Source organism: Crinia signifera, chromosome 1 (genome assembly GCF_055691185.1).
Source record: "Crinia signifera chromosome 1, ASM5569118v1, whole genome shotgun sequence".
Lineage (NCBI taxonomy): Eukaryota > Metazoa > Chordata > Amphibia > Anura > Myobatrachidae > Crinia > Crinia signifera.
In genome coordinates this window covers 340,803,082-340,940,938 of record NC_139217.1, presented here as the reverse complement: position 1 = coordinate 340,940,938, position 137,857 = coordinate 340,803,082, and the positions used below count along the sequence as shown (strand labels likewise).

General features: G+C 43.5%; 2 protein-coding genes across 6 annotated transcripts; one reads left to right on the top strand and one right to left on the bottom strand.

The window, feature by feature from the left end:
- The first annotated feature begins 30,632 nt into the window (after positions 1 to 30,632).
- GIT2 (GIT ArfGAP 2) lies at positions 30,633 to 100,343 on the top strand. Of its 5 annotated transcripts, XM_083146316.1 has the most exons (21): positions 30,633 to 30,976; positions 49,610 to 49,743; positions 51,085 to 51,197; positions 54,371 to 54,476; positions 56,994 to 57,080; positions 58,731 to 58,861; positions 59,395 to 59,489; positions 59,589 to 59,634; positions 67,671 to 67,722; positions 67,803 to 67,875; positions 68,497 to 68,594; positions 69,115 to 69,226; positions 69,980 to 70,122; positions 70,665 to 70,814; positions 74,627 to 74,875; positions 78,839 to 78,928; positions 83,339 to 83,421; positions 85,867 to 86,055; positions 91,613 to 91,738; positions 95,666 to 95,729; positions 96,339 to 100,343. In XM_083146316.1, exons 1-21 carry the CDS (start codon positions 30,925 to 30,927, stop codon positions 96,549 to 96,551), a joined length of 2,406 nt encoding a protein of 801 aa, XP_083002442.1. In that variant the 5' UTR covers positions 30,633 to 30,924; the 3' UTR covers positions 96,552 to 100,343. The 5 variants fall into 5 exon arrangements, with proteins under 5 accessions (XP_083002442.1, XP_083002419.1, XP_083002412.1 ...); XM_083146293.1 differs by lacking the exon at positions 91,613 to 91,738 and having other exon boundaries at positions 30,637 to 30,976; positions 67,674 to 67,722; XM_083146286.1 differs by lacking the exon at positions 91,613 to 91,738 and having other exon boundaries at positions 30,638 to 30,976.
- A 121-nt stretch (positions 100,344 to 100,464) lies between these two features.
- TCHP (trichoplein keratin filament binding) lies at positions 100,465 to 122,440 on the bottom strand. The gene is made up of 13 exons (XM_083146275.1): positions 122,282 to 122,440; positions 121,591 to 121,781; positions 119,815 to 120,025; positions 119,667 to 119,723; positions 119,258 to 119,326; positions 117,928 to 118,101; positions 113,900 to 114,012; positions 111,595 to 111,661; positions 109,094 to 109,266; positions 106,512 to 106,593; positions 104,125 to 104,310; positions 103,878 to 104,021; positions 100,465 to 101,173 (listed from the first exon to the last, which is right to left on the bottom strand). Exons 2-13 carry the CDS (start codon positions 121,779 to 121,781, stop codon positions 101,141 to 101,143), a joined length of 1,500 nt encoding a protein of 499 aa, XP_083002401.1. The 5' UTR covers positions 122,282 to 122,440; the 3' UTR covers positions 100,465 to 101,140.
- Between the last annotated feature and the right edge of the window lie 15,417 nt (positions 122,441 to 137,857).

Below are 137,857 nucleotides of genomic sequence, written 5' to 3'. Positions count from 1 at the left end.
CACATGCTTAACAGTCCTCCAGGGTTCAATTAGCGACGTCACAAGTCAAGGGGGAGGTGCAGTGTCTGGTGTCACCATGTTCACTGGAGTACTCTGAGGGTCTGCTGTTTCCACATCTGATGGAAGCTAATAAATGTGCACTGACCTGCAGTATATTGTACATCCTACATTGAATATGGATGTGATTTTAACCAGTGTTTCTTGTCTGTTACCAAGGTCAGACATTGCTTGTCACAATTATTAAGCACCCGTGGTCAGTCACTGTGCTGTCCACAGTTGGCGGCAAAGTCTTCCATGAGGTATTACTGGTCACATGACACCATAGTTCATGGAATTTTGAATGCCCATAGAACTTTGATAATATACCTCTAGTTGTGGAACTACACATTCCAGAATGTCTTGCCATAGTTTTGCTATTCTAGCATACTACATCTTTCAATGCATGCTGGGGTATGTAGTTCTGCAGCAGCTAGAGGCAGTGGTGTAACCCAGAAAACCCCCCTCCTTGTCAAGAAAAAAAAAAAAAAAACAGTTTTCGAACCCCCAAATACTTTTTGCATACATGCACTGTGCTCCCATGACAAACTCTGGAGTCCAGTAGGGCATCTAGCCTCTGTCTCCAACAAGGTGGATGTCATTTTAGCAAATTCCTTGCTGACTGCTAGACTGCATGGAATGTGCTGCTGCCACCATTAAGGCCTGTGGCGCTCTATCTACGCCACTGGCTAGAGGTCCCCATGTTAAATACCTTTGATAAGAAGGAACTTCTTGCAGAAACGCATTGTGTAGATTAGTTGATAACTTATGATGTCACGGCTGCCTAAATTATCACAGTCTCTGCTTTGTGAGCGAAACTGCCCATCGAAATGACGTGCACAAGCTGGCTTTATCCTGATTGTCGACGATTGCCTCAAACTTTTGCAGTATCAGAAAAGATGTGTGTAAACCGAGCAGTTTACAGGGTGTTTCATAGTTCCCTCTGGGGTTTGGGAAGGTTATAGTTAAACTATGACTAATGGAGCAAAAAGTCTCTCATAACTCTAGAGAATTCCTTCAAGTTTTTAAGTAAGGAATTCTCTAGATGGCAGCACTTATAGATCTCTGTAAAAGCACAAATGACTGGTAGGCAGATTCTAACAGCTTTTTCTACACCCGTATACGGGTATATTGGGGAATCAAGTTAAGGTTTATTTAGGCTTTAAAAGCAGGATGAAGAGACACTATTACACCACCTAATGGAAATTAAGCCCCATACACACTAGGCAATATAGTAAAAGATATGGCTTAGACGGGCCCTCCTGCGTGTTGTCTTTTACTATATCGCCTAGTGTACACACTGAACATCGTTAACGATGCAGGCTCCCACACATCATTAAAGACCCCCTCTCTTGCCTAAACATTTACAGACAAGGGAGTCCTTGTTAACGACTGCCATACTGCAGCCTGTCCATTGCTCCCTTCCCCGCCGGCATCAGCAAGTGTGTATCCGCCAATATTAGTGTTAGCTGGGCTTGTTTAGTGTGTGTATATGGAGCTTTACAACCACAAAAATCATATTAAATTGATTTATGATGTTTACACCTGTGCTTGATCTATCCATCTCATCATTTTAGGAAATGGAGGATTCTATGTCTTCACTCTTCAGTATGGAGGGTAAGGAGCAGCGCTGATGTTAAGCTAGAAAGGAGCCATCCGCTGCTCATGCTGTCTGGTCGAGACGGGCCATCGAAGAGCTGCTAAATCTGGAGAGACAGACCGATACTCTGTTCAGGTGACTTCCCATTTAAACTATTGTTTTTGAACACTGAAACGTTGTTCTGGGCACTTTGAACCTAAAATCACACCAGTAATATAAAAAAAAATTGGCAGTTAGCTTGTATCACATCCCTTCTAAACAGTTTGTATGTTAGGATCTATAGCAGGGATCCTCAAACTATTTTGCTCCGGGACCCCATCAGACAATAAAAATAATTACAGGACCCCAGCAAGTTACCGCAGAAGGTCATCACATCTTAAACAATTATTTATTATAATTCAATTTTAATGTTTATAAGCATTAAGGAAGTATAGTTTTGAATTAAACTGTATTGTATTCAATTGTTTTGTAGGTATTTTGCATTAAAGGATCCCAATGACAAAGGAAAATAATATATTATCGATTTCAAGAAACAAGTTTGGAAATATATAACGGGACCAAAGAAAAACATAGTTATAGTTCATTACATTGGAGATCATTCATTTTATCACCCAACTCAACATGGTAATGCAAAATATATTTTTTTCGACCATTTATACCATCAGCACCATCAATATTTGTGGAAGGCAGGTTAGAGTGTCATAAGCATAATTCTCCCCAAAGACCCGTATTTGGCGATGTACAGTAAAGCTTCGTCAGAAGGAGATGCTAGATGGCAGTAAGCCACCCAAGAGATTTGAAACCAATTCAAAGCATAAAATACTCTGAGGACCTGAAGAGGAATTAAGATGATTTGTTTGCAACGCTACAACTTGCATACCAAATAGAATTTATTAGAGTCATCGATATTTTTCCAGATCTTGTTGTTTTAGCATGGAAAATGAAATAACAAGTCTAGCAAAAGATCTTCTAATCAGAGCACAAAAATGATTCAGCCACAAACCAGATGATTTCATATGACACAACATTCAACCTTGGAGTTTTCTATGTTTCTAGCTTTGTACTAAGAAATACTACTTGAGAAAATAACCCAGTTTTTCCAGTAGCGTTTATGATTCATGAAAGGAAATTTCATAAATGCCACGAAAAATGTATAAGTGAGCTTTCACATTGTCTAAACCTGAGCAGTATTAAACATACCTCTGTGGTGACAGATGGAGAGAAAGGAATAATTAGTGCTTTCAATAAAGTAGTACCCAACATTCCACTAGTTTTGTGTGGAATTCACATCTTAAAAGATGTTGAGTTTTGGGTAAAACATGCTGGAGGGAAAAAGGAAAAAGTTTTTAAAGATCAAATCGAACAATTGCGAAATTCAAAGAATGGATAATGAAGTATGAGCAATTTAGAATACTTGGTCTGAGTCTTTTAGCATTTATTTTGAAAAAATGCCTACATGAACCGCTGCTACTATTTTCAAGTCGTTTTATACCAAACCGTTCCAATTTAAGGAAAAAACATCAACCAATATGGTTAGCGAAAGCATGAATCGCATTTTAAAGGATGCTACAGACTGAAAAGAATTACCTTTGGACAGCTTTCTACTTTGTCTTGAACATTTACAGTCATTTTACTTTTATGAGTTCGATAGCGCTTACTATGGTCCTGGAAAATTTAGATTGCAAAACACATTTCAAGATCTTTTGAAAAGGCCAACTGAACATAAAACGTTTCCAGACTATTTGCCCATAGAACAAATAGCTTCGAAAGTTAAATCACAGAATCCTGATATACATGCTTCAGAAAACATAAATAAGCAATCATACAAAAGAATGACACAAACATCTATTGCTAATTTATGCATAGAAAGAAATTTGGTTTCTCTGAATGCACAGTTTAAGTGTTTTTAGTGATAAACCCATTTAAAAAAAGTACACTCTGTCTTTTTATCACCAAAGCCAACTTGTTCTTGCAAAAGCTCTGGCCTTTGCTTTCACATCATCGCCGTCCAAAAATACACAGGAATTTATATACAAGATACATTTTCATATTTCTTGACAACTTTGAGAAAACAAGAGAGAAAAAAGCACGGTGAAGGAAAATCCAGTAGAAAAAAACTGCGCAAAGAAGATTATGCATATAAAACCGAGGCGGCACCTGATTCAATACTTGCTATTAGTACCCAGTTTCCCAGAAAAAAAACCTCATCCACTATTAAGTTGGCAGCAGAAATTCAATTGATTTTATGTGTTCAAGATGCAGCACTTCAAAAAAAACAGCTGCTGCTAGATTCAATGATCACACCTATTAACCAATTAACCACCAAAGTCCATTATAGAGTTGTCCTCAGAAAGTAATTCTGTTGAGTCATGTGTTGAGGATTTTCCACTTCCAAAATACACAAGTACCCCAAAATTGATCTGCATTCAGAAACCGAATTATCCCTGGAATAATATGCATGTATACTTGGACATACATACACCATGTCTCAAACCCCATGCTTGGCTGGAAGTAGACATTTTAGACATTTTGCGTTAACTAATATTGTAAAGTCGTCTTGTCTTTCTAGCCGTTGTTTTGCTATTCCAACCCATTAATTTCATGCTGTTGCAAATGGAGGCTACTTGTCTTTTTTTTAAACTTGCAGATTATATGTCCCTTTTAAACTGATACCTTGCTATTTCCTATTAATACAGACCTCACTCTATGGTGGAGGGTTGCATTGGCTTTTAGCTTTGCTGATCTTTGCCTAAAGATCGTCATTTTACGTGATTCAATGTCAAGCAACGACTATGGCAAGTATTGCCAAGTACTACAAAAGCTTTTTTATGGCATTCATGCTTTATGTCCCAATTTAAAGTATGCAGAAAAAGAATGGACTTGGATAATTAGTGGTGTTTGCCCAAAACAAAACAATGCCTATGATTGTGGATTACATGTCATAATCCACACATATGGCATATGTAATGGCCTTGGATACATAAAATGTCTCAAAGTGGGAAAGTGGCTGGATGAAGAAGTTAACCAGCTAGACTACCATCACATGGATAAAGAAAGAAAACAAAACTCAAAGAATAGCAAAAGAGCAGACATAAGAAATTTTGCATCAAACTATGGCAGTATAGAAGGTTGGACAATATGCTCCTTGAGCCATTGTTTAATAGACTTAAACCATCAAGCAAAACTGTTTTTTTGTGTGATATGCCGAAATTGGTATCACTAAATATGTGAATCAACAAAAGGGAGAATACCAACATATTTTATATGTAAACAATGCAAATCGGATAAAATGCCTGCTTAAAAACTGGTTTTCAGAAAAGTTAATATTAAAATATTTACCACACATCACTTGATAGACTGCACAACTGCTCAATAATTACTTGCATGGTGACAATAAATCTTATATTTGTCACGATCTTTGGTGCTTTTCAAATCTGGCATCATAATCATTCCTGTTTAAAGTTTTATATAGTTCTAACAGTAATATTAAAGTGTTTACTATTTTCCTTAAAATGGATTATGGTATTGTATATGTATTTGTACACGGTATGTCTGTGCAGGATTGTGTGGATATATGTATGTAACAGTCAGCCCATCAGGGCACTGGGGTTTAAGCTACGTACACACTGTGCGACTTCACCTGAAAGCTGATCAGTTTATTCACCTGAGTGGCTTTTATCATGAAAGTCTCCCAGTGTGTACGGGGCAGCGGTGAGTGCTAATGAGCGCTTCTGCATAACCACTGGCCCAACCTTTAAGGTCCATACACATTGGGCGATGTTGCCCAGATTATCGATAACGATGATGAGGAAAATCGCTCAGTGCATACACACCAAGCGATTTTCGCCCTTCTCTGTGATTTTTCCTGGGGTGGATGACTTTCCACCCTGTCGTTCATCTGCTGTTAATACCATCATCCCACTGGAAGCACATAGAAAACAATCCCAGGTATACATATCTATATTAAAAACGTGATCATCCCACGTTAATAAAAAACATAGCCATCATCCCCCTAAAACCGCATAGAAAACAGTCCCAGGTATACATATCTGCAATAAAAACCTGATCATCCCATATAGATAAATATACAGCCATCATCCCGCTGGAAACGCATATAAAACAGTCCCAGGTACATATATCTGCATTAAAAACGTGATCATCCCACGTAAATAAAAAAGATATAGCCGTCATACCACTGGAAATGCATAGAGAACAGTCCCAGGTATACATATCTGCGATAAAAACGTGATCATCCCATGTAAATAAAAAAGATACAGCCATCATCCCGCTGGAAACGCATAGATAATGGTCCCAAGTATGCATATCTGTGATAAAAATGTGATCATCCCACGTAAATAAAAAAAGATATAGCCATCGTACCACTGGAAACTCATAGAAAACAGTACCTGGTATACAGATCTGCGATACAAACGTGATCATCCCACGTAAATAAAGATATAGCTATCATCCCGCTGGAAACGCATAGAAAACGGTCCCAGATATACATCTATGTATTAAAAATGTGATCATCCCATGTAAATAAACAAGATATCACCATTATCCCGCTGGAAACGCATAGATAACTTTCAGGTATACATATTGGCAATAAAAACTTGATCGTCCCACCCAAATAAAAAAGATATAGCCATCATCCCACTGGAATCAAATAAAAAATATAGGTACAATATTTTACTGCAAATGATAAGGGAAAAAAAAAACACTTAGGTGGTCTGACTGACATACAGTATATCTTGATGTCTATACATTTTTTTTTTCAGTTTGTAAAGGTTGAAATCAGTAAAAATTGTGACAGCTAGTGTATTGGAGGTGAACTGCAGGCAATCATCCCGATTATCCCTTTCTGCAATCATCCTTTTAGTACATCCCTATGATGGACCTTTTTAGAGATAGTAAGTCTATGTATGGAATTAGGTATTGCAGAGTTATGCTTTGGGGGAGGTATAAATATCGTCCATTGGCCCCTCCCCAAACAAGCCTTGAGAAAGATTGTTTTTTATTTTTATTGAAACTGGTCGGCCAGTCTGGAATGCAAGGTGGAATAATCAACTCACCCATCTGGAACTAAAGCACATAGGGGGACGGCAGTGGTTGACATCTTATGTCTTTATTGTCTACATTATTGTCGACCACCCTGCTCGGTGAGAGTCCTGCCTGCATTGTGATTCATTCAATTTATTTGTGTGTTTTAAGAATTAAACATTGTGCTGCACCATTTTCGATTTTTTTTTTTTTTTTTGCAGATCTCCATCACTATCAGCAGTGGTGTAACTAATATTTTTGCGGCCCCCCTGCCGAAATTGACATTGCCTCCCCCCACCCGCCCACCCAAGTAAAGTTAAGACCCCCCCTTACCCCTCCGCATTCCTGGTCCGGCACCGCAGATATCCTCCTGGCTCCGTCTCCTGCAGTTATGAAAAATTACACGGCAAAATGGCTGCCCCCTTATAGCAGTCAGTTTTTAAGGATGTATGGGGGAGGGGGGTTGTCAATCGCACAAGACTGGAATTGGCCGCCGCCTCCTCGAACATTCCTAAAAATGGTGTATGGGGGCAGCCATTTTGCTGTGTAATTTTTCATTACACGACAGGAGGATATGCAGTGCCGAACCAGGCAGAAATGCGGCGGCGGCATGCGGAAGGGGTAAGGGGTGGCTCTGAGCAGTGTGCCCTGATGAGTACCTGTGGCGCCCCGCCTGGCGTTTGCTCTCCCAAGCAGCCGCGATGGCTGCAATACGGTAGCTACGCCAATGACTATCAGGAGCATGTGAGCTGTACGCCTTCTGTGACATCAGTGTCCCTCTCTATGCTTCAGCAGTCTACTTTTAATAGATAATCTCAAACGGTACGGGTCTCAATACCCTGTATATGCCTCATTTGTAATAGGAATTGTATAAGTTAAAGCAATATTTCACTATTGGAACTATTTCTGTTTCTTTTCCTTTTAGAGTAAAGGGCATACACAGAGCAAATTTATGCTATTTTCTAGGGTATGGGTCTTCAAACTGTGACCCTCCAGATGTTGTGGAACTACATGTCCCAGCATGCCCTGACAGTTTTGGCATGCTCTTTTAGGAAAAAATGTGGCAATGCATGTTGGAACATGTAGTTTCACAACATCTGGAGGGCCACAGTTTGAAGACCCATATTCTAGGGCATACACATGTAGAGATGTGTGCTAAGCAATTTTGCTAAGCTTTTTAGGGTAGGTGATTTCCCTGTGTTCAGATCTCCCATGGGGAGCACATACACATGCAGAGATTTGTGCTAAGCGATTTTGCTAAGCCATTTTCCTTAAGCAAAAAATGCCGGGTAGTGATTCAGAATGAGGGATTGTGATCAGTATCTCTCATTCTGTACACACAGAGATATTTGCAGTCACTTGCTAAGCAATTTGACTAGATTTTGACTGCATGCACTGACTTAGTTATCAGGAGATAATTAATCTCAGGGCATACACACGGAGAGATCTGTGCTTACTTTCTAAGCAATCTAGTCAGATTGCTTAGAAAATAGCAAAAATTTGCTCCTTGTGTATGCCCCTTTTACTGACTAGATTGCTTAGAAAGTAAGCACAGATCTTTCCATGTGTATACACAGAGAGATTAATTATCTCTTGCTAACTATAAATCCGTGCATGCAGTCAAAATCTAGTCAAATTGCTTAGCAAATGACTGCAAATCTCTCTGTGTGTTCAGAATAAAGGGGTGTACACACGGAGCAGATTTGTGCTATTTTCTAAGCAATCGGACTAGATTGTTTAGAAAGTAAGCACAGATCTCTCTGTGTGTATGCTCCGAGAGATTAAATATCTCTTGCTAACTAAGTCAGTGCATGCAGTCACAATCTAGTCAAATTGCTTAGCAAATGACTGCAAATCTGTCTGTGTGTACAGAATGAGAGATACTGATTGCAATCTCTCATTCTGAACCACTACCCGGCTTTTTTCTTGCTTAAGCAAAATTGCTTAGCACAAATCTCAGCATGTGTATTTGCTCCCCATGGGAGATCTAGACACAGGGAAATTGCCTACCCTAAATAGCTTAGCACACATCTCTACATGTGTATGCCCCTAACAACAATCTGGAGGAAACATTGTCTAGTGCATACTTCATAGGAAAATTATATCAGCGCTCAGGGACACACTAAGCTTTTCTGGTGGTATTGTATTGAGAAATGTGCGGTGTTACATTTGTCGTGTGTTGCTGAGTGCGCCATTTCAGTACTAAAATTGTTACAACCACAATGCTGACTGCCAGAATAATGATACAAACAATGCTGAAAAGAGTTTTTCATGAATCTTTTTCCAAAAACCAACTTGTTCATACTTTACCATCAAAGTGGGCATAGAGGGAGAATATACTAGTGTGCCAAGCGCAGTGAGAGAGGCAGTGGATAACAGCAGGGGTGACACAGGGGAGAGGCAGTGGATAACAGCAGGGGTGACATAGGGGAGAGGCAGTGCATAACAATAGGGGGTGACACAGGGAAGAGGCAGTGGATAACAGCAAGGGTGACACGGGAGAGGCAGTGCATAACAATAGGGGGTGAGACTGAGGAGAGGCAGTGGATAACAGCAGGGAGTGACACAAGGGAGAAGCAGTGGATAACAGCAGAGGGTGACACTGATGAGAGGCAGTGGATAACAGCAGGGGGTGACACTGGGGAGAGTGCAGCAATCTCTATGATGAACTGAATGGCCTCACTCAAATATAATCAGCCATCTCCCACCACACACAGTGTCCCACCCAACGACTCCCTGGGCTGGACGCCACGTCACTCTGAGCTGCATAGGTGTTGAGGCAGGCAGGTTTGCAGTACATATAGCTGCGCCCCCACTACAGGTAGCTTCACCCGTATACTAGTTCACACTGACCTGTGTGAGCCGCGGCTCCCTTTAACTCCTGCCATTGTAGCCGCAGGTCCAGAAATGTGAAGGGCGGCTGCTGCCGACACTATCATTCAGCGACATGTGGAGTAGGATTGGCCATCGACGATTTCAAATCATTGATGGTTTATGGCCGATGTTGAATACTTTTGCCATTGATTGGGGAGAACCTGATGGGAGATGGGGGCGAGCGTCGAGGACCATCGGGGAGCTCCGTTGGAAGGGGACACTTGTGCGACGGCTGGCAGTTGGCAATCCGAATGCCAGCCCCTGGCTGGATGAAGAGAGCGCTCTATCTGTAACTGTGCCCCCTGCCACCCCTTTCTACAGGAGCAGCTCCCTTCAACTCCCGCAGGTCCAGAACTGTGAGTGGAGACTGCTGCTGAGTGACAACACTAACATTCAGTGCCATGCGGAGAGTGGCTGCTGACCTTATGTGCACCGGCCCGCCCCATCAAGCCCATACATTAAGACGGCCCTGTTTACCGGTAGCCAAAAGTGGACTGCTCTCTGAGGCATGTGGATGAGGGCAGTTTTCTGTGTGGGTGCGTAGAGGAGCTTTGTCTTAATAACTGCACATTACAGACTGCTCTGCTTGTTTGCCTTGCTATTACAGAAGGGCAGGCTCTCCCATTAGGGACTCTCAAATCTGGGGGCATCCTGAGTGTGACTATCACAAAATGAAGCATGACCCTGAGAGAGGCATCCTTGTTAAATGCAAATGGGAGGGAGCTTTAGGTCGTTGTGGACAAAAGACGACATTCTTTTTTTCATGATTTTTTTTTTAACCGACTTGTTCATTATTCACCATTCTAGTGGGCATAGAGAGAGAATCTAAAAGTGTGCCGAGCGCAGTGAGGCACCATGCCCTAAGATTCATGAGTGCAGCAAGCCATGCATGGGGACTCAATACACTTATATGGTGCCCATGTCGACATAGACAACTTTGGCAGGAGCAGCATATGAGAGTAATTTGGAAGATTCCATCCAGGATTTAGAGCAGCAGCAGAGCTAGGGAGATCCAACCCCAGTTTTCCTAGGATGTATTGGGAATCACTGGCTGATTAGCAGCACCTGGTGCTTCTTGTTATATGTGTGTTCAAGAAGGGATGTTGGTGTTCCCAATGGCAGTTAGTGCCTGGGCAATAGGCTTGAGGGGGTCCAGGGACTACGTTAGGGATTCTCTGGTAGTATGGGAAAGGGCTGGAGCTACTGGGTAGCTGTATGGGCGCTGGCAAGGGGTGTTTTGTAAAGCAGCTACCAATGGGACTGAGTGTATCCCAAAAAACAATGAAGGAAAAAAGGGGGAAAAAGGTAGCGCTAAAACCAATGAGGATTTTATAAATAAAATAACATTTATTGGTACACATACATAATGAAGTAATGTAACAATAAAGATATTAAAAACAAATGCTCACTGCCCACAGGGCCACTTATTGTAGATATTAATAGGGGGGGAGCCGCTCCTATTTGTACCACCAGATGGTAAAGCGGGGGATCAGTCAGTGTGGCAAGGGATGGTATATTTCCCAAATCCAATAGATATTAGATGGTATGGATATAGTTATCAATGCAGTTCATTGGTGTGTTCCTCTGGGAGATCTTTAAATCCTTTTAGGATAGCATAAAAGCTGTGTCGTCCCTTGTCGATGGAACATGAGGAAGGAGTCCACTGTGATGCTGGAATTGCAAGACACGGTCCACTGGTAAAGGCGGCTGGTTGTATCCCAAGATAAAGTGCAAATGCGTAAAGTGGCAGTTGGGGGCAGGAGAGTGGCCCGTTTTGCTGTCACCAAAGGACAGCTTTCAAATGTGCCCAGTGAGTTTTCCCGGTCCAAGATTATATCTGACTCCAGTTTTAACACAGTTTCTTTGTACAGACACTGGTGCAATTAGAACACTGCTGCTGCTCCTATTTATATACAAATATACTGATTACTAAAATTATTATAATTACTGGTATATTAGCGCCCAATCGGCCACTGCTTTCCAGGGGTTGAATATTTGTTTAACCTTTTTTAAAGTGTCAGCCTATTACCTGTGGTCCAGTAGTGGTTGATCTAATGACTGTCGACCCTTAACCCTGAAAAGACTTGCACTGCCCCTGTATGACAGGTGCTGGTGGGCTGTATATCAAGTAAGAAAACTCTTCCTGTTGAGTCTTAATGCTGCTTCTCGACCAGTGCCAGGCACAGCAGCCATAAATATCAGTGGAGCAGGGAGAGCACCACTCTAATTTAACACCTACCTACCTGCATTCATTACAACACTGAACATATAGCTCAGGCCTACTGATGCCCTCTTTTTATCTCTCCCTGTAACGGTGTCTCTTTCTACCTTACACCCTCTGTCTTGCTTTCTTACCTCTTCCTTATGTTCCCCCCCTTCCTGCCTAATATTCCTAACCTTTTCTGTAGCCACCATGTGGCTAAAGAGAAGCTAAAACTCCCGGCATGCCCATGGCTAGGCTCATCTACTCTCTGGAACACGCTGGCTGTGACCCAACATGGCTCTGAGTGCTGCAATCTCCTCTCCTATCCCTACCTGCACTATTGTCACTATATACACACTGATATGCCTATACTGTATGTACATTGCTATAACTCAGAGTGTTGGGCCCAGGTGCAAAATTATAATTTAGGTCCCACACCAATGGGTGACTGGGGTTCAAGCTGCTGATCTAGGCAGCAGTGGGCCTCTTAATCCTAGAGGGCCTGGTGCAATGCACCTGCTACACTAATGATACTTCAGCCTCTGCTATACCTATGGTATGTACACTGCTGTCTCTGTGTACACTGCTATCAGTATATACTCTGCTGTCCCTGTGTACACTGCTATCAGTATATACACTGCTGTCTCTGTGTACACTGCTATCAGTATATACACTGCTGTCTCTGTGTACTCTGCTATCAGTATATGTTCATGGTTATAGCTATGTACACCATTGTTAATATATACACTGCTATGCTTATAAACAATGCTGTCCCTGTATGCCCTGTTGTCACAAAATTTAAAAAAAAACTGGACTACACTCCCATTGATTTGCCACCTCCGTGTAACGCCCACACGGGTTCCCAAACCTGTTTTTCTTCAAAAATAGCACCATCTAAACCAGCAGGCAAAATGAGTTACCTGTGCTGAAGGTAGACCAATCTGGCAGGGTGTATAATTAATGAGTCATATGGGATTAATGCAACCTGCCAAATGTTTGCTACAGTACATAGTATTTTCTATGCTTTAATTTCACAACGCTTTACCTTGACAATAGTCAAGTGCTCTGCTTGTGCCCAGTGCTGCCACAGCATAATATTGTAGAGTTTCTCCCAAGCTCCCTTGCAACGCCAGCCTCTGCTGTCATTATCTCAGGTATTAATTCCTGCCATTCTGCGGGACACTCGCAGCTATAATATCCGAACACAGCCCAAAGGGGCATGGCCACCAGAATTTAAACCTGCTGCCATTGCATCTCACAACATATAGGGTGAGTCATTCATTGACAGCGATAGTGAATGCTGCTAAACACCTCTCTGGGCACCAACAGAATGACTGCAGAAACCTGGGCAATTCCCCAGCCAGCCCAGCTCTTTAGCCACCACCTCATCAGCCACAGGACCCTGCTTTCCCAGTCCTTGGAGGCAAGCATGTATGAGCAGCAGGTCTTCTGGGCATAACCTTTGGGAGAGGGCTGGCAATGGGCCCTTTTCTAGTTAGGCTTGGAACTTCATTCCAAGTAGTCCCCCCCTGCTGGTTGCCTTGAGAGACTGCAACCTGCAATTGTTTTAGGATTTCATATATCAAACTATATTTGCAATTATGTCCCTGAAAATGGGTAGCCGCAAATATTAAGTATCCCCTGCATTTATGAAGGTACGGATGCAGCAGGTATCTCCGACACCAACGTTACCTTCGTTTCAGCATGTAGTCTTATCCCCCATAGGTTTCTGATGTGATGCTGCCCAATTTACCAATATTCAGAATTCAAAGCATTCTGGATGTAGGCACCCACTACTGTTACCATCAAAAAATGGGCTACACAGCGCCCTGCCAGCAGAGCAGAGGTAATTATTTTATTTATAAGTGTTTTGCAGCCCCGTACAAAGGAACAGTACAGGGAGACAAAACTTAACATTACAGTAAATAAATAACAGAAATAGATTACAGGTAGAATGAATGCCACAGTTCAATACACATTACAGCTTAAATGTGAGTAGTGAGGACTTGATCAACTAGGAGCTGGTGATCAAAGATGGACACTGAGTGAGTATGGGATAGCTGTGAGTGAAATGTGAGGAGAAGAGGGCTTAGACCAGGGCTGGGCAACACCGGCCCTCCAGATGTTAATGAACTACACATCCCAGGATGCTTTGCATTAGTTTTGCTATGTGGCCATGCTGAAACTGATGCAAGGCATCCTGGGATGTGTAGTTCATTAACATCTGGAGGGCCAGTGTTGCCCAGCCCTGGCTTAGACGATAGGAGGCAGGGGCGGATTGGCCATTATAATTACCGGGAACTTTCCCGGGAGGCCGATGCTACTGAGGCCGAATTTAAAGTTGCAGGGGTAGCACTGAACACATAGCAAAAAATATACAGCTGAGCGCTACAGGCAGGCCGCAGCTCAGCCGCTGAGCAGTAGACGGCGTCACTAGTGGCAGGCTCAGCCCAGTGAAGTCCCCGTGTGCCAGGCCTTGCCTCCTCCTACTGTCACTGCTGGTGTCAGAGATAGTGGCCCGGGCCCGCCTCCTCCCACCCGCTGTTCTCCATCCTCTTTGAAAGCCTCTACTGCCTCTCTCCGAGCGGCGCTAGTGTCCACTTCCCCGCCTCCCTGAGGATCCTCATGCTGGCGCCGCCCATCACCATGTTGTCATCAAAAAAATAAAAATATGAGTCCGTCCAGTCCCAGGTCCCCGATTAGCGGCAACGCCGCACACCGTGCCCTGCTACTGTATGCGGCCTTTATATTTTTTTTGATGACAACATGGTGATGGGCGGCGCCAACATGAGGATCCTCAGGGAGGCGGGGAAGTGGACACTAGCGCCGCTCGGAGAGAGCCAGGCTCAGGTTCAGACTCATATTTTTATTTTATACATCAGGACAGGATGTATTTTATAACAAGTCATCCTGTGGTGGTATAATACAGTAACACACTGCTGGTACAGAGGACTCGAGGATGTGGGGCAGTGGACAGCTCAGCAGCAGCTCCGCTCAGAGAGAGGACAGAGGGCGGGAGGAGGCGGGGCAGCTAGCTTCTCATCTCCTCATTGGAGTGGAGAGGTGACAGTCACCGTGACAGACAGTCATTACTAGAAGCGCAACCTGTGCTGGGGCAGGGAGGGAGGAAGCTGCCAAACCCCATGACTGAGGTGCAGCAAAATAAACGTGCCCAGGCTCCACGGCTCCTCTGAATGCCGTAGGTGCCGATGCTCCGGTCACACACTCAGCCGCTGCCATTTGCCCATGCCATCTCCTGTCATTTCCAGCAGGAGCTGACCAGCTGTAGCAGACCCCCTCCTCTTTCTCTATTGCCGGAGCTCGATGGATTTCACTGACTGCCCCGGTGCGAAAATCTAATTTAAAAATAGTCCCACAGCATCTGCGGCAGTACAGCTGTCCTGCTGTTGCCGCAGCTGTATCAGAGCAGGTCAGCGGCTATTTCAAATGTCCCGCCGGCTCAGGAGCCAATTGGAGCTCGTGCTCAGCAACCAATCAGGCAGTGGTGGCTCCTGATTTGCTGCTGGACTGTGTACTCCAATTGGCTCGTGAGCCGGCACAACATTTCAAATAGCCGCTGACCTGCTCTGATGCAGCCAATGGGTTGCCCACCACTCTGCACGGCTATATGCCCATTACAGCGAGTGCACCACTCTGTTTAGCTGTAATGGGGACAGGAAGTGCACTGCTGAAAGGATGTAATCCCCCGTAGTAACCAGCATTTAACTCCCCCTGGTATCAAGCATGTATTTCCCATCCCCCATGGCAATGAGCATTTAACCCCCCTGGCAACGAGCATTTAACTCCAACAAACATCAAGCATGTAATCTCCCGTGGCATCGAGCATTTAATCCCTCCTGGCAAAGAGCATTTACCTCCTGTATGTAGGTAAGCGGCACTTATGTGGCATAATTTGCAATATGTATTACGGTATGTGGTATAACGTCTAATGGGTATTAGGGTGTGTTACACAATGTGTAATGGCATTACAGTGTGTGGTATAATGTGTAATGGGCATTATGGTGTTTGGTGTAATGGCCATTATGGTGTGTGGTGCAATGGGCATTAGGGTGTGTTGCATAATGTGTAATGGGCATTATGGTATGTGGTATAATGAGTAATGGGCATTACGATGTGTGGCATAATATGCAATGGACATTACCTGGGCATAATGTGTAATGGGCACGCCTTTTTCCTGGCTAGGACACACCCCTTATAATTAGGCTCCACCCATTGTTGATTTGGGGCCGCCCACATGAGGCCATTCCAGATATTTTCCAGGGCCACTTTTAGTCCCCAATCCGCCCCTGATAGGAGGGAAGAGGGCCCTGCTCTGAAGAGCTTACAATCTATTCTAGTAGGAAGGGGCAACAGACAGATTACATGAGGTGCAAGCATGTGGGAGGTGGGTTAATGGCAGGATGTAAGCAGGCAGAGATGATCAACGTGTGTGGCAGGGGTCAGAGGACAAGCCGCAGCGGAAGGGTACACTTTGATGAATACTGTACTGTAGGTGAGTTTTCTGTGCTCATTTAAAGCTTTGCAAGGTCATAGAGAGTCTAATGGAGCGAGGGAGTGCAAAATTACTTCATCAATAATCCCCTAAAACATAGTTTCCCCTTGGTATTTTGCGATTGCCATTGCTGTTGCAAAATGTTGCAGCTGGTAGAAGGGCAAATAGCACCATCTATGGGTAATTTGAAGGAACTATTGAAAAAAGCCGAACTTGGATTTTCAAGTATGCATCTCCCACAAAGCACAGATCTGTGTTTGCACAGCAAGGAATATGAAACTTTTCCCACTAGAAAAGCAATTCTTTATATTTTGATATTTTCTCTCTACTGCTCAGCAGTAGTCTGTGATCAGTAGGGGGCATGCACATGGGGCAATTGAGTACTTAGCCATGTGTGCTAATCTAGTGGTGCTAATCCTTGGTCCTCAAATACCACCAACAGTTCATGTTTTCCAGGTCACCCAGCAGGTGCGCAGGTGTACTCATTGGGCCTTATTTAGATTGATTCGCTCCCCTGCGTGTTCACAAGGGGAGCAATGTTTTGAGACTGCGCATAGTCAGGTATGCGCATGTGCAGCTGCTGTGTGCGAGAAGAATCAGGAGGCAGGATATATAAAGAAGAACAGGGCGGGGGCGTGGCTTGGCGAGCAACCCGACCGGTCACGCTACACAGCAGCTCCGGCCCTACCACCACCTGTACCCCTATTTTACACAACCCCTGCCTCAACAAAACTTACCCCCCCTCTTCCCACCCTACCCTTGCTGTACCCGGACCGCTTCCGACCCCGCCGCGGAGCCGGGGAGTGCTTGTAAGCGCTCCCGCGGGTTGCGGCCTAGTCGGGAAGCCGGAGCCGGGACCTCGATTTTAGAACAGTGACGCCGCAGCACACGGCGAGGCGCCCGCACCCCGCGAAATCAGCCGCAAAGGAGAAGGGAGCCGTGGAGATCTCTCCGGCGGTGACCTCCCCGCAGGTCCACCGCCCCATCTGAGCCGGTCCCTGCCGCCCGCTGCTGACCGAGTCCCGGAGCCGCGGCCACAGCCGAAAACAACAGGGTGAGTGACACCCGCCGCCTCAGGCGGAATACACCAGCCGCACACTGCCCGGCCTGTGAGCCCCCTCCTGGGACACCCACACAAGCTCCCCCTGCATACTGTACCTTAACAGAGCTAGGCGGAATACACCAGCCGCACACTGCCCGGCCTGTGAGCCCCCTCCTGGGACACCCACACAAGCTCCCCCTGCATACTGTACCTTAACAGAGCTGAGGCTCATCCTACTGCAGCACCTCACAGCCGCCATCTTGGGAGGGCTGCTGCTGGGGATATTAACCCCACGACTTTCACCAGCATTATTCCTGTGCTCTCTGCTCCTCTCTGACCTGCTCCACAGGCGACCCCCCCTCTCTGCTGGAACAACTCAGTCTATACCTGCTGGATAAGGGGCCTGCAACATCTGGGTATACCCCATTAGACCCAGCCCTGCTGATAGCGCCCCCCACATCACCCTTACTGGCCTTACTCAAAAACCCTACTACCCACTTTCAAGGCCTCGCTCACCCTGCCTTAAGGGACAGCTTCACCCAAATTAATCCGCCGGCCTGCTCCTCCCAAGCTTGCTAATGTAACTCTAGACCTGCCACTACCCCCACTCACCAATGCTTTGAATCTAGTGGCACCCATGATAGAGTGAGCTATACCTTACCCCCAAGTACCATTGTCTACGTCTCTTCGGCCTCTACGGCGAGTGCAACCCCCCCACCTCATCATGCCATCTAAAAGAGGCAAAGACCCTCTACCCACCAAGATTTCTCTTTCCTCCAAGAAGCCCCCCCAACCGCCCCCGGCTCACTCCTCTCCCCCAAAAAACAACCCACCCCCCCAGGGGACACCGGAAGCACTAGTCCCCCACATCGGAGTAGCTGGGATAGACGTGGAATCGGATGAACCTGTGACACTGAAATCTCTCTGTCAAGTCTTCTCTGCATTCCAGGCAGAAATGTCCAAAGATCTTAAAGCCGCTATCCGGGAAGTCAAAACCGAACTAACCGCCATCGGTGATAGAACCGACCACCTGGAGCGCAAAATGGAAGAACTTGTTACGTCCCACAACGACCTTATAACCTCCTTCGACCGTCAACAACGCGACATCGACAACTTTAAGTCTAAGCTAGCGGACTTGGAGGACAGGTCTAGACGAAATAATCTAAAAATTAGAGGCATCCCCGACTCGGTGGCAAACTCCGAGCTGGAGGACTACGCCTGCACCCTGTTCCGCAAACTCCTACCCAATATAGACCCGAAAGACCTCCTGATTGACCGCATTCATCGCCTCCCCAGACCCAAAACGGTCCCTGCTGACCTGCCAAAAGATACCCTCCTCCGGGTCCACTTCTTTACAGTGAAAGAAAGAATTCTGAGGGCGGCCAGGGAATCAAGAAACACCGACACCCTGGGTGGTCTCCAAATCTTCCAGGATTTCTCTCCTGCAACTATTGCTGCAAGAAGAGCCTTTGCCCCTATCACCACTGCACTCCGCTCCAACGACATCCGGTACCGCTGGGGGTTCCCAGTCAAGCTCCTCATCTTCTATGATGACTCTACCTACACCATATCCACCCTGGACGCAGGAGTTAAACTCCTAATGGACTGGGACATTACGGTTACGAGCCCCCAGGATCCGAAACGCGCACGGACCCTGCAACAGGAATGGGCCGAAACTTGAAGCCATCACTCAGCTCCTGCAGCCTATACGTTATGGCCCGGTGAACTGTGCCACATCTGTTCTTGCCTCCCCCTCCACCGGGATGGGGCTCACACGTTAAGTATTGTTCGTATTGTTTGTCCACCCAGGCAAGTCCCGAGGCACTTGGTTCCCTATGTTATTGTCTCGAATGTTATTTGCCTCTCGAGGATAGAGTTATTTGCATTACAAGTTTAGATGCATGTATTATGTTTAGTGTGTTTTACTCCCTTAGACACTAGATTCTTTGTCTCCCCTCTCACTTTCTACACATCAGCTGGTAAGTGGGGGGCCTCGTATGCATACGTAGACCCCTACGTCAGCCTCGCCACCCCCCAACCTCTTCTATACTACTGCATTAACCCTTTTCTCTCCCCTGCAGTAGTCATGCAGGTCCTATACACTGGACCTTTTTGGTTTTTCTTTCCCTCTACCTCTCCCTCTTTCTTGTACCTGTTTACCCCCCCCCGCCCTAAACCCCTCCCCCACCCCAGCCCCCCCCCCAGGACTTCAGTAGTCGCAGATTCCATGAGTATCCATTACATTGCTCATACGTTGGGACGCTTGGACTCCCTACCTTACCTAATCACGCCTCAGGATGCCCCGCCTCCTCTCACTGAATGTTAAGGGATTGAATTCCCCTAACAAACGTAGGCTAGCCCTTTCTGACTTCCACAAGCTCAAAGCAGATGTAGTTGCCATACAGGAAACACACTTTTCCTCCTCCAACCCCCCCGTATTCAAAGACCCGAACTATCCCACATCATATTATGCCAATGGCCCAGCCAAACGCAACGGAGTTGCTATCCTGTTCAGTAAACATACCACCTTCACCCTCCAATCCCAGACCGCTGATAAAGCTGGCAGATACCTAATTCTAACTGGCCTTCTGGAAGACAAATTGACAACCATAGTCTGTCTGTACGCCCCTAACTCTAACCAAATTTCCTTTCTACGTAAGCTATTTCTGCTCATTCGGAAAACCTCTAAGGGCTCTCTGGTGATACTCGGAGACTTTAACCTAACAATAGACCCCAAAATGGACAAGTCCCACCAACCTTCTTCCCGCCCCCCTCGACAGTCTACCACACCCACACCTTTCCGGAACCTACTTTTAGAGTTCGACCTCTACGACATCTGGAGAACCACATACCCTACCGGCCGTGAGTATAGCTTTTATTCTCCAGTGCACAACACATACTCTAGAATTGATTACATTTTATGCGATAAATGGTCCCTACAACAAACTAAAGGGGTAGACATCCTACCCATCACGTGGTCTGACCATGCTCCGGTCACATGGCATTGGAAACTAAAATTATGTACAACCCCTCCAAGACCATGGCGTTTATTCCCACACCTTTTAAAAGACCCTATTGCCAAGGCTACCATCCTAGAATCTATCCAGACGTATACTGAGCACAACTCTCCCCAAGATACTAACATAACTAACTACTGGTGTGCCCTTAAGGCGGTTACAAGAGGGGCAGCTATACAGGCAGGCGCAAACCTCAAACGTAGAGCCATCAAAGCACAGCAAGATCTGGAATCTAAATTAGTAGCACTTGAGTCCCTTAACAAAGCAACACCTTCCAGGTCCCTGAAGAAGGAGATATCTGAAGTGCGTTCTCAACTCCAAAAACTCCTTTTATCCCGCACCCAAACCGCCTTAAATAGGCTTCGTCAAAGATACTACCTCCTAAGCAACAGGTCTGGCAGAATGCTTGCTCGCAAACTACGGGCCCAACAAGCCCGCAATAGGATTAAACACATAATCACCCCCAACAAGGAAAAACTAATGAACCCCAAAGACATAGCCAACCAATTCGCACGTTATTATTCCCAGCTCTACAACCTTTCCTCGGACCCCTCCACACCTCAACCCTCTAAAGAAACAATCTCCTCTTTCTTGGACAAGATCAAAATCCCCTCCCTCACCCCAGAACAACTAGATTCTCTCAACGCCCCGTGGTCTCAGGCTGAGGTTCTATCGACCATTAAATCCCTCCCACGCAACAAAGCCCCTGGCCCCGACGGGTTCACTACCGACTTCTATCACACATTTGGAAACCTCTTGGCCCCACACTTAACAGACCTTTTTACTGAATTATCCACGACTGGCTCCTCCCCCCCTGAATTGTTAGAAGCACGAATAGTGACTATTCCAAAGGCGGGGAAAGACCCATCTTCATGCCAAAACTACCGCCCCATCGCACTGCTTAACTGCGACATCAAACTCTTCGCCAAACTAATAGCTCTACGCATTAATAGGCTCCTCCCATTGCTGGTACACCCGGATCAGACAGGTTTTGTCCCAGGGCGACAGGCCTCGGATAACACCAGAAGGGTATTCAACTTAATAGATTCCCTTTCAGGTGAGCAGGACCTCCTCCTCCTGTCTCCCGACGCTGAGAAAGCGTTTGACAGACTGAATTGGCAATATATGCAGGAGGTGCTGTCGCGCTTCGGCTTCAGCGGCCGGATCCTCACCTCAATCCTAACACTCTATAGCACGCCCTCTGCCCGTGTGTTCAGCAACGGTTTCCTTTCCGACCCTTTCAAGATCACAAATGGAACTAGACAGGGCTGCCCCCTATCCCCCCTGATCTTTGTCCTTTCAATAGAACCCCTCGCCATAACTATTAGAGATGATCCCAACTTCCCTGGCGTACAGATAGGCCCCCTACACCACAAATTAAGCCTTTTCGCGGATGATGTGCTACTCTTCACAACAAACCCTCTTAGATCACTACCCGTCCTGCATAATATACTGTCCTCCTATAGCGCAGCTTCCTACTATAAACTGAACACTTCCAAAACAGACGCCCTACCGATTAACCTCACTAGTTCCCTCCCCACCTTACAGTCAACCTACAAATACAACTGGCAATCCACCTCCATTAAATACCTGGGCATTCATATCCCCCCAAACACTGCCCATGTCTTTGATGTAAATTTCACCCCCCTCCTCACCACTCTGACTAGTCTCTCTAAATTATGGCTCACCTATGATATCTCATGGCTGGGTCGTATGGCAGCCTTTAAAATGTCCCTACTTCCCAAACTGATGTATTTGTTCCGTACTATTCCCTATACATTCCCCAGGAAATCTATCCAACTAGCCACCCGCATGATGACGAACTATGTTTGGACATCTAGACCTCCAGCTATGGCCCGTTCTAGGATGTCGCTCCCTAGGATCTTTGGCGGGTTGGACCTTCCTGACCTGGCCCACTATCAATCTGCATGTCTCTTAGCCTCAATTAAATATTACAATGAGACCAACTCCATTACTGGATGGGTAACCATCGAGCAAGCCTCGACTCCTCGCATTCCACTATCCGATCTAATCAGAATCCCAAAGCACGCCAGGCCACCCCAGCTAACTCTACTCCCGTCCACCAGGGCTACCCTACAGATATGGGACCAATTACTTGCCACACTCCCCGCCTCGACAGCCATAATAGCTAACGTCTCCATCAGCACAATCGCTAAGCTAATACCTAACCTCAATTTGAAGATATGGAGGTCCCGAGGGGTGACTACCCTGGGAGACTTACTAGACTCTCGCTCCATCCGCCCCTTTCCCACCCTTCAGAGACAGTTCTCCCTGCCCCCCTCTGAATATTTCCACTACTTACAACTTACGCACTGGTGGAAGGCACACCTCACCTCCCACTCCCCTCCGGATGCTACCGCTCAGTCGATCATTTCCAGACCCTTCATGACTTGCACCAAAGGCGACATCTCTTTTTGGTATAAAACCCTAATCACCCCAGCCGTCTTCTCCAAAACGTCCCCCCATATGAAATGGGAGTCAGATCTGAATAGGACATTTACCCCTGCGCAATGGCGCCAAATCTTCCTCTCCTCTTACATAATGTCTCGCTGTTTAAACCATACCGAGATGCATATTAAATTGATCAACAGGCTTTATCTAACACCAGACCGCCTACACTCCTTCTGGCCCTCTTGCTCTAACCAATGCTGGAGACTATGCGGCTGTATCGGCAACATATATCATATATTCTGGTCCTGTCCCAAAATCCTCCAGTACTGGTCTGAAGTCTTCACCCTCATCTCCACGGTGCTCAAACTCCGTCTCCTCCCCGACCCATCGGTGGCTCTTTTTCACTTATACCCTCAGGAAGTCCCCCCTGAAAAAAGATATGTTCTGGGCCACATACTTATTGCCGCTAGAGCGAATCTGGCCCAGCATTGGAAACAACCATCCCCTCCGCCTGTGATACAGGTTACTCTGAAGACTAACCACCATTTCCTTATGGAAACGGATTATACCCCATTCTCCTCCTCTCCGAATTCCCCACATATCCGCTGGCTCCCATGGCACACCTATGTTACGGAAGGAGCAGGAGCTCAGATACTCCCCGCGTTACCCCCTTCAGACCCACTTCAATTCAGTTTGAATGAGCCACCAGAGGCCCAACGCCATTAGACCCCCTCATGCATATCTCTTCACAATTTCGATGCTATCACTGACTAATTGATGCACTGTGCTTTGAGCGTAACCAGGTTACCTATTAATTGTTTCTGAATCGTTTTCTGGTTGCAGTAAAACATGTCATATTATAGCCGTGTGTACTTCATATATAGACTGTATTTTGCCTACTTACTGATTGTATCAGATTTGTTTTTATATTTTTGATGTCCGACCCCCCCCCCCCCCCCGAAAGTCCCCCCTCTTTCTTTTCTGTACCCCATTTAAACTTTGTTACAATAAAAATTTATTGATGGGAAAAAAAAAAGAAGAACAGGGCTCACTTCCAGTATACTGCCGGAGAAAGGGACAGAAGGTTCCGATACGCATTGCAGCAAAGGACTGGAGTGTGCCATTTAAGAGAGGATGGATCCCATGCTGGTTTGCAGTCTAAGCACCTGGAGGTGGGGTTTTCCAGAGACCCTAAGACACCTGGAGAGGAAAAAAGACCGCTCTACAGGCGTTTATACAATTTATCTTTCATATGGCTCCATCATATATTATTTTAATGGAGAGCCTCCAGTAGGCGAAGAAATGTGAGATAAGGAGAGTTTTGTGCATGTTTATTACTTTCACTCAGCACGTATAAGATAAGAGGTTGCATTTACATATATTCACTGCCAGGTTGTCAGCGCACAAACTCACCTACCTTTAATTATTTAAATTGTATCTTTAGTTACTGAGGGGGTAACATTAGGTACTAGTGCTGCAGACCTAACCATTAATTCAGCGCCCAAGTGTTTAAAGTCAAATCGATATAAATACAATATGCAATGATTACTCCCATTTTGAAAAAACACAATTCTGACCCTAACACTCTCTCTAACTACCGTCCTATCTCTCAGCTCCCATGCCTCTCCAAGCTACTCGAGAGACTTGTCTACTCTCGCCTCACACACTTTCTTAACTCTCAATCCCTATTAGACCCACTTCAGTCAGGCTTTCATTCCCAACACTCCACTGAGACAACACTGACTAAAGTGGTGAATGATCTGGTAACTTCCAAGTCTAAAGGCCATTACTCACTACTTATCTAGATCTTTCTGCTGCATTTGACACTGTTGATCACACCATTCTCATACAAACGCTGCACTCCCTAAGTCTTAATGATACAGCCCTTTCCTGGTTCTCATCTTACCTATCTGATCACTCTTTCAGTGTTCGCTTCTCTGACTCTACCTCCTCTTCACTACCTCTGTCAGTTGGAGTTCGGCAAGGCTCAGTCTTAGGTCCTCTTAGGTACTTTTCTTAACCCCTTCCTGACAGAGCCAGTTTTTGCGTTCCTGACAGAGCCATTTTTTTCAAATCTGACATGTTTCACTTAAGTGGGGATAACTTTTTTTTGCTTTTACTTATCCCAGTGATTTTGAGATTGTTTTCTCGTGACACATTGTCCTTCAAGTTAGTGGTAAATTTGGGTCGATACAGTCTGTGTTTTTTTGTGAAAAATACCAAAATGTCGTGAAAAAATGGAAAATTTTGCAATTTGCAAAATGTCACATTTTCTGCTTGTGAGACAAATAAACATACCACTCAAAATAGTTAATAACTAACAAAGACCATATGTCTACTTTATGTTGCAATCATTATTTCAACCTCCTTTTCATTTTTTTGGACACTAGGAGGCTTCAAATATGAATAGCAAATTCTCAAATTTTCAAGAAAATTTCAAACACTGATTTTTTTAGGGACCAGTTCAGTTCTGATGTGACTTTGAGGGACTTGTATGTGAGACACCCCCATAAATGATGCCATTTCAAAAACTGCACCCCTCACAGTATTCAAAACAGCATTTTGGAAGTTTGTTAACCCTTTAGGTGTTTCACAGGAATTAAAACAAAGTGTAGGTGAAATTTCAAAATTTCTTTTTTTTTGCAGAGTTTCAATTTTAATACGTTTTTCTAACGAACACAGTAGATTTTACTAGAGAAATGTGACTAAAAATTGATTCCCCCAATTCTTTTGTTTTCATAAATATCCTATATGTGGCCCTAGTGTGCACGTTGACCAAACCACAGGCTTCATAATAGAAGGAGCACCTACTTGATTTTGGAGCCTCCTTTTTATGAGATTTTTTTTTAGGCACCATGTAGGTTTCTAGGCACCATAAGTGCTAAAAGTTAGGAACCTCCCCCACAAGTCACCCCATTTTGCAAACTACACCCTTCAGGGAATTCATTTAGGGGTATAGTGTACATTTCAAACCCCCAGGGGTTTCACCAATTTTGATACAACTGGGCTGTGAAAATGAAAAAATTAAATTTTTCATTTTCACAGCTCAGTTGTATCAAAATTGGTGAAACCCCTGGGGGTTTGAAATGTACACTATACCCCCTGATGAATTCCCTGAAGGGTGTAGTTTGCAAAATGGGGTCACTTGTGGGGGGGTTCCACTGTATGGGTGCTTCAGGGGTCATTCAACCAGAATCTGTGCTGCAAAATCCAAAAATCACTCCTTCCCTTCTGAGTCCTGCCATGCACCCAACTGGTATTTTTTGGTCACATGTGAGGCATTGCCATACTCGGGAGAAATTGGGGCACAGATTTTGGGGTGCTTTGTCTCCTTCATTCCTTGTGAAAATGAAAAATTTTGAGCCAGATCTGCATTTTTGTGTAAAAAAATGTAATTTTTTACACAAAAATGCAGTTCTGGCTCAAAATTTTTCATTTTCGCAAGGAATGAAGGAGACAAAGCACCCCAAAATCTGTGCCCCAATTTCTCCCCAGTACGGCAATGCCTCATATGTGACCCAAAAATACCATTTGGGTGCATGGCAGGACTCAGAAGGGAAGGAGTGATTTTTGGTGGTGGAATGAATGGTGGGTGCTATGTCGCATTAGCAAGACCCCCGAAGCACCAATACAGTGGAACCCCCCCACATGTGACCCCATTTTGGTCACCAGCTTTGGGAGGGGGGCTGGCGCTGCGGCTGGTGGGGGGTTGGGAGGGGTGCTGGCGCTGCGGCAGCCGGGTGGGTGGGAGGGAGGGGGGCTGCCGGGTGGGAGGGGGGGGGGCTGGCGATCGGTGGTGATCGGTGCTGTACTTAACAGCACCGGTCACCACCGATCACTGTGTTACCGAGCGGCTTAGCCGCCGGTAACACAGAAAACGCTGCAATTGGCTGTTCACATTTGAACAGCCAATCGCAGCGATCGCCGCAAGGGGGGATGTCTGCTGTCAGGGACAGCAGACATCTCCAAACTGTCACCGCGTCTATAGACGCGGTGACAGTTTATAAAACCATGACGTATATATACGTCTTCGGTCGGGAAGTACCTCCCGACCATGACGTATATATACGTCATATGTCGGGAATATCTGTCTGGAAGCGCATATATATATATATATATATATATATATATATATATATATATATATACATATACATACATACATATATATATATATATACATATATATGTACACATATATATATACACATATATATGTGTATATATATATATATACATATATATGTGTATATATATATATATATACATATATATGTGTGTATATATATATATATATATATATATATATTTATATATATATATATATTTCACTGCAACACATTTTATTATTTACTGCTGCTGCTGCAGCTTGCGGGGGGGGGTGGGAGGGGGGAAGCGCTGCGTGCGCTGGGGGAGCCGGGTGAGCCTGCTGTTCCGGGCGGCGGAGCTGCCGGGTGAGTGCCGGTGGGTGGGAGGGGGGTGCTGCCGCTCGGTGGTGATCGGTGCTGCACCGATCACCACCGTTTTCTGTGTTACCGAGCGGCTTAGCCGCCGGTAACGCAGGAAACGCTGTGATTGGCTGTTCAGATTTGAACAGCCAATCACAGCGATCGCCGACCGGGGGGGCACCCCTGCCCCCCCTGGGCGGCGAGGGGGGATGTCTGCTGTCAGGGACAGCAGACATCTCTTAACTGTCACCGCGTCTATAGACGCAGTGACAGTTAGAAACCATGACGTACATTTATGCCATGTGTCGGGAAGTACTTCCCGACCATGACGTAAATGTACGTCAAATGTCGGGAAGGGGTTAATCTATACCTCATCACTTGGCAAACTAATCAGCTCTTTCGGATTTCAGTATCACTTGTATGTGGACGATACGCAAATCTATCAACCCTAGAGTTGTCACCAGTGGTCTTGGGCCGAGTCTTTGAATGCCTCTCTGTCATCTCATCCTGGATGTCTTCTCGCCACCTCAAAATTTCCAATATGGAATTTTTTATATTCCCAAAGGCCAACAGTTACCCTAACTCACAAGCTCATTGCCTAGGAGTCATCCTCGTGGAGTCCTTTGTTCCCCACATTCAATTGGTCTCCAAATCATGTTACATGCATCTAATACAAATATCCAAAATACGACGCTATCTCACACAAGACACTACTAAATCTCTTATCCATGCACTCATTATATCCGGCATTGATTATTGCAATAGTCTTCTAACTGGTCTTCCCAAGAACAGACTCTCGCCACTGCAATTCATTGTAAATGCTGCTGCTACTGTAGGCTGATCTTCCTAGCAAGACAATATTCGAGAGAGAAAAAAGATATGTCCTTGAGATGGTGCACCAAAGAAAAGAATAAAATTTAACTTTTATTGGATATCTTATAAAAGACTGCGAAAATGTATTAAAAACACAATACTGACATACATAGGTAGGGTTCACACATTAAAACCAAGGTGGCAGGCAGATGTTGCTAACAGTATTTGTTATATGTTAGACGTGTTTGGGTGTGTCTCTTATTAACAGTTTTAAGGCTACCCATGTGGGTCTGCAGATATCCAATAAAAGTTACATTTTATTCTTTTCTTTGGTGCACCATCTCAAGGACATATCTTTTTTCTCTCTCGAATATTGTCTCTAATCCATGTCCGAAGGTAGCACACCCCTGTCTTGAGAATACCCATATTTAAGCATTATAGATCAAGGGGTCCTCTAATGATATCTAGTAGTCTTGTGCGATTGACCTAAACCAAACCCCCCCCCCCCCCCCTGTCTTCCTAGCAAGACGCTCATCGTCTGCTGATAGGCTCTGTCAATCCCTCCATTGGTTGCCTGTATTTTACCGTATTCAATATAAAATACTTCCACTCACATATATGCTGGTGCACCAGCATATATCTCTTTACTTATCACAAAATATCTCCCATCTGGGCCGCTCCGCTCTCTTCAAGATTTGCGTCTCTCCTGCACGGATCACCAGCTCCCATTCACTATTACAGGACTTTCATCAGGCTGCTCCCACCCTACGGCATGCCCTTCCACACACAATAAGACTCTCTACTAGCCTCCAAACTCTGAGGCACTTATGTATTACAGGTCGAGTATCCCGTATCCGAATATCCGTTATCCAAATTATTCCGAAATACGGACATTCCAGAAAGTGAAAAAAAATTTTTTTTTTGCTAAAAACTCACTGGGGACATTTGTAACAGCATCACTGGTGACATGATATGTAACTGGCACTATATATGTACAAGAAAATGATTGCTTGGCATTCATATTCAATATCTGAGATAGTACACAAATTTTGTTTCACGTTTTGAAACCTTGTTTTTTGAACAATTAAAATATATTTGTGTGTATTTTATGTGGTAATAAAATATATTTGTGTGTATATTATGTGTTTATACAGCATAAATGCAAGATACTTCAAAATACATCATTGAAATATTAAAATATTCCGAAATACGGAATAATCCGTTATCCAAAATTCTCCTGGTCCCGAGCATTTTGGATAAGGGATACTCAACCTGTATATACATGTAGCTTCCCTTCTGGACCTGCAACTTGGTGAGATTGCTATGCTATTACTGGTGCCTGTCCTTGTGTTTCCCTCCTATGTCCCTATAGATTGTAAGCTTGCAGCAGGGCCCTCCTACCTCCAAGTCTGTCTGTTGTTCCCCAGTTTGTTTTATCACTGTCTACAATTGTAAAGCGCAACAGAATCTGCTGCGCTATATAATAAACTGTAAATAAATAAATGTACCAAAGTGGGACCACAATAGCAATCTCCGATCCCTGCTGCGATCCCCCCCGGCACCACCGCCGACTGCATTCCCCATGGGTTTCTATGGTGGATGCGAACATCGGGCAGCAGCGCTTCACATCCCTGGGCTATCGCCATGTGGTGGGCGGGGGGTCAGCACAAACCACGCATGCGCAGGACTCCCCTCTCATAAATCATTGAATATACCCAGAGGCTGCAATTTCCTTTCTTCTCCTCCTCCCCCCTCCCTCCCAGCAGTTGCCAAAAGGCAACCCCGCAGACAGGACACTCCTACACGAGGAAGGATGGGAATGAGCACTATAAGCTCTGGAATAGCTAAGTTTGCTGCAGGGAGCAGGACGGGTGTTCCAGACCAATTCGGTTTTAACTAATCCCGTTGAAAAAGTTTGGATGGATGTGTGGTGCACTGGTTTATGCTGGCCACACATCAGACCAACTTTTCTCCATCCATCCAACTAGTTGGTTGGATGGAACAAAAACCTGGTACTGGATAGGAGTAAATGTAATTTGTAATTAAGTCATTTGTCTCCCAAATCGGAAAATGGACAAAAACTGTCACTCAGACAATGTACTGTAGTTGGACCTATTTCATTTAGACAATTTCGCTGAATGTTTTTGTCCATTCTCCTGAGTTTCTGAGCAAATTGCTTATTGGCATATGCCCCCATACAGTACCAGATTTTCAGTCCAACCAACCAACTAGTTGGATGGTTGGAGGAAAGTTGGTCTGATGTGTGGCCAGCATTAGTTTGACAGATAAGTTGGATGGTTGGAGGAAAGTTGGTCTGAGGCAAGTCAGGGCTGCTGGCTGACAGTCTCAATGATTAGACAGATCGATAGATAAACCCACATTTACATCGATGGTGAGAAACCATCTATAGTCCCTCCATCGATGATTAAACGATTCAGTTTTTGGTAGCAACGATAGTCCTCGGCTAGTGTATAACACAGCTTTGCTTTGCTATTAGCTGATATCGGCAGCCACCGCTGTACGGTACAGTGCGGTACATAAAGGTGACATGCGTGCGGATACTAGACAGAGCTACGTGTGTATACAGTCGGCACATGATGATGACAGCAGCAGTAGCGCACACACATTTCGGCGGGTCTGAGCTCTCCTCCCCCTGTGGGGGGATGGGATGGGGTGCGCGTGCCAGGCCGGGGACCCCGTCAGCGGGCACGTGCAGCGGGTGTAGAGAGGCGGGGCCCAATGTCTGTGGGCGTGGTGTGTCTGCCAGTCCCGCAGCCCCGGACTGTGTAGCGCCGCTCTGTGGTCTCTTTGCAGCCATCACCTCGGAGACCCCCCGGCTTTGTGTCCCAGGACCGCAGCCCGTGTCAGGCCTTCGCCTTGCTCCTCACCGCGGCAGCCGGGCCCAGGCCCCACGGTCATTGCCGTCATGTCCAAGCGGCTAAAGAGCCCGGAGGTGTGCGCGGACTGCAGCGTGCAGGGTAAGCGGGCGGCTGTCACCTGGCTGGGAGACAGGGGAGGGGGCATCCGGCCGGGCACCCCACTCTCTGCTGCTCTGTGAGCTGCCAGTAGAGGATCCCGGCACTGGCGGGGGGGAGGGGAGAGGGATGGTGATGTCTGGGCTGTGCATATTAAGGGAGGCCGGTGCCACTGTGTGGGCACATCTTGCTGACCGACCCTGCTCAGCTGTGCTGACTGCTCTCAGGGTGGGGTCACCAATATGTACTGGACGTGGGTGACCCATCTCTCCGCAGTGGGTGACACCAAGTACTGGGCTGCTTATGTGTGTGTATATGTGTATGTATATATATATATATATATATATATATAGTGTGTGTGTGTGTGTGCTCTCTGGCTCCTGCCTTACTTGCAAGATGTGTGTGACACTAGTGCCTGTATAACCTCATTGCCATAATGTGTTACACTAGTGCCTGTATGCCCACAGTGCTCTGTGCCATACTGTGTGCGACACTAGTGCCTGGATGCACTTTATGCCATGCTGTGTGTGACCCTAGTTCCTGGATGTCCTCAGTGCCATAATGTGGGGCATACTAGTGCCTGTATGCCCTCCATGCCCTGTGCCATATTCTGTGACACTAGTGCGTGTGTGCCCTTAGTGTTCTGTGCCATACTGTGTGTGACACGATTGCCTGTATGCCCTCCGTGCCATACTGTGTGTGACACTAGCGCCTGTATGCCCACAGTGCTCTGTGCCATACTGTGTGTGACACTAGTACCTGGATGCACTTTATGCCATGCTGTGTGTGACCCTAGTTCCTGGATGTCCTCAGTGCCATAATGTGGGGCATACTAGTGCCATATTCTGTGACACTAGTGCGTGTGTGCCCTTAGTGTTCTGTTCCATACTGTGTGTGACACTAGCGCCTGTATGCCCACAGTGCTCTGTGCTATACTGTGTGTGACACTAGCTCCTGTATACCCACAGTGCTCTGTGCCATAATGTGTGTGACACAAGTGCCTGTATGCACTTCATGCCAAACTGTGTGTGACACTAGTACCTGTATGCACTTCATACCATATGTGACACTAGTTCCTGGATGTCCTTAGCACTCTGTCATAGGACTACTGTGCGGGTCAACAGCACTCATTCTGAAATTGCCCCTCAGGGTGGGACAGAAATAAATGTGCAGACTGTAGTGATGTGTATGTATTGTGCTGGTTAGAGTGACTTTTCACATTACTGGGACTGATGCACCAGATGACAAATGACTGGTAGTAATTTTGTTAAGAATTGTAGGTCAAGAAACCCTGCTTATGCTGTCAGACTTCTATTCTATTAATATTTCTAAATTTGTTAGAGTACATTATTTTGTTTTGTTTTAGCTGATTTAGTGGAAATACAAGGCTCCTTTCTTTTGTGTATACTACCAGCTATGGCTTAGGTAAAAATAACTTCATAGTGATGGTGGCTTTATAAACAGGGTATTACAGAATTCGGTACTTATGTAATATCTGGGCGCCCGATTTTTTTTTTTTTTCATCGCATGCAATATTGTGGCATACAGTTGATTTTATATAGTGTGGCGAGCGCAGCGAGCCACTGAGCCCGAAGCGTGGCGAGCGGACGCAGAATACATGTAAAGTAATCCGCGTCCCCTCGCGGGGCTCGCTACACTTCGGGTTCGGTGGCTCGTTGCGCTCGCCACACTATATAAAATCAACTCCATGCGTAGTTGGATAGTGGGGGTATGAAATCACCCATGGTTGACTCTACAATTAAAAATCGGGTCTTTACAATGAAAAATCGCTTCGCATCGCATGCCTTAAGTAGTGGCATGCAATGAAAAAAATCAGGTGCCCAGATAATACATAAGTACCCAGAATTCTATATGGTCTTTTAATAAAAGTGCTGTGTAAGTAAATGCCATGTGTACTTCTAGTTTGTACTTGGGGAAATCCTCTTTTACTTTGAAGCTAATATGTATTGTAGATATAATATGCGTTCCCTGCAGAGAGGATACATGTAGATGGCTGCTTAGCGTGCAGCAGAAATCTACAGATAGCTACATCCTGTCTTCCTGTTTTAGTCTAGCTTTATTTCTTTGCTGACAGCATTTGACAACAAATATGCCTATTTTAGGATTGTTTTGGATTCCGAATGCATCCAGAGCATTGGGTGCAGAACACTGCAGTGTGTAATGTGTGGTGTTAATGCTTTGAGTGTGTTGATTTCAGTTTTGTGTCTGTTAGTGTAAGCAATCTATTGTTGGTTAAGACAGGAAGCGGATTGCAGAAGTTTTTCATAGTTTAGTGGGTGCTTGAAATGTTAGTTTTATGTATTTTGAAACATTCTCCAGTTAGCACTGTCTTCCACTTTTTTTTTTCCTTTACAGCTGGTACCAACTGTAAATCCTCAGTTACTATCTATCTATCTATCTATCTATCTATCTATCTATCTATCTATCTATCTATCTATCTATCTATCTATCTATCTATCTATCTATCTATCTATCCAGTGCCTCTCTCTAGTGCCACTTTCCTAAGTGTAATAAACAAATCCTGCCAGTATCTCATTATGAACCAATAATTTGACTATGCTAAGCTCAAAGTTTGTGGTGTTCTTGGTTTGTATTGAGATTGCTAGTCATTCTTCAGAGAAAATACACATTTACCACATGGATAATTGGAATAGATTTTGTTTTAAAATGTCACTTTAGTTTTCTGAATATACCAAGGTAACTTTTTTAATCTGAAAACCTACATGTCCATACAGATTCAACAAGTTTTCTTTTAGCTTTTTTTTTTTAAATTTTATTTCTGTATTCTATTTGTAAAATCAACAAATAAGGACATTTTAGAATAGTTGCTTTGGTACCACAAGTTGGTATGCATACTTGTAAAGAGACTACCAGCAGAATTTAATGCTGCCCGAAGTTCAACGGTAGTATGAGATGTCCGCCGAACTCTGACTTTTTTAAAAGGGGAATTTACTTACAAGGCAAAACCATGCCTTGTAAGTGAATTCCTCCTTAAAAAAATGTCTGAGTTTAGTGGATATCTCGCACTGCCGCTGAACTCGGCTGCATTAAATTCCATCTATTGACTATTTAATTTGCTGTACACTGTAAGTGGTGAATGATCTGGTTACTGCTCAATCCAATGAGGCCTACACATGTAGCGATTTAAGGGCATTTCCTAAGCGATCTAACTAAAGCACTTAGAAAATGCCCCTAAATCGCTTTGTGTGTAGGAGCGAAAGCGATGCGTGAGCTCCATGCAGCGTTATCACCCGGCGATTAATATCCAGCATGCTGGATACTAATTGGTCAGGGCCAGTGTTCTCACCAGACAAAACAGAATTAATTATTTTGCCACCAACCAAGAGCAGTTACCATCCTGATATCTCAATAACTGTTGACAAATCAACAATCTACCCTACCCCACAAGCTCGCTGCCTAGGGGTCAACCTCAACTGGCCTTTCTTCCTCACATTCAATCTGTCTCTAAATCATGTCACACGCATCTAAAAAACATATCCAAAATACGACTCTATCTTCCACAAGACACGGCTAAATCTCTTATCCATGTACTCATCCTGCATGTACTTGTTATTTATTTAACAGTTACTTATATAGCACACACATATTCCGCAGCGTTTTACAGAGTATAGTTGAACATTCACATCAGTCCCTGCCCCAGTGAAGCTTACAATCTATATTCCCTACCACATGCACACACAGACATTATAGGGTTAATTTTTTTGTTGGGAGCCAATTAACCTACAAGTATATTTTTGGATTGTGGGGGGAAACCGGAGTACCTGGAGGAAATCCACGCAAGTACAGGGAGAATATACAAACTCCGCACAGTTAGAGCCATGGTGGGAATCGAACTTTTGACCTCAGTGCTGTGAGGCAGTAATGCTAACCATTACACATCCGTACTGTACTCCTTATGTCTCCTTAACGGTCTTCCCAAGAACAGACTCTTGCCATTGCAATCTAATTTGAATGCTGCTGCTAGGCCAGGGCTGGGCAATTGCGGCCCTCCAGATGTTGATGAACTACACATCCCAGCATGCTTTGCATCAGTTTCAGCATGGCCACATAGCAAAACTAATGCAAAGCATCCTGGGATGTGTAGTTCATCAACATCTGGAGGGCCGCAATTGCCCAGCCCTGTGCTAGGCTAATCTTCCTAGCAAGGGCATTCCTCAAGTGCTGAGCCGCTCTGCCAGTCTCTCAATTGGTTGCCCATATTCTACCGTATTCAATATAAATAAAATACTACTACTCACATATAAAGATATTAACTATACTACACCAGCATATATCTCTTTACTTATCTCAAAATATCTCCCAACTCGACCAATCCGATGTGTCTCTCTCCTGCACGGATCATTAGCTCCCATTCACTATTACAGGACTTTCATCAGACTGCTCCCATCCTATGGAATGCCCTCCCATATACAATAAGAAACTCCACTAGCCCCCAAACTTTTAAGCGCTCCCTGAAAACTCACCCCTTCAGGCAAGCCTATCAAATTTAGGTACAACCCACATAACCCTCAGAAGCACTTATGTATATCAATCAAGAAAATATTTCTAGAAATTGAGTTACATTGCACAAGATTTATTTACATTATCATTTATTTGAAATAAATATATTGCTTAGCAGTTATATCCAGTATTAGAACCTGTGACCTGTCTCACTGGAGGCAGACGCCTTACTGATGGAGCTATTTGCTCCTGCACAGTAAAATTCCATACACACTGGGCGACTATGCCCAGCGTGTATGGACAGCGATGATGTCAATCATCGCTGCGGGGAAAGCCACTCAGTGCATGCACACTGAGCGGCTTTCCCCCTGCCCGACACCGACGGAGGGGGGAGGACGGCGTTGCAAAGAGCAGAGCTATGCAAAGCCGTCCTCAACACCGCTTATCTGCTGGTGTAACCAGCAGATGAGCGGCTTTCCCAGCGATGATGCGGGAGCGCGCAGCAGCGATCACCGCTCATCGCCAGGGCATACACACTGGGTGGCTTTGAGCTGAATGCCGCTCAGTCGCCCAGTTTGTATGGGCCTTAAGAATGCAGATTTTGGCTATTTGTTATTTCAAAGTCATTACCATAAGGCAGATCTCTGTAGTGTAGTATCTTCATATAAATAGAATCTGCATGCTTCCTTATCAGTAAGGTATCTGCTTCAATTGGAACAGGTCATGGGTTCTAATAGGAACTGGTCGATCCTATTACTGCCAAAGGGTGCGAGTTTCCATTTGGGTGCCGTTTAAATGCTGAAACCGGCACCCGAATTAAGCCGATCTTGCACCCTTTTCTGGGCCAAATTCACTTAAATTTGCTTGCACCCCTATGGAGGTGCGAGCACTTTTAAGCAAATTCAGTCCACCATAAAGTGCCGTGATGATTTGAGATTGTGAATCATCCGCCCCTAATAGGATCGACCCCAGGGTGTGAAACTTGAAAAAATTATGTTTAGAATAAAAAGTCAGCTACAGAAGCGATATTGAAGGCTTTCAATTAACTGTTTCAACTCGCAGGGGAGGAGAGGTTGCCCCCCTTGGGAGCAGGGGCACGGCGGCAGATGACTCCATTGCCTCCCAGAGTTACACCTCTGCTGGTGTCTGTCCTTGTGTTTCCCCCCTATGTCTCTTTAGACTGTAAGCTTGCAGCAGGGCCCTCCTACCTCCAGGTCTGTCTGTTTTACCCAGTTTGTTCTATAATCATCTACAATTGTGAAAGCGCAACAGAATTTTCTGTGCTATATAAGAAATTGTAAATAAATAAATATATGAAAGTACTACTAATGTGTTAAAATGGTTCTTGTTCATTATGTGGGCGATTCTCTAATTAGTGCTATCTGTATATTCTAATCAGCTCAGCACAGAATATCCAAGCAGTGGATTTGAGGGGAAAGAAATATCTGAGCACTGGGGGTAAAGCAAGGCAGTCCCTGGCCGTGGGCTCTGGGGGACAGCAGCGGCCGTCCCTGGCCGTGGGCTCTGGGGGACAGCAGCGGCCGTCCCTGGCCGTGGGCTCTGGGGGACAGCAGCGGCCGTCCCTGGCCGCGGGCTCTGGGGGACAGCAGCGGCAGTCCCTGGCCGCGGGCTCTGGGGGACAGCAGCGGCAGTCCCTGGCCGCGGGCTCTGGGGGACAGCAGCGGCAGTCCCTGGCCGCGGGCTCTGGGGGACAGCAGCGGCAGTCCCTGGCCGCGGGCTCTGGGGGACAGCAGCGGCAGTCCCTGGCCGCGGGCTCTGGGGGACAGCACCGGCAGTCCCTGGCCGCGGGCTCTGGGGGACAGCACCGGCAGTCCCTGGCCGCGGGCTCTGGGGGACAGCACCGGCAGTCCCTGGCCGCGGGTTTTGGGTTGTCAGCTAAGCAATGGTAGGTATAGGATCACAATACATCCTTGTTAGTAATTTTTTTTTTCTCTTGTTGGTCTATCCCTCTAACTGCCATTCTTGTCATGGTGGCATTCTGAGTTTAGTCAGTCAGTGCTCTCAGAGTCTGCCATCATTACAATGAGCCATCTAGATTAGCTCTGCCAAGTCTTCCTGCCAATTGGCTCCACCCAGAGTTTGCTGCATTATGGGCCTTGTTTGTGTGTGTGTGATCCAAAGAAAAAATTAACTTAATCACGAGAAAGCTTGATTAGGAAATATTGGATCTTCACCATCCTGGGGTAACTGTTAGAAGTAATTCATTGATGATTGCAGATTAAATATATTTTGATTCCAATCCCTATGCAGTGGATTCTGGGTACCAGGAAGGTAGTGATCAGGCTTAGTGGGGCTAAGATCCACAGCCGTATAAATCTAGTCAGGCGTTGGCGATGTAGGAGGCCAAGCATACCCATTGGCAGGGCCATACACACGGTGCGATCCGTTCTTCATTTCTAAGCGATCTAGTTAGATTACTTAAAAATGGGGCTGTATATGCCCTATAAGTCACTGATTTCTTGTTTATTGTTTACTTGTTTATAAACTCTGTAACTGGGCGCTGCGGATCCCTATAGCGGGCGCTATATAAATAAATAATAATGATAAATAAGAAGTAGAATCTGGTTGCTATTGGTAACATCCCATCGTCTTTAGAACTCCCATGTTAGTAAATGTACCCCTTCTTTTCTTCTACATACTTCATGGCAGCCGTTTACAATGGGTTTGTCCCTCTTCCCCCCCCCCCCCCCCCCCCTCCCCCTTTAATTAGACAGGTAGTTTTTTTCATCCTAGGATCCAGTCCCTCCTCTTCCTCTATATAGCTCCACTCCACCCTATGTGCTCTAGTCTTTTTCCTGTCACCTGTTTAGTTCAGGTAGTAAGGTTTATTTTATTTTTATATGCTATTGCAGTAGGCTGGTTAGCTACTGTACTGGGCAGTGGCTGGGGATGGCTGTGCTTTGTCCCTTGAAATATGTCTATGCTGGAGGCTAAAGACACTAACCTGCAGCGGTAGGGGCTGTCCCGGAGCTGGAGTTAAGTCCCGCTGCTATGAGGCATCCATAGCGGCTACCGGAGCGTGTATAGCCGCAGGCAGTTCCGACTGTCAGCCTCCCTGTGTATCCGGCTTCAGCGCAGGCCGCATGCGTATCTTCAGCAGTGCCGGAAATGTGCGTTCCATGGCCGCGTGCGTGTCACCGGCCGGAAGTATGCAAAGGCTTCAGTGTGTAAGACGCTAGACGCCACATGCGTCCCAGTAGCCGGAAACTGTATATAATAGTGCGCCTGGCCAGTGTGAGAGGCGCAGAGGGAGTCATGGAACCTGCTGCTATGGAGGATGCCTCTGTGAAAGCTAGTGCTGCGCTGCCCAGGTAAGTCCTCCTATGAGGACTGTTTTTTTATTCATTTATGCTTCATTTCTAGTCAGTAATAGGGTGTTTTATCTATTGTAGTGTGCCTGCTGTTTCTAAGAAAAAGGCGTTTAAGAAAAAGAATGTTTCCCATAAATAAGATATTGTTAATGTAAGATATAATTAATTATCTTGTGATAGTCATATAAATGTTTGTAATTTTTATTTTTTATTTTATTTTTTAATTAATTTCTATTTTTTTTTTTTTTCTCTAGTTTAAGTTGTAGTTATGTTTACTTTGTGGAAAAAATAATAAAAATTACTCATTTCAAAAAAAAGAAAAAGAATGTATCCAAAAATTGCTCAGCTTGTGACAAATCTTTAATTGGAGAGGGTACTCTTTGTCAGGATTGTGCAAAGAAGCCTACTGGGCCCACTGGGACCAAAAATTGATGCAGCAGTAGCTGAGGTAACAACAAAGACAACCATTCCATTACAGGATGGTGCATCATTAAAAGATTTGATGGAGAAGAGAATGGAGAGTGCACTTCAGAGGTTGCATATTTTGAGTTCTATCTCTATGAAATCAGGTGTTGCTGTGGCATCGTTAGCTAGGGCACTTAGAATCTGGTATGCTTCGCTTCAGGAAGACCTGCAGGATAAAGTATCTCGTGATCAAATGAGTAAAAGCTTGGCCCAAGTGCAGTTGGCAATTGATTACATTTGAGAAGCATCTCTCGATGTACTAAACCCAAGTGTATAATAGACAGCGCTATGGTACTATATTTTTCAATACATAAAAAAGATTTATTGATCACAAACTAACTACACATAACATATAAATCAGGATCCGATACGTAATCCCGGCGGTCGGAATCCCGACACTGGAATCCCGACCGCCGAAATCCCGACATGGGGGGGACGTTGATCGCCCCCCCTTGCGGGCTCGCTGCGCTCGGCACGCAGCGGGCCCGGTGCCTCGCTACGCTCGGCACGCTATTTTATTCTCCCTCTATGGGTGTCGTGGACACCCACGGAGGGAGAAAGTTTCGGGATTCCAGTGTCGGGATTCTGAACGCCGGGATCCCGACCGCCGGCAAATTGACCGCATCCCATAAATCACACCGGCCGGTATATTTAAGATTACAATAAAATAATCACTTTAGTGACATACAGTGGTTAGCAGCTATCATTCAATGATACGCATACGTACAAATAACATATGTGTTAGTAATTGGGCTCTGGTTAGAGAATGATAAAAAGTCCATTCAAGCAAGCTTTGTTAGTAAGCAGATCCTTTTAAGCTTGTTAGACAGCTAATAGATTTTCCATGCGCATAAAGTAGAAAACCGTTCCTAATTGAGGGTTTCAACAGCAGCTACTCGGCATGCGTGTTAGAACACTTATGAAGCTAATACCACTTCAATAATTTCCCAGGTAGGGGGGCAGTTACTCAGAGCAGCAGTTTACTGTAAGAATAAGTCCGTTATACTTGCTCAATTGCCAATTTTTCACGGCTCAGTCCCTTGGTCACCTGGAGCGGGTTCCCGGCTGCTGGTGCTTCCCTAGTATTGCAGCCTTCTCTGGGACTTCCCTGCTCCGGTCTCTGCATCCTCCGGCCGGAAGTGTCTGTGCGTAATTTAGAACGGACCTCGTGGATGACGCGTTTCCCCGCCTATCGAAACAGTCGGCGGCTTTCTCCAGAGGAAGCCGCCGACTGTCTATTATACACTTGGGTTTTGTTCTTTTCTTTCTAAGGGTCGAGTATCCCTTAGAGACAGCAGCTGAGACTATATTTCAGTTTTCTGCGCTCAGTACATCTATTTATTTTTTCTCGATGTACTAGACTACTCAGCAAAATTAGTAATGTCTGGTGGTGTGGTGGCTTAGATCGTGCCTTATGGCTTAGATCGTGCCTTATGGCTTAGATCGTGCCTTATGGCTTAGATCGTGGGCGGCAGATTCCCATTCCAAAAGTAAACTCGCCACTCTTCCTTATGAAGGTTCTTTTCTGTTCGGGAGTAAGTTGTACCAGATGATCCAAATAATGACTGGTGGAAAGTCAGTTAGACAGCCACAGGACAAAAGGGGTAGATTTGTCAATTACCCATACAGGCAGTCATTCAGACAAGCCAGGAATTATAGACCAGGCAGACCGTACAGAGATAGATATGCATCTGGTACATCCAGGGCCTTTTTTCGTCAATCCCTCAGAAGAGGACAGAAACAGTGACCGCATGCCTCCCTCGGTGAAGGTCCTTGTGGACAGAAAGTTTTTAAGGTTTTGCGTTGGAAGAAAACACGGTACTCTTTACCTAGCACGGCGCCCATCGCGGGCATTGAATGCACTAAAAAATCGGGTGCGACGCGACCGACGCGATGCCCGCGATTTCCCATAGGGAACAATGTTTAATTTCTCAATTGACCCGATTTTACTGTTCAATGCCTCAATTGACACGATTTTTCCATAGGAAACAATGTTAAATGGCCCACAGAGGCCAAATAGCCACCCTGAAGTGTGAAATGGCCCCCACAATTGTTAACGCCACCCCACGATCAACGTGAACCCGAAGCGTGGGGAGCGCAGCGGTACGCGTCCTACGACCTTTTCATACCCCCACTATCCACGTCGGTGTGGAGTTGAGAATAGAATAGTGTGGCGAGCACAGCGAGGGGACGCGGATACCTGTGAAGCCCGCGAAGGGACGCGTTTACCTTTGAAGGTATCCGTGTCCCCTCGCGGGGCTCGCCACGCTTCGGGCTCGGTGGCTCGCTACGCTCGCCACACTATTCTATTCTCAACTCCACGCCGACGTGGATAGTGGGGGTATGAAAAGGTCGTAGGACGCGTACCGCCGCCCCTCGCGGGCTCGCTGCGCTCGCCACGCTTCGGGTTCACGTTGATCGTGGGGTGGCGTTAACAATTGTGGGGGCCATTTCACACTTCAGGGTGGCTATTTGGCCTCTGTGGGCCATTTAACATTGTTTCCTTTGGAAAAATCGTGTCAATTGAGGCATTGAACAGTAAAATCGGGTCAATTGAGAAATTTAACATTGTTCCCTTTGGGAAATCGCGGGCATCGCGTCGGTCGCGTCGCACCCGATTTTTAGTGCATTCAATGGCCGCGATGCCCGCGATTTTTTTTATCTGCGATGCCCACGATCAAAATCGTGGGCGCGGTGCTAGGTAAAGAGTACCGAAAACACTTCCAGTTCACATGTCTACCGTTCGGCCTTACATCTTCCCCCCAGGGTATTCACAAAAGTCCTGGTGGTTCTGAAATTCTCAGAAAAAGAAAGATCATGGTTTGGGCCTACCTAGACGATATTCTAATCGCAGCTCGATCAAGAGAAGAGGCAGATTATGTCTTAGAATTCCTTCAAAGCCATGGATGGCTAGTCAACTGGGAGAAAAGTCATCTAGTCCCTACTCAGGAGATCCAGTTCCTGGGCGTACTTATAAATGCAATCAAATTCGAAATATCTCTTGCAAAAAAAGAGGTGCAACAAGATACAGCAATTGATAGTGTCAATTCGAGAGAATCCCAAGATATCACTAAGATTGGCTATGAGTTTGTTAGGCATGATGGCCTCCACAGTAGACATCGTCCCCTGGGCAAGATGGAGAATGAGACCACTGCAGTGGGAGCTTCTGAAATGTCCCGTAGATCGGTTCTCATTGGAACGTCAAATAAGAATTTCAACTCAGGTGGCACAGTCGCTAAATTGGTGGGAAGAAGAATGGTTGGCTCTAAGAGTTCTTTCCCTGATAAGTCCTCAGTACAAGGTCATAACAATGGATGCCAGCGCAACAGGCTGGGGAGAGCACGGCCTAGGAAAGACATGCCAAGGAGTTTGGTCAAGTCAGGAAGCAAAGTGGTCGTCCAATTGCACAGAGTTAAGAGCAGTCTGGCAAGCCATAATATTTTTCAAGAAGATATCAAGGGATCGTATCTGCGCATATTCTCGGACAATATCACAACAGTGTCTTATATAAACAGACAAGGAGGAACTCGAAGTCCGGCTCTTTTGGAAGAAGTTCAAAACACTATGGTTTGGTCCGAAGGTCATCTTCTATCCATATCAGCTCTTCATGTGCCAGGAGAAGAGAAACCAAGTGGCGGATTTTCTGAGCCGGAAAGGTCCCATACCAGGAGAATGGGAATTGGAGGAGGTGAAGTTCCAGCAGATAGTCCAGAGGTTCGGTAAACCAACGATAGACTTGATGGCCCTGGCGATCAACAAGAAGCTTCTTCTCCAGGTATCCGGCACAAGGATCTTGCGGGGTGGATGCATTTTCCCAGTAGTGGCAGTTTTCCCTGGTTTATGTGTTTCCTCATTTTTCTCTAATACGTGTACTATGGAAAATCAGGATGGAGCCAGGACAAGTGCTAGCTATACTGCCTTATCGGCCCAGGAGACCATGGTTTCCAATGGTGGAGAGCATGGCAGTGGAGGACCCGTAGCTCCTACCGGAATCACCCAGTCTATTGAGTCAAGGTCCGATTTAGTGTCAGGACCCTCAGAGGCTGCGCCTAGCGGCGTGGAAATTGAGAGGCAGTAGCTAAACAGTAAAGGCCTCTCTATTGTGGTGGTCATAATCCTTCTACAGGCACAGAAGAAGGTGTCATCTTCCATTTACTACAGAATATGGAAAATATTTGCTGAATGGTCCAAGGGGAAATTTAAGTTTCCAGAAGCACATATTTCGCACATACTGCAATTCCTTTGTGAAGGTTTTAACAAGGGTCTGGCAGTAGCTACACTGAAATTACACATTTCTGTGTTAAGTGTGTTGTTAGATAGAAGACCGGCTGAGAATTATCTGATTAAAAGATTCTGCCAGGCAATTAAGAAATCCGACCAAAGAGCAGGTCTGTTGTTCCCCAATGGGACATAAATTTAGTATTAAATGGATTAATGATTCCACCATTCGAACATCTCGACAGAGCAAATCTAAAATTCTTAACTTGAAAGATGATATTCCTTGTGGCAATCACTTCGGCTAAAAGAGTGGGAGAACTTAGTGCATTGTGGATAGAAGATCCGTATCTAAAAATATTTCCTGACAAAGTGGTCCTCAGGACTAATCCATCGTTCCTACCTAAGGTAGTTTCAGCTTTTCCCCTTAGTCAGGAAATTATCTTACCTTCCTTCTATCCAGATCCGAATAGTTGTAAAGAAGAAAATTTACACACACTGGATGTAGTGAGAGCCTGTAAATTTTATTTAGATAGGACAGTGAATTTTAGGAAAACAAAGTCGTTATTTGTTATCCCTCAAGGGGCAAAGAAGGGATTTGCCCCATCAAAATCAACAATTTCAAGATGGTTGAAGGAGATTGCTTCACATACAAAAAGGTTTGTCGACGGGCACCTGAAGGCATAAAGGCATACTCGACAAGGGCCATGGCAGCATCTTGGGCGAGAGAGGCGAGTGTTTCACCTAAGGAAATATGTCAAGCAGCTACGTGGTCATTGCTGCATACATTCTCTAAGCACTACGCTTTTGAATGTGTCAGAGAGGAATTTTGGTGGTGAGGTCCTACGGCAAGCTATGGTTTGCGGTATTGTATTCCCTCCCTAATGCTTTGGTACATCCCATTGTAAACGGCTGCCATGATGTATGTAGAAGAAAGTTTCGGATTATACTCACGATAATTCCTTTTCTTTGGACTACTTCATGGCAGCCCATAAATTGCCCTCCCTGTGTGTGTTTTTTTTCTAGAGCACATGGGGTGGAGTGGAGCTATATAGAGGAAGAGGAGGGGCTGGATCCTAGGATGAAAAAAACTACCTGTCTAATTAAAGGGGGGGGGAAGAGGGATAAACCCATTGTAAATGGCTGCCATGAAGTATTCCGAAGAAAAAGAATTATCGCGAGTATAATCCGAATCTATTTTATTGAAAGCACAGTATACACTGCATATTCTTCAGAAATGGCTAATGGACACAATTTACCTGTTATTAAAATGAAATGCATTAGCTGTTAAAGTGTATTTTTTTTTGTCCAAATGACCCTAAATTATGTTAACCGTTTGAGTGCCAAGTTAATTTTTCAAAAGAGGTGTAAAAATTGCCTAGCAAACATTTTATTCATCATAATGACCTGTTTACCTTATATAGGAAATATAATCTTTTTTTTACGCAACATTTTTTATTTGAATGTATATAACAAATTTAAACGACGCTGGCATTTTTAGCTTATATTTTGAACATTTCTCGCAGAGATGTTGGCACTCAAAGGGTTAATTACACACTGCTGTCAAGGGGGTATATTACTTGTGTGGAAATATGGAATCTTGCAGCTCAGCGAGGAACAATGTTTGCATTTTCTTTTTTAAATATAGGTACTCTGAAAAAAGGTATTTTATTGTATAATTATTATTTTTTTAAATAGTTCTTTTAGGTTTTAATATAAACAAAACTGAATTAGTTTAATTGCCAACTGCCAAAATAAGTTAAACACATTTAAATTACTGTTATATTTGTAAAGGAGACAGTGAAGTTTCAGTAGGTCACCTCCCTTTGTAATACAGAATTTGGCAAATTAATATTTGGAACCAGCTTAAAATGACACCCCAAGAGAGAAGTGGGTACTAAGGGAGGAAAGGTCATAAGCTGTACACTACTAATGACTGGTTGTTAGTTCTGCTTTAACCACCAGTACAGCATCAATGGTTGTATGAGACACTGGGGAGGTATTCAATCCCGGCTGAATTTCCTGGCAAGGCGAAAATAGTTCTCTGATTAGTATTCAGTGGCGTTCCTTTTCACTTGTTTTTGAGTCCAATTTCGCTGATGTCAGTACATTATTTTTTGTGAATTGTGATGGGTGAAAATGGATGCAAAACGGGAGGAAAACAAGCATGAATTTGTAGCAATTGCGCTGATTCCCACGGTTTTTGCTGATGCTTGGTTTTGTACCCAGGCGAGAAATTGGAGATTTGATTGAATATGGCAAATCAAATTCACCCCAAAATAAGGGTGAAGATTTTGTTACGTGGTAAATAAATGTTGTTCTTTTCCTGCTTAAGATAATAATGGGTATTTCTTACATAAAATTTCTGTAATCCAGTATGTTTCAAGTCTTCCCATGAGGCTGCTCAAAGTTGTCAACCTTATTACAAGTAACTGCTACAGATTTGTGATATAACGGGCAAAAATTTGAAATGATTTGCCACGTTGATTATTTGCAAATGTTCTGCATCTGTAAATCTTTTTTGGAGACAGCCTTATAACCGTTTCTAGACTAATGAGCAGCAAATACTGTTTCTATAAAAACCAAATACTCCGGTGCATATCCAATTACGGTGATCTCGCCAGGCCGATTCAGTTAACAGCAACTAAGCCATACAATATTTCAAGAGGGTACACTTTTCCTCACAGCTTCCAGAATTACAAGAAAGTCAGCTAGGAAAAAGTGACCACTAGGGGTTAATGCAGAGGGAAACCCATCGATCCATCAGTTTAAGAGTAATGTAAATTAACCCCTGATTTTTATACTAACCTTGTCCCTTGCAGTAAATAGCCAGTAATTATTTGAAATATTAGTACTGTGGAAGCAGTCAATGTTCACTTTGTATTGTTAATAATACAGGCCCTTTAACCTGTTCAGTAGCTTCCTGTCCCTTTCAGCATGCCCCACCAGCGATATGCTGGCACTTCCTATTCTTTATAACAGCTGACAGCTTGCCTCATGTTGCCTAGACTATACAAAGTCACCGCCTGAAGCAGCTGGTTACATGGTTGGCTGTTGGGTGGGCAGGAATGAATCATTAATGGAACATCTCCTGTTGGTTATATTTTAAGTCCCTAGGAATGAAAGGTGGGTGGTATTTGTAGAATTAACAATGACCCTTTTCACACATAGCTTTGTGTTTTCTCTCTAAATATTTTGTTGGATAGAATACGATAAAGTAAAATGTGTCATGTAATACCATTCTGCCTCATACATACGGGGCGACTGAGCCTTTGTGCTGAGTGATCTAGTTAAGCACAGATGGCTCCGTGCACAGCGATGCACCAGCGATGTGTGCTGAGCGATATGTCTCAGCCCGTGCTCTCTGGTGAGATAACAATGAGGATGATTAGATATATATTGGAGGCTTGATTGATCTAGCCTGGCGATAGTAGCGCACAGGGCCATGCATCGCCATCGCTATGGGCATACACACCGATCAATTTGTTTCATTTGTAACCTATCTAGCCAGATTGCATAGAAATCAAGCTCAGATCTCACGATGTGTATTCCCCAATACATGTTTCAGATTTACCACATTATTGTATTTGGTAAGGACTAGATGGCCTTTTTTTATGTGTATGGGTCATAGGGTGGACAGTAATAAGGTCGACCACTATTGGTCAACAAGCCATAGCCAACTGGAAAAGGTTGGCATACCTTAGGTCGACATGGTCAAAAGGTTGACACAAGCAATAGGTCGACATGGAAAAGGTTGAAATGAGCTTTTCACATTTTTGTTGTCTATGTAAACATAGGTGGACATGGACATCGTATATGTGTGCCTGCGTCCACTCTCCTGCTTCCCGGCACACTGTTATAGTACAACTGTATGTGCACTAGGATGGTAAAGTATGGAAAAAAAACCCTCATGTAGATCTTTTCTCTGTTGTCCTATTGCGTCTGTTGACATTTTGACCATGTTAAGCTTTGTCAAGTGTCGACCTAAGGCCTGTTGACTAATAGTGCTCAACCTATTGACTGATGACCCTATTACTGCTGACCTGCCAACCGCATTCCTTTTTTAAGTTCTGATTGGCAAAATCACAGGTTTAAGGGGTCAATGTATTATTTCACATTATGATGTAGAACCTGCAGTATGTACATAGTACTATAGCAGGGCTGGGCAACACCGGCCCTCCAGATGTTAATGAACTACACATCCCAGGATGCTTTGCATTAGTTTTGCTATGTGGCCATGCTGAAACTAATGCAAAGCATCCTGGGATGTGTAGTTCATTAACATCTGGAGGGCCGGTGTTGCCCAGCCCTGTACTATAGTTTGAGGTCATTTACTAGGCCTCATGCAGGAGATTTCAGAGCCACCTTCTGCTGAAGGCTATTTAGTGCTGCAGATCACAGTCCCTATGATCATCAACGGAGACTACAATCTGATCCCTGTGTACCGAATGGCAAAGCTTCATTTACATTATGTTTATATGGTGTTCACCTGCTATAAAGCATTGAAGGCTTACTAGCAAGAGAAAGGTCTTCTGCTGCCCATACATGCCCCGATATGGGCGTGCGTTCCGTGTTTTAGAAGCACGGATCACATTGCATTGCCTGTGCATGCGTTGTGCATGCAATGCGATGCAATTTGATGAAACCTAAGTACAAAAAGTATGTGCAAGCACATACTTTTTGTACTGTGCGATTAGGTGCCGCGGGAGCGCGCACCTCAAAGCACAGAACGCACATCCCGCATCGCAGCGTGTATGGGCTGCTTTCCTCTTCACCATCCTGCAGCCCTGGGTACTGACGCTGGTCACTTTGTTAGGTCGACCACTATTGGCTGACAGGCAAACAGATGTCCTCCTTTTCACTGTTGACCAATAGTACGTTCCAAGAAGGATGTCTGCAGTAATCACTATACGTAGGGGACTATATCAAAGTACTGACATCAATAAAATCTTATTGATTTTCTGTGATCAGTGTCCAATCACTTTTGTCTAAATAGTGTATCACTGGGCCCTGTGCTTCTCTGCGGTAGTGTTCTACCCGAGAGACTGAAGAACAGTTGAAAAACCTTTTTAGATAGCAGCCTATCAGGTTATATAAGCTATTTTTGTTGTCTTAGCTTTTTTTATTATTATTATTTTATATATTTTTTTACTATACTTCAGTGTAATAATTACTTGTTCCAAGATAATATATATATACAGGTATATTTTTTATATCCTGTGATGATGTGTGAAAACTTCTAATGAATTTATTTAGAAATCTGCAGTTGTTGTACAAGTCTTTGGTACTGTATAAAGAGGAAGCAGTGTAGGAAAACTGCACGCTGCAATATAGGGCTGCTAGAAATAACTGCTTATATCCCAATGTGTCACTCCAAAGCCTTATAAAGGTATAAGTGATAATAATCTAAATGAAATCCATCAGATTATTGCAGGGCTTGATGGATAATGTCTGGAAATGGTTGTGTCTGCAGTGAAGCTAGAAATGATCCACCCACTTAAGCCATCTGTGGCATGACTGTATCCTGTCATGTTTAGCCACTTGGATGTGCTGGGCAATGTGATCTTCCTGTGGAATTATGTCAGTGTTGTTAAGAAGACGAGGACCTCTTTATAAGATGACATTCCGAACATGACCATGTGGCAAACTAGACCTTTAAAATGTTAGCAATCCTTTTTTCGAACCATGTCGCTGTACTTTAACCTGTTTGTATTCTGACATGTTCCAACCAATAAAGTGTGTTTAAAAAAAAAAAAAATAAGATGACATTCCAGTGTTCTTTTAAACCAGGCATGTCCAACGTTGGCCCTCCAGATGTTTTGAAACTACACATCCCAGCATTCTTTGCCACAGTTTTGCTATTAGTGAATGCTAAAACTATTGCAAAGCATGCTGGGATGTGTAGTTTCAAAACATCTGTAGGGCCAACGTTGGACATGCCTGTTTAAACCATGGCTGGAAAATCCTTTGAAGGTTATACATTTTTAAAACAAGAAGTTCTGCTGCTGTATGAATTTGATTGCACTGTTCTAGACCTCAGTTGAAAGTTATCTGGCTTACATGCTCTTTCCTTCCCTGTTTATTTTGAGACATTTCAACATAAATTTCACTATGTACTAGTTTGTAATGTTTTAATTTACAGATCCTCGTTGGGCATCTATTAACAGAGGTGTCTTAATATGTGACGATTGCTGTAGTGTACACCGAAGCCTGGGTCGTCACATCTCCCAAGTGAGACATCTAAAACACACGCTGTGGCCCCCCACCCTGCTGCAGGTAATGGTCTAGTCACAGCGATGGCAATGCATGTTTATAAATACAGCAGAAGTTTCTACATTATGGAACCCCGCTCCCCATTCTATTGTTGTTCTTTATAGCAGACTGTTAAGGTGATTTACATAAGTATGCTAACAAATATTAGCCCTATTTGCACATTTATTTTCCTTATTGAATGTTCCATTGGCTAATCTCTTTTATTTTCCTTACAAATAATCAAACCATAATAATTAGGGTGGAATTCAATTGCTGAATGCTGTCACAAGCTGACCAGGAGCAATTTAGTTGTTTATGCCGTGTGCACCCATTCTTTCCAGTGCATCTCAGTGATTACACTGATAAAGTAGATGATTGTGGGCCAGATGCACTAAGCTTCAAAAGTGATAAAATGGAGAGTAATGAACAGCCAGCCAATCAGCTCCTGCCTGCCATGCCACAGACTGTGTTTGAAATCTGTCAGGCAGGAGCTGATTGGTTGTTTATCACTCTCCATTCTATCACTTTTTGAAGCTTAGTACATCTGGTCCTTAGGGCCTAGGTAACGGATACAAAAATATTTTTGGTAATTTTCGTTTAATACATAAAGCATTTTAGTACACAAAAACAATGTGATTCTTTGTAATTCGATATTTTGATACTCAAGCATCTGCTCAAAACTTTTTTCACAGTATTTTTGTACATCAGAATGTACCGTACATTGGGATTTGAATGGCAACTGTCAGCACAATAATGTTTATGCAATACATTTTATAATTCTGTCAAGTGGACAAGGGGGTCATAAAGGGTTAAAGACACATTAGGTTTAACCCTTTGAGTGCCAACATCTCTTCGAGAGATGCGCTAAAAATGCCAGCGCCGCTCACATTTGATATACAAATTCAAATAAAAAATGCTGTGTAAAAAGAAACGATATATAATTTCCTATATAAGGTAACCATTACAGGTCATTATGATGAATAAAAATGTTTTTACTTGGCACTCAAAGGGTTAAGAAACAAATCTATACATTTTACAATAATGTCATTGTCTTTTTGATATAAATGGCAGAGAGTATAACAGGGCATACTTCTCATTTTAAGAATGCTGGCAATTCTTGATGAGGACAGCTGGTGTTGTCCGCTGTTAAATAAGCTATGCATAGTGTATCCAACAGATGTAGCTACGTCTAATGTAACCCTATACAAGACAAAGCACCAGTATTGGGGAAAGTCCTTATGAAATTCCTTCTTTTATGCCATAAAAAGAATGACCATAAGCAAATGCTTGCCCAGAATTATCACAGACGTTGTCATATAGTAAAGAATCATGTCATATATTAACATTGTTGCCTTTGATGTTTAGATGGTTCAGACATTATATAGCAATGGAGCAAATTCAATATGGGAGCATTCACTGCTGGACCCTGCATCAATAATGAGTGGAAAGAGGAAAGCCAATCCCCAGGATAAAGTGCAGTAAGTCCCCAACCTTCTTTTTGTTGTAAAACTATAGGCTGTAGAATGTTTTTATTATGTCTGCCTTGTACAGATTGCAACATGTTGCAAGTTATGCTGCCCATACATATGTGCGATCGGATTCGATGCAACATCGCAGTGCAATGTCCATCGAACCCGATCGCATCTTGTGGCGCTAAATTGCCCCCCTTGCAGCACCCGATGTCGCATGCCATCTTGAGATGGCACATAGGGCGCTGGCAGAGGGCGGCGTTATGTAGCGCAAGAAGGGCTAGCGCTGCGGCGGGGGTCAGTCAGTGGTGGCGGCAGAATTGTTTATACAATGGGCAGCCCTCTGATTGGCTGAGATAGCTCAGCCAATCAGAGGGCTGCCCAGTGTTTTAAACACTTCTGCCGCCACCGCTGACACCACCACCCGCTAGAGCTAGCGCTACATAGCATTCCCTTCGCCTCTCACCTGCGGATCGCATTCCAGCATCGCATACATATTATGTGCAGCACATAAGATTTTGAGACCTGACATTCAACCGGCGTGCCCGCGCATTGCGTCGAATGTCCCCTTAAAATTGCATACAATCATTCGATTTCTCGGCCAGATGCGGTCGAAATCGAAGGATTGTATGCAATATCTGTCATATGTATGGGCAGCATAAAACTTACATTATCTCCTGTCAGCAGCATGCTCTTGGAATGTACTGTTATATGTTTTCTTGGTTTGAATGTTCTTGAAGGAGCATTTCAACCCCTGCTAGGGTCCAAATACCTAGACAAAGTCCTGGGATTTTTGGCTTGGCACCCATTCATACCATCACTAGACCTGGGTCAACCCGTAAATCTAGGCTGGTATGAAAGGGGCCAACCTAGGAATGCCGGCATGAACCCAGGACTGAATTCCTGTGTATGTCCCTGCATTTTCTGGTGTGAAAGGGGTATCATAGAAGAGGGATGGTAGATTCATGGCTTTCCAGATAACTCAAATGATACTGCTCTATAAATCTCTCCTAATTTCAGATCGGTGCCTACAGATCGTGTTTTCAGCTGGTTCTCAGACTATATAAATCTATGTCTCCCTTTGATTTGTTCAAGTCTGCTTAAACCCCAGCCCATTGTATTGTGAAAGCTTTGATTGTGAGCCATGTCTTCAGGGTAGCTAAAGCAGGAACGCAGCTGCTCCCAGCTAATGGCCAGTTTAGCCAGTATTGATGTAATGCTTTTGTGGCTTGAACAGAGTTCTTGATTATTTTCAATGTTTCTGAAAGTCAGTCCTCATTCTGCCCACTCTAGCTGAGGTTTTTAGGATTTCTTTAGTCATGTGCAGGTGACTTATGTAAAGAAATCACTGGCAAAGCCAAACTGGAAATCCTGAAAACATGGGAGGGAGAAAAAAGGGGTCAGAATTATACCCCTTTTACACCGCTGAAAAATCCGGGTCAGTGGCGTGTCAGACCCGGACCTTCGGCGGTGTAAATGGGGTCAAGCCGTGTCCATTTACACGGGTCCTCTACCCAGGTCCTGACCTGGGTAGAACACGGTTAGGACCCGTGTAGAGGCCGGTGTAAATGTTCCCGCTGCGGGTCCAGGCACCCGCAGCGGGTCCGTGCACGGCATGCAGCGCTGGGGAAGCTGTCCCCAGCTGCTGCAGGAGGAGAGGGGTGTCTGCGGCTGCTAAGGGCCTGGGGTGAACTGTCAGGCTGCTGAGGGGGGGAGATGGAGGGGATGCTCCCCGCTGCTGTAACCCCCCCCTGCAGCTGCGGGGCCGGGAGTGGAGGCAGCGGGAATCAGCAGTGCAGGTGGGCAGGGGACATCATCACCTGTAGAATCATATCATCACCCCCCCAGCGCGGGGTCCAGCCTCCAGGCAGCGGGGTCCGGCAGTACAGGCGGGGGATCCATTCAGCGTATACGAAGTTGCCGGCGGGGTCCCTCCAGCGTATGGGAAGTAACCAGCGAGCGTCCCTGCGGCGGCTGGGAACTGCCGCTACTAGTTCCCATACACTGGGGGGACCCCGCCGGCAACTTCGTATACGCTGAATGGATCCCCCGCCTGCACTGCCGGACCCCGCTGCCTGGAGGCTGGACCCCGCGCTGGGGGGGTGATGATATGATTCTACAGGTGATGATGTCCCCTGCCCACCTGCACTGCTGATTCCCGCTGCCTCCACTCCCGGCCCCGCGGCTGCAGGGGGGAGTTACAGCAGCGGGGAGCATCCCCTCCGTCTCCCCCCTCAGCAGCCTGTGATTTGATGCTGCAGGGGGGTCATAAGGTGCAGGGGGTGATGCTGCTTCAGGGGGTGTGTGATTTGATGCTGCTTCAGGGGGGTGATGATGTGCAGGGGGGGGGGGGGATTTGATGTTGCAGGGGGGTGATAATGTACAGGTGGGGGGGGGGGGTGCTGCTGCTGCTGCTAGGGGGGGTGATGATGTGCAGGGGGGGATTGATGTGATGCTGCAGGGGGGGGGGGGTGATGATGTGCAGGGGGTGATGTGGTGCTGCTGCTGCAGGCCATTTGTAATGACAAGGCAGGGCTGACCCAGGTCCAGTGTAAATGGTGCAGACCCTGGTCCGACCCAGGTCGAAGTGCTGTGTAAATGCAGTATAAAGCAGGGTCAGACCCTGGAAACTCCAGCGTTCAAAGACCAGGGTCGGACCAGGGTTTTTGGTGTAAAAGGGGTATTAGAGAGGAGGTGTGTCTCTATGGAGTAAAGTATAGAGTTCCATATGGTGTCAAGCTATCATCCAGATCCCATTTATAAAGCCTATGAACCGATGCATCAGGCTGTCCGCTTCACTCTCTGAAAGGAGTCATGTATTTTAGCAACATTGTGTTTACCATGCACTTCAGCATGAGGTAACCAAACAAATGAACGTGGCTATAAGGTGACAGTGAATTTTTATTTTATTTGTTCAAGGGCACAAGGCAGCCTGTAGTTATTCCAAGAATGTTTTGAAGTACATCCCTTGAAGTTTTACTATTTGCTTTATCCTGTGTCTTGGTCCCTTTTTAGCCCTGAACTCCTTAAGATAAGTGTGTACAGAACGCTTAGTTTAATCAGTCATTACTTCATACATAAGAAATGGTTGGTAACTGTGTAGTAACTGTCTGTGTGTATTTTTGTCAGGAAGATTGTGGAGGCTGTCTGGTATCCTTTCATTTGCTTATTTATATTTACAGTCCAAACAAAGCAGAATTTATCCGAGCTAAATATCAAATGCTGGCATTTGTTCACCGATTACCCTGCCGTGAGGATGATAGTGTTACAGCCAAAGACCTTAGTAAGGTAACCATAGATTCTTGTAATTCATAAATCTGTTGCTCTGCTGTATTTTGTGTTATAGAAGACATTCTTATTTCTGGCTCAGTGATCTGTGAAGGGGGGGGGGGGGGCTGTATATTTCTTATAAGCCACACGGTTGGTTCAGTGGTTACATTACTGCCTTTACAGCTCAGATTATGAGATCAATTCCTGGCCAAGGCACTGTGTAGAGTTGATGTTCTTTTGGTGATTGTGTGAGTTTCCTCCCACAATTCCAATGTATATTAATTACATTGGCCTCTAACAAATTAACCTTTAATGTGTATGTGTGTCCATTTTATAGGGGGAATATAGATTGCAAGCTCCTCTGGGTTAGGGGCTGTGTGTGTGTGTGTGTGTGTGTGTGTGTGTGTGTGTGTGCGCGTGCTATATAAAGAACTGCTTATAAATAAATACCACTCTGTTTTATGTACTACTTTAGTGAGATTGCCTGATTTTATATTGTGTGTGTGTTTATCCCCAACCTTGAACAAACCAGTCACTATACTGTTGTTCCTTGGAAGTAAGAGATTAAATACATCACATATATGCCGAATATTTTAAAAGGGCATATTAGTTGATAGTAATAAAAACAGCGCCCTTTTAAACATCAGGAAGAAATATTGTCAAAAGTTTAACTTTTAAACACTTCAGAGATGATCTCCAAGAGCTGATACTCGCTGATGCACCATATGCGATTGACTTGTATGAACTTCTTACCTCTCAGCACAACATATGTAAATGGTTGCGTTAGGATATTTTTCTGTTTTCTAGCAGCATGACCTACAGTCTGCTAGAGGGGTTCTGCTTTGCTGCACTATAACAGCACAGTTTTGCCTAGATTAATTTCAAATTGTGTAAATTCACATTTTTAGTTCTAGGGGAAGATTTAAAATGTGCAGCTGTGCACCTTTGCGGGTAATAATGTGAGGAAAAGCTGCTTGTTTTTAGCTTTCAGTCGTGAAAGCTAAAACACACATTATTGATTTGTGCCAGATGCCAATGAATCTCATAACTAATTGCATCAACTCTGATGAGTTATTGGTTACTTTAGATTTAAATAATTCAGATCAAAAAGGCCTAAATGGTAAGCTGTAATAAGAACCTCATGGTAACAAGGGCTAGGGAAAGGCGTTATCAGGGAAGGATAACTAATATGCCTTTTTAAGATAAAAAAAATACTTTCTGAATTAGATATGCAGCATGATTGCAGCATATTGAATTTGATGCTCCCAGTGGATGAAATTATTGATTTCCTGTAAAGCTGATTTTATAACCCGCTCAGTGACCCTTTATAATGAATTAAACGTCCAGCTCTGAGGTCTTGGGGGGGGGGGGTTCTACTTCACATGTGATGTTGCTGTGGGCAACTAATCAGATCCTGTCTACTATGTTCAATCTAGAGGGTGCTAAATAAGAAGTAGATTCTGATTGGTTTCCCATAGCAACATCACATGTGAAGTAGATTATACATCTTAGTAAATTTCCCCCCTAGGTGATTTTTGAGCTGAAAGCAGCTCACTTCTGGTGTTTTGATTTTGCTTTCGGCTCAAAACCGCCCAGTGTGTATGCCCCAGCGAGTGCTGATGCGTGCTCCCACATCATTGCCGGCCGCCACCATTCATCTGCTGGTATTACCAGCCGAGTGGATTCTTTTTTCATAGCGTCCTGCTGCTGGAAAGCTGCCCACCCCCATGAAAATCGCTTGGACAGGTGAAAATCACTCGATTTTCAGCCAAGCGATTTTTCACCACCATCGCTGTATATACACGCTGGGGAAAAACGCCTAAAGTGTATGCACCTTAACAGTCCAGGTGTTAAGGATATCCATGCTTGTGCACAAATGATATAATCAGAGCAGTATCTAGACCTTTTGGTGCCCTGTGCCAGAAAGAGAATTGGTGCCCTGGGTGTCCAGCATACCGCTACTATTATACATTACAGCAGGTAATGCTGTAGCAGCTGGCAGCACATTCATAGGCGGACAATAATGGGTAAATGCAGTCGGTACTCCCACAGGACAAATGCGCTGTGTGCTGAGCACCATCCGCACCACCCTTGTTACTGTCCTTGGCAGCATATGTATTATATAGCTTCCCTTCTGGACTTGTAACTTGGTGGGACTGCTATGCTATTACTGATGCCTGTCTTTGTGTTTCCCTCCTATGTCCCTATAGATTGTAACCTCCAAGTCTGTCTGTCGTTACCCATTTTGTTTTATCACTGTCTACCATTGTAAAGCGCATCAGAATCTGCTGCGCTATGAGAAACTGTAAATAAATAACCAAACAGTGGTACTAATTAAGGCACCTGTGGTTAAGCATGGCTATACTTAAAACCTAGACTGTTAGCGTGCCTTGGGAACTGGCTTAAATTGTGGCTGTGCAAACAAAGAAATGTGTGTTTTTTGTTATTTATATAAATAACTGTGTTTGTGTAAAAGTATAATTGTTCACTGTAAATTGTGCATTGTATGACTGATATTTTTTGCCTTAAATTCAGCAACTTCATTCCAGCGTTAGGACTGGTAACTTGGAAACCTGTCTGCGGCTATTATCCCTAGGGGCGCAGGCTAGTTTTTTTAATCCGGTAAGTTGCTGTTTGTATGAAGCTATGTGGACTGCATAAATAATATTTTTATCGTTTGTCTTATTTTGGCACAGTTATCTTGTGTGCTATTGGAACTGTATTTCATGTGAAGATTGTAATATTCCATGATTGCCTTGATGTCTGAATTTTGATAGAATTAATTTAAGACACAGAACCATTTCTATCATTTACTCCCTACCTCTTGTAGATTTTGTGCTTAAATGAGTGGCATTGTCCTATCTACCTCTCAAACCTTCCCATATTCCTAGTTCCTCGTGTTGTATTTTATTTTTGTTATCAGGAGGAAAACACAGGCTTTAAATATTGTTTTTTAAACTACCCATAGAACATAATTGTCATTGTATAGAATGGGGGATTTGGTTCATTAGGTTGAAATCATTAAAAAGGTCAACAGTTTCTCAATCAACATGAAAATGGTCGGCATGAGTTTCTGGGGTGTAAATTTTGATCTTGGAACCCCAATAAGTGTATCATGTTCCTTCGCAAGGCCTACTTTGCTTAGCATACTTCGGGACAAGGTGCTCCGCTACCGCTGCACTTTCCCCTTCCTAGCCGTACATGTGGATGGTAATCTATGAAAAGTAAAAATAAGTGAAAAGCTCATGTTGACCATATGTTTTCTGACCATTATCATGTTGACCATGTCTAGTTTTATTATTGTCAACCTAAAATCTAGATGCCATGTAGCAGAATGTCCCATTTGTGTCATGCTTTGAAAGCCCATTGGTTAAAGCCACATTTGTATCATGCATTGAAAGCCCATTGGTTAAAGCCAATGGGCTTTAATTGTTAATCATGTTCCAGTCTGAGGGGGGGTATTCAATACCGGGTTACGACTGTCTGTCCGTCTCGACAGCCTTTTTCGTTTTTCTCGACCGCAAATCAGCAGGCGGGATTTAATGTCCCACCTGCCGATCAGCGAAAAAGGTGAAGTGACCATGTAAACTGCATTGGATTGTAGAGATGAGGCCATGATTGCGACAATCGGGCCTGTTCTGTCGATCTGCCTCTTCAATACTGTTGGACAAGACTGCATTGAATAGCCTCCCGCCTTGATTTCCCCTATCGCAGCTGTGTCCAAACAATGGCCCTCCAGCTGTTGGGAAACTACACATCCCAGCATGCCTTGCCACAGTTTTAGCATTCCCTAATACCAAAAATTTGGCAAGGCATGATGGGACTCGTAGTTTCCCAACAGCTGGAGGGCCATAGTTTGGACATGCTTGCCCTATTGGGAATTGAATATCCCCCTAAGACTGGAGGTAAGAATGCTTTGTTCATTAGAACTTACAGTAGTATCTAAAGGCAATGCATGAAATTAAACAAAAGGGGTGTGGTTTACTAGGTCGACGGTGTCTAGATCGACCACTATTGGTGGACAGGCAATAAGCCAACCCATGAAAAAGGATGATCTATCGACCAGATACCGAACATATATGTTGTGTATAACGATGCACTACATGTCATACAGTAGAAACCACTTCATAAGAAACTCAATATGTGTGGTATGGCCAGCTGTGTAATAAGGAAAATTAAGTGTTCTAGATGGGGATTTGTGATACTAAAGCAACATTGATAGAGGATGTAGTTCCTAGGGAGTAAGACTGTTCATTTTTTTCCCCACATAAGGAAAAGGGCAGTACACCTCTTCATGTGGCAGCCAAAGCAGGGCAGATTCTACAGGCGGAGCTGCTTGCTGTATATGGTGCTGACCCAGGTACACCTGATTCTGCTGGGAAGACCCCCATTGACTATGCTAGGTGAGTGTAACCAATTAGCTGCTGCAATGCTATATGAAGACATAGTTTGTTTTTACATTGTAGATTTTAATGTCCAGTCTACTTATCCTTTACTATCTGATGTGTAAGGGACATAGAGAAAGTCTCATATAAAAATGAATGTTGACCCTCACAATAAATTCAGGATTCCAGTGAAAGGGGTTTAACTAGTTGTTGAATCATCGCTTTTGGATCACGAGTCGATGAATTCAAGGGAAGGCATTGTTACTCTTACCTATTTTCTTTTTAATTCTCTATTGAACAATTTTTGTACATAGAGGTATTTGTGAATGGAGTAAAGAGAACCCATTATGCACAGTATGACACAGATCACATTGTAGACTCCTGTTTCCATTGCCTGAGCATTCATTGATTACACCGTAGGAGGAATACCATGGAGATGTATACCATTTCCTTCCCTTCTGTTCATGCATGTTTGGCATAGCTTTCCATGTACGGGACAATTCTAATTTTAATTCGGATTCCAGGTTTAATGTCTGAATTTATTCCTGCAGACAAGGCGGCCATCATGAATTAGCAGATCGCCTTTTGGAAATTCAACATGAATTGACTGACAGACTAGCCTTTTATTTGTGTGGGCGGAAGCCTGGTGAGCAATCTCCATACACGCATGGTTGTACATTACATGAAGTGGGAAGTTGGAGCAGTGGATAACATGCCAATTAATTGGACTAAATATATCTTTCAGACCACCGGAATGGACAGCACTTTATCATACCCCACATGGCCGACAGGTAAGGGTCCCCGCATGCATTGTTTTATTGCTACTTTGCAGCACTGGCTTATAAATTAAGTATTGAATTACCTTTCCTCTTTGGTAGCATTAGCAAGACACAGGTCAGATTGCTTAGACCGCAGAGAATCTATCAGTGGTGACATCTCTAACCTTTCCCTTTACATGAACCAACCAGTCTCCGTCGGGGGTTGGGATCATTTGGTCTATTGCATTATGGTAGAAAGTCATTAGGTCGAATCCATTAGGTCGACATGCTAAAAGGTCGACATGATTCTAGGTCGACATGGGAAAGGTCGACATGATTCTAGTTCGACAGGTCATTAGTTCGACAAGGTCATTAGTTCGACATTGTCTATGTCGACATTCACAAGGTCGACATGGGGTTTTTCACTGTTTTTTTACCTGAATGTCAACACAGTCGACATGGACACAGTTTAAAGTGCACTGCATCCCCTCGCATCGCTCGCTGCGCTCGCTATGCGTCGGGCACGGTGCCTCGCTACGCTCGGCACACTATTTTATTCTCCCACCACGCCCTAGTGGATGGTAGGGCATGAAATACCGCCTGTCGGCACATGTTGGCTCAAAAAACAGTGAAAAACTTCATGTCGACCTTGTGAATGTCGACATAGACAATGTCGAACTAATGACCTTGTCGAACTAATGACCTGTCGAACTAATGACCTTTCGAACTAGAATCATGTCGACCTTTTCCCATGTCGACCTAATGGATTCGACCTAATGACTGTCGACCATAATGCAGTAGACCAAATGACCGCATCCCTCCGTCGGGCATGTCTGCAGAATAAGAATTCCCTGCTCTTCAGGGCTCACTTGCTAACAATATTATACCAAAACAATCAGTCACCTATTATCTTGTATCCATCTAGCCCAAATGATACAATGAGGAGGAAGGACAGAGCATATACATTATTGTGAATAAAATAATAGCTTTTAATGCTCTTTCCCTGAAATACTACATAACTGCCCACCTCAAAGCCTCTGTCATCACGAAGTCATAGTTCTATAATGTGTGATTATGGGTTACTGTAAAGCATGGCTATTAAAGGAAGCAATGACCTCACCGGCTATGGAGCTCTTGGTTTCTGCACATGATCTGAGAGAGGCAGCTGCAGGGCAGCTGCAGAGAGCCCTAGTAAATGGCATCTTTGTTACATAGACAGTTTATATGCTAATGTGGAAGCCTTGTTGTGTTTTCAATTTCTTTGTGTACATTTATAAATGTGTGTCCATAATATTCATTTTTCTTATTGTTCTGCGGCTGTGCGTGTGGGGGAAAAAAGGAGACTGTAAGTAAAATATTCTATTAGGCTTTTATTTTCTCCCCTGTATGTTAATGTATCCAGTAAAAGCAAGTTAGATTTATTTACAACCTTTTATTCAATGAAAAGTTGCGTTCAACAAATATAATATACAGTACACTGGCTCCAACCAGAGACCAACTGATATTCAGTGGATTGAAAAAATCCTGGCAAGGAGCTACAAGATGGAGATAACCGGTCATGCCTATTCTTATACAGATACCATTGAGCTCTGCTTGCAGAGAGGTGTAATTAGAGCAGTGGTTCTCAACCTCAGTAATCAATACCCCCACACAGTTCACATTTTCTAGGTCACCCAGCATGTGCACAGGTGCACTCATTACTCACTGACGCATTTAAAAGATCCACAGGTGGAACTAATTCTTTCACTTGTGATTCTCTGTGGAGACATAGAACACGTGCACTGTGAGGGGTCCTAAGGACTGAGGTTGAGAACCACTGAATTAGAGAATGATGATCAAGCATGAAAAGGGAGTCAGACAACCCATTCACAACAAAATATTGTACCTGGTCATTCAAGTGCCGAGCTGATCTGGGTCGCTATGGTGTGAATAGAAAGAAGTCCGATCCAGACAAATCTTTCAGCTACGCAAAGATGGGAGAGCAGGGGAAGCATTAAAGACAAGTGAATACATCCGTAATCAATTGAGACCATATGTACTTCTTGGCCACAGCTGCCATTATAATCCGTAGCATTTGAAGTAGTGCAAATGGTTGAGATGACAAAAATACAAGTGATGGTGGCAGGGTGGAGGGTGCAGCTATGCTGAACTGCAGTGATACAACTTTTAAAGACTGGAGATTGATGCTCCTCACTCAAGATACTTGACAAAATATAAACGGGGAAACCCATATGCTGAAAAAGTCCTATAGATTGTAAGCTTGCGAGCAGGACCTCCTACCTCCATGTCGGTTTGTATCTACCCAGTTTGTTTAATCACTGTTGTTTCCAATTGTAAAGCGCAACGGAATATGCTGCACTATATAAGAAACTGTAAATAAATAATAAGTACATAATCAAAAGGGGTGAGGCAGACAAGGAAATTTTTTCATTTTAATTAATTGGCAACGACCGAGAAAAGGTAGCATTCATTTTATTATATTCTCCTGTTCTATGAAAAAGTGCTTTGTATAGGAGGCAAAGCCACTCTGTCAGATGCATTGTCTGCCTCACAAGTTGCTACAAAATGATGATTTTTACTGTTTAGGTGATAATTATGATCAGCTGTTGAACAGTTTGAATTTAGGAGCAGATAAGAACCTAGTCCGCCCCCCCACACCCTTTTTATTTTATTTTTAGGTAAACCCAAAGTACTTGATCTCTAGTTCTTTGTACGGATATTCATATGCCTATACCCCATGCATGTTTAAATTACTTTAATGTCTTATCCCCCTTCCACCATGGGAGGCTATTCCACTAATCCACTACCCTTTCTGTGAAGTCATTTTTCTTTCAATGTCACATTTAGGAGGAATGTAGTCAAATCTATAGCCATGGCACTATACACTTGGAAATTCTCTTTATCTTGGCATGGAGATGGGTGGTGGTAAGAATGTACTAGTGATGGGTCTTGACCAGGTTTGGTCAAAACATTTATTCTGGCTTGATTGAAATCTGAGAACCATTCCCATCTATGCTATAATAAGAGGCAGGCTTAGTGAGAAATGTATATATTGGGTGTATAGAAGGAGTCTAAATCTGATTGGAGAAGGAATCGAGAAAAAAGAAGAGCAGAAAGAGTAGATGCAGGCTTGCACTTCATTATATTTGCTAAAATTGTGGCCACCTTGTTGCCTCAGCGATTATATCTATATATAAATGATGTTGGCCCAATTCAGTACACAAGTTGATGTACAACTCTATTTTTTATTCAACAATGTTTTTTATAGAGGAAAAAAAAAAAAGCAGTAGGAGTAAATACAGAATAATATATTTACAGATCATACAAATAAGAAACAATGGGAGGTGTCCTATTAGCAACCAGGGGCTATCCTATCATTTTCCCCTAGTACCCGCACTTATAAGGGATTATGCTTTGCGTGCTTTAGGCACATGAAGAATAATCCCTGATAAACAGCCGCTGGAGCTGTGATAAAACAGGGGATCGAGGACATATCCTTGATTTCATGTGTTTTCGTGCGATTATGGGTCCTTTTTCTGCCTTATAAGTCTTCTTATTGGGTACTGCAATAATAAACCATCCAGTTTACCAAATAACTATTCTGTAGGCATGAGCCTCCCTTATCCCATTGTGCAGGGCAGGGACTGGACAAAAGTGAAAACTGTGGTGTATATGTGTGTGTTTTGCATGGAGCCACAACCCATGTTGCTCTCCCACCCCTGCTTTAAGGGGCCCACACTCCATTACACAATGTTTTGTGAGAGTGGGGACCTTGATTAAAATGCATCTATTTTGCCCAGGCTGCCCACCGGAAGCTGGATTTAACTAAATTAGTAATGTAATGTATTAAATTGCAAGTAAAAGTTTTACAAATGGGAATTACATAATTTTTTCAGCCACTTCCTTATCTATTTGTAACATGTTCTTTAGATAAGCAAGTTAATCAGTGTCGGTGATAAGATGATTTTAAACCGTTATTCATAGTGCTGCTAAGTAAAACTAGCACTAGTTTGGCAGTTGCCTAAAGGGGACTGCACGCGGGGAGATGCTGAAGTGTTCTGAGCAATGCTAGATCGCTCAGCTTGCTTCAGCAAGATCGCACAGCACGCAGCTATGTATCAGCGCTATGTGTTCAGCGATCTGTCAGGACCAGTGATCTCCGGTGAGAACATTGGCCCTGACACTGGCGATTATAGATGATCAGAGGTTGGAAACCATTTTTTCAATGCTAATTGATATATTGCTTAAAAGACTATAGGACATGCTCTACTTTGTACCATCATCTGTTCTATAAAGCAACTGTGGCATTGTCTATAGAAGTCATGTCTTACGCGCTACGTAACTTGTATCCAGTCATATGACCAGGTACACTTTAGAACAATGTAATAAAAAAATGGAAAGATCACTGTTAGGACACATGCATATCCGGATATCTGGAATACACACTGAATGATTTGCCGATATCTGGCCAATATCCTCTCTTTGTGTTCCAGCCTTCGTATGTATTATAATATACATGGTTTGCCAAACTCCTAGACATTCTTGGAGTGTCTTGAAAGAATGTTCCGGAAAAAACTTTCTCCTCTGCTATATAGTTAGCCCTGCAGATATCTGCCAGAATGTCTTGTGGTCTTGCAGGATAACATACAGCCTCAGTCTGCAATCCATCTGTCCCCAACTAGCTCTTTGCAGCTTCAGTTATTTTACTTATACCAGCTCGTAGCCATGTCCAGAGGAATGAAAATATGTTTGCTCATAACTTTGAATCGCTTACACAAAGCTGGATTATGGCAGATAAGATAACATTGGATGTGTGGTGTGATGGCATAGGTATTGTAGATGCGTGTTCCCAGGCCTCTTACTGTACGTTTATAATAGTTGCTGTTTCACACCAATATAAACGAATGCAATCTAGTTTTCAGGACGGACTGGTGATGGTGATCAGGAGCAGTGGGTATTTTATGAGAAGGCAACCTTAGTATGTGTACATACCAGGACCATTTGGGCTCCTATCCCCCAATTTCGACATGCCATACAACTGATGTAGAAAGAGCAGAATTGTACCTGTTTTCACTAAGATTCTGATCGGATGCAGTAAAGATTTGTCAATCTACCTTCAAAAGGGTTCTGATCCTGTGTAGAACGTGTGTGTTTGTATACTTGTATACTCCAATCCATCATAATACCATTGTGCAATTTGAAAGGTAATAGTTTCTTCGATCATCTCACGATCATGGTTGTTCTGGTGTGTACCCAGCCGGGCTTCACTTTTCTTCTAAGCCCGCCCCCCTAGTTTCACAGGAGTCTTGGGGCAGGCTTATAAGGATATTAAAGCCTAATTCTGAGTCCCGGTTGCAGCACCAGTGATGCACACTATACTGCTGATTCCCCCCCCACACACACACACACACACACGCACACACACACACACACACACACACACACAAACACTGTGTGGGTGGCTCCTGCTGAGTATTGGGGATCCATGTATGTGTACACCCTCGCCCATCCTATTGCTGGCCTTGTGGATATTTCTGCATGACTCATGTGCTGTTTAACAGTGATGGCCTCCTTGCTGTTTGCATGGTCTGATTATTGGAGGTGCACCTTTTATTTCCCTATGTCCCAGTCTGCCCTCTATATCTGTGACTGTAAAGTTGTATACACACTGGATGACACTGCAAATGATGACATTTTGTCAATGATTTCCCTTGAACTGCCTAGAACTCCCTGACAAACGATATAGTGCACACAAGACAATATGCACAAAAACGTCATGGCTGGTCACTATCCTGCATATCGTTTCAAATATCGTCTAATGTGTATGCAGCTTAATAGCGCAGCTATACGCCAAAACTGCAATCCCTCTAGTAGCCACCTATCTGAGGTATACACTGCGTCCACCCATCTGCCATCTAAGGTGTAATTCCAATTAACATCTGGTGTGTGCCCGCGACTGTTGCAGTGGGCTTTTGTTGGTGCACAATCGTAGTCTCTCCGATGCTGTGCTGTCTGTGGAATCATTGCTCCGCTCCCTGGAGACATTACAGATCTGGGTTAATGATTGCTTGCAGAACCAGCTCTTCCTGCCTTCCAAGTTCTTGCCAATCATCAGCAGGTCATTCACTACAAACTGCACCTACACACCTTTCCCGTCAACTTCTCAGCATGAAGTCTGTTGTGTTACATCCCAGTGCAGCTCACAGATACTTTTATTGAAGCTCCATACACACTAGAAGATATTGTGCAATATATCGTTCATAAAGCGCTTCCTGAATGATATCTTCCACTATATCTTCTAGTGTGTATGCTCAATATCGTTAATGATGCGTGCTCCCATGCATCGTTAATGATATTGATATCTTCCGTACATGCAGCTCAATTCAGCCAATATCGCTCATGCTGTTTGTACATCGTTCAGTGTGGATGGGTGACGAACAACATGAGTTATATTGCCCTGCTGCACCTTGTGCCCCGCTGTTCGCCTTACACCCGGCACCCGCACTGGCTCTGCCTCGCTGGCTCCCCCACGGTACTGGTCCCTGGCTCCACCCTCAGCACCTGCTTCTCACCTCACCCTATGTATGTACTGTGCATTATGTTTCTATGTATACTGTGTAGTTTATATAGTAATTTTGCGGATTGCTTCTGTGTGTCAATCGATCCCTTTATGCACATTTATTATTATTAATTTACTGTTTCTTTGGTGTTTAGCGCTGCTTTTTAAAGGGGTATTCAATTTGACGGTCACCGCAGTCGAGCTTGCTCGGCCGCCGTGACCCAGTCCCGTTCCCGGTCAGCTCGACCGAGAACATGCAGGCGGGATTCAATGTCCCGCCTGCAGCGGGACGAGAAGGGGGCGTGGCCAGGAAGAGGCGAGCTGCAGTCGGCAGCTTGTGATGTTGGGCTCGTTCTGCCGAGATACCCTACTCAATGCTGTCGGGCAAGACAGCATTGAATAGGGCCCGGCGGGCATCTCCCTGACTATTGAATACCCCCCTTATTCTGTATTATTATATGTTAGTATGCTGTTTTATTAAGCAGTTGTTTCTGATCATAGTGCAGCTGCACTGCTGGCTCTGACTAATCAGCATAGCCCTATTAATCTCTGAGAGTGCTCAGGAGTAACCTTTTTAATAGGGCTTTCAGAGAGAGATGTCACATAAGATTTTATTTTGCCATGGCCCGTTAATTCCACATGGACCGAACAGAACCTTTCCATGCATGTGTAAGCGCAATATTAGTAAGCCAGGGATGTTGGGTGTCTTTCTTCAACAAATGATTCAAACATTATCTATATTTATATGTCTAGTGTCTGTGTGTCTTTGAAAAACTGGCAGTGAGTGAAACTACATCTCTTTCACACATGCACAAACACAAAGGCAATCACAAGGTAGCAGACTAGCTTTTGAAGCATTAGCTTTGAGCGGGCTTACTAGTTTTGTATATGTGTGTACTGTATTTTTTACATGTACCAGCAGGCCCTAAAATGTTGCATCTACTGGCACTTGTAAATCTCTGGGGTACCCCATTCTGCAATTCTCCCTGCTATAGTGGCACCGCACTGATTGGCTCAGCCTCGGGACAGTGAATAAACACGGGACCCTACAGCATATAAATGTTTCACTAACAGACCCCTGAAAACAGTACAGGCCAGTTTGACCATTTATCAGGATTGTATTTCCGAAATTTGACTAGGAGTCTGATGTTTCAGCTTGCCCTCAAGATTTGTCCACACTACTGTATTAACAGGCGTTAAGGTTTACATCTATCTTATATAACACATTTTTTAAATGTGATCTTTTTATTTTTACCATTAATAATATTGTTTTATAATAGCGAGATGCTCACCTGTAATGGACCTTTCAGGAAAACGTGATGGTCCTTCTATTCTTTAAACAGATGTCCATACCTTCTGTCTATATGAATAAATGTACGGGTTGCTAGATGGAGATCTTACACAAGCAGGAAGCCACAATCACACACTAACAATTTATGTATCTCTCGCATTACACTCATTTTGATGTGAATTTGTGCTTCAGCTGCTGATGGTTTCTCTCCTGTTGCAGCAGCCTAGACCTGTCGGAACTTGCTAAAGCTGCAAAGAAAAAGCTTCAGTCTGTAAGTATAAAGGCATGTTCATTTAGGTCTACTATGATTTTCCATGGAATATTGTAAAAACTTATGGTTTCTATTTTTAGTTAAGTAATCACTTATTTGAAGAGTTGGCCATGGATGTCTACGATGAAGTGGACAGGCGGGAAACAGATGCAGGTAATAGAACTGACTGAGTAGACTATTGAGTGTATTCTGACTGCCCTCAAAATAAGTTTAATTTTACCATAGTTATTTGTAGCCTGCATACAGGTCCCCCCACTGTATCCCATATGATAAGTATAAAACCTTTTATATTTCACAAAATGTTGAAAGACGAGGTTCAGGTCTTTGGGGGTTATTCAGACCTGTGATCAGTTAATCGTTGTCCAGCCACCGTGAAATCATAGCCTGTGCAAGCCTCCAAATTGATGAGCAATCCACACGCAAGATGCTCACCATTTAATGATTTTTCCACTGTGTGCAGTGGCCCAGGACATACTAGGATTTTCCCTGCCACTCCCAGAAAAAAGCCCAGTCACCACGCCCCAAAAGCCAGCTTTCTGTTAATCAACTTGCTTACTCCGACAGCGAAAAGAGAAATTGGCTGGGTTTTGTAGCAGGCTGGCTTCGCGCATTGATACTATGAGCCATATGCATGCGTAGTCATTCAATTATTGCCCAGCTGTGCGATTAGGCCTGAATAACCCCCTATGTCAGTACTCCGAATTTTCAATGCTAATTGCAATATATTATATTTGGCCTTTTTTAGGTCTGTTGATTGATTAATTTTGATTACAGTTTGGCTAGCCACCCAAAACCACAGCACTCTTGTCACAGAGACCACCGTTGTACCTTTCCTTCCTGTGAATCCGGAATATTCCTCAACACGTAACCAGGCAAGATTGCAGTTTATCCTATTTGAAATGCTAAAAATGTGCATTGTGTAGCTATTTGATATCTCTTGCTTTGAAGGCTGTGGAAACCAGAAAAACTTCCTTGTGATGTTGCAGCATTTTCAGACTCGCTTAATTCAATAAAACAAAGTGATAAAATTGTTAATTTGGTGATGGCCTGTTCACCTCTGCCTACTACAGTAACAGAGTGACTCTGTGCTTTTAATCTAAACATAATCTTAATAAAGTTACATTGTTTTTGAAACATGTGAGTGTTTAAATGTTGTAGCATGAATAAATTAACTTACTATTCTGCACACTGTGACTCTCCACTGCCTGGCAAGTACATAATCACAGGGTTTGTGGTTTGAAAACCACTGACCAGCAACATATGGCAGAAAATTTAAATTAAATCCAGAGTAAAAATAGTGCTGTACGTCTGTAATTTATACTGCAGAACATTACCTACTGGCAACCAATGGGGTTTAAGCTTTATGTTCACCATCTTTTTATTTTATTTCAGGGAAGGCAAAAGTTAGCCCGTTTCAATGCCCATGAGTTTGCTACATTGGTTATAGACATTTTAAGTGATGCCAAAAGAAGACAACAGGGGAATTCAATTATTGGATCTAAAGGTAAATCTTATTAAAAAATATTCATACACTTCTATAGAAACCTTTAGGACAACCCAATTTTACAGATTTTATGTGTACAACAAGTGTGAACAACAAACAAACAAGTCCAGTGAATAACCTAAAATGGTACAAAGGTCAGCGGTAAACTTCTAGTGGTTAACCACAACAAACTTTTTTTCTGCAAAAAAGGAAAAGTGGGGAGTGCTTTTACTTCTAAAATACGCCAGGCTTCTCTATTAAAGGTACCTTTTACATGTCATAGTTAGACATTTGCCACCGCTTACTAATTAAACCCAACTAAGGTGTAGCGTGATGGTCTTGTGCTTTCAAGTTTAGTGATGCCCTCCTGAACAGTTTCCACAACATCTTGCAACGCCATGCAAAACCCGTTGGCCTACATCTATGATCAATGGTTTCTCCTACAGCAAGATAATGACCCAGAACATACAGATGTGTCCTCATGCATCTAGCCTCAATACAGCATGCAGCATGATATGTCCGGTGCAAGTGAGCGGCGAGGTCCCGTCTGGCTTTTTATTTTTACCAAAATGCATCATCTTCCTAGTGCAATACGACTAGAATGCACAAAGAGACTTCTGATTAATTAGATATGTAATCATATAGATTGCTCTCACCTGTGATTTTAAGTCTTTACTATTTTATTTTTGTCACATTTATTATATATACATGATGAATTGATCAGTTGACATATTCTTACTATACTTATACTCCTATTTATTTGCTAATTTGTAGATAACGTGGAATTAGTGTTAAAAAGTATAAACAACCAGCATAGCAATGAGAGCCCAGATTATGACCAGCCGGATTATGACAGTGTTGCATCTGATGAAGAAACCGATTTAGACATTATTCCAACCAAATCAAGTAGGGAAAAGGTAAGAGGGTCTTTTTGTATTTTAATTACATTCGATAAATAGAAATGAGACAACATAGAAGAAATCATCCAATTTACAGAGATGCCTCCACACCTGTTAGCAGGATATAAGTAATATACAGAAACCTGGAAGCTGATTATTGCAGTTACTATACATAGAAGGTCTCGGTTGGCCTGTCATTTGTCTTGCCATCCAACCCGTCCCTCATCTGATGGTAATACCGGCAGATGAGCGGCAGGGGCCGGCAATGATGCGGGAGCGAGCATCAGCGCTCACTACTCCTCACCGGGGCATACACACTGGGTGACTTTTGAGCTGAAAGCTGCTCAAACGGTAAAAAAATAACACCTGTTATTCTTTACTTGATATAACATACACAAGATACTGTTGGGTTTGTGTCAATTTAACATTTTCTTTTATTTAAATGGATTATGGATTATAAATACTATGTTATTGTGCATTTGTGTAAAAGTACCATGGGCAGACATTTTGCATTTGTTAACGTAGTTTTCTTGTGTGTGTCTGTCTGTTTTTTACCCCAGAGTCTGGAAGCTGATTTATCAGATGGAACCTTCACGGTACAAGAATTTCTTGATGTGAAAAATGCCCTGGCTGCATCAGAAGCCAAAATCCAGCAGTTAATGAAGGTTAATAATAATCTGAGTGATGAGCTTCGGATAATGCAAAAAAAGGTAACTGATTTATTTCAGATTTATGCTTCTTTTTTTTCATGCCTTTGGTGTACACGGGAATAAACTGTCAGAAAAAATGTTTCTGAATTACCAACTAATATCAAAACGTTAGCTAAGGTAATGCGCAAATGATAAAACACCATTTCCATTCTCTATATATGTAACGTTACAGAGGTTGCTGTGTACACCGGTATTTATCTCAATATAGAATTAAAAATTTGGGAAAATCTGTTCACTTATCCTTTTACAGCTAAAGGAGATGTCCAGAATTTAAGTAATCACTGATATGCAAATATATCTTCTGCTTTATACTAGAAAACAAGATTTAGGGGGAGATTCAATTGGCTGCTGTAAAATACTGCTGGTGAAAAATGGATGTAAAGCCTGATGGTATTCAATATTAGCCTCCTGACTTCTCACAATAGAATTGTTAACGCACAGAATCCATGAAAAGTTCATAGTGGCATCCATTACCACTGAATTATCTAGTATTTTTCCATCTGTCCTGCTCCTGGCTTCAGTGCTAATTAAATAGCTCTGGGGGGATCAATAAACCCATGGTAATTTACCGTATATAATCGAATCCCCCCCCTTAAAAGGATCAGCCTGCATGAGACTGAAATAGGTGAGTTGCTGAGAGATACAATAGTGTTTGAACAATTAATCATATAGCAACTGAGACTATAGGTTAAGTATAAAAGTTTAATGCTGTGATGGCCACTATATGGTACCCTACAGAGTTCTGTTCGGCCAAACGCACACCATACACCTACACACCTCAGCATGACAGTGATAGGACCTTTAAACATAAATGTGTAAAGGTGCCCATACACGGTACAATCATTGTATGCAATTTGGACTAGATCGCATCACATACGTTTTGCAATGCAATGAGATGCAATCTAGTACAAAAAGTATGTGCAGCACATACTTTTTCAGCTGTTCATTGAGATGTGTGCGGGAGCATGCATTTCATTGCACCCAGCAATTGTACCGTGTATGGGCACCTTAAGAGGTAGGTAGGTTAAAAAAAGGTCTACACAATGAGACCTTATCAGCCCGATATGTTAATTAGGTCCAAATCGGAACAACAGATTGGGCTTTTCTCTGAGCACATTGTGCTGGTACTGGCAATCTCATGCGACATTTCCTCAGTCGGAGCTGCTGCGTGGCCATCCGGACAATATTGCATGCTGTACTATGAGATGTAATGAAGGAAGGAGCAATATGTTGCACCTTTATTAACTTGTTCTGGGGTGTACTCAATATGCTGCATCTTGTGTACCTAGCTTTATACTAGTGAAAAACCTTAATGTAAGCTTTTCCTAAAATGTGTTTGAATAGATGGGCAGAAACAATTCTTACAAACTGCTGTCATGTAAGAGGTCGTCTACTCTGAAAGTTGTCCATAACTATAACAGATGCTGCTACTGGCAGATTCCCTGATTGTGAAGCATTCCTATTCTGTGCTGAGTGGATGGTGTCTTCCTGTACCAACACATTTTTAAAGGCATTATCCACTTTATAGCCATGAATTACCCGCGGTCTGTACCTAGGTGGTTTCTGTAGCCCTCATTCGTGCCAGTGGGGACTCATGCACTAATATGCATTATATTAGGTCTGCACCCATGGTAATTAAATTTTTTTTTTTTATTGCGGCCCTGGGAATATATTTTTAGGAGCTTCTGTGAATCCCAATGGGAATTTTCTGGCTTATTATATATTTTCAAAATGCAGTAAATGGCATAAGACCAGCTCTGAACGGTATCTGTTTATTGATAAAACCCCCTTTGTGGATTGCAGCACAGAAATAGTTTGGGGGTAAGACCAGGGGATACGGTCATTGGGTCGACCACTGAAGGTCTATAGGGCATAAGTTGACAGTGTCGGAAGGTCCACACAATCATTAGGTCAATGTGTTTTTCACTTTTTTTTTTTGGAGCTGACATGTGCCTACAGGCGGTATTTCATCCCCTACCATCCACTAGGGTGTGGTGGGAGAATAAAATGGTGTGCCGAGTGCAGCAAGAGGCATCGTGCCCAAAGATTTGGTTATGTACCGGAGGCGAGGCAGAGCGCTTTACCCTGGTTTGCTTCAGTCCTAGCAGAACAGCTTATTTCAGGAGCCTGTTTTTTTCTTTTGTGGGACTCTGACCAGGTCTTATGCACTTTTAAATGATAAAACAAAAATACCTAAATACTGTTATGTATTTAAATAGAAAGTTAGTGTCCATGGTGGTACTGGTAGCATGATCTATATCTAATCTTTCACAGTTTCTGGGAAAAGAGGCTAATTGAAGAAGAGGAAGCACTATTTCTGCTGTCAGAATAATCTCCCATGGATGGGTCATTTCTAATTAATAATTGGTGGTTCTATTTGGGCTAATAAAGACTCTTTCTCGTACCCTTAACAAAGGAGTTTATAGTGGCAAAGCATATCAGATGTCACTTTAATTTGGATGGAAGAAGAAATGTCAAAACTAGCCCCATTCTCACTAGGAAAAAAGGAAAGCACCAGACCATATAGGGATTTACTGATAAATCCACAATCTAATCTACATGATTTTCATTTAATTTCACTTCCTGTGCCGGTATACCATATCCTGTGGCGGTATTCCATTTCCTGTGGAGGTTTACCAATTCTGATTGGCCAGTAATTTGAATAATCAACTATTGGAGACAAATGGACAGTGCTTACTCCTTTGGCATCATATTTTTCAAACTATGATTGGAAACCACTTCAAGATCTTAGTAGAGCTGTTCCCCCCGCACAGTGGCTCATTTTTACAATCAAGTACTTGCAGTATTCGGACGTTTTTTTGTATTGAAACATTTCCAGCCACAATGGTCACTTGGTGTTTTGAAATGACTTGATCTGAACCTGGCATTCCTTGATTTAACCTATTTTTTCTGTTGTAACCGTTTTCATCATATGCTCCATTAGAAGTTACTTTTTGCTGCTTATGAGCCTTCTTCAGGTGCTCTTATAAGCACATTTATCATTCAGGATATGCTGACTTCTAGTGGAAAAGCTGTGTTTTTATTTTAATAACTAATAGTTCATTTATTTTAATGGTTGACCTTCCATTGCATTCAGGTATATAATGGTTCTATTGTGTCCTTTTTTTTAAGTACAAACTGTAAAAATGTAATAAAAACATGTATATAAAAGTGTTATTTTTTTTTCTGATTCCAGTTGGCGATAACTTATTTGTTTGTACACAGGATCCTCTTTTGCTGCTTTTGCATGTTTGCTTTTATTTGTTCTGTCACGTTCTTGTTATATATCATTTCAGCTGCACCATATTTCCCCAGGCAGTCTCTAAGTAGAATAATATTTTGCAGGCCTTTTACGGACGTATGCTTGCTTAACCAACAGCCACACAAAACTCAGTAGTGATCTGACTGATACATAGGGTGAAATTTAATAGGATGAGAGATTCAGAAATCTCCAGGTTTTTTTTTAAAGCGGCAATCATTTACACTGCAAAATCAATTTGATTTTGAAATGTAAATGATTGCCGCTTTAAAAAAAAAACCTGGGTATTTCTTACCAAATCTCTCACTTTCTGAATCTCTCATCCTATAAAATTTCATCCATAGTTTTGATAGCTCTGAATTAACCAAGGCCTATGCTGAGTTCCCAAGTCAATCATCTAATATATTTTTGTTTCTGACAAAAAAATAAAAATAGAGTACACATGTGCAAGATGTGGTTTTAAATGTGAGTTTCTGAAAGGGCTGGTTGCATATTCTGCCCACCCTCATATCAAAGCAAAGTGCCAAAGTCCCACTACGAAACTTTCTTTCAGCTCCAAACACTGCAGTGTGAGAACTCCAACCTCAGGAGACAGGCCACAAGTAACCTATATCAGATCCCAGCTGGGTCAGAATACACAGACCTCGCCAACCCACCTTCACTAAAGAGGAGGCCTTCAGGACGAGGTAGTAGACCCATGTCTATGTATGAGACGGGATCTGCCCAGAAACCCTACCTCCCAATGGGAGAAGTCACCTATCCAGAAGAAAGTATTACAAGACTGCAGCCTTATCCACCACATGTAAGTAATACTGTGCTTACCTTGGTCTTTGCATGCTTTGCTTCTCTGTTGCTTTGAAATGAGAAATGTCCATTGTCAGTCAAGTGTTTTTTGTTTTGTTTTTTCAGTCCATTGTTTTAACCATATATAAACTAGCCAATTCACCAGTAATAATGGTAAGCTTTCGGTGCACGGACATATTCTACAACCATGTCTGTGTTACTTTACATATAAGTAAATTGAGTTGTCTGTGTGTGTGTGTGTGTTGTTGTTATTTTTTAATAACTAATGGGGCCTACACACATAGCGATTCAGGGGCATTTTCTACGCAATCTCACTAGATCGATCAGAAAAGGCCCCTACATTGCTCCGTGTTTAGGGGCATAGCGATGCACAGCTCCACGCGTCGCTATCGCTGGGCAATTTAATATCCAGCATGCTGGATAAATCTAGTTAATCGCAGGGGTCGGGGCCAGTGTTCTCAGTGGAGAACACTGGCCCTTACAGATTGCTCAGCACACATTGCTGGCACATCGCTGTATGCTGAGCGATCTAGTTTCGCTAGGTGTGTAGGCCCCATAAAGTCTGAAAGTTTGAGGTAAACAATGTTGGTTTTTCCAGTAAAGTTGCATTAACATAATGTGTACTTGCCATCTAGTCTGTATGACTAATTAAAGAAACAGTGATTCATGAATGAGTAATGTCTTTGTATATATTTTGAGAGCATGTTAATTAAAATCTGTGAAACCTTCCTTTTACAACCCTACATCAAAACTCACTTGTTCCTACCACTACTCGTTATCGCTCTACTTCCTCTGGTTCAATCTAATGCATTGAGCTACACCATATTGTGTAAGAGTTTGTGTAGGATGTAGTGGTAACCTTGTTCCTTTTTAGGTGAACTTGCAGTTCTTATGGGATTGAAAAAAGGATAAAGAGAAATCAGGATAAAATAATGTTCAGCATTAAAATGATTTGATCTCCTTAAAGTTTTTTTTTTTCATACTTTACGCAATCTATTTTTTTCCACACTCCATGCTAGCATCTTATTTGACACCAATCCAGTTTATGCAATAGGGTTGTGGCTAACTAATGCAGAATGTAAATTAGTAGTACTGCTGGCATTCACCTCTCATGTAGATCTCTGGGAGTGTTTTGATAAATCTGTAAAAAAAATTATTAATTTCCTGGCATCAACTGAAATGATTGAAATTGGGGGGGTTTTGCAAAGTAGCAAATAAAGTCTACCCTCTTTCTGAGGCACAGGATACATATATAGTGATGAAATAAATTAAGTTGTAGCTTTTATGAACACATATAAGGCAAAGGGGATACGATCGTATTGTCGACCCGACTTAGGGTGACACCGTTGGGTCGACAGGCAACAAGGTTGACAGGGTTCTAGGTCGACAAGGATGAAGGTTGACAGGTGTCTAGGTCGACATGGGACAAGGTCAACATGGTTTTAGGTCGACATGGGTTTTTTTCACTGTTTTTTTGAGCTGACATGTGCGACAGGCGGTATTTCATGCCTTACCATCTACTAGGGCGTGGTGGGAGAATAAAATAATGTGCCGAGCGCAGCGAGGCACCGTGCCCGAAGCATAGTGAGGGGCTGTGGTTGACTTCCAACTGTGTCCATGTCGACTGTTTACATTCGGGTAAAAAAAGAGAGAAAAAAACCATGTCGATCTCGCGAACTATCGACGTAACGCATTTGTCGACCTAAACTCATGTTGACCTTGACACCTGTCGACCGTCACCCATGTCGACCTAGAACCCTGTTGACCTTGCTGCCTGTCGACCCAACTGTGTCGACCTAATGACTGTCGACCTAAGTCGGGTCGACAATACGATCAACACCCAGGTAAAGGAGACTTTATGATTTGTGGTGTCACACTAATCCCAAATAATGATTAATGGCAAATAAAACAATTTAATCATTGGGGGCCAGCCTCCCCCCCCCCACCTTTTAATTTATTGGTGACCTCCTGCCCCACCCGCAGCACGTTAGACGAGCGGGTATCATAGATCAGGTGAAGCGCTATCCCCTGCCATAACGCATGGGGATAGCACATATTCCCCTGATCGGCGGGTCATAAGGCTACCCCTATGATTGAGAATGCCTGTGTTACACAGATGAGAGATCATGCCACTAGAAGGAAAATAGAAGAGGTCAAGTATGGGGTGTTCGTGCCAGCTGAGCTACAGTATTTGCGTATGTCTGTTTCAGAGGTTTGCTTCCATGACAACCTGTTTTGATGATATCTGTGTTACATGTATATATTGGTGTTTTTGGATTAGTGACACTAGTCTGCTTATGGATTACACATGTTAATACAGCGATTATCAAATTTTTTTTTTTTAATCACGGCACCCTTAAGCATCAAAATGTTTTCTAGGCACCCCTAGGCCAAATGTTTCTTTATTGAGAAATTCAGTAAAGTACATTGGGGTATATTCAATTAGAGTCGGATTCATTCGAACATGCATTTGTCAGAATGGATCTGACGAGCGGGCAAATCTGACTGTTGGATTTTGCCGTTACTTTGTCCCCTCCTGCTGCTGCTGTCAGCAGCTCCCTGTGTGTGAAATCATAGGGAGCTGCTGAAGGGAGTCGTACTAGCTTTCTGCGGCCCGGGGAGTACTGCCAGGATAGAGGCGCTTGGCTGGGTTGACACCCCTCAGTGCTGGGACCAGCTGAGCAGAAGCAGCGGGAGGACAGCCCGGGTGAGCAGCAGTAGCAACACCGCTGCTGCTCACCTGTCGCTGTCCTCCCCACCTCATCTCCCCAGTCCGACTTTTTAAAAGTTGGATTGAGATTGTCAGAAACAGGCCAAAACCAGTCCAATTTGGTGCCGTTTACACACACGGATTGCTATTCCACCAATCCACGTGGTTTCCGACAGGTTGGAGCATTAAAAACAGTTGGAAACTGACGTTTTCCGACAAACGTCAGTTTCCGACTTAGATTGAATGTACCCCATTGTGTTTATATATCACAGTTATGTGGTGAGGGACAGGATTTGCTTCTGTTTGTCCACATATGTTATGACTGGCAGCCCCCAGCACTGGTTTTGCCTGTTACATTGCCCATTAATAATACGAATCGATCCTGCTCCACCAACCCAATGCACACAGGGGTAGATGTATGAAGCAGTGATAAGGGAGGAGAAGTGATAAAGTGCCTAGTACGTTATCACTGGCCAATCAGCTCCTAACTGTCCAATATTAAACCCATTATATATACTTACCAGTCAGGAGCTGATTGGCCGGTGATAACGTACCAGACACTTTATTACTTCTCCTTCCTTATAACTGCTTCATAAATCTACCCCACAGTTTGGGAACAACTGTGTTAATAAAAGTTGCTTATTATACCCTGAGAGCACAATTAACCATTTATATATTCATTCCTATGGTGGAATAGTTATTTCTCTTGCAGTTGGTATTTTCAAAATAATCTTTGTTATATATGGAATAGTTCCCCCATGTTTACGTATAATCTGAAATCATTTTTTTACTGAAAATGAACCTACTATCACACAAAGCATAATCCCCAATAAGTGTGTGTGTATTGGCGGTAATGCATCAGTGTTCATTGGATAGCCCCTGGCGAACCTATTAGCAACTGTAAAGTACAGCTGCTTATAAAATACCCCCATATTTTTTTCGGACTGATTTAGCCTCCTCTACTGTATAATCGACCAATCATTTTTTCTGTTTTAATCATGGGTCTGTTTACGAAAATAAAATGTAACATTTCTGGTTTAATTTCAACAAATATAGTAGGACAGGGATAAAATATGAATTGAGGGAACACTGCTGAAAAAAATGCAACCTAATTCATGATTACACTTGCTATGTGAGTAAGCAGCATTTTATTTACTTCCGTTCTCAAGCCGCCATCCTTACGAGTGTGTTGACTGCCTTCGTTTTATTTTTGTTTTTGGGTATCTCGAGTTGTTTTCTTTTTCCCTTCAGATCGGGAGGAGTGCATATGTGACCTCCTCTTCATCCCTGCCTTCCTTCCCCTCCACGCTTTCCTGGTCCAGAGATGAAGGCACACGAAGGGTTAAGTACCTTCTAAGTCAGCTCTGCTCACTGGAGACCTTTCTCCCTGAGAGCCCCACATCTCTTCTATTGCCATATTTGCTAACAGTACTTTTTCCTCTGCATGAAGCAGCAAATCCTCATTGTAACCTCATCCACCTCTCCCCATCTACACTTTACAGCCATTTAATGCTACCAGCACGAAGCTCTATATAACCAATCTTCACAACAGTATGTCTTGTCTGCACTCATTCACTTCACTGTTTAAAAACATTGCTGGTCATTTCCATTCACTTTCTAGCTGGAGCTGTGCAGCAGCTCTGGGAAAATGAGTGGAGATGCTGAGGGATACATTTTGCTGTCTGTGTGCACAATGCTACAGGCCTGGTATGGATTAAACCATGTATAATAAAAATATGGAATGCTGACACAATATTCACCTTTTTAAACTGCACTATGGGGTCTTTTAAAGTGGCAGTAAATAGAGTGGGGAAGTGGGCCAGTGGCAAAGTTGCCCATGGCAAACAATCCGCTTTGAAGTAACATTTGTCATGTGCATTCTATAGAAATAGGCGTAGCAGCTGCTTGGTTGCCATGGGAAACTTCTCCACACTTCACCTACTGCTTTGTGAATGTTTTCATGTTTACTTAATAGCGTCTCTTAATACTGTATGCATTCAGTTTGCTTTTGTTTTTTTTCTCCATTAAGGTGTACATATGGCATAGGATAGATAGATATTCTGTTCCATGAAATTAAATGTCCTTACACAGTAGCCTTTCCACAGACCCAATAGTTGTGTATTTATATACATTGGAGTCTCAGGGATAATTTAACTAAAGCTTCTACAAAGGAATAGTGGTGATGTTGCCCGTAGCCAGGGCCGCCGAGAGGGGGGGGAGCGGGGACTATTTATCCCGGGGCCCTGGACCGACCCTTACCTGGGCAGCAGCAGCAGCACACACCTCCACAGCATGTGACTTTAGAGTGTTTTTAACCCCCTCTAAACATTTTGGGGGAGTGGCCTAATCATGGTAGGTGACCGCGCCTCCTGCAATTAAACCACACACCCAAAATTTAACGGGGCCCGGCATACTTCTCAGCTGCCCTGCCCATAGCAACCTATCAGATTCTATCATTTCTGTATTTCATCCTAGAAAATGATGGACAGAATCTGGTTGGTTGCTATGGGCGATATCATCCGATTGAGCTGCATGTATACATGTAGGACATCGCTAATGACTCACGTGAGTGTGTACCGTTTACAATTGTATACTCTGGACGATAAAATGGAAAGCTGTTGTTATCGTTTAAAATGTTTGCTACTGTGTAAGCACTTAACACCTGCCCTGCTCTAGTCACTGACTTGTGTTACTATATTGTTACTGTATTTCTTATAAAACATTTGCTTATTTTAAAATTCTGCATACAATTACCATCGAAAATTGTTCCATGTCTTTCTAGGGATCTTTAACCACTTATATTGTTTGGTTAGAGAAATGTTCTTAATAATTTGGCATGTAGAGGTTTTAATTTAGAGTTGCACAGAAGTCAGCCATACCACCTACATCCACCCATTCAGCTGCAAGTGGAGATGTACAACTCTGAATCACCAATAGATGCCTATGCCCGGGTCAGATGCAGCGGTGCGAAAAGTTAAAAGATCCATCTGCAAAACTGGATTTGTATGCAACTCTGAAAGATGGACAGAAATGATAGGGTGATTTATATATGAACGGATTGTGTGTAAGAAGTGAGGTTTCTTATGTACAAAAATGTATTCCATTTATTTATTTATTTTGAACTTGTGTAATAACTTATTTTCATGTACTGGCTTGTACATAACCTCCGGTAATTTATTTTCTAGCTCCCCTTTCAACCATGTAATTGGATCATCACTCTACATTGCACGGAGATATGTCACAGATATATTTTAGAGCAATAATAAATTAGATACATCAGATATTAGACATAATTGATAGTAGAACTCATCACTGTATTGGGTCAATGTGAGATCTGTACAGAGAAATCTGTAGTGCAATGTTATCCAGTAGGAAGATGAGCTGGAGATGTTTATCAATAGGTTGTTTTTCATAATACTTTAGTGGCTTTGGGCCAGATTCTCTAAGCTTCAAAAGTGATAAAATGGAGAGTGATAAATAGCCAGCCAATCAGCTCCTGTCTGACATTTTTCAAACACAGTCTGTGACATGGCAGGTAGGAGCTGATTGGCTGGCTGTTTATCACTCTACATTTTATCACTTTTGAAGTTTTGAGAATCTAGCCCCAAGTATATATTCCTCAGTGCACACACATGTAACACGTAGGTAATGTATATGACATGGTCTTAATAAAATGTACACTTAAGCTGCTCATACATGTGTGTCAAGTAAGTTGAGCGATATTGAATTTGGCCATGTACACAACCAGCCATATAACACCAGATCCTGTGGGTTCGGAGTATCCAACCACATTCTTCACTGAACCATATTTCTGCTCCGCCATCTTTTTAAGACCCTAAATGCTTTATTTTGTGGCTAACTAAAATGGCCACATTGTGTGACGACATATATGAGCTGCTTAATGGACATTCTAATTATTTGTATTGTTAACACTGTAGTTCCTGTGGGGTAAGTGAAATGCAGTAATTTAGGATTAGGAACCATCATTTACTCAACTACATATGAAAAAATTATGTCATTTATGTCTTTTCCTATTGGACGTGTCTGCATCACAGCAAAACATTATGCCACGTCTATCAATAAGCTGACATTATGACCCAGTCTGGGGCTCTCAATGCGCATCATTGGGTTTGGCTATGTATTACTGGAATTGTAGGGCTTAAATGGTTATCTCGGTACTTGTGTATTATCACGGCACACACTAAGCAAATTGCTTGCTTAGTGGGCGATTCTGTGTAAAAAAAATCGCATTGCATGTGATTTTTGCATGTGATGCGATTTTCCGATGTAATTTATTCAATGCTCTTTTTTTGCCCACGGGCAGTGCGATGTGGTTTTATAGGGTGCGATGCCATTTACTTTACTATACACTTACATTTATTATTTATTTATTTACAGTTTCTTATATAGCGCAGCAGATTCCTTTGCGCTTTACAATAGTAGACAGTGATAAAACAAACTGGGTAACAACAGACAGACTTGGAGGTAGAAGGGCCCTGCTGCAAGCTTACAATCTATAGGGATATAGGAGGGAAACATAAGGACAGGCATCAGTAATAACATAGCAGTCCCACCAAGTTACAAGTCCAGAAGGGAAGCTATATAATACATAAGTGCCTCAGAGGGTTATGCGTGTAGACCTTTGAATATGATAGACTTGCCTGAAGAGGTAAATTTTCAGGGAATGCTTGAAAGTTTGGAGGCTAGCGGAGAGTCTTATTGTGCGTGGAAGGGCATTCCATAGGATGGGAGCAGCCCGATGAAAATCCTGTAATAGTGAATGGGAGCTAGTGATCTTATAGGAGATGCAATGAGATTTAGGCACCCCTGACTATCCACGCCACCCCGAAGCGTGGAGTGCGGCGTTGGAACGCGTCCTCCCAACCTTTTCATACCCCCACTATCCACGTCGGAGTGGAGTTGATTTTATATAGTGTGGCGAGCGCAGTGAGCCACCGAGCCCGAAGCGTGGTGAGCGGACGCGGAATATATGTAATGTAATCCGCGGCCCCTCGCAGGGCTTGCTGTGCTCGCCACGCTTTGGGCTCTGTGGCTCGCTGCGCTCGCCACACTATATAAATTCAACTGCTCTCCGACGTGGATAGTGGGGGTATGAAAAGGTCGGGAGGACGCGTTCCGACGCCGCTCGCCACGCTTCGGGGTGGGGGGGTGCCTAAAGCTCATTGCATCTCATATAAGTGTATAATAAAGTAAATGGCATCACACCCTATAAAATCGCATGCGATATTTTGCATGCGATCGCACTGTCCGCGGGCAAAAAGAGCAGTGAATAAATTACATAGGAAAATCGCATCACATGCAAAAAATCGCATGTGATGCGATTTTGCCTACGGTGCCGTACGTATGCAAATTGGGCACCGTGATAATACACAAGTACCGTTATCTCTTTATTGGTGAGATGTACTAAGCCCTGAAAAGGGATAAATGGAGAGTGATAAACCACCATCAGCTCCTACTTGTCATTTTTCAAACCCAGTCTGTATTGTGACAGGAGCGTATTGGCTGTTTATCACTCTCAAGCTTAGTACATCTGGCCTTCTGTCATCCAACAATATAATGGCCAAATTCATATCTGGCTCTCATGGATTGTATTTTGTAAACCCAATATGAATGTTTTCCTCCTATAGCTGAATATATATTTTTCTCTCTTTTAAACAAGTCTTCTTCTCACAAACAGCAGAATCGTGTATACATACAGTATAAAGATAAGTGTCTGCTCACTCACTCTAGGGGTCAAAAGTAGAGAAGCAGGCCAGTGTACCAGAAAGTGACTACGATAATACTGTTCATGAGGCCGACCTGGAAGAAACAAGGTAAAGTGTGTCAATTTGTAGGAGTGAACTAGTGTCTCTTATTACATTGATTGACATTATGTTGTTACTGATCTTTGTATGTGGTGCTGGTGTGAGAAAATTGCCCATGATGCCTGGCTACCTGCACACATAGAGGAAAACTCCGTAAACTTGTTGCTCTCCCATGGTCTGTAGACTGTCTATACCAGGGGTAGCCAACTCCAGTCCTCGAGAGCTACCAACAGTTATCGTTTCTCATGTCCCCTCACAGAATCACAAGTGAAGTATTTAGCGCCACCTGTGGATCTTTTAAAATGTCAGTCAGTAATGAGTGCATCTGTGTACCTGTGAGGTGAGGTGAGGTGAGCTGCAAAACGAGGACTGGAGTTGGCTACCCCTGGTCTATACTCTATACTTTTGTAATTTCCTGGCCAATAATCCACAAGCAACTTTATATCAGTCCTTATGGAAATGGACGTAAAGGCGCCCATTCATACAAACATATTTGATTTCTGTGACCTTTGTTTGAAGAGCTTAAAATTTAGTTTTAAGCTCTTCAAACAAACAAATGCTTCAATGATTTTAACAATTATCATAAAAAAGGAAGATAAATGCAAGACTACATTTAAAAATAATTCTGTTCATTTGTCACCTCTATTGGCAACATTAAGGTTGTATATTTTAACCCTTTGAGTGCTTTGACAGCTGTGCAAATATCTGCTAAGAATTCCAGCGTGATTTATATTTGTTCTATAAATTTAAATTAAAAAATGTTGTGTAAACTAAGATTATATTTCCTATCTAAAGTAAATATGACAGATCATTGTGATAAAAAAAAAAAAAAATGTTTGCTTGGCAATTTTCACACCTATTTTGACAGTCACTTGGCACTCAAAGGGTTAAATATGACTGTAAAGCCCTACATAGAAATATGCACATAACATGAAAATTTGCTCAAGGCTCTTCCATGTCAGTTCATCCAAGAGTGTCCACCGCCTATCTCAGATTTCTACAAAAAAATGTAGTCAAGAGAGGATGTCAAAACAATTATTTCTAATAAATATCTCGACTGTCTGACAGTTGATTTTAAATATAGATTTTTCAATTTATAAAAAAATTGGGTACTTGTTTCCTAGCACGGCCACACCGATTTTTACATTGATTGAAATGTGAATAGGGTCCCTGGGACCCTATTTTACATTGGATTTAATGTAAAAGTCTCCCCAGACCCCAATTTTAACCCCCCCAACGGCACCCCACGATTGACGCCAACCCAAAGCGTGGCGGTACGCGTCCTCCGACCTTTTCATACCCCTACTATCCACGTCGGCGTGGAGTTGTGAATATAAGGTGTGGCAAGCGCAGCGAGCCACCGAGCCCGAAGCTTGGCGAGCGGACGCGTATAACTTCACAGGTATACGCGTCTCCTCGCGGGGCTCGCTACGCTTTGGGCTCGGTGGCTCGCTGCGCTCGCCACACTTTATATTCTCAACTCCACGCCGACGTGGATAGTAGGGGTATGAAAAGGTCGGAGGACGCGTACCGCCGCCCCTCGCTGGCTCGCTGCGCTTGCCACGCTTCGGGTTGGCGTCATTATAATGGCACAAGACCAACGCGATTACAATGTTAAAAATATTTTAACATTGAACCCTATGGGAAAATCGGGTGCATCGCGTCGGTCGCGTTGCGTGCCATGTTAATGCCCCCGACCGACGCGATGGACCCGATTTTGCCTTTGCCGGCAAAATGGACCTGATTTCAAAGGAAATCGGGTCCATCGGGGGTAATCGTGTACCTTAAGTTAAGGTACACGATTACCCCCGATGGTGGCCGTGCTAGGAAACAAGTACCAAAAATTGTACAAAAATGTACTATTCACGGATTCTCGTATAACGGATGTTGATTAAGGATCTCTTAAAATTTGGACCCTTAAGGTATCTTTTTCTCCCGAATCCGAAAATCCAATAAAATATTAAACTAAATAAAGAAGCCGCAAATAGTAAAAAAAAATGTAATAAATTGAAAAATCTATATTTAATCAACTAATTGTCGACAGTCTAGATATTTGGCAGAAATAGTTGTTTTTACATCCTCTCAATTAAATTTTTTTATGTAAATATCAGAGACTGGAAGTGGACATGTCATTATTTATTTATTTTTTGGTTGAACTGATGTGGTATGACCTCTAATAATGCAGAAACCTGACAATGCACTGTAGAAATAGATCAGTGATACAGCTGCAAGTATGTTTTGTATCATTTTATAGAGATACACTGTATAGCCAACATTTAAAAAAGAAAAAAAAAACATCTCCCGAACCAATCATTTGTGATAGAGAGAGCGGCATTGGACACGTCTGATTCAGCCACATACTTGGAGTGATGCCTTACACCTAAATATATTCCTGTGAACCCTGCAGTGACGCAACACAATGCACATGTCTGAATACCCTTTCTGTCTATGTAGTTCAAGTAGAAAAGTGAGGCAGAGAAGTATGCAGTGGCACGGGGAGGGTTCCATTCCAGAAATGGACAGTTCAGATGTAGAGATCAGCACCACCCTTCCCAGCACGGAGGATGTCATCCGCAAAACGGAACAGATTACCAAAAACATTCAGGAGCTCCTGAGGGCAGCACAAGAAAACAAGCAGGACAGGTAAATGGGAAAGGGCTTCGAGGGAGAAGAATGGGGACACATTTTCTTGATTGGCAACCGTATAATATCAACGGAACCATGCGGGCAATGTTGTAGTACTATTTAAAGTATATATGTAAAGGTGTTGGCATGATAACTTGATGCTTTATGATCATGTTTCCAGTCATCATGCTGACATTGTCACAGTGTTGTTATAGCATCACAACAGTATGGTCCCATTGATGTCACACTGTGGACAGGATATCCGTTCATTATTTACCTGTAGAACGTGATTGTGGCTTTGGTTACTATATTGGGATTCAGTCGTACACTGCTTTATATAATGCTGACTGCTACGTGGACAGACATCCCAGCAATGATTTTAGTATCCCTGCAATGTCTATGGACTGAAACAGATAAAAATGTTACCTTCGCAAATGTGCAGTTATAAATCACTGGTCATTAGTTACCTGTACTCAGTGTTTCATCATCTTTTAATTCATAAATTCTCTTACATGTTCTATAGATAAAGTAAAGCAAAACATTTTAGTTTTAGGGTGGATGTAAATATATACTTTTACCAGTTATTTATAAAGCACACACCTATTCCGCAGCACTTTACAGAGAATATTTGCAGATTCCCTCACATTCACACTATGGTTATTCGTGTTGGGAGCAAGTTGACACATATCCACAGTGTGTATATACTGTATATGTGTATGTATATGTGTGTTATGGCAGTGTTTAACAAGCAGTGGTATCACTGACATACGCCATGACTAATATGTAAGGCCCTAGTTCCTTGCGTTTCCTTGTGAATATTTGATCCATAAAGTCTGTCCAGCTGTGTGTGAGATGTGCTCTCTAAGTGATGTGTGCTGGTAATATATAAGCATAATCTATAGCCTCTTCCATTTTTAACCACATTATTGATATATTACAGTACAGGTTGTCACTTATGAAGATTATCACCTTAGTAACCTACATTTATCTACTTCTGTATTTAGTATTAGTATCCACATTAAATGTTGTGTAAGGAATGACTTTTCCCTGCTGCAGTCTTTAATAATTATTTGAATGCTTGAGTTCTATGGCCTCATTCAGCTTACATAGGACAGTGAGCAGAGAGAGACAGAGCAAAATGTACCACAGTGAGGGGGTCAGTACCAGTGCAAGCAGTGTATGCGCATCTATTTTTATGTAGCAGTGGTACTAAACTCAAGTCCTCAAGTACTACCAGCAGGTAATGTTCTGTGGATTTCTTTAATTCTGCAAAAGTTGGGTTTATAAATTTTGTTGGGTCAGTAATTCTCACCTGCTTCCACAAACCAAAATCCTTAAAACATGACCTGTTGATGGGTACCTGAGGGATGATGTTGAAAACCACTTGTATAAAGCAGTATGTTATGGAGAAAAAGGTCATAATTAAATCAAGAATATAAGTATTTCATTTGCTCCATGTATGGAAAGCAGCGTTTCTGGGAGCCTTTAGAACCGTTATTTAGCACCGTGGTTACCAGACTCGGTCCTTAAGGCACCGATAGTCCAGGTTTTTAGGATATCCATGTTTAAACTGAATGAGATACTTTTCAAATCATATGTGCTTAACAATGCAATCTTTGCATTAGCTTGGGTAGCCTTTTAAACCCTGCACTGTTAAGGGGTGTACACACGGAGAACTTTTAACAGTAGATTTTGACTAGACGGTTAGCCAAAATCTCCCTATTTTTCTCCCGCTTAAGGTCCATACACACTGGGCGACTTTGCCCAGCGTGTATGGACAGCGATGATGCCAATCATCGCTGGGGGGAAAGCCGCTCAGTGCATACACACTGAGCGACTTTCCCCCTGCCCGGCGTCGACGGAGGGGGGAGGACGGCTTTGCATAGTGCAGAGCTATGCAAAGCTGTCCTGAAAGCCGCTCCTCTGCTGGTATTACCAGCAGATGAATGGCTTTCCCGGCGATGATGCAGGAGTGCGCAGCAGCGCTCACCACTCATCGCCAGGGCATACACACTGGGTGGCTTTGAGCTGAAAGAAAATTTTGACTATCATAGACTATCATTGCTTAGACAAAATTGCTTGGTCAAAATCTCCAGTGCATCTAGCCAAAAGCTCTCCCAAAATTGCTTAGTCAAAATTGTTCATTAGTCAAAATCTCCCCGTGTGTACACCCCTTTAAGGACAGAGTTTGGGAATCTTGCTATAGTCTACTGATGATGAGAAAACAATAGCAAATGTGTATACACTTGTCCTTTATTTAGGCTAAAACACAGATCTGTGAACATGGTCTCTTGGTCCTAATGCAACAAAAGTTTGTTTTCATTTTAAACCAGGAAAATACATTGTGTTTACATAGATACATTGTATGTCACATTAGTATCATAGCAAAGATTCTAATTCTTCAATGTATAGGACATTCTGCACTGAGCTGTCCGCTGTGTTCTGGTGCACAGTATACTACCTGAAGGTGCCCACACACGGTGCGATTATTGCGTGTGATGTGAACATTTCTCTTGCATCTAGCAGGGGACACTGAAGTGAAACTTACAATGGGTATAGATTGGTAGTCACTGGGAGCTGGCACTTTTAAGAATTTTAATCAGTGTGACTGTCTCATTCCCTCTGTACCCCTCCTACAAGCCAGTCTTAGATTAGTACCCTCGGGAGCTGGTTGCTTTTTTCTGGGCTCCTCCCGAGAGGCATGTTGTTGTTCGTTAGGGATCTGCTATCAGCAAGGGACACTCTAATAACTCCCTGTTCTGTGAGAAATGTATTCCTCATAGTCAGAACTGTGTACAGAGCCAAGACTACCCTGCACGGGCATTTCTGCTCAATAGTATTCTGTGCAGTCTCTCAGTAGAGCTCCCTTCTAGAAAGGACAGAGAATATGCTAGGCAGTCTACTTCCTCTGACTCTGAACTAGCCTGGGCCCAGGCATTGGTTAGGTCAGTATCTAGTTTATATAAGGTTTTGGTCCCTGAAAGTCTTCCCTTACACAGCCTCAGCCATCTAAGAAAAGATTACTTATCTCTGTACTACAATCTTCACAGAAAACTATTACCCCACCTTCCAACTGAGGGTGGGTAAGTTTACTCAGACTTCTGAGGGGGAACTATTTTTGGAGGATACAGACAGGGCCCGATTCTGGTTTGCTCGGTAAGCTGCGAACATCGCATCTCTGCATCAGATAGCTGGGCAAGATGGTGGTGGCCTTCAAGGCACTACCTTATGGCCGTTTTCATTCCAGGATGTTCCAGCTCAATGATCATCAGATTGTCTCTGTCACCAAAGTCATGGCTGTCTCTACTTTGGTGGTTGGGCTCCTGCTACCTTCTGCAGGATGGAGACTCGCAGTGTGGAATTGGACAATGACGCAATCCTGCGCAGTGTCACCCGAGTAGCATTTCGAAGGTCTTTGGGCTCCACAAGAGGTTCGGTTACTAACAAGTTGAGAGAGATCCTTTTGGCTCTCACAACAGGTTCATCATATTCTTCAAGGCAATAGGATTCAAGTCCAGTCTGACAACGCCCTGTCGAGGCATACATCCATTGCCAGGGAGGCACGAGAAGCCGTATGACCATGCAAAAAGTTTCAAGGATCTGGGTGTGGACGGACACCAATGCGGCCACTCAGTCGGTCATGTTCATTCCAGGGAATTGGGAGGCCGGCTACCTCAGTCAGCAGGACATGGATCCAGGGGAATGGTCTCTGCATCCTTATGTCTTTCGGTTGTTGATTTGCAGATGGGGTCTTCCTCAGGTTGACAAGCTTCCCTTGTATCTAAGCCACTCTTGGAATCCCGACACAGTGGCAGTGAATAGCTGATGTAGCTCCTTGCAAGTCTGCTTCCTCTGTTACCTCGTTGTCTTCAGTGATCAAGAGAAAGCCTCTTAGAGTTTTCTTGATAGCGCCTAACTAGCCCCACAAGGCTTGGTACTCCAGTCTCTACCATCTGCTGGTGTACAAACCATGGCCCCTTCTTCTGAGGGAAGATTGGTTACAGCAGGGACCTTCAGTCTTTTCCAGACTTAAAGCATCTTCATTTGACAGCATTGTTGTTGTGTGGGGTCTTCTGAGGAATAGAGGTCTTCCATCATTAGTCTTCCCTACAATGCTCACCATCCGTATGTCCCATAATTATCGTATTTGGACAAATTACCTTTCTTGGTGTGAAAGTAGAGGTTTTTTTTTTACCCTCTGACCTTCAAAACATCTCAGCTCCTTCTTTTCCTGCAGCCAAGTTTAACTGCTGGTTTGCATCTTGGCTCTTTAAGTTTCTACCCTTTCTGTTATATATTCTAGGTGGTTTGCACAGTTAACAGACTTGCAAAACCTTCTTTCATGGGTTAATACTGTGGCAACCACCGTTCCCTCGTCCCGCTGCTCTTTGGGATTGGGATTTGGTTCCTTTGTTCTCACAATCCTCTCTTTTTGAACCTCTGGAGTCGTTGGAGTTAGAAGATTTATATTGGGTGGTTTTTCTGCTTCTAGCTTTGGCTACTGCTAGGAGAGTTTCAGCCTTAGGAGCTCTGTCTTGCCATCCTCCATAATTAATATTCCATCCCAATAGAGCAGAACTGTGTACTAGCGCTTTTCTTCCAAAAGTAATTCCAGCTTTCACATAAATCAGCCTATTGTGGTTCCTGCCTTCTCAGATGAATCTCCTTCTTTAAGGTTTCTAGACGTGGTACCGGTGTTTTAAATTTAGTTTCTTTATATGGACAGAGCTACTTCTATGTGGAAATCAGATTAGCTCTTTGTCCGGGATGATGTTGCTCTGCCGGCTACTGGGCTTCCAAGCAGATGCTAGTACGTTGTATTAGACAAGCTTACCTGGCCGCATCCAAATTTATTTCAGGTGTTGAGCGGCTATGTGGTCAAGCCACCATACCTTTTTGCATTTTTACAGTTGTGATACCTTTTGCAGCTTCTGTGTTGCAATTTGGCTGTGTAGTTCTGCAGGGTTCTCAGAGCTCTCCTGACCTGGTTGGGAGCCCTGGGACATCGCCATTGTAAGTATCACTCCAGTGACCCTTGCTAGATGGAGAAAACAGATTTTGATACTTTCCGAGAAATCCTTTTCACTTAATCCACAGGGGACATTGGGGACTCAATATGTTATCTGTTTTTTCTCTTTCAAATTCTGTATTCTACATTCCCTCTGCCATCTCTCCTCGGACACGGTTACCAAATCCGGCTTGTAGGAGGGGTGTTGAGGGGGAGGAGCACTGATCAAAATTCTTAAATTGCCAGCTGCCAGTGACTATCAATCTATACCCATTGTAGGCATCACTCTAGAAAAGGATTTATCGGTAAGAACCAAAAATCCAGTTTTTAGTTCAGACCGCATTGCATCTAGTTCAAATCACACTGGGTTTAGTTATCGGGTGTAGTTCAAATCGCACCTAATGTACAGTCCAAATTGTATGGCTCAAATCGCACCTAGCACACATTTCACCATGTGTGGGCACCTTTATTGTCTGCTTGTACAAGGAACTTCCCAACATTTCACTAAATATTTTTATATTTGCTTTTTTTCCCCCTCTGTCCTGTCCTACACTTATCCTGACACAGGGTCTTTGAACGTGAAAGTGTACGCAGACTGAGGCATAGCCTTGGCTGTTTTAGTACATTGGTTCCTTGGGCAGAGAAAGCCCCACTGCCGCCATTGACCCTCCAGCAGCCTGACTCTACCTCCTGGTACTCCAGCCTCTGTCCCTGTCTCCCAGGCACAGTGACCTCTCTCTTTGTTTTTGCCTGTCTCTCTTTGCTGCAAGCTGTAATGCCTGTTAGTGGATGTAATCTAATCAATTTTATGTTTGCCAGAGAGAATATTCTGTACTGCATGTGTTTGCTAACGTTGCAGGAAAAGATTTCTTTTTTTTTCAGGGGCAACAATTTGCTTTCCAGACTAGCAGTGCGAATGTTGCACCTCTATAATATATTACTAGTTAAAAGTCTGTCAAAAGGACCACTTCTGCAGTGTACTGTCACTTTGAAATGTGACTTGTTAGCCCACAAACTATCCACCACACCTAGTCCCTATCTGCTCCAATGTCTGTCTTTACAGCTTCCTTTCTCCATATCCAGAAAGTTTGAAATGGGCCAGTGTCCCTGCAATAATTGCTTACACTTTCAGTTATGATATCTTTTAGCACAGTCATTTGGTCCGAGTGGCCTCTAGTGGTCATCGGCTGTACTTCACCTCATAAAGGTGAGATCATGTTCTGATGAACACTTACTGGTGCATTATACACTCCATAGTTACCATTTAGATGCTCTCCCGTTATGCATTGTTTGGTGCATAATAGATACTACCATTAGAGACCAGTTTCCCAGAATATAACATGGCATAATCACATTACCTTTTAGTGGGTGTAGATTGAAAGGTCTACAGTGTCTAGTAGGTCAACCACAAAAGGTTGATATGTTCTAGGTCGACATAGACAAAAGGTCAATATGCAATATTTTTACATAGTCAACAGGTTTATGTGGAAAAGGGCGAGACATGAAAAGGGCTACATTAGTGTCGTCATTTTTTATGTCAATGTTGACACCTGTCATCATGGACCCCCAATTAGTGTACCGCTTGCCCTTTGGGCCTTGAGCCTTGCTTTGCTCGTCACAATTAACTGTTCCAAATGTAGTCCATGTGGATGGTAAATTATGAAACAGTCCAAATAATGGGGGGAAAAGTGCTAAAAACGCATGTTGACCATGGTCACGTGAACTCTGTGTAAATGATGAAATATTGCATGTTGACCATTCGCATGTCTAAATTTTCGCTGTCTACCTAGACACTGTAGACCTCTCAAACGCTTCCCATTTTTAGCAAGGCCTATAATGTAAGCATATACATTTCAGGTTTGTGCGGTGTAAATTGATCTTGACACTACAAAGCAAACTTACGTTACTTTACTGATTTTTAAATCACACGTACTGGTAATTTAAATTTGTATGCAGTTCATTTCTACAAGATGGTCTTTTCTTTCTTGAAACCTAGTGCCAGGTCCCGCTCTACAGGACTAGCACTGACCCCAGCCTAAGGTACAGGTCTCTTCCATGGAACAATGTATCTCCTATAGCCCTGTTACACAGTGGTTACTGGGTTGCACGAAGGAAAGAAATCATGACTGTGCTGCACAATTGTCATACTAGAATCAAGTCCCTTCATTGTGAATCCACAATGTTAAGATAATGATAATCTATTTGCAAATTCCAGATTCTGTATTTTGCAATGTACAGTAGAACAAACTAACAAAACAGGATTATTTTATTTTATAGAAGGTTTATCATGTGCTTAGTATGTGTGTTAATGGAATGTGTTTGGATTTGAGTATTGCAAGACCCAGAAACATCCAGCCCTCTAGCTGTTGTCATTGATGATTACTCCCCAAAGCAGCCAGTTCCTGGCCGACTAACTATAATCCAACAATGGCTTGAGTGCTCCATGTGATTTGTCTCTGGTATTATATTGGTCTAATATAATATAACATTGCTTGTTTGTGTGTGCTGTTTACATCTAATTACCTCTTGCACAGCATTAACTACTTGAGGTTGTGTTATCTGTGTTGATGCTGAAAATAATAGCTTTTAAAAGTTTTTAAAATTGCTTTAATTATTCAGTTTGTTTTGTTCCTATTATTTGGGGTATTGCCTACAATATCACGCATCCTTACTACACCATGTGGACAAAAGTGATTGGACTCCTGCAGCAGACACGTGTTCGTGAAGGTGTAAAATAGGTGGAGGAGCACAGATTACATAATTTGCTAACTAAATAAAATGACTTGCCGGAAAGAGTTATCCCAAGTTTGAAAAGGGGTCATCGTAGGCTGCTTGATCAGAAGTATGAGTGAGAGGCATTGTGGATGTTAGGTAGGTCTATAAATCCACTGTGTCCTTGGTCATTAATAGTGGAAGGACAACAGTACTTACAGGAATGCACCTCTACTAGGAAGTCCCCCAAAACAGCAAGCCATGGTCCAGAGAGTGCTAATCAGGGAGCTGCGAAAGCACAGGATTCGTCCCATGCATACCATTGCAAACAAGTTCCAGATGGACACTAATGTTTTTTTGACCAGAACACTTTGTAAGGGGGCCCATGCAGCTGCTCATAAACTTCTAATCATAAAGAAGAATGCAGGCCAGCAACCATGTTGGTGTAAAGAGTGCAAAAACTGGACAGTGGAACAATGGCGACGAGTGTTATTCTCCTGTAATCATCCAAACACAGAGTATACATTAGCTACAGTAATGCATGGAGGTGGTGGCGCTATGCTGTGAGGCTATATTAGCTGGTTTGGCATGGGTCCTGTAGTCTTGATAACTCTGCTCTCTATATTGTGGCTTTGAAAATGACCAGTGTTTTATCAGGATAAAAATGCCACCTGCTATGTTTCCAGGGTGACGCCGCACTGGTAAACAGAATGCACTTGCAACTGCAGGGCTGTGGAGTCGGTAGATAAATGGTCCGACTCCGACTCCTCGTACGGCTGCCCCCGACTCCTCGACTCTGACTCCTCTGTATTAATATGCAAATGTATTTGATACATTCCTTGAAGGAAAGAAAGGCAACATACATATTATTACTACAGAAACTAGAGGCTGGGAAGCCAACAGTTTACAGTATTGAACAGTTTAAGCAAAGGACAAACACAATGTTTGTCCGCTGGTTTGCTTGCTCGTCACCGTTCAATTCACGGACACAAGGAACGATTTCTTTACCGAATCGTTACTGGCGATGAAAAATGGTGCCTGTTCATCAATATGAACCAGCGTAAGGAATGGCTTAGCCAAGGTAAACAAACACCCCGCGCATGAAACAAGATCTTCATCCGCGTAAAAAGATGTTGTGCGTATGGTGGGAGAGCTTGGTTGAATGAAATTTTCGAGGTATTGAAAACCTTATTGAACGTTTGAAATAAGTTGTAAACTACAAGGGAGAATACATTTATAAGTATTGGTGCTCCGAATTGTGCGTTGCGTGCCATATAGTGAAGCACATGAAAAGCAAGTTCGTTTTGTGGTTACGTGAGGCACTGCATGCATTGGTCTATATTCTTACAGTAGAGAAGTCATTAATTATAATTTTTGGAGTTGGAGTCGGTGCATTGTTTGCCGACTCCGACCCCAGGTACTCGAAATTTGCTCCGACTCCACAGCCCTGCTTGCAAGCTCAGAGTCCAGATCTAAACTGCATTGAGAACCTCTGGGATGAATTGGAGTGACGGGTGCATTCTAGAATGAATAGGCTTTTTTCTGTGTCAGAGTTGGTCACTATACTTAACACAAAATTGCAAAACATACTGCCTGTTGTTGTCCAGGAACTGGTGGTCAGTGTGTGAAAAATGAGCATCTACAGTAATCGCTGCACCTGGTGGGCCTACAAAGTACGGATGTCCATAAAATCTTGTTGATCTATTTGCAGTCAGTGTCCTATCACTTTTGTCGACATAGTGTACTTTGCAGCTCTAATAGGCCTTTCTCCAGGCCATGTGTTTTATCCCTCCAAGATGAGTATACGACTTATATATATCAGGTCTCATTGGCATTTTATGTATCTATATATATATCTATATATAGATATATATATATTCTAAAATAACCTGTTTTCTGCCCTTACAGCTATATACCATGCTCAGAAAGAATACATGTTGCAGTGACAGAAATGGCTGCCTTGTTTCCAAAGGTAAGTCTTGTAATATCATTATTGGCGATCTTGTGTAGGGAAGAGCTGTGGCATCTTTAACATGTTAAATTACATGAATGAAAATACTGGTATTTATTATGACCAAAAGAAACTCTCAAGCTTTATTTTAGGACTCTTTAGTAAGTATTTTTTATTGCGCCCCAAGGTCAAAAGTTTCTTAATGTTAATTAACTATCAGATTTACAGCATCGTTCAGCAATAGGCCTCAGGTTGGACCTAGACCGCTCAAGATATTAAATAACATATATGTATATATTTTATAAGACTCGACACCGTAATTAGGACTCAGAATTTAGGTAGTACGTTGAGTGCCCCCTTTTATCACCCCCTCCCCAAAAAAAGCACTGTGGAAAACGAGGCAGATGTATTAAGTCTTAAAAAGATATAAATGTGATGGTGATATATCAGCCCCTAACTGTCATTTTTTCAAACCGCCTATAGCGTGACAGGAGCTGATTGGCTGGGTGTTTATCATTCTTTATCACCCTTGCGTTTATCTCTTTTTAAGGTTTACTACATCTGCTCTAGTGTGTTTAGCCTACTCTATGATGATGGTCTTATAAGTGGCGCTCTCTTATGTTTCCTTAGAAACCAAAGTCGGACATGGTGAGGACATCGCTGCGACTTCTTACATCTAGTGCTTATCGGCTTCAGACTGAGTGCAGGAAGACGCTGTCTGTAGAATCCATTCCAAGTGCTGACATCCAGCTGGTGACGCAGCAAGTCATTCAGTGCGCCTATGATATTGCCAAGGCTGCCAAGCAATTGGTCACCATCACAACCAAAGAAAATACCAATTAAGTGACATTAGTAGCCTTTTATTTTACCTACAGGTGGCTTCATTTGACCTTTTGGATTGGTATGGTATTATTTTTTAAAGAGGCAGGTTCATCTTAAAATTATCAGTATTACTATTTGCATGTTTTACTTCTTGTGGTTTTTCTGGACTGTAATGTTAACCTACTGCCTTATATGTAAGCCTGCTCCATTGTGCGACATCTGCAGCCATTCTGGAGAACTTTCATTTCGTTATTTCCTTTATATCGCTGTGAGTTTTTAAACATTACTAAAGTAGTTTTCTGTATAATATTGCTGAAGTAATTGGACTGCATTATGTGAACCTATTTTTATTACAACATTTGATCTCTAGCTTGGATATTGTAAAATAATACAAATGTGCTTTCAAAAGGGTCCGGGTGTAGCGGGCTCTGCAGTTGCTGGTCCAGCTGTCATGAAAGTGCGAAGTACAATACTGGTTTTCATCCAGAACGTAATCATGTGTTTGCGCAGTGAGCAAAATCCAATCTCCGTGGAGTTATGTTACTATATTTGGGAATCTTACATTCATTATTTTATATGTAAAATTAAGCTATAACCAGGGGGGGTATTTGATAAAATGTGTGGAGCACAGAATCATATGGTTTATTTGAGAACGAATAACCTAAAACATTGACTAATTCAGATTGCTGTCCTAAATAAGTCTAAGTGCCTGTTCGTGTACAGATTACAGCCACATTTCTACAGCTTCAGCATTAATATATTAACCACTTCATGGACTTATTATTTGATATGGGAAGGAGTCCAGTATTATCTGATACTTTTTTATATATGTACTGCGCCAAAAAAAAAAATCTAGGTTCTAAGGTAGTATAGATAGATATCGTGGAAGAGAATATTCCATTCAGCTGAAGTACAATCCTCCGCCCAAAGTATGCAGGGGAGATTAGTTGCCAGTTACAGGGCTGTGAGACATGGTTACATGACAACTCTCTCTGCCCAAGATGTTGTGGGACAAAGGTTACTCCCATGTATTGTTATGCTGTACCAGAGTATGCAATGGCTTCCAGTTTTGCTATAATTGAATCAAGCTCTGGCTGATCCACTAGCTCTCTCCTTGTACCTGTATGGTGACACCACGGCTACAGTAGGCAAGCAAAGACAATATGTGCATTACTTTCACTGAAGCAGTATGATAATAGCTTTTGGGGATAATTGTATGTGAAACGGAAGGAGTTATCCGAAATATTATTCTTAATAGATTTGATATGTTTATCTTTTCTGTCAAAAACCAACTTCATTTTAATGGTGCATACTGTAGGTGTTGACAAAATGGGTTCCAATGCACTGCCTGCTAACCACCGACCATGCTGTCCTGTCATACACATGGGTCAGCACTAAGCCAGTTGCACATTACATGTCAGTAATATCTCCTGATAATGTATGGTTTATTTGCATAGCAACTAAACTGGTTTTTGAATTTTTAGAAGAAATGTTTATTTGGAAAATACTTATTAATTAAAGGGTTGGGAAGGCGGTTAGAATAAAATCTAAACTGCAGCATACAGACAGTGTTTGTCCCTTAGGTGGCTGACAGAAGTGTTTACATTCTTAAGTAAAACTGAAATTGGGTAGAAATAAGTGAATGTGTGACTGTGTTCTGATGATCTTAGAATACTGGATGCCGTATTCTGACTGTCTGTGCCAGTGTATATTGTTGTATGTAGGGAGTTCTTCCTTTTATGGCAAGCAGAAGATTGCTTGTTCACACTAACAATGGGCTTGATTTATTGTTGCATATTTTTGTAACATCGCTGCTATATCTTAAGATGCAGCAGTGAGGCACTAATAGTCTAATGCAGCAGGAAGCTTCCTGTCTTAACCGATGTCTTTTGGCTGCTTCTGTAGGATCTGAGTACGCTGCATCGGATCATTCTACTATGGGACAATCACTCAGTTAAATAATCCTCATGTTACTCATAATGATCGCTGTGGCACCATAGCAGAGACCAGAAATCTGCATCGGAAGCCACAGACCCTGCCTTCTGCACTCCTACCAAACAAGAGGTGACCGGTCTCTGTTTTGTGAAACTCAGCCAATCACTGCCTCCAAATGGCTGCAGACTGGCACTCACCTGACGGCACACTGTGTGTAAGGACACAGGATCTGAACCCTACATGCAACGCTTTCCCATCATCTGAAAACTGTGAAAGTAATCTAAACTGTGTCTAACAATGAATTTGGATCAATGTCATCTATACATTTTGGAGCCACAGTGCCGTATATACCACTAATATCCTCTTTAGGAAAGGCAACTTGTAAATAGGGAAAGCTGATGGGAACCATGTTAATGATTTGATGGCATATTACATTGAATGAAAGTGCTTTAATAACTTGACATACAGACCACTAATGAGTTCCTCCTCTTTTTCCCATAAGTAGTGTTCTCCATGTTTATTGTGGAGATATGAGTGTCACTTATCAGGAGCAGCAATTCCTATGGTAAGACTCTGGACAACCTGTGCCTCTTGAGGTGGTGCCCCAGCATGCTTTGCCAGGTAGTTGGCAGAGTACATGGGCTGTCCATAGTAAATGCTCTGGACAACTTTCCACTTGGTATAAAGTCACTGAAACTCAACATGCATTTTTAAGGAGAAGCTATTATGGGCCTTATTCTGGTTCACACTTAGAGGAAAATTTCTTCTCAAATGGACAAAACCACGTGCACTGCAGGGGGGAAGATGTGACCTGTGCAGAGAGAATTAGGTTTAACATGTATAGAGAGTTAGATTTGTGTGAGTTATTTTGTTTCTGTGCAGGGAAAATACTGACTGCTTTATTTTGACACTGCACTATAGATCTCATTTTGAAGAAAAACCCCACCCACATATAATTCTATCTGCACATGTTATATCTGCCCCACCTGCAGAGCACATGGTTTTGTCCATTTGAGAAGGAATTTGCCTTTAAGAGTGAACCAGAAGAAGGTCCCATGTCTAAACAAAGTCCAGACCCATACCTGGAGAGGTGCAAGTGACCCAGGCCTGATCTATAAAGCCACCAGGTAGTCTTGGTAGAACTGCCTAATTTGTTCCATGAAATTCCATCTCAGAATTTTTTTTGCATCAACTGACATTGTACCATTATGAACAAGACAGGTACCTGATATCTAACCACTGACAAATCTGAAATCACTAATCTTTATCTGACAGTATCCTGGGTACTATTGTCATATGGCTAAACCTGGTGCTTGGCATTTAATTCTTCAGAATGCACAATTCAAAAGTATTAGCACTTTTCTCTTTCCCCACCCCAGAGGTGGAATGTAATACAGTCCAAGTTGGCCGAAGGAGCGGGATACTGGACTAACTTACGAGTTCGGCCAGCATCCCAACGTCTGCTGGACTTGAATTGTAGTACATTCCACTGCAAGTGTTTTTGAATAGAATTTTTTTCTACTATGACCACTAGCATTGTTTAAATTACCTCCAGTGCCAAAATATATGAAGTGTCAGAAACATGTAAACATTGAATTTATATTGTAAGATGTGGGATTGCTGTGGGATTGCTTTGGTTTCTAACAGGGCAACAAACTTCTGCAGCTTACCTAGTAAGATTGCATTGGACTTCTCATTTATAAGGTTCTTCATAATACACTTTAGCATAGGAAAATGTAAATGCCTTTTGCAATCTGTATTTATGTGGTATTATTGATATATACCTTTTTTGATATTGTATACATTATTTACCTGTGAATTTTACCTTAGGTTTTTATTTTCAACTTCTAGCCGTGCAATAAACTGTTTTCAAAGTAACTTCTTGCCTCAATTGGTCTTTGAATTAACATTTGTTACAAACATCCTACTCTGCAGTTGGTAATAAACTCAACAACAAGACAAAACTGGGTATATTAAAGCAGGAATTCAAGACAAGAGGTTAATAAGTTCACTGCAATTTATTTAAAGGTAAAAACAGAATATACATTTCACAAACGTGGTGTCTCAAGCCTTCATAAAAGTACAACATATATGAAAGAAACATTAATTGGAGTAAAGTACAAGTATTGGTTACTCGTTTAACATGTCCATTTACAAGCTATACTGAGCCACCCCTCCCTCACCCCAATGGGTTGCTAACCTGTGAGAAGAGTGTGTGTTTTGGGGAGGGTAGTGTTGACATAGGTGAAACTGGTAAATGATCAGTCATAGTTCTATTACTGACCAACATAATAATGTAATAATATGATAAAGAGGTTTCATAGCAAGACAATTTTAAGAACCAAAAATGGGTTTTTCACCACAATTCTACACAGCATACCTCAAACTCAGCATATGCACAAACAATTTGTGGTTGTCTGATTATGATAAGAGTAACGCAAAGTTTACTTCTCTACAATGCTGGGGTTATTTTATTTTTGCCACAAGGTGGCAGGATGATCCAAATTTATGTCCTACACCATTATTTCATATTTCAATAAATTCTATACATACAATAATTTACATATTCAAATCTATTTACACTGGAATGCTAAAAGAAACTGTGTTGTAGACAGTTGTTCTGGATGATAAGAAGTACAGAGGATGGAGCAGTTGCTGTTTCACTTACTATTAGGTCATAACCAAGCAGGTCTTGGCCTGCTAAACATCTGAAAGACAACATATATATATTAGTACTATGTATTGATACAGATGAGCGTGAATAAATCTCATATGTTACTGGTTCTATCAGAAACCAACTATCACAGCTCAAATGGGTTTAGTTTTCAAGAGTCGGGTTGTAAAGACCATTTCAGGTTGTGTTTCTGCCTGATAATTAAAAGGGCAATGTTTCTACTAGCCACGGCCTGCTAGTGGAAGCATTGCCCTTTTAAACTTATGGCAGAAACACGACGCAAAATGATAAGTTTTACAATCTAACTCATGAAAAATAAATGTCAAAGTCTATTTCCTAAAACTACCAGAAGACAACATGCATTTTTCAGTAAATGCTGCATGGTTCATTATAGTGTGGGTCACAATAAAACACCTAACAGGATAGGCATACCTTCCCTATACCCATGACATACAAGTCAGGGCAGTTTCATTGCTGCTGTACCAAAACACCCAATTTTATACATCCACAAATCTGACATGATAAATTGTCTCTATGATTGGCTCTTGGGAGCACCAAAGACTAAAATTTGCATGGCATCAGTGATCTCTGAGCAATATATGTTCTGAGTTTCTTAAGGTGGTAATACACTACTGCAGTTTCTTGCAGTAATCTATGGCCATCCACTCCCCCTTGAGCCACCCCAATCCTTCCCCGGTGGAAAAATCGCATGTGATACATTGAATGCAATCCTTCTGCATGCAACGTATTGGATGTGATAGCACTGGCAGGATGGGGGAGCCATTTCAGAGGCCGGACGTGCAGCAGGTTTGACTTCCGATCCAATGTGGGACTGCTCCTAAGATAGGATGGTAAACAGCCGATTCGGCCACTTTCCACCCGATTTTGTCGCCCAATTCATCGGAATCGGTTGAAAAGTGGTCAAATCATACTGGTGTATGGGGGCCTTTAGAGGGGGTTTGGTATAGCACACAACAGTCAGGATCCCGAAAGTCATTAGCCCGATGTCGGGATCCCGACTGCCCGGACTCATCGGGGAGCACAACGAAGCCCCTTGCGAGCTTGCTGCACTCGCCATGCTGTGGGCACAGTCTCCATCTATGGGGGCCGTGGACCCTCACGAGGGAGAATATCGAGATCCCGAGTGTCTGGTTTGAACAGTCGGAATTTTGACATCTGTGTAATGACTGTCAGAATTCTGACTGTCTGTCAGCCATCCGGCACACCTTTAGAGGGGACTGAGTTGTGATTATTAGTACATCTGAACATATTATATGCGGTATACTCTTAACCCCTTCACTGGAATTTTCTGGGCTATGCCCCAGTGCCGAGACTATAAAACCCAGAAAATCACTGCCTGCGCTCACTTCTTCCGGGCAGAGCCGCTGAGCTCAGCTTCAGCTGCTGCCCGGCCCCACCTCCTTCCCCAGCTGTATGCGTCATGAACTTGCCAATGTCGCGCTGCACACAGCCGGGGGCTGCCTGACCCCTGGAAGCACAGTGGGGTTTTTTATTTAGGGAGCGTTCCCCAAAAAAACTAGCCCAGTGGGGAGCACTCCCTAAAAAAAATGCTCCACTAAAGGGGTTAAAGACAGAGAGTGGATAATGCGGAGAGGAGGATAACGGCAAAATAATTGTGGGGAAAGTGTATTGGATGCTCAGTGGGACAACAATCCCATATGCGGGAAGCCTTAAACCACATAACTTTTTGTTGCGAAAAAACAACAAATTTGTATTGTATTTTAAAAAGTTTGTCTTAGTGATAGACAATATAAACATTTTTTCTAAAAAATATATATCGCCGTTTCCATATACCCCCATTTTAACATTACCTCCCACCCCCCCAAATCAAAAGTATTACCCCAACAGCAGCAAAAGATCTTTATTGTTATCTACTCCCATGCATCTAGTAATAATAGATGCCAGTGTCAGAGACCCCTCACCCCAGTGTCAATGCCCCCCCCCCCCCCACTGTTTAGTACCCCCTCCTCCCCAAGCACTTTGTAATTTTGACACCCCCTCCCCAGCTAGAATATTATTATTTTTTATGTGTACTCCCATCCACTCTAGTATCAAAAGACGACCACACTATTTTACACTACTCTCTTAAACGCACTGCGCAGTGGGGCAAGGGGGACTAATAATCAGTCCCCCCCTTCAGCATAACTATAGTTCTGCTGAGGAGATAGATCTGCCCTCTTCCAGGGCTTTTAGTTCTGGCTCAAGCACCAAGGAATGCCCACTGCAAGGCATTCTGGGTGTGATTTTTGGTAGTAATGTCAGTGGTCCGGGTCCACCGCATCACCTCCAGATGGCTGCTGCAGCAGGAAGAAGTCCATTTTGCAGAATGGATTACTTCCATATAAGATGTGGGAAGCAGCAGCGGGCCATCTAGACATACGTAACATAACCTGGCCAGTTAACGCGCTCCTACTGTGGCTGCATTGCATACATTATTGCCAGGTAAGTGCTTAAGCTACACAGTCTGTGGAATACTTTGTTGCATACCAAGTTCAACTGCTACACAGTTGAACCCACTAAGGGTGAAAGTTGCAACAGGGACTGGACCTGTACTTGTATAAATTAGCAAGCAGCTTTATTAATACAGGTGCACATACTCACACCTGCAAATTTGTGGGTAACTGGATATCCCTCTCTGTGTGAAGAAAATTCTAATTGACAGCTTTAACATGATTCTTTACAAATTCATTAGAGTTACAGAAAGATAAACCACTTACTTTTTGGTGGTAACCTCTGTGTGTCATGATTTCCGCCTCCTGCTCTTCCAAATAATTTTCCTGTTCTCCTGCTAACCTGTCCTCTTTCTCCTCCTCTGCCAGTCGCATCATGGCCTCTTTTTCTTGTAGACGTTGCTCAGAAATCTAAACAAAACGTTGCATGAGAAAAAAATGGCAAGTTCTATCCTTTTTACTAGTGTTATAGTCAGAACAGGTTTAAAGACTAGTTTGAGATATCTGGTTGTACCTGTGCCTCCAGCTCCAGCCTGCGTGCGGTCTTCTGCTCCTCCTCCTCCATCTTTTCTCTAGCGGTCAGCTGCTTGACTTCTTCCAGGTCTTGGAGAAGATTCTCACGTGATTTCAGTGATTCTCTCTGTTCACGTTTGTTCTGTTCTATCCTCTCCTGGATCTGTAGCTGTCTCTCCATGAGCACCTGGGTGGGGAAATCAGTGTCTGTCACATGTTCTATATTCACCAATTATGTAAAAAGATTCGATTTTGTTGTGGTGCGATATCATTAGGTACTATCACTTTCACACTACAGTGCTAGGTCACACCTGGGATGTTGTACATGGGTGTGACCCAGCTTAGACCCTTTTCAGATATTAGCGAGTCAATGACATCACTAGCAGCCTGTACCAAGCCGGTGTTTTGAGATGAGATCTTCTTCAAGTGCCAGCTCTTTCTATGCTGTCAATGGGTTACATTGACCCGGCTTATCTGTTCATACTGCTTAGTGAGCCTGGTTGAACCCATGTTCAACCCTGCTTGTTACCCGGTTTATTTTAACTGGGTGCTTATACACTGAATAATATTCTGAAGGTGTAGCCAAAGATCCTGTCACCAGTTCATAGGCAGTGATCTCAGCATACAGAATTAATTCAATTGTATGTAACTTCTACATTACAGAGGGGAATCCTGTACAGTACATGTACGATATCCTGTAGGCAAGGCTAGGGGTTACATATACGAAGGCAGTTTTGTCATTTTAAAACATATGGGCATGACTTTTTGGGGAGCCAATATACGGTATTTACTAACAATCTATGGATATTTGATGGTGTTTTTAAAGTTACTATTCTGCAGTTAATCCCTTATAGTTCCAAGCACTGCATAGATCCCTCGGCAGCTGTGCGGATATAGATAGATTAAATGGGAATAATGTGACTTAGCATCATCACCCTCTTGATTTTCCACTAACCAGCATTAGCCATGACCACTCTATGGGTATGCAAATCTGGGATAGGCGCAAAGGGGGCGTGGCCACAAAAACAGCAGTGGATTGGCGATCTGCGGCCTGGATAACAACAATCCACGGCCGTTACTGGCAGAATGGGCCCGACAGCTTCTGAAGTCTGGCCCGTTCTGCCGTGATCCCGCATTAATGCTGTTGTTAATGACAGCATTGAATAGGGAGCCGCCGCTATTTCCCACGTCGGAAATAGCGGCGGCACATTGCATACCCTCCTAGGTCTGTTAATACCCAAATCCCTCATTCATCCCTCTTCTCTCCATATAGGCATCCTGGTATTTGGTAAAACAAATCTAAAAACAACAAAGACTTTGCACAGCCACATGTTGACCAATCAGAGCTCTCCCATTCATTCTAGTAGCAGAGCCTGTAATGGAAATATCAATTGCACACCAGGTTTCCATAAATAACTGCGATGTCATCTCTATGAGGGTTCTTTGTGTTGGCAAAAGGGCCAGGATCCCTACATGAAACAAAAAAGGAACTTCCACAAGGTAATAGGAAGTAATAAAATGGTGACCAAAGAAGCATTTTTTTTTCTTATACTAGGACATTCCCACATTTGGCATGTATTTATTTTAGTAATTTTTAATAGGTGTTAGCAGGCCTCATTTGCCAGGAAATTCTGGTGCTTGTGGCTCTCAACATTACAGTATGCCCTAGCACAGGGCTGGGCAATTGCGGCCCTCCAGATGTTGATGAACTACACATCCCAGCATGCCTTGCATCAGTTTCAGCATGGCCACATAGCAAAACTAATGCAAAGCATCCTGGGATGTGTAGTTCATCAACATCTGGAGGGCCGCAATTGCCCAGCCCTGCCCTAGCAGCAAGTAAAATGTGGTGCTAGACTGTACAGAACAATATAAAATCAACTATTGTTATCCCCACAACTAACCAGTGCTACAGGGGTGTAGAAAATAAAAATAGTGCTATGGGCACTATGGCTAGTAATACGGAGGATGGATATTGGGGGCGGGGCTGCAATAACTTTAAAATATAGTTATTTCCAGTGAACTTCAAATGGTTTGTTCCATATGGCATACAAAGTGGCAGTTTGAACAAATGTTGGTTATGTTCTTACAAATTATGGGCCAGATTCTCCAAGCTTCAAAAGTGATAAAATGGAGAGTGATAAAGAGCCACTCTCTATTTTATCACTTTGGAAGCTTAGAAGATCTGGCCCTATGAATGATAAATGATGATCCAGCCTATTAGCTCCTGTTTGAAGTTGATTGGCTGGAGCACCATTTATTATTCGTAGTGAGTGATAACAGGAATATCATGGATTAAATCTGTCCCAAAGTAACTGTTTATTACACAGGTGTAATTGAATTCCACGAAGCAGTATACACTACATATGGTCATATCCTATTTGTTACCTCTCGCATCAGCCGGTTCCGTGCACTCCTCTCTCTCTCCCATTCGGCCTCCCTTTTCTCCCACACCTGCTTGGCTTCTTCTCTGAAAAGGAAGCAGAGTGTGACATTACTGTTGTTCAGATGTCCATTTATGTAGCTCTAATAACCATTCCATAACATTTCTTTATAATAATTTACTACTGAATGATTTTATCAAAGGAAAATAAATGTTTAAATTTTTTAATCCTAATGAAATTTACATACTGTATCCTCAGCAATATAGAATATGCAGCTCATACCGAGTCCTGTAACAACAATACCCCCTACTGAATCCTGCCCACTTTTCTGAAGTGGGCAGAACAGTGGCATTTGCCACTTGCAACTTTCCTTCCAGGATATCCAGCCACGGAGGTACCAAAAGTAGGCAAGTAAGACTGAGCATTGCTAACCAAATCAAACAAATAATAATGACACACATCAAATACAATAAGTGCGTGGATCTAAGTAGGCAATGAGTGCACTGGACTAGAGGGATAAGGAAAACCAGAGAGCAACTGCCAACAAGAAGAGTAAGGCATCTTAGCCTGAGGAGGGAGAATGTATGCTTTGAAAGCTCAGTTCTATTATATATGTAGATTTTTTTTTTTTTTGCAATGAAAGATTATCGATTTTAGACACAAATATAACTGCAAAAAGTACAGTAATTATTGGATAAAAAAAAAAAAAAAAAATCAGATCCTTAGAGCAGTGGTTCCCAAATTGTGTGCATAGGCACCTTGGGGTGCTTCTGGTTGGGGGTCCATGACCAGAACAAATTATGTATGCTCAAAATGACAGGCAAATCCAGTGCTGGTGGCTGCCAATCATAAAATGTATGGACAGTTAGAACCACAGCTATGTTCCCCACCACATAATTGAACCAGAGGGTGACCGCTAAGCACAATTTACTTTATTTTTTTTCTATTTATCCATAAGAATTTGCACCCTTGTGAGTCAATTAGAACATGCCCTGCAAATGGTGGTACGCCCGGCGCCCCCCCCCCCATTTACATGCCAGGGGGAACCTCCCACATCTTTCGATGGTCACCAACCATCGAATAATTTGGAACATGAATGCATATCTAAGTGACTCAAGTCACTTAGATTTGTGTGCACCCTCTGAGGAAGTGGGTGATGTCAGCTGCCCACCCACGGCACCAAGGTCATGGCCTGGTTACCACGGGAATGGCCATGAAACGGTGGAAGTTTTCCAAGGCTGCGACTTCCCGCTGCCACCCCACGGCCGCAGCCTTGGGTGCGTGCACCCCCAGAACAGTCGGTTCGGTGTGGCCGCATACACATACGTAGAAATGCTGTGCCAAACATCGGTCCACGTGCGAAAGAACGCCGGCTGCAAACGGCCCAGAATAAAGTCCAAAAACTATTATAGGAAGAACTAACCAGAAGCATAGCTATATAAAGATTTATAATTGGAATTGTAAACTTTTGGGAGCCTTAATTAATATTTTTCATATAGAAATTATTTTTTTAATCTCTCCCCTACAGTGTATACTCTCAGCTATATACAGTATACGGGTTATAAATGTTAATAAGGAGGCCAATGTATACATATATTAAAAAGAGACTTGGAATGTGGAATGGTGCCCACATCCAGAGGGGGGAGGGGGGGATTAAGCGAAGGTAGGCTGCTCCTATGGCTGCAACTAATGCAGGGTGATAGTTAACAATATGCATAATACCGATATAATTAAGAATATATCGTACATATAGTCTAGTGCAGTGGTAGCCAACTCCAGTCATAAAGAGCTATCAACAGTTAATGTTTTCCAGGTCTCCTCACAGAATCACAAGTGAAGTAATTAGCTCTACCTGTGGATCTTTTAAAATGTGTCAGTCAGTAATGAGTGCACCTGTGCACCTGTGAGGTGAGCAGGAAAACTTGAACTGTTGGTAGCTCTCGAGGACTGGAGTTGGCTACCACCGGTCTAGTGTGTATGTTCAATATCGTTAACGGTGCACACTTCTGACATAGTGTAGCTGAACATTTACTGCTTGATCCATCAAAAGATCCCAAGCCACCTTCATCGAGTTAAACACTGCCTGGATATCCAAACAATTTGATCATAAGTAACAAATCTGTATGAGAAGACAACCACCCCAAATCACCACAGCTGCCATCAGTCATCCCTAAAATACGCGTGTGCATTGACAAAGACGGGTGGAAAGGTGTTGAAAGCCATGTTTTACCTGTGTAGTTTGGTTGAACTATGCTTGGAGAATTAGCAGATGCAGTATGAAAGAGGCACCTAAGATTGGATTATCCACCTGTGTGCTGAAGTGCTGGTATAGTCTACAATACTTTGCAAATGGGAACAAATACAGCAATAAAATAAGAACAAGAATTTAAAAACCCACAAAGTTACATCAACTATATTCTCATCGGTTCATCTGTAACATTTTATTGCAGTTATTTTTTAACTAACTCTCTCTGTTACATCTTCCCCATCTGCAGTGCAGCATGGCTTTGCCCATTTGTCCTGTGATGAGGTCTGATTTAGGCCCTATGTTGTAGTGTTAGGAAGAAATGGTTTAAATGAAATCACCTGAAGAGAGTGTCAATCTCCGCCTCTCTCTGCCTCTCCAGATGTAGCTGCTCTTCGATGACCCGTCTCATCCAGGCAGCATCAGCGGCTGACTGCTCCCTTCTAGCTGAGCGTAAGCGCTGCTCCTCATCCTCCTTACTTAACAGTGCAGTCAGAATCTTCATGTCCGTTTCCTAAAATAACAGGGCGGCACAGGAGTAAACATCATACATGATAATTGAAGAGATCATGGTGGGTAGCAAAAAGTAAGTTCCTGTGTCGTACTTAATAAACTACTGAATTTGTTGGTGTTTTTATGGGGATACATTTTTACCATATTTATTATTTTTCATCTTGGGCCAGATGTAATGAAGTCCGATTTCGGCTGGCGTACAGGATGCGGGCCGAAGTCAGACATTTTTTTTTCTTTACATTTACAAGGCAAAAATTTAGTCCGGCATCCTGCATGTCGCTGAAGTTAGACTTCATTACATCTGACCCCTCTACGTTCTGGTTTATAATGCACGACAAACGTAATCTTCTGCTATATAAACCAAGAAGGTAAAACCACAGCTCAGTCATTCCACTGCCGCTCTGTTCACACACGTATTTTGTGCCACCACCTCTGAAGAGTCACAATACCGCACTTTCATGTTCTGTATTCATACTAACAGACAGGATAAAGCAATCATTCCAAGGGAAGTTTCGGTGATAAAGCATAGGCTACAGCAATTTCAGTAGCTAAGATATAACTAGTCCTCAACCAATCCACACAGTGCATTCTGCAAGGTCTGCTAACCTGTCCGTCTACAGTATATACCGTACAAAAGTGATTCCCAGACTCAGTCCTCTTGGCACGCTATCAGTACAAGTTTTAAGGCCATGCAGGCTTAAGCACAAGCGGCGTAATTAGTAGCTTAGTCTATTTGATTTAACCATCTGTGCCCAAGAACGAATATCCTTAAAAGCTTGATTGTTAGGGAGCATTGAGAAACGAGTGGGAACCACTGATTATCTAGTGGACAATAACATAATTATTAACTGGAATGTGTAGTAATATTGGGCCTTATTCTGGTCGGTGCGGACGGAGCCGAATATGCGGGCAGGACCGTGCGTCCTAAACCCCGCCTTTCGTACGGATCGCTCACTAAGTCCGAATGCGGTAAGCCGCTGACCGCACGGAGCACGAGTGGATTTCTCACGGATACACCTCCTCCATCTCTTGGAACCTCCCCCATCATTCGATGGTCGCAGACCATCGAATGCAGGACCGAGTGGTCCGCCAGCTCCCACAACCTCAGACCACACGGGCATTTCTCCGTGCAAAAGCAGGGATCTGGGCGGGCAGCTGACATCCGGCCATGTCATATGTCCGCCCCCTACACGTGCGTCACGGCCGCATTACCATACGTACGCCCAGCGTTTGCATGGGAACGCTAATGAAACGCGGGGTGTAAACATATGGTAATGAGCCCAAATAACCCTTCACACCCCTCTCCACCCCCTGTTCGTAGTGTACACATTTCATGCGGAATGTGGCCGTGCGTCCCGCTCGCACATGCGCAGACACAAATCATCGGCGGCACGAACGCACGCGGATATTACCGCACCAACCAGAATAAGGGCCATTATCACTATACACTAGCAAGCTCTAATTTATTATATGTGTTCTTCTCTAATGTGAAACAAAAGAACCATGATCCATATAAAACCTGTTTCTGACCTTGTTATATTTGGGATATGGTCACTAGGTTGACTGCATGAAGGTTAACATACATTTGGTCGACACTTGAAATAGGTTGACATGGCTAAGGTCGACAGGGTCAGAAGGTCGACACAAGCATTCGGTCGACAATGGAAATGGCGACAGTCAAAAGGTCAACATGTGGTTTTTACGTATTTGAGCCGACATGTGCCGACAGGCGGTATTTCATACCCTATCATCCACTCTGGCGTGGTGGGAGAATATAACAGTGTGCCGAGCGCAGCGTGGCACCGTGCCCGAAGCATGGCGAGCGGATGCGGTACACTTAGAAGATGTTGAAGACCACTAGGTCGACATTCAGGACATGAAACAAAAATTGTGAAAAATGCAAGTCGACCTTTTGACTGTCAACCTAATGCTTATGACCTTCCAACACTGTCGACCTTAGCCATGTCGACTTATTTTGTCAACTTTCATGCAGTCGACCCTATGACCCATAGCTTTACGGAACTTCATTATGACCTACAAGTAGTTATAATACAACATTCATTTAATATCCACTACACTGTGATTTATTTACAACTGGGGCATATGAGTGAGTAGAGTATGGGAGGTCACCAGCGATATTGTCACCAGTGTGTAAGTCACCGGGACCCTGATACGGGTAATTTGCCACTTAGAGCATGTTACTCGGGTGCGGGTGTTAAAGCGTTACACCTGTGTTGAGGTACCAGTGCTGGAATACTGACGACAACATGCTCACTGGTGGCAATGTCACAGTCCATCTCCTGACCTTTGTATGACACACATTTCTTACCAGCTCTTCCTGCACCATTTGTGCTCTTCGTTTCATCTGTGCTGTGTACTGACGACTCAGAAAGTGACTAAAAAGAAACAACCGTAAAAATAAAATGTGACAATTTATGGAGAAAAGGTACACAGAGTTTGTGACTGGGTCATATGTCATTTATAATCATTTCCTACCAAGATAGAACATAAGGACAACGAATGGAACATATGCAACTTTATCAAATCAATAAAGGTTGTAACCAATGCTGCAACTTATAAACAATGTGTTAGGGAACACATTTTGGCAACTCTTAAGGCCCCCCATACATTTGGCCAAAGTGATCTTCCCAGCTGCTCCCCGTGAGGTTTGCAATATGATTAGGAACTTGACGTGCCAAGTTTTGCATGTGATAAATCGCATTTACCACATGCAACTCCCGAGGAGATGCAGGGGAAGGGAGACGGGTGGTTGGGGGGGATTCGAGGAGAGCAGGACAAGGGGAGCCGAGCTGTGAAAAAAAACACCATACAAATGAATGGGAAGCCACTGATCGGCTGAGAACTCATTGCGCTAATGCGCTAATTTGTGTCAACATTTTATCAAGTTTTTTTTTTTTGTGGAATATTTGGGAACATTCTGATAAATGTACTATATAGGATTGATGTTTATAAATGCTATTATTTACATGGGTTTTTAGTTTTGTCTAAGTTATGTTTCTATTGACAATAATTGGTGATTGGATTAACAGCATTTAGATATAGGGTGGTAACTATTACATGCAATAAATAACTGCAAGGTAAAAACTGGATTTTTCCCTTATAGTACTATCGGGCTAATTAATTACTGGATATTTTTACCATGCGGTTAATGACCCATTATCAGGCTACAAACACATGGGATACAAGATAAATTTCAGGACCCATGTGTCACCGGAAAAAAAAAATCAGGTCTTCTGAGGTACGCAAAGCAGAATCCCCAATAAGTGCTGAATTACACAGCTAATTGAATAGCCCTAGGGAAATATTTTAGCTGCTTTCAAATGACCACAGTTATTGGTTATAGCCCAATATTTATTATATGTTTATGTGATGTGAAACTTGCTAATAAAGAGCTCTGCTTGAAATACTTCATGTACAAATGATCTATATAAAATGACATGGGTCAATATTCCCTTTATATTGTATACTGCTAAATAGGCCACCTATTTATAAAGTAAAGAGCAGAATTAACACTTAAAACTAATCCCTTACGAAAGAAAATGGGTACTCTTTACCTAGAAGGGCGCCCGTCGTGGGCATCGCGGGTACATTTATGTATGGCCGCGACGCGACCGACGCGATGCCCGCGATTTCCCATTGAAACCAATGTTAAACATGAAAATCGTGTCGGTCGCGTCGCGGCCGGCCATAAATGTACCCGCGATGCCCGCGACGCGATGCTCCCGATTTCCCATAGGAATCAATGTTAAAAGGCGCGATGGACCCGATTTTACTGTTAAATGCCTCAATCCACCCGATTTGGCCATAGGAATCAATGTTAAATGGGCCACAGAGCCCATTAACCCTTAAATGTCCCCCCAAATTTTTAACGCCACCCCACGATCCACGCCAACCCGAAGCGTGGCGAGCGCAGCGAGCCCGCGAGGGGCGGCGGTACGCGTCCTCCGACCTTTTCATGCCCTACTATCCACTAGGGCGTGGTGTGAGAATATAATAGTGTGGCGAGCGCAGCGAGCCACCGAGCCCGAAGCGTGGCGAGCGCTGCGAGCCCCGCGAGGGGACGCGGATACCTTCACAGTTATGCGCGTCCCCTCGCGGGCTTCACAGGTGTCCGTCGCGAGGCGGACACCTGTGAAGCCCGCGAGGGGACGCGTCTACCTGTGAAGGTATCCGCGTCCGCTCGCCACGCTTCGGGCTCGGTGGCTCGCTGCGCTCGCCACACTATTATATTCTCACACCACGCCCTAGTGGATAGTAGGGCATGAAAAGGTCGGAGGACGCGTACCGCCGCCCCTCGCGGGCTCGCTGCGCTCGCCACGCTTCGGGTTGGCGTGGATCGTGGGGTGGCGTTAAAAATTTGGGGGGACATTTAAGGGTTAATTTGGCCTTTTTGGCCCCAAATCGGGTCCATTGAGGCATTTAACAGTAAAATCGCAGTCAATCTGCCGTTTTAACATTGTTCCCTATGGGAAAATCGCGGTGATCGCGGTCATCGCGGTCATCCCGATTTACCCGCGATGACCGCGATTTTTACCCACGACGACCGCGATTTCAATCGCTGGCGCCGTTCTAGGTAAAGAGTACCAGAAAATGCTCCATTAATCTGGACTTACCCAAGTTCTGCTTTTTTCCTGCTTTCCTCACTCTTCCTCCTTTTCTCCTGAAGTTCCTCCACTTCCCACTGTTGTCTTAATAAATCCTCTTGTTGTTTCTTCAACTTCTGGGCCTACCAGAGGACACATTTTACAGACTTTAATTTTATTATACAGTACAACACAATTGAGGAATTGTGACCACCACCAAAAAACATGCTGGAAAGATGTATTTTTTGTTTGAGTACACAATGACTTATGGATGAATAATGGGGGTTGTCTTGTTATCAGGCATTTTTCAGACACCTATAAAAGGTATTGATGGCTTTGACATATAATACCTGTGAATGTGCATTAACCCTGGATGTTTGGCAGTGGAAAAGGTTTAAAAAGCACATGAAAACGCCCTAAATTGGGTGAAAACATGCCAATCCACGTGTTTTTTGTCTTTGCTGAGTTTTTTGCCTTGGCGAAAGATCTGCACTTTAATTGAATAGGTCTAATCGAAATTCGGCCTAAAAATGTCAGAAAAGTCACCACCAATTAAATACCCCCCCCCCCCCGTTGTTTTTGCAATGACAATATAAAATATCTATAAAAAGTAAAGCTGTAGATAAAGACTCCGCAAATTACATGCAATAACATGAAACAGAAGTAAAATATTACTTCATAATTCAAATTATGAAACCAAGGTTAAAATACAGATTTTTCCATTTAACCCCTTCAGTGGTGGGTTTTTCTGGGGCAGGAGTACCTAAATAGGACAGGTTTTTCCTGTCCCAGAAAAACCATCCACTGATGGGTTAGAGGAGCCCTAGTGCTCCCCTCCCCTCCTGTGACCCCCCCCCCCCAGCCCCTCCGCTCCAGTGATCTACAGCGGAGCACCCCTGCTGCTGCGGCCGCTGCCAGTCATAGCAGCACACTAGCAGGCAGCAGGCGGCAGGCTCGGGAGGACTCGGACGCCTAAACACCCGAGCGATCTGAGTCCCCCGAGCTGTGCGGAACATCCCCGAGCCTGCCGCCATCTCTCCCACAGTAATGGCGGCGGCAGGGGAGCTCCAGCGAACGATCGCCGGAGCGAAGGTATGGGGGGGGGGGGGGGGGGGAGACAACACTGGAGGTGGGGAGGGACTCGGAGCGGCCTAGTGAGGGTCGCTGCTGAGGTGATGCGCTAGTGGTGCACACCTGCAGGCACCACTGGCGCACACCTGTAGATTTGTGGCATGGCCAGAAATTTTCCGGGACTGCCCGCTTCGGCACCGCAGCTTGGCCCGGAAAATTTCCGGGACTGCCACGGAAGGGGTTAATATTTGGACAACTTAATGCTGATGGGACTAGTTTTCCACTCATGTGTATGTTCTCCTCCAGCCTAACGGGGCCTACACATGTAGCAATCCCTGGCATTTTCTAAGCAATCTCACTAGATCGCTTAGAAAATGCCCCTACATCGCTCAGTTTGTAGGGGCATAGTGATGTAAGGCTCCGCGCGTCGCTATCGCCTCGGCGATTAATAACCAGCACTCTGGATAAATCTAGTTATATGCCGGGGTCAGGGCCAGTGTTCCACTTGATGACAGATTGATCAGCACACATCGCTGTGCAGCACTATGTGCTGAGCGATCTAGCATCGCTCAGATTGCTCATCTCCCCATGTGTAGGACCCTTAAGCGGCAAATTCAGTTAAGGACAAAGGGACTGATTTGATTTGTATGGTATTACACAGCCGCAGGAAAGAGAATGTGCAATATAGAACAACTGAAATGGTAATGTAACAGGAGGCATCTGTATGGAAAAGTAAGACAGCTCCTCCCAGCATTTGTGATATGAGTGCTGCGATGTATCAGAATGCCATTGTGAACCATAAGCTTGGCACGCCTACAATACAGCGTGCTGAACAAGCCACCAAACCGCTCTGTCCAAAATGCTGCAACATGTCAATTAGAACAGGTCCGGCACATGAGCAATGCACCCATTTTCAGATTTGTACATAAACCATCGAGTTTATATGCAAATCGGATTCAGACCCAAAGTCCCGTATAAACTATGCATAACAGGTCTTAAAAGGAAGTCATTATTCTAAAACAATGCTTGGCTTCCTTTGTAGTTCTTTAAGTACAAGTAAATAGAAGTGATGTGTCAGAACTGTGATATCCGAAATGCACACACCCTTCCCTCAGATGGGTCTGTGGCATCTCATGAGTCAGCCTTATGACTGGCTAGATCATATGTCATTACTTAGGTGAGTCCTGATTGGCCCAAATGAGTCCATTATATAGTCAGATTTTTACACTTTGCCTTACTGAAAGGTCATAATTGATTCTTTAGTGAGAAGATACAACAGCAAAGCTATCTTATCTTGCATGCCAAGGAGAGGCAGATTATGTCCAGGGTTCACACTATCTGCCTTATGCTTACATTGTAGGCTTGGCAGTGACATCATGTTACCGGTCCTTATATATTCCAGAGTATAACAGTGCTCTGGGATCTCTGTGTCTGCCCTGAGCAGCTTGAATATGGAAGTGGTCTCTAATCTCTAGTCCTACAATGAAAAGCTTACTGGTGTAGGGTATTAATATATAATGTAGGTTAACACTGTATCCGTATAACTTGGTAATGTCCAGAATCAGCAGTCAGGAGGAACAGACAAGACAGAGCCAGTGAAACATCTGGGCGAGTTACTACTATTGCTATTTATAGTGTTAATCTACTACCCCGACATGGCACCCAACCTTGACATTTGCGATGATGCGTTGAAAAAGAAGTTCATGTATTAGGCAGAGTGATGATCTAACACTGGGACTGGACTGGACGTGGGTTTCACCTCTCTCCAAAGAGGACATTTATCTATTGACATTTGCAGTGTATTACAGACCTGTTCACCAGTCAGAAGGATTCCAGATTTCATTTTTCATAAAAAGAGCACAAATACTAAAGAACATTACTCATTTCGGGGGGATGCAGTTCAAATCCCGGCGTTCAAAATCCCGACGCCGGAATCCCAACACTTTCTCCCTCCGTGGGTGTCCACGACACCCATAGAGGGAGAATAAATTAGTGTGCCGAGCGTAGCAAGGCAACGGGCCCACTGCGTGGCAAGTGCAGCGAGCCCGCAAGGGGGGGCGATCCACGTCTCCTCCTTGGGATTTCGGCGGTCGGGATTTTGAACGCCGGGATTTCATATAAATCCCATTTTGGGGTGTTCTCAGACATTATTCTATATATCTATACATTACCGTGGAGACAGGGTTAACCCATATACTAATACCCAGAGTGCACCGATAGATGCAAGGTTTTCCTGCGATCGGTCCTTGCTTACTATTACTGATAGCACTTTGGTTATGACACACTGGTGGAGTGGGGTCCATAGCTTACATACATTACAATATGGTATAACATTCTAGCTGAACAGTTAACTTTAAAAAGAAAATGTATTTACAGTTAATGAATATGTCATCATGGTTTTCAAATGCAGTGGTCATATGGCGTTTTACCATTGTATTCATATATAATGTTTCCTAAGGGAGTGCTGCCACATACAGATGTAGCCACAATGCACCCCAATATGTGGCAAAGCTGGTGCTACTAATGTGCACGTGACCATGATGCTCTAGTGCACACACAAGCTATAGGAAGACATGGGGCTGCAGCTAGTCGCAGCCCGGCATATACAGTAATTTGCACACACAGCGCAACAGGTGTGCCTGTTCCACACCTCAAGAAAGAATAGTATGGCTACTTCTGTAGTTGGTCATCTGCTTGTGCCGCCTGTGTATGTTTATTCACACACACACACACACACACAATTAAGCACAATAGTGTTTGTCAATCCATATTAATAGCCATGCTTATTGAGCCTAGTGCTAGATGATGACACTTCAGAAGCAAGGGCATCTAATACACTATGGACGAAATGCTGCTCCTTAAATTAAAGATACAGGAGAAATTGAGCTTCATAAGCAGCACTTACTATTAATTTACTATTAGTAAATGCACTAATGTCAGATGCACTTAAATATTATGGTGACAATAAAAGCATGTGTCCATCCCACCTCCAGCTCCCTCAGCTTGAGCTCCTCCATTTGTTGACGTAGGACCTCTGCACGCTCCTTCTCCGCTTCCCGCCGTCTCTCATTCTCCCTCTTCATATTCTCTATGGCCTCCCGCCTTGCAAGCTCGTATTGGTTCTCGAACCTCTTCTTCTCTTCTTCATCTGCAATTTTTTCCTACAAGAAATCATAGGACATGAGTTCAGTATATTATGCACTTTATTTTTATTTCCACAAAGTAAATGGAAACTATGTGTAATAAAAGTATAAATATTATGCAGAAACTATATTAATAAAATAATAATATTTACATAGAACTTTCCACCAACAGGACACAAGGTGTTTTACATACATAATACAGAAGCCATAAAAATCATTTAAAGGTGTGGCAGTCATTATGGGTCATAAATGCCAAGGATTAATCATTGAATTTATGAAAGAGCCACGTGAGGCAGCCTTTTTAGGTGCATTACAAAGGATTATACTGGTCAGAATAGGCAATTCTTGGGAGAGATGACACATAATGTAGTTTTTATTCCAGGATAAACAGGAAGCAGGGCACCATCCAGGAAAGGGGCACTTCTGTCCGTATGCTCACATAAAGGGGTGTGGACACTCTGGAAAGGGGAATGGAGCAGTTCAGGGGGCATGCCTAGCACTTACTGAGATGCTGAACTATGGTGCAACTTTTCCCACCTGTGGGACACTGCGGTCCGGTGGTGGGGATAACAGAGGGCAAGCTGTTTTAGCAGGGTGACAAAATAAGGGCAGTGGACATTTTGTCATAAGAAAAATTGAGCATCGCGTAGAACTGCTTTGGAGCAACCTAGCGGATAAACCATAAAGGGGGAGATAAAAATACTAGGCATGATAAACCATCCTTGTAGAATCAGGACCATGCATTGTTCTTCGTAATCAGGAAAATACCTGAGAAGGCAGCCATCTTGGGCACAGTGCATGGTCAAAACAGGCTAAAATGCTCTGGGTAAGCACTACATGGAAAAAGACATACAAGGGTAACTATCAGGACATCCACTACATAAATAAATCCACATGTTGTTCATTCTGCCGTTGAAAGTACCAGGTGAGACCTTGGTGCACTATGTAGGTTAAAGAAAGTGTAACCCTGCAGGAGGGAATGACAGAGGTATAGTAGTTTGAAGTAGATGTCTATGGTGGCACGAGAATTAAAAGCTGTTTATTTGTATAATGATTTGCAGGCTGCCAACTGTCACATCTGTAAAGCCACAGCCCACTTTAGTGCATGAATAATTATATTAAGCTGCAATAAAAACAGTGATCATTTACATTTGTGAAATGGTCACACAAGTACCTCATTCTTTTCTGTGAGCTGCTCTCCCCAGGCATTAACCACATAATTTTTATGTAAATTGGATTCCACCTAAACAAAAATGTAAAATCAAAATGACAGACCAAAAATTTGTAAAGTTGGCACAAAATCCATCAATCTAATAAATATATTCTATATACTATTCTACTCATAAAATACTGTCTTATTTTAGCCACCAACCTATATGAACATTACCGGTTAGAGCACTGTTGTTGAACTATACATCCCAGCATGCCATGCTACAGTTTTACTATTTGCCCATGCTAAAACTGATGCATGGCATGCTGGGATGTGTAGTTCAACAACAGCTGTAGTGTCAAGGTTAGTCATCACTGGTTTAGAGTATAACTCTATACTAAGACAATGTATGAAATTATAAAACCGATTCTACCTCACGCAGCTTCACGTTGTTCTTTTTCCACTGTTCATACAATAACTCCTCTGCAAGCTAACGCAAAAGAAGAAAAAAGTTAATATATGGCTTCACAAGAATCTGGCAATAGCCTTTGCAATAACGTAGCATGAAAATGTCGGTAAACCTGTTTTCGCCGCTCTTCTCGAGCAGATTTTAGTTCCTCCGATCTCTCTCTCATGCTGACAATATCGGGATCCCTATTCTGAGAGAGTTCTCGGAGCTCAGCTTCCAGCAAATCTCTTTCCTCTTGTAATAATTTGTGCAGCGCTTCTCTCCGGCGGTCTAAGTTCTTTTTTTTCTCCTCTTTCTGTTTCTCACGGTGATAAGCATTCATGCTGTAAACACAATGTATATTAAAAATATCTAGAGTATGAATACAAAGGATTGCTTTCCTAGCATTGCATTACTATACGCCGTTCAATTGTCTGTTAGGACAACAGGAAGATTTAGATATAGTGGTTACAAAAGAGTAGTTAAAGCCATCTGTATTCTTGCATAATGGGCATGGTTCAGACCTGTTTGCAACGCTGCATATACGCGCAGCCTAGCGAGCAGATCAGCCCCACTCCGCCGAACACCGGCATCCACTCGCTAGCATACAAGGGGATGTGTATGAGAACACATGCCATCAGAAAAGGGACCGAATACGCCCCCATCCAATGAATTGCAGTATTCAATGCGAGCAGGCGGGGGCGGGGGGGTGTTTGTTTAACAGACAGCGAGGATGTCTTTTCTTTGCCAAAAACAAGCCAGCCTTGCTGTCAAACCCCCTCGCTGTATTCAATGTAACGGAGAAATCCTTGCCTTTGAGACCTTTGAGAGGACGGCGAGGATCCCCTGAAAGGGTGAGGTTCGCCACAAATGCAGCGAGTTCGTCCTACCATTTTGATGGCCACACATGCCATTTCGACCTCGCTGGATGGAAACAGCCAGGTGGAAACGGCAAGTGAAGGGGAGGGAGTTGAATACTCTGACAGCGAGCCATCGGCACTGATCGCCATCAGATCATTGACAGCGAGCTATCGGCACTGCTCGCCATCAGAGCATTGACCACCCCTCCAAGCCTGAATCAGGCTGTATGGTTATGTGATCGGACATCCATGAAGATTAGAATCACAATTGATTCCAACAACATGCGCAGTGAGGACAAGATGGATTTAAATTATCCACTGTTTCACGGCACTAGAATAATTTAGGACTCTCAAATTTGCATTAACCTTTCATTTGGTCATTTACAGTAATTCCTACCAATATTTTAAAAACCTGCTTTGTAATTTAAGCAACGTTTTATAAAATAACCAATTTGGTACATTATTGATCAATACTTGACATTTGGCTTTAATCAAATTTACAATATAATACATGTCATAGTCATTCCAAAGAATATTGCTTCCTTTGCGTTTTTGATCTGAGAGCATTACATGATGATATACATTTGGACTTCCTTTAAAACAAATATAAATGTGGACTTAATTTGTATATTTTGTTATCACATATCCACTTTATTTTGTTTATTTGTTTGAACAAGTATGGAAAGCTAAGCGGTTATATTCTGTGTTGTACTCAGCTAATCTTTCTTGCTCCTGAAATAACATGTGGCTTAAACCAGGGGTCCTCAAAGTATTTTGCTCTGGAACCCCATCAGACAATAAAAATGAATTACAGGACCCCAGCAAGTTACTGCAGAAGGTCATCATATGTAGTCAGCAGACAGCACATGCATGGCAGCATTGTGGAGGCACAAAATGATGGGAGGAGTCTAAAATAACAGATTGAATCACAATTAAGATAAGAAAAGTCATCAGCCTGATGGTCATCAACATGGAGTCGTGACCCCATGCTGAGTAAGTCGGGAACCACTTTGGGGTCAGGACCCACAGTTTGACAAACTGTCTATTACCTCTGTTCATAGGAAACACGGGAGCTCCATTGGGCTTGTTTATTGCTGTTCACATCAGACTTCTTAAAATACCGGTTGGCCAGATCCCACTCATGACGGAAATTAGCCTCTTGCTGCCTATGTCGCACTATCTGTTTCTCAAGCATCCTGCTCCGACTGTGCCACGATGATGGAAGTGTAGGTAAGGCCATCTGATAGGGAGGCGGTGGGGAAACACAATAATTCAATAGACAAGTGCAAAAGACTACTCAGTAAATTATGATTAATGACTACAAAAATTATCCAGTTATTCTAGCTTTAAAGTTGTGTGTTGCATTCCAAGATCCGTTCCACACTTACTAATGTCTACAGCATTGATTATTTGATGTGCAGTAGTTTGCTACACTTTACTTAAAAGGCCTACTGATATGTTATCAGAGATAGGAACCCCTTCATTGATGTGGCCCCCACAGTGAATCACGTGCTTATCATTTGGCACAAACAGACCAATCTGTCAGATAGCTAGCTAGCCAAGGCTGCAGTGACACGTGTGTGGAACATCACAAGTTACTGCTACACACAGATCACTACCATGGAATGTTTATGTTATGCTGCCAAACAATTTACTGCAAGACTATAAACCCAAGACACCACATCCATGCACGCATACAACTTATATTCAGAGTATTTGGGAAATATAATCAGTACTTACAGCTTCTCCTTTCTGCCAGTTAATACACGACCGTAGAATCTATAGCCCACTTACTAACTGACACTGAAGCCTAATCCAGACGCCGACTTCCTCTTCCTGTGTCTACTGTCACCATAGAGACCATAGCTTCGGCGGGGCTACGGCAGCCTAGGCGGCCCATAGTACCGCTAGTGACAGTTGGAAGTAATCAGAGCGCCGGGTGCTGTCACCGCGTCACGCAATATACGATGGCAGAATGTAATGCTCCAGTCCAGCTGCTGCTACATGATAGGAGCAATGCTACAGTTACTGCATTGTGTAATAGCACTTTTTAATTATCCCAGCTTAGTATTTCCTCCACTTTGCTGATCAGATACTAAAGCTGAAGTGGATTTAACCAATTTAATATAATGTGTCTAGAATCACTTCTGTTTATGTAAGTTTTAGCCCCCCTGCTGGTCAGTTACTAAATTTGAAAGGTATTTAGCTCAATTTATATAAAGGTCGACATGGTGTTTTTACTGTTTTTTTTTACCCGAATGTCGACATGGACACCGAAACGTACCACTGAATCCTCTCGCTTCGGGCATGGTGCCTTGCTGCGCTCGGCACATTATTTTATTCTCCCACCACGCCATAGTGCAGGGGTGGGGACAGGGCCGGCGCCACCACTAGGCAGCTCTAGGCATTTGCCTAGGGCGCCGGCCACTGGAGGGCGGCACTTGGGATGGAGCAGGTCACAGAGTGTACCCCCCTTCCCACCCTGCTGGACCAAGGTGAGGTGAGCTGCAGCAGCACCCGCACCCGCACCACTACCCCACCCCTACCGTACAGCAGGTGAGCGGTGGTGCTAACCAGAAATCCCCGGCGGCTTTGTGCAGGAACTCTCCCGGGCGGTGATTGACAGCGGGGGATCAGGAAGCGCTGCTGTGCTATGATGGTGCCACCGGACACACAGTGCGTGGGGACACTGAACTTGCGCTGTCTCACCATCATAGCAGAGCAGCGCTTCCTGAGCCCCCGCTGTCAATTGCCGCCCAGGAGAATCTCCCCCCCTGGAGTGACCCGGCAGCGGCGGTGGACGCATTACCCCCCCCCCCCCCCCGGCGGGTGAGTGGCGGGTGGGGGGCGGGTTAGCGTCGGAGCGCTCCCCCCCGCCTGGGGCGTTGTGGTAGATAGCACCGGCCCTGGGTGGGGAACCTCAGCCGGTTTGAGTGGCTCGCCAACCCGCCCCAACTTTGCCAGGAGTCAAGTACAGGGGAATTCTCGAGGGAGGTCGGTAGTTCTCGTGAGATTCCTCTTAATGAACAGCAGCCGGAGACTGACAGTCCTATTCAGCGGCAGGCCGCCAGAGCGCGGAATGGCTGCAGCAGGACAATTTGCAAGAGACATTTTTACATATAGCCCCCGAAGGATTTTTTTCACCATACAAACGGCCCTTGGCACAAAAAAGGTTCCGCACCCCTGCCCTAGCGGATGGTAGTGCATGAAATACCGCCTGTCAGCACATGTCGGCTCAAAAAACAGTGGAAAACCCCATGTCAACCTAGACCATGTTGAGCTAAAGCTTGTGTCGAGCTAATGACCTGTCGACCTTGTCCCCATGTGCCCCCCACTGTGCAGCCTGCTCCCCATGTGCCCCCACTGTGCAGCCTGCTCCCCATGTGCCCCCACTGTGCAGCCTGCTCATGTAATTAAAAGCACTTCCTGGCTCAAAATGATGGTCACATGGTGTGGTCACATGATATGTGACATCATATTGGTACGAGTAAAGAGAAGGAACTAGACCAGGGGTAGCCAACTCCAGTCCTTGAGACCTACCACCAGTTCACATTTTCCAGACAACCTAGCTGCTGCACAGGTGCACTCATTACTCACTAACACATTTTAAAAGAGCCACAGGTGGAGCTAATTACTTCACTTGTGATTCTGTGAGATCTGGAAAACATTAACTGTTGGTAGCTCTCGAGGACTGGAGTTGGCTACCCCTGAACTAGACACTACCGCAATGCTAGCAGCAGGATCGCGATGTACCCTCTGTGCCTCACCTAGCCTTCCTCTATGTACTGCCCCCTGTCCCTACCAGCATGTTTATACTAGTAGGCTCTTTGGCTGCAATGCATATTGTTGGGTCATCCCATCAATGAATGAAACAGAGTAGAATAAGCAGGGCTATTTTTCAGCAGGCTCCAGCAGGAACTGAGGCCCTTATTGTAGTTCACTCTTTCTGACAAAATACTTCTTAAGCTGTGTACACACGGGGCGATAGGGGCTGAAATCGCTGGAAATATGGTCGCAGGCGACCATATTGCCAATGATGGGAGTGTGCCCCGGCGATAAATCGCCGGGTGCGCGCTCTCATTTTCAGCCCCGTTCTAATCGCTGGTCGCAGGAGCTTGCTAATTACCTCTGCGGGACCGCTGGCAGAGGTTCCCTTTCATCAGCGACCATCTCTGGTCGCTGATGAAAAGGAGAAACTGAGCAATGTATTGCTCAGCCATATATTGCTAGCAATATATGGCTGAGCAATATATCTCCCCCGTGTGTACAGGGCTCTAGATGGACAAAACCATGTGCACTGCAGGTGTAACTTGTGCAGAGATAATTAGATTTGGGTGGGGTTTTACTTCAAAGTGAGATCTATATTGCAGTGTAAAAATAAAGCAGTCAGTATTTTTCCTGCACAGAAACAAAATGACTCACCCAAATCTAATGTTCTCTGCACATTTTACATCTGCCCCCCTGCAGTGCACATGGTTTTGTCCATCTAAGAAAGATTTTGTCAGAAAGAGTGTATTAGAATAAGGGCCTCAGTTCCTGCTGGAGCCTGCTCAAAAATAGCCCTGAGTATAAGCCATTATATCCAATCGCTGTTAGCAGTGGCATGCGGTGAGGCAGAGCCTTTCCTGTCATACTAACTTACGTGAGTTTTGAGTATATAAACTACTAGTAAGAAAACTACTAGTAAGCCTGCTTAAAGCAAATGCTTGCAAAGCTAGTAGATGTAGTTTCACTTGCCGCTATCAGATGGCAGTGTTTTGGAGACAAACAGACACTAGATACCCATAGGGTTACCACCTCATCCCTTTAATTCCAGACACATATTAATTACACAAGTTCTGTGGCTGGCTGACTTCAAAACTCCATTTCACCTGGTTTTAAACTGCCACAGAACCTGTGTAATTAATATGTGTCCAGAATTAAAGGGATGAGGTGGTAACCCTAGATACACACTTGGGTTACCACCCGTCCAGGATTACTCCGGACAGTCTGGTAATCAAGCCGGGTGTCTGGAGTCCGGACGGGTGGCGTTCCCAGACTATACAAGGTCCTGGAACAGAGCAGGGAGGGAGAGTCGGTCAGCCTTGCTTCGTCGCCGCCAGGGACCATGTTCCCGCAGGCAGCGATAATAGCCGATGCCCGCTGGCCCGACTAAGACATCACAGAGCAGGTCTGCAGCTATTTTAAATCTTGCGCTGGCTTGCACAGCCAATCTGGAGCGGCGACTCCTGATTGGCTGCCGGACCGTGAGAGCTGTCAATAGCTTCAAATAGCTTCAATAGATTCAAATAGCGCAGACCTGCTGCTCTGACTGCGATAGGATACAGCCGCTGGGGTGGGCTGCGTTGTTAGTTCCTTCAGTTCTCTGCCCGGCTGCCTGCCTCACCACTCCCCCTACCTGGCCTCACCACTCACCCTGCCAGGCCTCACTGCTCACCCTGCCGGTACCTGGCCTCACCTCTCACTCCCAACTTTGCAACGAGCATGTAACCCCTGGCAGAGCATATAACCCCTGGCATAGTTTATGTACCCCCCTAGCACAGAGCATGCAATCCCTGACATTGAGCATGAAATATAAATCCCTTGGCATCAAGAATGAAACCCGTAGCAATGAACATGTAGGTAAGCAGCACTTATATGTAACAGGCTTTAAAGCGTGTGGTATTATATATAATGGGCATTACGGTGTTTGCTATAATGTGTAATGGGCATTATGGTGTTTGGTATAACGTGTTTGCTATAATGTGTAATGGGCATTATGGTGTTTGGTATAACGTGTAATGGGCATTACGGTGTGTAGCATCAGAGCCGGCCCTAGCCTAAATGACGCCCTAGGCAAGATTTTGGCTGGTGCCCCCTAGCACCGCCACTAGTTCCGCCTCTGACCCGGCTCCCCTTTCTCAGCACCATCAACCCTCATCATAGCAGTCATCATTTTGGTGCTCCTACCCGCAATATTTTAAATAGAAACAGTGCACACATTCGGTGCGCAGCCCAAACAGGGGTGTGTTCTTACTGGGAAGGGGCATGGCCACCCAATAGTACCCCCAATTCAAATTATGCCACACAGTAGTGCCACTTTATTCACATTATTTCATGCGATGGTGTCCCTTATTCACGTTACATCACACAGTAGTACCACTTTACCTTATTTACATTACTCCTCAAATTATTCACATTATACCCTTAGAAAAAAATCCTGAGAAAATATTGTATTTTAAGCACCTTCATGGCCACACTGCAACCAAGCACAAAGCAGTGTGTGCTGGGCAGAGGAGAAGAGCTGCAGCTGCTGCTGTCACTTAAGGGGAGGGGGCCCGGGGCCCCCACTGGGCCCTGCCATCAGACTTTGGCCTGGGTAATTTGTACCCCCTACCCCTTTCTCTTGGCACCCCTGATAATACCACACAGTAATGCCCCTTACACATGACACATTATTAATGTAAGTAGAAAAGAAAATGTACTCTCTTTTGTTTGGGGGCACCCTTTTAACTAGTCAAAAAGATTTTTTACAAAAAAATATTTATAAAATTTAACCTTTAATAATTACTTTTTAAAATAGAGATTTGTAGACATACAAACATACAACACCAAATGTAGATATCATAGGTACAGTACAGTACAGGTTATTTTATAGTATAATACTGTGCTGTCCTATGGAATTTTTTAGGCTCCTGAATTTACCAGATGGGGCGAACAATAATATGAGCAATCTCAGTGGCTGTATTGAGTGTCAGCTTATCCATATACTATGGTTATTATTCCCATCAAGGTAGTAAAGGAAGCTGCGAAATATGTATTTACTGAATATCAAGACCAGAGAGGAATTGTCCTGCTCTGGTGCAGTCCGGACAATGGGAGTTATTCTGATGGCGATTGTAGCTATATAATAGTGTAGCCGTATCTTTAAGAAATAAGGAGATAAGTAGATACGTTTCTTAAAGATACGGCAACACTATTATATAGCTATAATCGCCATAAGAATAACTCCCATTGTCCGGACTGCACCAGAGCAGGACAATTCCTCTCTGGTCTTGATATTCAGTAAATACATATTTTGCAACGTCCTTTACTACCTTGATGGGAATAATAACCATAGTATATGGATAAGCTGACACTCAATACAGCCATTGAGATTGCTCATATTATTGTTCGCCCCATCTGGTAAATTCAGGAGCCTAAAAAATCCATAGGACAGCACAGTATTATACTATAAAATAACCTGTACTGTACTTTACCTATGATATCTACGTTTGGTGTTGTATGTTTGTATGTCTACAAATCTCTATTTTAAAAAGTAATTATTAAAGGTTAAATTTTATAAATATTTTTTTGTAAAAAATCTTTTTGACTAGTTAAAAGAGTGCCCCCAAACAAAAGAGAGTACTTTTTCTTTTCTACTTTGGTACTTTACATTTACTCTCAGGGGAGCACCGCCACATCATTACCTACCATACCATAGGTTGACTATTGAATTCTATTGTGGTAATCACATGAATTGTATATTTGAAAATATTTCTGTGTCACTTGTGCTCAGGTTATATCCCCTCCCAGATTCCTTTCCCATCCCTTTCTTTCCCCATATAAACACATTATTAATGTCCTTATAACCATAATGCCCCTTACACATTATGCCAACCTTTATTAATGCCCTTCATACACATAATGACACACATAATGCCCCTTACACATATGTTGCACATTATTAATGCCCTTATACACATGACCCACATAATGCCTGTTACACATAAGTCGCACATTAATAATGCGTTTATACATGACACACATAATGCCCCTTACACATATGTTGCACATTATTAAATACCCTTATACATATGTCGCACATTATTAATGCATTTATACATGACACACATAATGCCCCTTACACATATGCCGAACACTATTGCACAACCAACCCATCCGCAGACAGCACAGCCGCTAACACTGTGACCGCTACCTCTGCTTGGATACAGATGTTTACTCAATAAGCCACGCAGCTCCTGGCCAGTTCTGCTAACGTTGGGTGCCTTTTTCGGCATTACTGTGAATTTTTTGGCAACGCGCCTACGGCGTGCAATGTCCATGTTCCTGCTTTAGAAACATTTTGGGTCCCGGCATAATGAGTAATGCACATAATGTGTAATGGATATCACGGTGTGTGGCATAACATGTAATGGGCATTATGACATGGGGTATACTATGTAATGGGTGTGTGACATTATGTTGAAAATTTTTGGCACGCACTGTCCATGTTTTCTCACCTTTACAAAAAATTTGTTGAGTTCTGACATAACGTGTAATGGGCATTGTGAAGTTTTGCGTAACATGTAATGGGCATCACGGTGTGTGGCGTAATAGGCATTTCTGTGTGTGATGTAACATGTAACTGGCAAAGGTTTAAAAAAAACAAGGGGTGGGGCGGGTCAGTGGGTGGGCTGTGGGTGTGTCAAGGGGTGGACCACTGTCTGGGAATCTCTCAACACAAAAGTGGTAACCCTAACATACACATACAAACACACACACATGCCTCGCCTACAAAGTACTCAAAATTGCCTTGCCTACAAAGTCAATCTATGCTAAGCAATCTATGCTAGACAATATTGACTAAGCAGGAGAACAACTGGGAGATTTTGGCTAACCTTCAAATGAGATTTTGACTGTCTAGTCAAAATCTCCTGGCAATTTTGACTAGACAAATTTTGTGTACACCCCTTAAGATCCTTTCAAGTCAAATATTAACCAATCTGTCCCTTTTATAAAGTAGTTGGGTCAAAATAAGGAGATCAGGAAAAAAATACTTATTATAAGATAACTTGTTTGCAAAAAGGACGGTTGGGAGGGTTAACCAACTACCACTCCAAAAAACTGCCAAACATCGCCGGGCGTGACTTACTGGCAGTATTTGGAGTGGCAGTTGGTATAACTCCTCTAGCTGAATTTTGGACAGTGCTATAACCACCCCTCTAGAGTTGCCACTGATGAGGCGTGGAGGTAGAGAGATTGGAGGTGGAGAGAGAGATACATGAAGAACAGAGAATGGGCATTATTCTATTTCACTCTTAGAGGCAAATTCCTTCTCAAATGGACAAAACCATGTGCACTGCAGGTGGGGCAGACGTAAATTGTGCAGAGAGAATTAGATTTGGGTGAGGTATTTCTTCAAAGTGAGATCTATATTGCAGTGTAAAAATAAAGCAGTCAGTATTTTCCCTGCACAGAAACAAAATAACTCACCCAAATCAAAAAGACCTGCGAACCTGGAGAGCGGGGTTCTTTTCATGGTTTGGACGACTGGGTATATAAAAATGAATACTCTTCCTAAGATTCTGTATCTTTTGCAAACCCTGCCTATTAAGATACCACATTGCTGGAGATCCAGTCCCTCATCAGAGAATTTGTCTGGGGAGGGAGCAGACCTCGCTTGAAACTTAACATTCTGCATAGGTCTACTGACAAGGGGGGTCTTCACCTCCCCAATATATTAGGGTATTATACGCTGGCCTCCTAGCTAGAGTACTAGAATGGTTGAGATCTGACAAGGATAAACATTGGGTACAAGTCAAAAACCAAGCCCTCCCAATCGAAATCTCTATAACCTCATGGCTCCCCATAACTCCTAGGTCTCTCCATCCCACCATTGGGCCCACGCTAACCTGCTGGAGGTCTATGAGAAAGAACCCTTCTATTTCCACCAAGAACTCCCCCTACCTGTCCTTTCTCACCAACACCCATTTCCTCCCAGGACTGGACCTCAGGGCCTTCCGCTGCTGGCTGGAGGGAGGCCTTTGAAATTCTGTGTAATGGCCCCAAAGCTCCCACCCATACTATATCTTTGATATACAATCTTCTATCTGAAGATGCAAGCCATGGTCTTCCGCACTTTGCTAAAACCTGGGACTTGGATCTAGGTGAAGAAGTGGGGGAAAACAATTGGGGTAAGATATTTTGCCTGGCTCATGCCTGCTCTCCTAGTGTGGGGGTCGGGTGCCGGATGGGTTCCCGACAGTCGGGATCCCGACAGTCATTTACCAGACGTCGGGATCCGGACTGCCAAACGGCAACAGCCGGGTGCCCGACGACCACCCTCTATTTTCCCTCGTGGGGGTCCATGACCCCCATTGAGGGAGAATAGAATAGGAGCCACGTGCCCGCAGCGAGCCCGCAAGGGGCTTTTTTGCGCTCGCCATGCTGTCTGACTCCGGGCAGTCGGATCCCGAAGTCGGGATAATGACTGTCGGGATCATGACTGTCGGGATCCCGACTGTCGGAGTCCCATACCACACCCTGGGGGTCCAGGAGACCCAATATAAAATGATATCCCGTTGGTATAGAAGCCCTGACGTACTCTCTAAAATGGGGATTGGTGTACCTAAATCTGCTGGCGCTGCTCTAACGCCCCTGGCAACCCACTTCATATATAATACATTGTATCCTCTGCGGAAGATACACATGTAAATTTCAGTGATACTTGGCTCCGCTGGATGGACTTCAAAGACTCGAAAACTTAAAAGGACATCATCGCATCCCCCCCTCAGCCCATCTAAGGAACAGGGTCCCTTTCGATCCTGGCCCCTTTTGGTTTGGATGCAGACTCATATGTCCAGTTCGCCTTACCTTCGGTCCCTCTCGATGATATTTCCCTTCTTTCATTACCATATTTAACGGTACGATACGACAACCCCTCGTAGGAATTGGAGCTAGCCCCCTCCCTCCTCCACCCCTCATCCCTAGTCTGTTTTTCTTTCCCTCTTTATTTTATCTCTAAACTTTTTTCTTGATTTCTATACATCCAATTCATTTATTGCATTTTAATTGTACACATCTAGATAACATTGTTTGCCAAAGCATATTCTGTACTATTTGTTAATGTTCTTCTATGATAATATCAATACAAATCATTTTGCAATAAAAACAGAGAAATGGAGAGAGAGCAGAGAGAGATGGAGAGAGAGATAGAGAGCGGAGAGAGTAATGGAGATGAGAGAGAGAGTAATATATATATGTTACACCATAAGAATCACTGGTTTTTTTTTTATCTACTTTGATTATTGATCATCAGTATGTATAGAAAACATAGGTACACTCTTACAATGATTTGTACTACAGTACTTCTATAAGTATACAGGCTTGTTGAATATTTTAGAGGGATACATATGGATAACCTGCAGTCAAGATGTAGGCACTCAGAATACCGAAACCAGCATCTCGATGGAGGGAATCCCGACTGAAGTCAGGTAAGTGTACTTACCCTACAACCTCAACCCTACCTTCAAAAATGCCCCTACATTGCTCCATGTGTAGGGGCAATAGTGATAGCGATGCGCTGCCCCACGCCTAGCTATCATCAGGCAATTAAGATATAGCATGCTTTATAAATCTAGTTAATCACCTCTCAGGGCCAGTGTTCTCACCGGAGAACATTGGCCCTGTCAGATCACAAAGCACACACTGCTGAAATATCGCTGTACAGCGATGTGTGCTAAGCACTCTTGCTGAGCAATTCTGAGTGATCTACTAGGTTCAGATCGCTCAGCAACATCCCCCCGTGTATAGGCCCACTTGCTGTCAATATTTTAAAACTATTTAGTAGCTTAGCAGCTCTTCCAACACACCCATGAGGTGGCTGCCAGGTGTCGTTTTTTTTTTGGGGTGTCGCCAGTAGCCATAATCCCCAGATATTCTTGGTGTTCCCCTAATGACGCCACAGTGATAAGGAGTCGCCACTACACCTATCGGAGATGCATGACTGCTCATATACGTTAGAGTCCAATCATACCAGACAGCTGATGGTACGGCTGCACCTCAGAGTTAATGTTGAGTTGCAGCTAATAATACCCGGAACGTTTCCACTGTTTGGTACTTCCACCTTCTTCAATGTGTTTCCGTTTCCTCGATTCTGGAATTGCTGTAGATTTTCCAGTGTGTAGGCTGCTGTCTGCATCAAGAGTCCCCGATTTATAATGGCATCTTCTTTTCCTAATTTTAGGAAATGGAGTAAAGTTTCCAGTCTCCAGGCACTGTATAAGATGTGGCGTCATTAATGCATAGTTGTATCTGCAGCTGGGGACACTGCCAGTGAAGAGGATCTGCACAGCATTGGCTATTGAATATAGTCCACAATCCGCTGTGTTTGGCCTCTGTTGTTCCACATCCAGGATTTCCAGGCTTTGAAGCAGTTTTCTTGGCACAACATTCCCATAGAGTTCTCGCAGTTGTCTGCTAGCACAGGGGGTAATTTGCCATCCATCACTGTCCGCAATTTGTATTTGTCCATTATGATAACAGGACACGTAAAAGTGATTGTGATCCGTATCTGGGTGGATCTGTACTGCTGGCCCGGAGATGGGGGTGAAGGAGCCAGACACTGCTCTCACTGTAGACTGCAAACCTTCTACATTAAATTGTTTCCGCAGTATTTTCTGGGCGGCATCAATAACTCGGTCACTCAGACCAATGTCTGACAGAATTTGGAGTCTATCCGTCCATGTCAGCCTTAAATAAGGCAGCCACAAGTTCTGTAAATATGTATGAAAAACAGGTGTTAGAAAAATGTAAGGTACTTGTTTCCTACAACGGCCACCATCGGGGGTAATCGTGTACCTTAACTTAAGGTACACGATTACCCCCGATGGACCCGATTTCCTTTGAAATCAGGTCCATTTTGCCGGCAAAGGCAAAATCTGTTTCATCGGGTGCATTAACATGGCACGCGACGCGACCGACGCGATGCACCCGATTTTGCCATAGGGTTCAATGTTAAAATATTACCCCTACTATCCACGTCTGCGTGGAGTTGAGAATATAAAGTAGCCCGAAGCGTGGCGAGCGCAGCGAGCCCCGCGTGGGGACGCGTATACCTGTGAAGTTATACGCGTCCCCTCGTGGCGCTCGGTGGCTCGCTGCGCTCGGGTCTGGGGATAATTTTACATTGAATCACATTTCAATCAATTTAAAAATCGGGACCATCGTGTCGGTCGCATCGCATGCGATGCAACCGACCCGATCAACATCGGTGTGGCCGCGCTAGGAAACAAGTACCAAATATAAAATAAATGTTAAAATAATTCAAGATTTTTGCACATACAAAACTAATGTCACTTACAACAACAAAAAATACACGTGGGTTTTTGGCTCTGAATCAGCCCTTTAATGAAGAGGGTTTATGTATTAAAATATCCTCGTAGATTTGATTATGTAGGCCCGAAGTATTCAACATGTCGTCCTCCAACTGGTGTAGAACTACACATCGCAGCACATCCTGCAATCATTTTGCTATTAATGCATGTAAACCTGTGACAGGGCTGTGATGTGTAGTTCCACAGCAGCTGGAGGGCCACATGTTGAATACCCCTGATGTATACCAAACCAGCCAAAGAATCAAATCGAAATAATTTGAATAGTAGAGGAAAAATTACAAATCTTAAACAGATTCAAAGGGAAACATAAGATGGGATGTTGCCCATAGCAACCAATTAGTTTATACGTTTATTTATTTAATAACTTCTAGATGCTAATAAATTAAAATGTATTGATTTGTTACGGACAGCATCCCATCTTTAATAGAACTCCCATCTTAGTAAATTTAGCCCATTGAGTCAAAATTAAACAATTTGAATATGGGAACAAAAAATTATAATCCTCATAAGGGAATATTTATAATATTTGCATAGAAAATCCCGTTTAATAAGAAAACTCTATTGATAATGATGAGTTGCAACAAATGAATTATGAAATGGAACAAAAAACAAAACTCTAAACTATTTTGTAATATTCAGATAAAAAATAAGCTTACCTTAGACTTCCACATTCTAAAATAGCGTTAAAGCAATAAGAAAACGCATATGTATAGCAATACAAAAATAAAGCTACCACACAGCTCACTCTCATCCAATAACTGAGGATTCTGTGCCAAGCACAGCCTTTTTTTATCACACCTGTGACATCACAAAGGCTGCCTGTGACTTCATCAGCCACTGAATGTAATGATTTATGTGCTTTATTTTAATGTTTATTTACATGTAGATCACTATCATGCAAAATATTTCTATTAAAGATCAGCACTGATTAAGCAGGACATGATCTACAAAAAGTCATTACATAGCAAAGAAGAAGAATAATAATTAGATTTGTACAATTAGTTTATATGATTAACCAATAAATAATATACATTTCTTCCAATATTATTAAATAAAGAAAATATTCATTGTCAAAGAAATATGTATATAGATATAGATATATAGATATACTTGCAAAAATTAAAGCAGGCACTCCAAGGGAACTGTGAAAAAAACTTTTATAATTCAGTGCATAAAAGACTACGCCAATGTTTCGGGGGCTGGCACGCCCCATTTTCAAGGCTAAAAGACAAAGTGAAGTGAAATAACCAATCATGAGCTTACTATTTAAATAAGGTGAACAGAAGACATAGTCAGACCCGCTCCCTTCTTCCACCACGCCGCTTGGGGTGTTAGACGCCGAAAGGGTCCTGGTGGACGGAAACACGTTCCCGGCCTTCCTGTCTGTGAAACGCATGGATGGCGGTTGCTGTGGTGTGATACGCACACCTTTGCCGGCTCCAAGCGGCACCTCCTGTCAGCAGGATGTATATGGGGCTGCTTTCGGCTTGGGAGGCTGCGGGAGAGATTGTGAAAAAAACAGTGCAATCAAAGTGAAATTAAAGGAACATCAATATGCATTATTCAATATTAAAAAATGCCATGCAAATACAAAGTACATGTGTAAAGGTTTGGGTTTAGGTAGTGGAATTGGAGTGATGTGTGTGTATGAAGGTGATTGTATGATGCATATGATTAAAAAAGGAAGCTATAGACACCAGTGTTGCTGTCATCCATGCTAGTGTATAAATGTATTTAAACAAGTGGGGGCGAAGTAAGTCATAAAGATGTGGCACGTAAATGTTAAATTAATGTAGGGTTGTATCAAAAGATACTGAAAATGTTACAGGTCGCCTATAATTATTTCAGTGTGTTGCACTTGTTATGATTAGCGCAAATACATGGAAAACATGTATATCTGGATGTCTTGGCTCGCACATGACCACCCAACCAGAACAGTGGTCCTGCCCCCCACATTATTAGGTGATGGCCACAACCCCTATTATTGCGAATAATAGGCCCTTGATCATTTTCAGCTCCAGGCCCATTTAGACCTTAATCTGGCACTGCCTCCTTCCATGACGCAAAAGGAGCAGTTACCTAAAGCAGCCGCATACCTGTCCATAGGTGCCGATTTATGTTTTGCTGGTGGGTGCTTAAGCCAAAAATATAGGGGCGTGGCTTCATGGGGAAGGGGCGTGGCCACAAAATAATACCAATTTATATTACGCAGCACAGTTGTCTCCAATATTCAAATTACGGCAGCAGAGTTCCCCTTTTTACACATTACAGCCAAATACATAAATGCCCCCACAGTGCCAAATACATAAATGCCCCCACAGTGCCAAATACATAAATGCCCCCACAGTGCCAAATTCATAAATGCTCCCACAGTGCAGGTACATAAATACCCTCACAGTACCTGTGCCGGCGACGAGGGAGGAGGGTTAGTGTGGTGGGACACAGGCCGGTGGGCCGCTGCTGAGCTACTCAGTCAGTGCGCACTATGTGCGCAGTGCATCTGATGTCAGATGCCAGTGCCGCACAGCACGCACAGAGCATGCCCTACGTCCACATATTACTCCGTGGTTGGAATACACTCTTCCCGCCATCCTGGCATACTGTTTCAAAGGCAGAGGGTCCGGTGATGCAGGTGCTGCAGCTGCAAATTAGCAAGTTAATACGGCAACCCCGCAGCCCGTGGGTGCTCATCCATTTCCGTGGGTGCTCAGGCCCTTGAGCACCCACAGAATCGGCGCCTATGTACCCGTCCCCGTGACCTGGCCGTCAACCGTCCCCGTGAGTAGCTGGTCCCATGAGGCTGCTCCTGGAAGCAGCAGGTTGTCCTCAGATTAGCAACTTCAGCAGCCGCTCAAGGTTTACGCACCGGGGCGGTCACTAATTTGTGACATCAAGCTACGGCAATAGAGGAAGTAAAAGCCGGGGAGGGGAAGAGTCAGTGAGGGGACTGTCTGGCACAGCTTGACAAGCTCCTTGTTTGTAATGGCTTGCGGTGGCCGGCTTTAATTAGAAAAAAAAAGTTGGAAATGACAGGTTAAAACTGCCCCTGACAGTTTAAACCCCCCCGACTCTGCTCACCAAGCACATCCTGTACCCCGAAAGTCCTCCCGGGTAGGTTACCCGCCACGCCTGCCGCTAGCTGATTTTGCACATCTTGACACCCTCCCACTTACTGTCTGGCTTTCTCACATCGCAGGGGAAAAAGACATGCAGCTGTTAGGCTGCGTGTTAGGGCCAACGGGCATGGCACCCCTGTGACAATCCTGCGGCACCCAAGGGAGCAGCGGCACCCCAGGGAGCCGCGGCACACAGTTTGGGAACCACTGCCATAGCCAGCTTTATAATGGGAGAGCTGTCCCAGGATACTTGAAAACCATTCCTTACTTTGGACCTAGGAGTAGAAGTATTAAGCCTGAAGAAGTGATAAGGTGGCTGCTGATAATGCAGCAGCCAGTTAGCTCCTAATGGTCACTTTTAAGTCTGTGTAACATTATAGTTAGGAACTGATAGAGTGGAAGGTGATAAATCACCCTAGCACTTCACCAGGCTTAATAAATCTGTTCCCATGTTCGCCAGGGGATACGGTCACTAGGTCAACAACAACAAGGTCGACAAGCATTAGGTCAACATGACTGAAAGTCGACCGGGTCATTAGGTCAACATGGGGCATGTCGACAGTCAAAATGTCGGCATGGGGTTTATTACTTTTTTGAGTGGACATGTGCTGATAGGTGGTATTTCATGCCCTACAATCCATTAGGCACCATGCCCAAAGCATGGCAAGCGCAGCGAGCCATGCGAGGGGACGCGGCGCACCTTTTTAGTGTTCATGTCGACTGTGTTGACATTCGGGACAAAAAAATGACAAACCCCACGTCAACCTTTTGACTGTCGATCTTCCCCAGGTCGACCAAATGAAACTGTCTACCTAATGACCCTGTCGACCTAACCCCATGTCGACCTTCATGCATGTTGATCTAGTGGTGTCGACCTAAAACTTGTCGACTTAGTTAAGTTGCTGTCTAGCCAATGATCCATACCCTTTGCCAGAAACCAAGTTCAGCCGTTCTGCCCCTATTACCTGATCTTGCAATTAGCTGGTAATGTTTGTGGAAAGTGATCCTAAATATTTAATTAGCAAACCTGGCTGCCACCTTACAGTTTATTATTTATTCACAGA

Coding starts and splice junctions, on each gene's coding strand:
- GIT2 (XM_083146316.1), top strand. CDS start 30,925: ATGTCCAAGCGGCTAAAGAGCCCGGAGGTGTGCGCGGACTGCAGCGTG. Junction 54,477..56,993: donor CAGCCAAAGACCTTAGTAAG/GTAACCATAGAT, acceptor CCTTAAATTCAG/CAACTTCATTCCAGCGTTAG. Junction 95,730..96,338: donor TGGCTGCCTTGTTTCCAAAG/GTAAGTCTTGTA, acceptor ATGTTTCCTTAG/AAACCAAAGTCGGACATGGT.
- TCHP (XM_083146275.1), bottom strand. CDS start 121,781: ATGGCCTTACCTACACTTCCATCATCGTGGCACAGTCGGAGCAGGATG. Junction 106,594..109,093: donor GAGATTGACACTCTCTTCAG/GTGATTTCATTT, acceptor CTTCCTTTTCAG/AGAAGAAGCCAAGCAGGTGT. Junction 104,022..104,124: donor GGCTGGAGCTGGAGGCACAG/GTACAACCAGAT, acceptor CGTTTTGTTTAG/ATTTCTGAGCAACGTCTACA.